The sequence below is a fragment of the Mobula hypostoma genome, chromosome 26 (assembly GCF_963921235.1).
Source record: "Mobula hypostoma chromosome 26, sMobHyp1.1, whole genome shotgun sequence".
Classification (NCBI taxonomy): Eukaryota; Metazoa; Chordata; class Chondrichthyes; order Myliobatiformes; family Myliobatidae; genus Mobula; species Mobula hypostoma.
Genome location: NC_086122.1, coordinates 30,842,785 through 30,986,963, shown reverse-complemented (window position 1 = coordinate 30,986,963; position 144,179 = coordinate 30,842,785). Strand labels below are relative to the sequence as shown.

General features: G+C 39.9%; 1 protein-coding gene across 2 annotated transcripts; it reads right to left on the bottom strand.

The window, feature by feature from the left end:
* Positions 1–38,356: 38,356 nt before the first annotated feature.
* On the bottom strand, positions 38,357–133,326 carry maco1b (macoilin 1b). 2 transcript variants are annotated; one of them, XM_063033974.1, is made up of 12 exons: positions 133,275–133,326; positions 133,013–133,133; positions 95,004–95,145; positions 83,071–83,197; positions 76,551–76,674; positions 73,999–74,177; positions 66,441–66,945; positions 48,794–48,952; positions 48,149–48,331; positions 47,211–47,331; positions 46,406–46,580; positions 38,357–43,066 (listed from the first exon to the last, which is right to left on the bottom strand). In XM_063033974.1, exons 2-12 carry the CDS (start codon positions 133,090–133,092, stop codon positions 42,864–42,866), a joined length of 1,998 nt encoding a protein of 665 aa, XP_062890044.1. In that variant the 5' UTR covers positions 133,093–133,133; positions 133,275–133,326; the 3' UTR covers positions 38,357–42,863. The 2 variants fall into 2 exon arrangements, with proteins under 2 accessions (XP_062890044.1, XP_062890043.1); XM_063033973.1 differs by having other exon boundaries at positions 133,013–133,313.
* Positions 133,327–144,179: the final 10,853 nt, after the last annotated feature.

Here is a 144,179-nt window from a genome sequence, read left to right as displayed (position 1 = left end):
CAGATGCACAAGGAAGGGTCAAGGCCGAGGTCAAATCCAAAGCAACGTACATATAACACTGGAGGAGCTCAGCAGGTCAGGCAGCATCTCTGGAAAAGAATTAACAGTCGATGTTTCAGGCTAAGGCCCTTCTTCAGGACTGAGAAGGAAGGGGGAAGATGCCAGAATAAAGAGGTGAGCGGGGAGTGAAGGAAGCTAGCTGGAAGGTGATAGGTGATGCCAGGTGGGTGGGAAAGGTAAAGAGCTGGAGAAGAAAGAATCTGATAGGAGAGGAGAACGGACCATGGAAAAAGAGAAAGAGAAGGGGATCCAAGGGGAAGTAATAGGCAGGTGGGAAGAAGTGGAAGGTCAGAGTGGGGGATAGAGGAAGTGGGGGGGGGGGCAGAATTATTTGTTCACCAGAAGGAGAAATCGATATTCATGCCATCAGTTTGGAGGGTACCCAGACGGAATATAAGGTGTTGTTGCTCCTTCACCCTGAGGGTTGCCTCATCTTGGCACAAGATGCTTAAAGTGCTACAGTAACACTAATTACACCTTAAAACTCTGGCTTGTTTGGCCATTTCAGAGTCAACCACAGTTCTGAGCATCAGGAGTCAGATACAGGCCAGACTGGGAAAGAATGGCAGATTTTCCTGCTTGAAGAACAAAAGTGAACCGGACAGATTTTGATAGTAGTTCCATTGTCAACATTAGTGAAGACTATGACTGAACTTAAAAGAAATGGAGATGATTATCTAAATTTAAAATCAATCTTAGGATGGGAGCATGAGTCTCGGAACATTGGCTGCAGCTTCTGCTTTGGTAACTTAGCTACCACTTCATACAGGAGTGCAATGTCTTATAAAAATTTTAAGCTTTGGACCTACCACCAAAACAGTCGAAGGCAAGGCCTAGGGCCTCTGAGAACCAATAAACCTATACCTTTCCTCTTACAAATTGATAACACAAGCCTAACATCTTGTCGACATTGCCGGTAATCATTTTACAATATTTATCTCAGCATCTGCCAAAATATGGCAAGATCTCAGACAAAAATTGTGCTTCACAGGTCTAAACCAAATCTTGCATTGGCTGCATATCAGAAATTTAGTGAAAGATACTGAAAACAAAAGATAGTCATTATGAAAAAAAGGCTTTCACAAGTCTTCACTAGTTAAAGAATTTCATTTCATTAATTAAAAAGAAGCAGGATAGAGCAAAAATGATGCACTTAAATGCACTTTTATATCAAACACAGAAAGTTGATGGTAAACTGTCAATCATTCAAGATCAAATTAAAAAAATTTGCTTTCCTCAAGATCTACTTTTATTCTTAAATAAATGCAATCAAACACACTATATTCAATAAAAGCTAATTTTTTGTTTCTCCAAATTCCTACATGATACAAGTAGTGTGGAATTATATTTTTGTTCAGCTTCAAGTGGTCTATCACAAACAAAAAAAAATTCTGAGGAAGCACCACTTTCGGGAAAAAAAAATTACTGTCCAGTGATGGCAACAGTTCTCTCTTCTTTGCTACTGTCTTCCTCTATCTCACGAAAGCCCTTAGAGGCTATTTGGCCCACTGAGTCTCTGCTAGATATCAACCACCCATTTACACTAATCCTACACATATTCTCATCAATTCTCCCAGATCCTACCACTCACCCACACTAGGGACAACTTGAAGTAGCCAGTTTACCTATCAGCCCATGTGGAAGTACCACCAGCGCGCCCAAAGTAACCCATTGCAATTGCAGCGAGAACATACAAACTCGGCACAGCACCCAAGATCAAGACTGAACCCAAGTCTCTGGCTCTGTGAGACACCACAGTCCCCTCTTCCTGCCCCCTTCCCACTCTCAGTCTACAATAGAGACCCCTATCAAAATCAGGTTTATCATCACTCACATAAGTCATGAAATTTGTTTGTTTTTTGGGGGGGGGGAAACAGTACAGTGCAATACGTAAAATTATTACAGTACCATGCAAAAGTCTTAGACACCCTAGCTACATGTGTGTGTCTAAGACTTGTGAGTGTTGGCGCGTGGCCAAGTGGTTAAGGCGTTCGTCTAGTGATCTGAAGGTCACTAGTTCGAGCCTTGGCTGAGGCAGCGTGTTGTGTCCTTAAGCAAGGCACTTAACCACACGTTGCTCTGTGACGACACTGGTGCCAAGCTGTATGGGTCCTAATGCCCTTCCCTTGGACAACATCGGTGTCGTGGAGAGGGGAGACTTGCAGCATGGGCAACCGCTGGTCTTCCATACAACCTTGCCCAGGCCTGCGCCCTGGAAACTTTCCAAGGCGCAAATCCATGGTCTAACGAGACTAACGGAAGTTGTTTGTGTATATATATAAAAGACTTGTGCACAGTACTACACAAAATATACAGGTTGCAGGTTAACTGGTCACTGTATATTGTTCTTAGTGCTCAAATCTGGGGAGGGATCTAATAAGAACACGGGGAGAATAAAAGATTATTTTAAATGGGTGGTTGATGGTCCTACTGTGCTGAAGGATCTCTTTCCATGCTGCATCCTTTATGGCCCATAAGATTCAGTACAGATTTGCTCTTGGTAGTTGGACCTCTTTTCTTTTTCAATCTGTAGCGGTACTTTACTTTATTGTCGCCAAACAATTGATACTAGAGTGTACAATCATCACAGTGATATTTGATTCTGTGCTTCACACTCCCTGGAGTACAAATCGATAGTAAATAGTAAAAATTTAAATTATAAATCATAAATAGAAAATAGAAAAGGGAAAGTAAAGTAGTGCAAGAAAACCGAGAAGCAGGTCCGGATATTTGGAGGGTACGGCCCAGATCCGGGTCAGGATCCGTTCAGCAGTCTTATCACAGTTGGAAAGAAGCCGTTCCCAAATCTGGCCGTACGAGTCTTCAAGCTCCTGAACCTTCTCCCGGAGGGAAGAGGGATGAAAAGTGTGTTGGCTGGGTGGGTCGTGTCCCTGATTATCCTGGCAGCACTGCTCCGACAGCGTGGGAAGCGTCTCTGTTGATGGAATTGATGCCTCACTGACCCATGGAATCATTAGTTTTCTATCTATTCCACTCCCCTTAGCACAGGGGCCCCCAACCCTTATATACCATGGACTTTCTTCCGTTAACCCAGGGGTTCATGCATTCCAGGTTGAGAACCTCTGCTTAGCATCATTGCAAACTGAATGGGTAGATATTCTTTATCACAAAATGACAATTAAGGGGCTGCCTGTCAGTAAGAAGTTAACATATTAGATTTCCTAGCATACAATAGTTAAATGGTCTTGAACTCTTTCTTCAATGATGCTGTTAACCCATTCAAAATTCTTAGATTTCAGTGATAGATTGGATTACTAGATGTTAATTTGTTTGTGAAGTCATTTGTCCCATGGGATATAAATCTGCCTCCGGCTTTTAGAAGGCTTATTCTTGCTTTGTTTTGTTCTATAAGCTTCATATCTAGAAACTGCAAAGGGTCAAGGCAAAAATTCCTGACCAGTGTCCTCATGAAATGGATTTAAGTGGGGGTATCCCTTTTTTGCATGGCGGGGTGGAGATACATCTCTACCAGAGAAGGTGTAAGCCTGTCCTTCGCTCTGTTAGCCTGCAGGTCACCCTGGGCAAGGTGTAGCACCTGCCCAGTCCCCCGATCAGGGTGGCGTGAAGCCATGGGAGCAGGTGGTGGATGGTCGTATGAGCAGCTGGTGCACGTCACAAGTCCTGGTCACCTGACAAGTGTGAGGTATTGCACGTTGGAAGGACGAACCAACGTAGAACATACAGGGTTAATGGTAAGGCACTGAGGAGTGCAGTGGAACAGAGGGATCTGGGAATACAGATACAAAATTCCCTAAAAGTGTCGTCACAGGTGGATAGGGTCGTAAAGAGAGCTTTTGGTACATTGGCCTTTATTAATCGAAGTAATGAGAATAAGAGCTGGAATGTTATGATGAGGTTGTATAAGGCATTGGTGAGGCCAAATCTGGAGTATTGTGTTCAGTTTTGGTCACCAAATTACAGGAAGGATATAAATAAGGTTGAAAGAGTGCAGAGAAGGTTTACAAGGATGTTGCCGGGACTTGAGAAACTCAGTTACAGAGAAAGGTTGAATAGGTTAGGACTTTATTCCCTGGAGCGTAGAAGAATGAGGGGAGATTTGATAGAGGTATATAAAAAATTATGATGGGTATAGATAGAGTGAATGCAAGCAGACTTTTTCCACTGAGGCAAGGGGAGAAAAAAACCAGAGGACATGGGTTAAGGGTGAGGGGGGAAAAGTTTAAAGGGAACATTGGGGGGGGGGGCTTCTTGACACAGAGAGTGGTGGGAGTGTGGAATGAGCTGCCAGACGAGGTGGTAAATGTGGATTCTTTTTTAACATTTAAGAATAAATTGGACAGATACATGGATGGGAGGTGTATGGAGGGATATGGTCCGTGTGCAGGTCAGTGAGACTAGGCAGAAAATGGTTCAGCACAGCCAAGAAGGGCCAAAGGGCCTGTTTCTGTGCTGTAGTTTCTATGGTTCTATGGTTACATGACCACTGATGGCAGACAATCTCTGAAGAGTGTTAACGTTGGCTGGGGTCACCCACCTTGTAAAGACACTTCCCAGAAGAAGTCAATGGCAAACCACCGCTGCAGAAAAATTTGGCAAGACAACCATTTTCATGGAGACCATGATCACCCACATAATACAACACGGCACATAATGATGATGGTGATGATATGCCTTTTAGAGATGGTGATGATCCCCACGCTCACTGAAGCTGTTACATTGCCTTTGAACATTTACATCTGTGAAGAACATCTGGTTAGAAGAGATGATGGAGCCCGACATCCACCTGCGAAATCCAGAGATTTCAACTATGGAAGATGGTTGGTAGCAGGAGGTGATGAGTTCCTCCACTGAAAGGCCAGAAACATAGAACTGAATGAAGTCTGGGGAAAAGAAACATGCATTAGTTATATAGTATGACTCATTTTGATATTCTTTGGGAACTTGCTTGATTTTGTTGGGGGAGTAGTTTTTCAGATCCTGTCTAAAATTGATTTACTGTATTGTTGACATTAGATTTACATATTAATGTTTGAAGAGAATGCTTCAGACATGGGGGGAATGGATAAGCTTCATGTTTATCTTGTTTTTTGTATGTGAGGTGAGAACTGTCAGCAGGATCTGAGGGTGGTTTGGAGACCTAAATTTAGTGGGAATACTGTCTTGCTGTTAGGATTTTGCAGTGTTTTCGGCCCTCAGCTACCAAAAGTATTCTTCCGAGAGATTGAGTTGGATAGCAGAGCTTGAAGAATTGGGATTCTGGTCGATGTGAGGGTGCTCAGCAATTGGTCATTATTATTGTCAGTTTAATTGTTCTGTATTCATGTTTTAGTCTTTGGTTTTGGCAATTATGTCTTAAGGCTTTATTCAGGGAATCAAAGATTATGGGGAGACAGCAGGAGATTGAGGTTGAGAGAGATAATAAATCAGCCATGATAGAATGGTGGAGCAGACTCGATGGGCCAAATGGCCCAATTCATCTCCTACGTCTTATGATCTTAAAATGGGTCTTCTACAATAAAAACTGGAAGATCTTTTCCCTGTAACAATTCCAGCTAACACGAGAGCACTCCACAATAGGTTTTCTCCACCACATCCATCTTAAGAGGATCCATAGACGGGATGACAGCTGACACCAAAATATTTCAAGTACAGCTTCCACCAAATAAACATGTCTAGGCTAAAAACATGAAAATTATTGCAGAATAACAGAGAGGAATGAAAATGACTGCATGAAAGAGTATGCAGTTGATGACATTATGAGTGGCAGTTACTAATTTGGAATCTCACTCACTGGAAAGGCATGTAGGGCAAATAAAATAAGGATGAGTACTCTGACATTTTACCTTTTTTCTCCTGCCTATTACTTCCCCCCGGGTCCCCTCCTCCTTCCCTTTCTCCTATGGTCCACTCTCATAGAAACATAGAAACATAGAAAATAGGTGCAGGAGTAGGCCATTCGGCCCTTCGAGCCTGCACCGCCATTTATTATGATCATGGCTGATCATCCAACTCAGAACCCCGCCCCAGCCTTCCCTCCATACCCTCTGACCCCTGTAGCCACAAGGGCCATATCTAACTCCCTCTTAAACATAGCCAATGAACTGGCCTCAACAGTTTGCTGTGGCAGAGAATTCCACAGATTCACCACTCTCTGTGTGAAGAAGTTTTTCCTAATCTCGGTCCTAAAAGGCTTCCCCTCTATCCTCAAACTGTGACCCCTCGTTCTGGAACTTCCCAACATCAGGAACAATCTTCCTGCATCTAGCCTGTCCAATCCCTTTAGGATCTTATACGTTTCAATCAGATCCCCCCTCAATCTTCTAAATTCCAACGAGTACAAGCCCAGTTCATCCAGTCTTTCTTCATATGAAAGTCCTGCCATCCCAGGAATCAATCTGGTGAACCTTCTTTGTACTCCCTCTATGGCAAAGATGTCTTTCCTCAGATTAGGGGACCAAAACTGCACACAATACTCCAGGTGTGGTCTCACCAAGGCCTTGTACAACTGCAGTAGTACCTCCCTGCTCCTGTACTCGAATCCTCTCGCTATAAATGCCAGCATACCATTCGCCTTTTTCACTGCCTGCTGTACCTGCATGCCCACTTTCAATGACTGGTGTATAATGACACCCAGGTCTCGTTGCACCTCCCCTTTTCCTAATCGGCCACCATTCAGATAATAATCTGTTTTCCTATTTTTGCCACCAAAGTGGATAACTTCACATTTATCCACATTAAATTGCATCTGCCATGAGTTTGCCCACTCACCCAACCTATCCAAGTCACCCTGCATCCTCTTAGCATCCTCCTCACTGCTAACACTGCCGCCCAGCTTCGTGTCATCCGCAAACTTGGAGATGCTGCATTTAATTCCCTCATCCAAGTCATTAATATATATTGTAAACAACTGGGGTCCCAGCACTGAGCCTTGCGGTACCCCACTAGTCACCGCCTGCCATTCTGAAAAGGTCCCGTTTATTCCCACTCTTTGCTTCCTGTCTGCTAACCAATTCTCCACCCACACCAATACCTTACCCCCAATACCGTGTGCTTTAAGTCTCCTCTCCTAGTAGATTCATTCTTCTCCAGTCCTTGACCTTTCCCACCTGGCTGGCTTCACCTCTCACCGTCCAGCTATCCTCCTTCCCTTCCCACTTCCTTCTAGGTCCTGAAGCGTCGGCTGTTTATTCCCCTCCATAGATGCTGCCTGACCTGCCGAGTTCCTCCAGTATTTTGTGTGTGATGCTGAATAACTTGCTGCCATACTCAGCTTACTATTGTTATTACAACACGTTAACTTTCTTCCAACCATCTCTATGCTCTGCACTTACTTTATACTGGTTTCAAATTATTGGAGATGGTAAAGAACACAGGTGGTGGGGTGGAGATATGTCTCTACCAAGGGAGGTGTAAGGTGCTTCTTGTCTCTGCTGGCCTGCAGGTCACCCTTGGGCAAGGTGTAGCACCTGCTTAGCACCCCCCCACCCCGATCACGGTCACGTGAAACCATGAGAGCAGATGGTGGACGGTCGTATGAGTAGCTGGTGCACGTCACAAGACCTGGTTATGCAACCACTGACACCAGACAGACAATCTCTGAAGAGTATTGATAATGGCTAGGGTCACCTGTCTTGTGAAGACACTGCCCAGAAGAAGGCATTTGCCATGAACCATCACAGTCAAGACAATGATCGCCCACATCATACGACGTGGCACATAATAATGATGATGATGATGATGATTTTGTGCGGGGCGAGTGAGTTTGCTGTTTCTCTTTGAACTGACTTCCATGATTTTTCTTTGTTTCGTGGCTATCTGGAGAAGAAGAATATCAGAGTTGTACATGGCATATCTAATAAATATTTGATAATGAATGGCAGAGCAGACTTGATGGGCCAAATGGCTTATTTCTGCTCCTCTATCTTATGGTCTTATAAATTAACCTTTGAACCTTTGAACTTGTCTTTTTATATTCTGCAGTTCACACACAGGATGCTTCAATGTGTTTGCTTACAGTCAATTATATACTTTTAAAAGTAAATGTAACGACCAATCCCCACACAACAAAATCTCACTAAACAGCAAGTGGCTCATTATTGGTGGTAGTAAGTCAAGGACTAAATTAGTCCTTCCCATTAGTTTTTCTTGGAATGTTTGTTGCCCATCTTAAGGTGAATACATTGAAGATTGAACGTGGCCTTTTATTTATCATTTAACAAATGGTTACTTAAAGATAGTTTCTAGGCTGCAGTGTGATCCTGTCCCAGAGTAATTAACAATGTCTCTTACCTACAGCATAATATTTATTCAGCCCCAAGAGTACTGAGGGAAAAAATTTTGTCTTATGAAGAAAGAGACACTAGATAAAAAAGGGGAACAGTTAGAACTTTTTGTTCAGATGAATAAATGCCTGGTGATCCTCCTCTCCAATCATTTCAGATACTACAAGTTAAAGCCTCCCACTTGCCAAGTTTCTATGCCCTAAGATGCTGAGCTTCAAACATGTTGGTAAAATGCTCCTCCTCTCTTAGGATATTAGAAGGCTCCGGTAAATATGGAGTAGCAGTAGCAATCCGTTGCATTATATGGGACAGACTGAGTTATCTTTTTCTGATAATTTCATAGATTTATAAGTGCATGATAGAAAGTTTGGGCCAGTTCAAACGGTTGCACTGTGAGGTTTATTCCATTCTGCACTGAAGATCAGCTTGTTGTTCCACGAGGTTTCCTCATCTCTGCACAGAACCGTGGCTGTGGTCTACATCTATTGCAATGAGGACTCACTTCTGGGAACTTCAGTTCTGAATGCTCTTTGCTCACGTTTATTGTTTGCACAGCTTCATTTCCCCTTTTTTTTTCTCTCTGCACGTTGGGTGCTCGATGGCCTTCTTTTGTTTCGGTGGGTTCTGCTGGGTTTCTTTGTAGCTGCCCATAAGGCGGCACGGAGCAGAACACTTCACAGAACAAGTGACTCGGGTTCAATTCCCGCCACTGCCGGCAAGGAGTTTGTATGTTGGCCCCATGACCCCGTGGGTTTCCGCTGGGTACTCCCGTTTCTTCTCACAGTCCAAAGATGTACCGGTTAATAGGTTAACGGGTCATTGTAAATTGCCCCATGATTAGGCTAGAATTAAATCGGGCAATTGCTGGCGGCACAGATCGAAGGGCTAAAGGGCCTACTGTGCGCTGTATGCCAATAAATTAATAACAAATCTTAAGGTTGAATAAATTATACATTGATAATAAATGTACTTTGCCTTTGACTTGACGTTGGCGTTCAATTTTTAAAGGGTTCAAAGGAGGTTCACGAAAATGATCCTGGGATTGAGTGGCTTATTAGATGAGGACCGTTTGATGGCTCTGGGCCTGTACTCACTAGAATTTTTTTAAAAATGAATGGTGACCTCTTGAAATCTATCGAATTTGAAAGGCCCCAATAGAGTGGATGTGGAGAGGATGTTTCCTGTGGTTGGGGAGTCTAAGACCAGAGGTCACAGCCTCAGAATAGAGGGATGCCCATTTAGAACAGAGATAAGAAGGACTCACAACACGCTGGAGGAACTCAGCAGGTCGGGCAGCATCCGTGGAAACGATCAGTCACCGTTTCGGGCCGGAACCCTTTGTCCGGACTGTAGAGGGAAGGGGCAGAGGCCCTATAAAGACGGTGGGGGGTGGGTGGGAAGGAGAAGGCTGGGAGGCTCCAGGTGAAAAACCAGTAAGGGGAAAGATAAAGGGGAAGCAGGGAGGTGATAGGCAGGAAAGGTGAAGAAGGAATAGGGGAAAGCACAATGGGTAGTAGAAGGAGGCGGAACCATGAGGGAGGTGATAGGCAGCTGGGGGAGGGGGCAGAGTGAAAAACAGTTAGGGGAAGGGAGGGGGAGGGAATTACCGGAAGTTGGAGAATTCCCTCTTCAGTTCTGACAAAGGGTTCCGGCCCGAAACGTTGACTGATCGTTTCCACGGATGCTGCCCGACCTGCTGAGTTCCTCCAGCGTGTTGTGAGTGTTGCTTTGACCCCAGCATCTGCAGATTATTTTGTGTAGAAGATAAGCAGGAATTCCTTTAGTCAAAGAGTGGTGAATCTGTGGAATTCTTTGCCCACATGTGGCTGTGAAAGCCAAGTCATTGGGTATATTTAAAGAAGAAGCTGACAGATTCTTGATTAGTCAGGGCATGAAGGGATATGGGGACCATATATCGTGGGAGAGGTAGAATTTTTTCAAATGACAGAAAGAATCACATTCGACGAAACTATCAGGCAGAGAGATAGAGGCAATTGTGAAAAATGATCCCTAGGTTTCACTTCTGGAACAGAAAGCCCAAATGAATCAAATAACTTTCCTCTAGGTCACAGGTTCCCCACCTGGGGTCCACGGATGCCTCAGTTGATGGGAGAGGTCCATAGCATAAAAAAGGTTAGGAGCTTTTCTTTCTCAAAACATATCTTTTGCATCTGAATTTGATTTCTATTTAAAATAAATATTTCCGAAGTTCCTTTCTTGAAAGGTGGTAAACAATGTAGGATTTTAGAAGGCGATGAGGAGGCGTAGAGGAGTGAGATAGATCAGTTGGTGGAGTTGTGTTGCAACAACAACCTTGCACACAGCATCAGTAAGACCAAAGAAGTGATTGTTGACTTCAGGAAGGGGAAGTCAATGGAAGACACACCAGTCCTCATTGAAGGATCAGAAGTGGGAAAGGTGCACAGTCTCAAGTCCTTTGGCACCGACATCCCTGAGGATATATCCTGCGTCCAACATATCGAAGCAATTACAAAGAAGTCATGACAGCGGCTATATTTCATTAGGAGTTTGAGGAGATTTGGTATGTTACCAAAGACGCTTGCAAATTTATACAGGTGGAGAGCATCCTACCTGGTTGCATCACCATCTGGCATGGAGGGGCAACTGCACAGATTGGAAAAAGCTGCAGAAAGTTGAAAACTCAACCAGCTCCACTGTGAGCACTACCCTCCCCAGCATTGAGGACATCTTCAAAAGGTGCTGCCTCGAGGAGGTGGTGTCCATCATTAAGGATCCAAATCACCCAGGACATGTCCTTATCTCATTGGGGAAAACAGATACAGGAGCCTGAAGACACACACTCAACATTTCAGCTCCTTGCTCTCCTCCACCAACACTACCTCACTATTATTGTTGCTCTCTTTTTGCACTTCTTAGTTAATTTTTGCTTATTTATTTAGATTATGAGGACACGCAGTCCTCGTTTATTGTCATTTAGAAATGCATGCATTCAAAAATGATACAATGTTCCTCCGGTATGATATCACAGAAACACGGGACAGACCAAGACTAAAACTGACAAAGACCACATAATTATAACATATAGTTACAACAGTGCAAAGCAATACCGTAATTTGATAAAAGCAGACCATGGGCACGGTAAAAAAAAGTCTCAAAGTCCCGATAGCCCCATCATCTCACACGGACGGTAGAAGGAAGAAAACTCTCCCTGCCATGAACCTCCAGCGCCGCAAACTTGCAGATGCAGCATCCTGGAAGCACCCGACCACAGTCCGACTCCAAGTCTGTCCAAAAACTTTGAGCCTCCAACCAGCCCTCCAACACCAAGCACCGAGCACCATCTCTGCCGAGCGCTTCGACCCCGGCCCAGGCCGCCAAGCAACAGGCAAATCCGAGGACTCTGGGCCTTCCCCTCTGGTGATTTCGGATCACACAGTAACAGCGGCAGTGAAGCAGGCATTTCAGAAGTTTCACCAGATGTTTCCTCTGTGCTCTCACGTCTACCTCCATCAAATCAGGATTGTGCATGGCATCCTACTTGACAGATTACAGATATCATTCACCAGAGAGGCTGCGTGTGCTGCATCGCATCACCATCTTCTCCTCCTCCACTCCGTATTCCATATCCTAATTTAAGTTTTTAAAATTATTATGTATTGCAGTGTACTGCTGCCACAATACAACACATTTCATGGTACATGCCAGTGATATTAATCCTGATTCAAATTCAGAATCAGATGGACTTTAATCCTAGTAAGTGCTAGGTGAGTGAAAGAGGCGAACAGAGTGAAGGCATACACAACGAAACATTTGCCTGGGGGCATATCTAGGAACAGAGGAACCTTGGAGTACAAATCCAACACCTCCTGAAGATAGCAGCTCTGATGTCCACATAGACAAAAAACAAAACAAAACAAACCATTGGAGGAACTCAGCAAGTGGTGGCAGAGAAATAATTGACATTTTTAGCTGTGAACCTGCAACAGGACTAAGAGTGTAGAGGGATGAGTGCTGGTATAAAGAGGTGAGAGGAAGAGAGATGAGGCAGGAGCTTATTGCGTATTTATTATATCCGTATTATTTGAGTACTATTGTAAATATATTGTTTGATTAAGCAATCTTTGCTTAAATAATTCATAATGGGTTATATGTAAAAGTATGCAAATGGCATGCATCATTACGCCACCGCGTCATAGGTGAGCTCCTCGCTAAAGTAAAAACAAAGCCAAGAGTAGACACATTATTCCCGGGTCCATGCTTTTCTTTTGATCAGTTTTATGTTTTGATTTACAAAACGTAACAGAGCAGGCAGGCAAAAGTTGCAAACAAGGTGAGGAGATGTTGTTGTTGATGAACTGGATTCTGACAACTTGCACTTGTTTCTCAATCACTCTTTATTTACTTGCGCCCAAGGAGAACAGTATGCCCCTTGTCACCAAACTGTTCTGAACTTTGAATGAAGAAATGCCATTTTCATACAGAAAATTGACCAGTTGTATACATATATTTATCCAATAGAAACTTAGTGCATTTGTACATCTCATCATTTACATATTTAAGTACCAATCATAATGGTAATGGTGGTTGTCTGTCACGTCCAGCAACGGCAGGAGATTTTTGAAAGTGGAAAAATATTGCACTGGGGCGGATCCATTCTCTCAACCTCAGAAGTCCAGGTACAGTGGTACGAACAAGTGTCACAAACTGGGGTCTTCCTTGGTAGCAGCGGATGACCATGACGTCTTCTGTGCCTTGTCATGATCTTTGCTCTCCACGGAGTGTTGCAGTATCATCTTTCTGGCCATTGGATCTCCGCCAGAGGTGACTTTGCATGTTGGGACAGGGATGTCCCTATCTCACCAGGGTCTAAGGCTGCCAGCTACCTTCACCTGGTTTAGCCAGCCTGCCGAAGGGAGTATGGGGTGACCAGGGAGGGGCAGCACCTCTAAGGCTTGTCACATCCATTCAGGGGCAGCTCTCTCACCTTTGATCCCCCAGCAGACACTCAGCTCTCACCTGTGATTCTGAGTAGCTGATTGTATGTGACATCGGGTACCAATCGCAATACATATTGTTAATAACCAATTAAATCTATGTGCTGAAGGCCAAGAATACCTGAGGATGAGTAAAATAACTGTTCAACAGTAAATGTTGCTCTGGAATCCTTTGTTTGCATCTTTATCTGGTCTTGGAATGCTCAGTGACCTTGGTTCCCAGGCTTGAACTGTACAAGAGTTCGGCTTTTCAAGGTCCGTGTTCCGCCTGGGCGACTACACCACGTCTCCATCGTCTCATCAACCTGACTGGTCTTAGTGGGCTTTAGCACGGAGAAAAATCGTACAAAGAGTCTGTACCCTGCTGGGAGAGCACACGTTTTAACCCTAACTCCGCTGCAGTTTCCGCAGAGGGTGATGGTGGGCGGGGGAGGGGACAGCAGAGGTAGAGACCGTGTCCGGAGGGTGACAAGTGGAATTAATGAAGATTCTGGAATCCAGTAAGTAAAAAAGTCAGTGGAGGCTCTGGGGTGTGTGAGAGAAACTAGGTGGATCAGATAGAGAGAGAGAAAGGAGCGCAGGGATTAAGGGTTACCTGAAATAGAAAAAATCAGTGTTTATACCAGAGTTTATACAAATTACCCAGACTGAATACAAGATACAGTTCTTCTTGTTTGTCCACTCCCTTGCAGTGGAGAAGACTAGGAAGGGCATAACGATGCGAAAGGTAATGGAGTTGAAGTGGTATGCAACTGGGGTCTCAAGATGGCCGCTGCAGAAAGAGCGCGGACACTCGGCAAAGTGTCACCTACTCTGGGCTTGGCCTCATGGATGTAGATGCGGCCACATCAAGACCACCAAATTCAACAGACGAAGTTGGAGGAGGTGTACTTGAACCTTCGCTTCACCTGTTTAGCTCTCCGGATGGTGGCGTGGGAGGAGGTGTAGGGACAGGAGTTGCATCAGAGGAACCAGGAGTGGTGAAGAGAGCTGTCCCTGTGGAAAGCAGAGAGAGAATGTGTGACTGGTGGTGGGAATCACGCTGAAATGACCAGAATTGTTGAGCTGGACGTGTGTAAGGTGAGGACTAAAAGCTATAAGCAAAGGGTTTCATAGAGGTTGTAATCACAGGACCAAATCAATTGATAAACTACTGTGTCATAAAAAGTGAACAAAAGGAACTCCTTAATATTGTTGCACTCTGGCAGAAAAGAAGGCAAATTTAGTGAATCAACTTTCAAGCATCTTGAAGAATATTTGAATCACCAAGGCAGAGAAAGCGATGGACCTTTGCTGAATCAGTCTCACATTTGTTATCAGTGACTTAAATTTCCTGACGTTTGTTGTTTTTCAGCAGTAATAAAGTGCAAAGGCATTTAATTACTATAAGATCATAAAACTAAATAATGCAAAACAAAAATAATGTGATACTTACTCCCTCACCTGAATTCAGGGCCCTAAAGAGTCCTTCCAGGTGAGGCAGCACTTCAGCTGTGAATCTGATGGGGTCATCTATTGTGTCTGGTGCTCCCGAAGAGGCCTCCTCTACATTTGTGAGACCCCTTGTAAATTGGGAGATCGTTTCGTCGAGCACCTCGCATCATCCACCACAAGCGGGACTTCCCAGTGGCTGAACATCTTAATTCCAATTCCCATTCCCATTCTGACATGTCAGTCCATGGCCTCCTCTTGTGCCAAGATGAGGAGACAGTCAGGGTGGAGGAGCAACACCTTATATTCCATCTGGGTAGCCTCCAACCTGATGGCATGAACATCGATTTCTACTACTGGTAAAAAAAACTCTCCCCACCTTCCTCTGTGACCTTTTACCTCTTCTCTCCTGCCTATTACTTCCTCCTGGGTCCCCTCCTCCTTCCCTTTCTTCTATGATCCACTCTCCTCTCCTATCAAATTCTTTCTTGTCCAGCCCTTGACCTTTTCCACCCACCTGGCTTCACCAATCACCTTCCAGTTAGCCTCCTTCCCCTCCTCCCTTTTTATTCTGGCATCTTACTTTTCAGTCCTGAAGAAGGGTCTCAGCCTGAAACATCGACAGTTTGTTCATTTCCATAGATGCTGCCTGACCTGCTGAGTTCCTCCAGCATTTTGTGTGAGTTGCTTTAGAGTAAGGAATTTATGCTCATGGACCCCAATAGGAGGAGAAGATGGCGGCGTGACGCAGCGCGCGTAGCCTCTCCGGTGAAATGATATCGAATTTGTTAAGTAGGATGCCGTGCACAATTCTGATTTGATGGAGACAGCTGTGAGAGCACGGAGGAACATCTAGAGTAACTTCTGAAATGCCCGGTTCACTGCTACTGCTACTGTGCGATCTAGAACCTCCAGAGGGAAGGCCTCAAAATCCTCAGCTTTGCCTGCTGCTGGCGACCGAGGCTGAGGTCGAAGCACTCGGCAGAGATGGTGCTCGGTACTCGGTGTTTGAGAGCTGGTCGGAGCTCGAAGTTTTTGGATGACTCAGAGTCAGACTGTGGTCGGGTATGGCAGGGAGTGTTTTCTTCCTTCTCTCTTCTGCATGAGATGTGGGACTTTCGAGAGACTTTGAACTTTTTGCCGTGCTCACGGCCTGTTCTTCATCAAGTTATGGTATTGTTGCACTGTTGTAACTATATGTTATAATTATGTGGTTTTTGTCAGTTTTTCAGTCTTGGCCTGTCCTGTGTTTCTGTGATATCACACCAGAGGAATATTGTAACGTTTCTTAATGCATGCATTACTAAATGACAATAAAAGAGGACTGCGTGTCCTCATAATCTAATCTAATATACAATAAGAAACCTGATAGTGGAGGGGAAGAAAAGAAGAAGCGGCCTCTGAGGCATCATCGCATCCATTGGCCAAATCTCGATCAAGGATTGTAGTGCTGCTGAAGATCTATCAACAGCCCCGTAACCTTCGACAGAGATGAGAGCATTGGATGTCCTCCATTAAACTATTGAATGGAAAATGTTATTACATCAATATCTGCAGATAACATATCTGAAGATGGTGAAAGGCTGTTTAGAGTAAGCATTAGGACTTGCTTACACAACATCTCTATTGTCATCCTGAAACTTGAAGTGTAAATCTTGCATCCTCGCTGGCTGTAGGTGATAGCACTCAAAAGAACTGTTGCATCATCTGGAGCAGGGGCTCCCAACCTTTTCTAATCCATGGACCAACACCATTAAGCAAGGAGTCCATGGACCCCAGGTTGGGAACCCCTGGTCAAGATCAACACACACCAGAGGAACTCAGCACGTCAGGCAGCATCTATGAAGAGGTACCAACAGTCAACATTTTGGGCCAAGACTGGAAAAGAAGAGGGAAGAAGCCAAAACTTTCTGGAACAGGTTCTTGTTTCTTCCCCCTTCCTCTCCAGTGTTGTTAAAGGGTCTCCGCCCGAAACAGCGACTGTTTATTCCCCTCCATAGATGCTGCCTGACCTGCTGAGTTCCTCCAGCATTTTGTGTGCTTTGCTGAATAATTTGTTGCCATACCCAGCTTGCTATCGTTATTACCAACACGTTAATTTTCTTCCAACCATTTCTATGCTCTGCACTTAATTAGTCTTGGTATCAAATAATTGGATACTGTGGATTTCCAGCATCTCTTGTGTTTCTCCTGCATCATCTATACAAGTAATGAAGCTTTCACCCTGTGAGCACCAGTAATTTGTTGCAGTGTTAATGAACATGCCCTGAAGCAACATAGGTGACACTGCTGGAGAACTCGAGAGCTCACCTATAACAAGACTGCAGCCTGTAATTAAGTAATCTAGACCAAATGGCAGCTCTGAGACCTTTGGAAATTATGAAGTATTATTGAGTAACACACACATAAAATACTGGAGGAACAGAGCAGGCCAGGCAGCGTCTATGGAAAGAAATAAACAGTTATATCTTCATGAAGACTCACGAAGCCTCCCAGCCCGAAATGTTGGCTGTTATTTCCCTCTGTAGATGCTGCCTGACTTGCTGAGTTCATCCAGCATTCTGTGTGCGCTGCTCCAGAATTCCAGCACCTGCAGGAACTCTTGCGTCCATGGAGCGTTTTTGACTTGGTTCAATATTTGATAAATTGATCTTGGGTGGCGGGGTGGAGATTCATCTCTACCGAAGGAGGTGTAAGTTGCTCCTTCCCTCCGCTAGCCTGCAGGTCACCCTTGGGCAAGGTGTAGCACCTGCTTAGCCCCCGATCAGGGTCACGTGAAGCTATGGTTGATGGTTGTATGAGCAGCTGGTGCACATCACAACTCCTGGTTATGCGATCACTGATGGCAGGCAGACAATCTCTGAACAGTATTGGTTAAGGCTGGGGTCACCCATCTTATAAAGGCACTCCTCGGAAGAAGGCGATGGCAAACCACTTCGAAGTGCTGTGTTCATTATGAGGGTCAGTGAAGAGGCACAGCAGCAAGGCAGCATGCAGGATCTTCAACTGAACTTTTGCTTGTTCAATAAGCGACCCCCTCCCATGTGGTAGTGGATAACTGAGTGATACAGGAATAGCCTATTAACTACCACAGCACCAAGAACAATCGTGATGATGGAAAGACCATAATGGCCCACATCATACGGCACAGCTCATAAGGAACGGATGAACACAATTGGTTTATTATTGTTGCATATACCGAGGTAGTGCAAAGCCTTGGTTTGCATGTCATGTATACAAATCATCCCCCGACATCAGTACATCGAAGTCGAACGAGGGGAAACCAATCACAGAAAGCAGAAATACTGTAAGTGATGCAGTTACAGATAAAATGTGATGCAGGTAGACAATAAGATACTGTACAATGTTATGATGAGGTAGATTGCATGGTCAAAAGTTCACCTTATTGCACAAGCGGGATAGGTATTATCCTTGAGCCTGGAGATATATACTTTCAGGCTTTTATACCTTCTGTCGAGTTGAAGAGCTCTTTGATTATGTTGTCTGGCTTTTTAAGGGTCGAGTCGAGTGGAGGGAAGGTTGCCTTTAATGATGTGCTGAGCTGTGCCCATATGCCCTTAACTCAAGCTTGTGCAGCTGTATGCCACTCTGCAGTTCTGTGCGGGCTTGGGCACAACAGCCGCCCCACCGTTGTGCTGTGGCACATCTTTACAGGATACTTTCTTTTGTGCAAATGAGGGTCAATGGGATACACCACATCTCCTTGAGCCTCCTGAGGAGGGAGAGGTGCTCTGCCTTGGCATCTACATGGTTGGACCAGTTCCGGCTCCAGGTGATGTTCACTCCGAGAAACCCGAGACTCTCACCCCTCTTGACCTCAGTGCCACTGGAGCAAAGGAGCAAAGGCTCGTGTTCTAGGCACACCTTTTCAGCAAGTGTTTCTTAGCACACACACCTCCACACTCCACTCCTGAAGAATCAACTTCTGTTCTCCTGCCTCTTAAAAATCAGCCATTTCACATGAGGTACAAAGAATACTTTCCGCAAGAGGGAAAGTGTAGTTATAGAATCTATGTCTTTCCAGTCAGTTTGACGTAAATGCTAACATTGGCTAACTGTCAGAAGGGGTGGTGTGGAGGGGTGTGTCACTGATGGGAAGAAAAATGCTGAAGTCTTGTTAAATCCCAACAGAAAAGCTTGGTGTGGAAGGATGAAAGGGAAACTAAGGTCAAAACCTGGAGAAGGGCCTTAGTTTAATTTCAACTTATGTATGGGCTACTAAATCTGTTTTCTTTTCCTTTTCGAATGCATCACTGTTTGTCTTGGAGAGAGTCCAAGAGATGTTTGCGCAATAGATTCCTGGGAACGGCAAGTTGAGATAGGGTGTCCTTTGATCAAAGGCTGAAAAAAGCTAGTCCTACATTCCCTAGCATTTACAGAAAAAGAACCGATCTAATTGAACTGCTGTTTGCTTTTGAGGTTTCTACAAGGATCATACCGGGGGGAGATGTTACTCCCGACTGGGAAATTGAGATCTAAGATTCATAGTTTCGGAATAATAGGTCAGCCATTTAGGGCTGAGGAAAGGATTCAAGTTATTCCACCTCTCACAAATGTCCACCCCAGAGAACTGTTAAATTCATGATGTAGATAGAGTAGACAAGGAATATCTTTTTCCCAGGGTTAAAATGTCTAATACTGGAGGGCAGGCATTGACGGTGGGAGGGGGTAGATTCAAAGGGGAAAAGAGGGGTGAGTTTTTTACTCAGAGTGTATGGTGTTAGAGGCAAATACATTAGAGGCTTTTAAGAGACATTCAGACTGGCACATGAATAGGGGGAAGATGGAGGGATATGGGCATTGTTTAGGTAAGAGGGATTAATTTTACAGAGGGCTGGGTGGGTAGGGTTAGTTTACTTTTGAGCTGGGTCGGCACAACATTGTGGGCCGAAGGGCCTGTTCTGTGCTGTACTGTTCTACGTTCTATAAACTTTGGATACAGAAGTACGATGTCAGAAACAGAATGGAGCAACGCAATGTACCAGTGATGCAAACGCCACTTTATCACTGCAACCGTGTATACGTACACCTGGGCTCATGACTTGATTTTGACACTGAGGTACAGCAAATCAAAGTTCAAAGTAAAGTTATTAGGCTTGTAATGAGCTAGCTAGTACTATGAATGCCCATAAGAGTATCGTGATAACGCATCCATGTCAATGTTCTGTCTTCCTGGCCTGTGTTTAAAGCTAAAATCAGAGGCAGACAATGCTGCCAGCCAGTGATGACTGGGGCATCTAATTTTGCTCAGATCAAAATATAAGTTAGTAGATTGTTGTCGGTTCTCACCTCAAACTTAGCACCATATACCAGGCCTGTCCTCAGTCAAGAAACTCTTTGCAGCAGCAATCCTCTGCTTTCTGATTCTCACAGGTGGGTCGGGTTTTCCGGTGATCGTGTCATGTTTAGCTGCAACGTTAGCAGACATCAACCCCGTCGTCCCAGCTCGAATGCTTTCACCCCATTTTTTAAACGCTCTACTTGTGTGGCGCCAGGGGTCACTTTAGCAATAGACGCTACATCTGAAGATATTAAGCAACACACATAAAAATTGCTGGTGAACGTAACAGGCCAGGCAGCATCTCTAGGAAGAGGTACAGTCAACGTTTCGGGCCAAAACGTCGACTGTACCTCTTTCTATAGATGCTGCCTGGCCTGCTGCGTTCACCAGCAATTTTTATGTGTGTTACTTGAAATTCCAGCATCTGCAGATTTCCTCGTGTTTGCGATCTGAAGATATCACTCGGCTTTTGGAAACATTTTGGTCCTCAGTCCTCCTCTCTAACTTCTCTAAGTAACTCAGTAGAAGATGGAGAACCATGCATCTTGTGGGTCATTCGAATATGTAGAGCAACCATGTCTTGTGACGGTACACCCTTCACAACTTGCTCCATTCTTAACCGATTTACATCAGACAGCTGAATGCCGCCTTTGTGACACAAATAATGCAACAGTTTATCTAACATGAAATAGGCAGAGGGTTTCCCTCCTTCCTCTTGGAACTTGTGTCTGACTTCAGCCTAAGATCAGCTGAACTTTCAGTAGTGTCAAAAGCATTATCCAGAGTCAGCAGATAGTTGGCTGATGTCTTTGCCTTTAGGAACCTCACTATACCAGCGGCAGGACCAGTCTCTGCTTCTTTATATTGTCTGAGTGCTGTCATTCATCTAGTAAATGAGATGTCTGCTCAGCTCAAGCCTCATATCCTTCTCCTCCATTGGGTGTGGGTTTGAGTCCAGGGAATGTTCTCAGCTTTTGATAACCTTGGATCTCAGCAAGTACACTATGGAATTTATCGACTAGTGATGTGACTGCAGGAACCAGCCGAGAATTTAAATCAACAGCTCAAGGACATAGTAGATTTTTAACATCAGTCAGAGCTTTCCCTTCACTTCTCAGAAAAGAGAACAACTTAAACTGAAAAATCTTCACCCGCAGCAGCATCTGAAGTTGTATTCTCTGCAAGTCCAAACATATGAGCTGCACAGGCCCCTCCTCTCCAGATATTCCTACCACATCGGGCAGAGTGAATTCAGTCACAGCATTGCAGATCTGAACTAGCACAAAATATTTGCCAACTGATTCATTCAAATGCTGCTCAATCAGTGTTTGAATGAATCCCAGAGCTTTCACAAGATTCAGGGCTTTAACTAAAGTCTCATTACTAACATTAACAGAAACATTACTCTGTACATGAGCATTGCAAATGGATAACCTCTTTTTATCACACCAAACCTTAATCTCTGCAGCATCCATCTCACAGTATCTTAATTATGATGTCCTTCAATTGTACTAAAACCACTGGTGTAACACTAGCTTGAACACAAGTAAACAGACTTTCCAATCATTACACAGCCATGGGTCAGCATTCATACAGCATTAAATCATACAAGCACCCATTCCGGATGAGCCCCCAAAATATGTGACCCTCTCGCCGTAGGCTCGTAATGAGTTAGGTAGTACTGTGAATGCCAACCAACAGTAACATAACTCTACAATGCATGGGGAATAACAATGAAAATGTCATTTCCAATAAACAAACACATCTAGGGTTAATATGATTCGGGTAAACACACAACATAAATGTTTTTGAATATTCCTTTAAGGGAGCACTGAAAAGTAGTACTGATACTCGTACGAATACTGACACACCTATGCAAACTTACTGTTAGCCAGGAAGCAATAATTTAACTCACACCAACATAAGTTTATATTAAAGTTGTATTGCCAAAATATTTTCAACTATAACAAACACAACGAAGAAATGCCCTTTACGCATTTATTAGTTAGCCTATAATGTGCATATAATTGTTGGAGCTCGCTGTTGCATGATCAATCCTGTTTGCTGCACTTCATTTACTCACGGTACTGGACAATTGTGCCTGAAACACAGTTCAAGCAAAGCATAAATGAATATCGAAGGAATGTCCAAGGACATAGCATTGAACTGTCTCCAAGATCATTTGATAACTAGCTAATGAAAAGTTTTCTGTAACTTCTCTGGAAGGCCATTGTCTGCATGAGGATTTTCTCACAGCGGTATATGTCCTCCCAAATGAGTTCATGTTCTTCTGCTAAGTTTGATGTCCATTTCTATTTTCCTCCTTTCTCCTTCCTCCAAAACTCCTGCCCTCTCTCTAGAAAGTGGCTACACTTGATCCTCTAGAATGTTTCGGGGCATCTTATTGGACAAAATGTTAACAAAACAAATCCTATTGACTATTACAACAAGCCCAACTTAATCAAGTGAATTATTATTTTAAACAGCAAAAAAATGAAATTCTTGATTCTACAATGTAATTAAAGGAACACGTTGCATTTTTAGATTATGAAGACATGCAGTCCTCTTTTATTGTCATTTAGTAATGCATGCATTAAGAAATGATACAATATTTCCTCCAGTGTGATATCACAAAACACAGGACAGACCAAGACTGAACAAAACTAACAAAACCACATAATGATAACATATAGTTACAACAGTGCAACAATACCATAACTTGATGAAGAAGTCCATGAGCACAGTAAAAGTTCAAAGTCTCTCAAATGTCCCACATCTCACGCAGACGGAGAGAAGGAAAAAAAACTCTCCCTGCCATACCCGACCACGGTCCGACTCTGAGTCATCCGAAAACTTCGAGCTCTGATCAGCTCTCCGACACTGAGTACCGAGCGCCATCTCTATCCAAACGATTCGACCTCCTTCTCGGTCGCCAAAAGCAGGCAAGGCCGGGGATTTTGAGGCCTTCCCTCCGAAAGATTCCCGACTGCGCAGTAACGACAGCAGCGTTTCAGAAATTTCTCCAGATGTTCCTCTGTGCTTTCATATCTGTCTCCATCAAATCAGAATTGTCCACGGCCCCTATTTAACAGATACAATATCATTTTTCATTGGAGGGCTGCGCACGCGCAGCGCGCTGCTCTCTCTCCTCCTGCCTTTTGAGACAATCTGCGGAAAATAAAATACTCAAAAGCATAACTGTATAAATACAGTATGGTCTTAAACCAGGGTATTACACATATATGTCACATATACAACCCCGAGATTCACTTTCTTCTGGGCAATCACAGTGAATGCAAGAAACACAATAAAATCAATGAAAGACCACACCCTACAGGATGGACAACCAACGTGCAAAAGACAACGAATTGTGCAAATACAAAAATAAAATAATTGATAGATTGATAGATAGATAAATAAGTGAGCAAGCAAGAAATAAATGCTGAGAACTGAGAGTCCTTCAAAGTGAGAATACAGGTTGTGGAAACAGTTCAGTGAAGGGGCAAGTGGAGTAAGGTTGAAGAGTTTGATGGTTGAGGGGTAGTAACTGTTCCTGAACCTGGTGGGATGAGTCCTAAGGCTCCTGTACTTGCTTCCTGATGGCAGCAGAGAGAAGAGAGCACGGCCTGGATATTGGGGGTCGCTGATGATAGTAAATGTCCAGCAACAGTCTGAATCACTGTCAGAATTGGTATGAGAGGCTCAAAGGCCTCTTCCCACTCATTTCTTATTAATCATGATGATTTAACCTCCAGTCGTTTATACATAAGACTATTTATTCAGAAAAAAAATACTGGGGTCAGTGGGAAACTTTCCAATGTCTGCAGCAAGACCTCACATAAAGGAAGGTACGTGAGTTTTTGAAGTTCAATCACTCCAGCCCCAGAACATTGCTAAAGATGGATTTCAGGCCAACGTCCTGTCCCCAGCTACCTGCAGGCTTCATCAATAATTTTCCTTCCACAAGGTCACCAAATGCACAATTTTCATTTGTGTTTGCAACTCCTCAGAAAATGAAGCCTTTCACGCCTGCAAGCAGCAAGTCCCAGGGAATTTTTACGCATGAAGTGAAATATACAGTAAAATTTATTCCAGACAGGTCAGGCAACGGCCATCTCCAACTGAAGAGTCTAACCATCTATCTTTAACATTCAATAGGATCACAATTGCCAAGGCATGCTGAAAGTTACCATTGACTCAAAACTTAACTGCAGTGGCCAAATAAATACTGTAGTGTCAGGAGAAGGTCGGAGGCCGCGTGCGCTGAGCGACTCAGTAGCATTATTCAGGAATGTGACAGAATTGTGATTCCACCTGCCTGAATCAGAGCAAGTCGAACCACACAAGGAGGTTCTTACCACCCAGGACACGTCTACTTCCCCCATCACAGGCACGCACTCCGCTGTATATGTAAACAGAAGAAGACGGCACCGGCAAAACTATCCAGCATCTTCTTTGACTTTCTACCATTAGGCAGGAGACTCCAACACATAAAACATCCAGAATGGGAAGCAGTTTCTTCCCTTAGGCCACGATGCTTCTGAGCTCCCTGCCGCATCACATTCGAAGTATCACCGGTTAATCTGTTCTGTACCTGACAATATTTAATGTATGCATTTTCTTTTGTTTATTTATGCAAAATTCATTTGTAGATTTTATCCTTAGTTTCCTGTTATTGTGTGTTACGTGTACCACACCTGATTCAGAGAAATGTTGTCTTGTTTGACAATATACATGTATATAGTTAAATGACAATAAACTTGATTTAGATTAGATTAGATTACGAGGACACGCAGTCCTCTTTTATTGCCATTTAGTAACGCATGCATTAAGAAATGATACAATATTCCACGGTGTGATATCACAAAACACAGGACAGACCAAGACTGAAAAAAACTAACAAAAACCACATAATTATAACATATAGTTACAACAGTGCAACAATACCATAACTTGATGAAGAACAGGCCATGGCACAGTAAAGAAGTTCAAAGCCTCTTCGAAAGTTCCACATCTCATGCAGATGGGAGAAGGAAGAAAACTCTCCCTGCCATGCCCGACCACCGTCCGACTCTGAGTCGTCCGAAAACTTCAAGCCTCCGATCAGCCCTCCGACACCGAGTACCGAGCACCATCTCTATCCGAACGATTTGACCTCAGCCTCGGTCGCCAGCAGCAGACAAAGCCAGGGATTTTGGGGCCTTCCCTCCGGAGATTCTCGATCGCCCAGTAACAGCGGCAGCGAACTGCCGTTTCAGAAATTTCTCTGGATGTTCCTCTGTACTTTCACGTCCGTCTCCATCAAATCAGAATTGTCTACGGCCCCTATTTAACGGATACAATATCATTTTCACCGGAGAGCTGACTTGAAACTATTACTTTCACATCTTCTTTTCCTTTCAAATGTGGTTCAGCTACTTTTGGAGACTGTAATCTACATTTTGGTGGGGTGTTTTCGAACCGATTCTGCAATCTGGTGCTATGCAGTCTCTGAGAGGGTTCCGTGAGGCTTCGATCAAAGCCTGGAGATGGGGCTCGAGCCCATGATTCACTCCATTCCTCTCCGATCTCACCGATTAAAGTGCAAGAGCGGAAGGCGAGCGGGTGTTCAGCTTCTCACTCGCTATTGCCGGAGAAAGGTGTCTGCGTGTGATGGTCTCTCTCGTTCACTGCTCCCAAAGGAAGCTTCCTGAGCTCGAAAGATCTCTCTCTCTCTCTCTCTCTCCCTCCCTCAATGCTGTCGGGGGATGGTGCCAGAGCAAAGTTTAATTGATGCCATTTGTAGATTGGTCTCTGCAGTTCACGTTATGACACGTTTCTGGTCCCTGGGCACTCCTTTTTGTTGCTGCTTTGGGCGATTTTGAATCTGCAGATAATGAATACTGAGCTGAACTGAATATGCCCAGACTCTTTCGACTTCGTGTTCTATATTCTGTGTTTTTCACTCTTCTTTTTGTTGCCATTTGTGTGATTTGTTCTTCTTTGTGCATTGATGTTTTTCTTTGAATTGGTTCTATGGTTTTTCTTTGTCTCATGGCTGACTGAGGGGGGAGACCAGTCTCGGTGTTGTACACTGCATACGGTACATACTTAGATAATAAATGTACTCTAAAACTTTGAAACTATGACCTGCAAAACCACCACGGTAGCATAGTAGTTAGCGCAACGCTGTTCAGCTCGGGGCGACAGAGTTCAGTTCCAATATCATCTACAAGGAGTTTCTACGTGGAATGCGAGGGTTTTCTCCAGCTGCTCCGGTTTCCTCCCACAGTCCAAGGACGTACCAGGTAGGTAATTGGTCATTGTAAATTGTCCCGTGATTCGTCGTCATCGTTGTCGTGGATATGGTCGAGGATGATGGTCTTCGTTCTGAAGAAGTGGCCCACAGAGTGAAGACTCCTGTGTGCATATTTCTTTAACGTGTACTTGATGTTGCACTCCAAGAAGCACACGATACTTCACAAATCAACCAACTGATTCCAATGGCATGGAAACCACGACGATTGGAGCTGATGGATTTGTTGCAGCCTTCATCCGCCTTCACAGCCGTTGAGTTCGAAGTAACTTCGTCCGCCTGTTCCACCGTTGAGGTCTTGGTTGAATTGTTCTTTGTCAGGGACCTCACCCTCGACCTTACCGCCATGGGTGACCCTACCAGGAGCATAGCTCCAGACGGCATTGCTCTCGGGATCACAAGACCACACAAGCTTCTCCACCACGACAAGGTGACAATCCACGGAGAAGACAGGAAAGATGTAAATAAAGCTGAAAGAGTAAAGAGAAAATTTACAAGGATGTTGCCGGGTCTGGAGGACCCGAGTTATATGGAAAGATTGAATAGGTTAGACTTCATTCCTTGGAACGTATAAGATTGAAGGAGATTTGATAGGGGTATACAAAATTATGAGGGGTATAGACAGGGTAAATGCCAGCAGGCTTTTTCTACTGAGGGTGGGGGGACTACAACTAGAGGTCATGGGTTAAGGGTGAAAGGTGAAAAGTTTAAGGGGAACATGAGAGGAAACTTCTTCACTCAGAGGGTGGTGAGAGTGTGGAACGAGCTGCCAGTGCAAGTGGTGCATGCGAGATCGATTTCAATGTTTAAGAGAAGTTTGGATAGGTACATGGATGGTAGGGGTTATGGAGGGCTATGGTCCTGGTGCAGGTCGACGGGAGAGGGCAGTTTAAATGGTTTGGCGTGGACTAGATGGGCCAAGGGGCCTGTTTCTGAGCTGTATTTTTCTATGACTAACAAATTTCTTAACAAGTGTCAGCGATGACAAACCCAATTCTTCAAAACTAATTCTGCAGCATTCATTTTAGCCCATTTTCTTTTCAAACTAATTAATTACTAATCTCAAGTACCGTAGCAACGTATACAAAAATAAATTTCAGTTGGGCATGAACCAAGAAAGCTAAAACTTCAAAGTTCCAGGTAACTTCATTTCTCAGCCAGCTGTGGCATTGGCTCAGCTTGTTTATTCTTTCTTTCCTGCTGGAAGCAGACAACATGCCCAGCCTGGTTTTCCACGAATCCATTTCCTGCTTCTGCATTTCACAACTCCTACATTCCTCGCAGATGACCTCACCATTTACTCGCTCACCAATCATTTTTCTTAACAGTTAATCCTGGTGATTTTATCCTCTCAGAGATGCCCCTTAAGACTGAAATGTTAACTCTTTTTCTCTTCCTACAGATGATCTGGCCTGACGAGTATCTCCAGCAGCGAATCCACCCCAGGTTGGCGTCTTCCGGGATCTAAGTCACGTGCGGGCCCGTGACCCCCTAGTCAGCGAGACTGGAGTCCGAGGCCTAGTGGTCAGGGCCCTGTCATCAGCGAGCGCAGAGCTCAGGGCCCTCATTATCGGCGGGTCCTGGGGTCGATATCAAAGATCGAAGCCCGAAGGTCAATCAGAAGTCTGGAAGTTGAGGCCCAATGGCCGAAGCCCTGGGTCTGCCAGTGCACAGGGGAATTCAAATGCCCGATGCCTGTGAGGCCGCTGGAGGCTCAAGGCCCCGAGGCCGCCTGCCCTGATATTAGCGGGCTGCCTTTATGTGTGTGCGGGTGTGCGGGAGGATGGAGGCTAGTTTTGCTCCTCTTGCTGCTGTTACGGACACGATGGGCGTGCTAGGTTGGCGTGAGAATGCGGGGCGACACTTACGGGCTGCACCCAGCGCACGTCCTTAGGCTGTGTTGGATGTCGTTGCAAACGACACATTTCACTGTTTGTCTCAACGTCCCTGTGATAAGTAAAGGAGCCTCAATCTGAATCTCACACTGGAGTATCCTGACTTCAGTCAGGAGAGACCGTAGACAGCCCTCAGAGTTCACAACCATCTGCCCCACCAATGGAAGACACAGGTAGGAGCTAGGCCCCTCCCCATCTCCAGAAACCTTTGGCTGAACCGACAGACTGATCCAAGGGCAAGACTTGCCACATCACACAAAAGAGAACTCGCCATTCGAGCCAATGCACGTCGCAGTCAGGTCCCCTCAACCATAAATATGTAGAGTACATGCAATTTTCCAAAATAAATCAGAAATTAAAACCTTGGATATTCCAAGTAATAGTTACGAAACATGATGTCGTGCAGAGTTTCTTCCAGCTTTCGATAATGATGCTAGGTTTAAATTCTTAGATAGTGTTTCAAGGTTTCTAGTCAGGGATTTCAGTCAACCAAAGCGCCACTGAACTCTTAGACAAAGTTAATTTTTTTTTGTTTTTTTTATTAATTTTTTAATGTTTCTACAATACAACAAAAAACAGTAAAAAAAGAGGTTTACACAGTGCAAAACAAACATATCAAATGTATAGTTCATAACGGTCAAGGAAGAGTTACTTTTAACCCGGCAGCCATATTAACAGCTGTGCTCAATGGCCTGGGGATTTTATAGACACCAGGCTCAGCGATAGCAAATGGAAGCAGGAACGGGGCAAGAGAGCTGGGGCACCAGCTCAGCCAGAGTTCAAAGTAAATTTATTATTAAAGTACACATATGCCACCATATTCAACCCCGAGATCCATTTTCTTGCAGGTGGGCATACACAGTAAATCCAAGAAACACAGTAGAATTGATGAAAGACTGCACCCAACAGGATGAACAAACAACCAGTGTGCTAAAGACTAAAAACTGTCTAAATAAAAAAGAAATAGATATTAATAATAAATAAATAAGCAATAAATATGGAGAATATGAGATGAAGAGTCTTTGAAAGTGAGTCCACAGGTTGTGGGAACGTTTCATTGATGGGGTCAACTGTATCATCACTTTCTTGGGCCAATGTCTACTTGCTGGAAAAAAGAATACGGACTTTTTGAGACTGAGACTGAATGCACAGAAAGAGATGAGAAACTGCCACATTCTAGTTTTCACTGAAACATGCCTAAGCAACAACATGCCTGACTCGGCGTTTCAGTTCGCTGTTCCGCGTGGATAGGCACCCCCTTTTGTCGAGGAAATCCAGAGGAAGTGGATTCTATGTGTTCATTAACAAAGGCTGATGCACAAACTCATCTGTAGTTAGCAGGGGAAATCGAGCATCGTATAATTAAACACCGGCTACGTTACCTGCTCAGGGAGTTTACTGTTGTGTTCCTCACTGCTGTCTACATCTCCCGGAGCACAAACGCCAAGGATACACTCAGAGGGCTTTACAGTATCATTAGCTCTCTCCAAACAAGCACCCAAACAGTCTCTTCATTAGTGCAGGAAACTAAAATCATGATAACCTGTAGGACATTTTATCCAAGTTCCAACATGTCACCATGACCACTAGGAACAAGTAAGCGCAATACTCAGAAAGCCATCCCACTCCCTCATCTTGCCCTCTCTGAGTACATCTCCAGCACAGCTCCAGTTAACCCCAGCATAACCACTGTTGCTGAAAACAGAGAAACCAGTGAGGAGGACTATCCCTGTATAGCCCAATGAGGCAATCTCTCCGCTCCAGGACTGCTTTGAACTGACTAGCTGGCAGATGTTCAAAGGGGCCTCCACAAATGGAGAAGACACAGACCCTGAGGAATATATGTCATCTTGGGCTGCATCTGTAAGTGTGCAGACGATGTTGGTGCCTTGAGAAAAGTCATCTCAGAGCCCAACCTGAAACGGCGGATGAATGCTAAAGTGCACTGTCTATTGAAAGCCTGGGTTACTGTCCTCCAGTCTGATGACAGAAGAGCTTTCAGAGGAACCAGGAGAAACCTCATCTTAGGTATCAAGAGAACAAAGACTGCCTACACTCAAAAGATTCAGAAAAACTTGTCCGATAACGATACCCACCATATGTGGCTGGGCATCAAGGCATTATTGACAAAGCAAGAAAAAAAACAGCATCGCTTGTACCAGTGATTCCTCCCTACCTGAGGCATACAACATGTCCCAGACGTGAAAGCTATCCCTTTCCAATGAACAGACACCGTCTGGAACAGCAGCAGACGTCAGGAGGACTCTGCAGTCAACCTCCATAAGGCTACCAGGCTAGACAACATCCCAGGCCGAGTACTTAGGGAGTATACACACTGACATCTACACAAACATCTTCACTCATTCAGGCCGTTGTCCCCACATGCTTCAAAATAATTTATTTATTCTGATTCTGAAAATCATCTCTTTGGCCATCATTAATTTCTTTAATTTTATTGCCAGCGAGTAGTGAATCTGTATGATCTTGCTTTCCAGTCCTGATGTAGGATCCCGGCCCGAAACGTCGACTGTTTATTCATTTCCATTGAGGCTGCCTGGCCCGCTGAGTTCCTCCAGCATTTGTGTGTATGTGGCTTTGGATTTCCAGCATCTGCAGATTTTCTTGTGTTAGTGAATCTGTGGAATTCGTTGCCACTGGCAGCTGTGGAGGCCAAGTTTTTACATATATTGAAGGCAGAGATTGATAGATTCTTAATTAGTCAGGGTATGAAGGGATACGGGGAGAAGTCAGGAGATTGGGGCTGAGAGGAAAATGGATCAGCCGTGATGAAATGGTAGAGCAGACTCGATGGGCCAATTCTGCTCCTATATCTTATGGTCTAAATCAGCCACCACGAACCCTGTACCAAAGAACTCTACACATCCAGAATTAAATGCCTACCACGCGGTGGCCCTGACGCCAGTCATCGTGAAAGACTTTGAATGGCTGGTGATGGCAGATATCAAAAACTCCGTTCCTGCCACACCCAGCAGTATGCTTTACTGACAGAACTGCTCTACAATAGATACCGTAGCATCTGCCATGCACCTGGGCCCGACACACCTAGAAAACACTTAAGGTCACTTATGTCAGAGTACCGTTTCTGGATTTCAGGCCTGTATTCAACACCATTGTCCCACAGGCCCTGGTGAACAAACTCCTACTCCTCAGTCTAAATACACCCCTGTGTGTTGCACTTCCTAACTGACAGCCCTCAGATAGTCAGGAGGCACAACTGCCCCTCCCTCCCCATCGTCCTCAACAGGGACCCCACCATCCACAGGTCTGTTGTTGAGCCCACTGCTGTGCACTCTGCCCACACCTGACCGCGTGGCCAGACATCTGAGTAATTGCATTGTCAAGTTCGCTGATGACGAGACAGAGGTGGGGCTCGTCGCTAACCATGATGAGACACCCTACAGAGAAGAGGTGGAAGAGCTCGAGACCTGGTGCCAGGCAAATTACCTCTTCCGCAATGTCAGTTAGACGAAGTAGATGGTTATCGACTTTAGGAGAACTCACAGCACCCTCTCTCCTTCTTTACATCAGCGGCACAGCAGTGGAAACTACGAGCAGTTTCAACCTCCTGGGAGTGCACACCTTGTACAATCTCTCATGGTCCCAGAACAGATCCTACACAATCAGGAAAGCTCACCAATGCCTCTGCTTTCTGAGGAGGATGAATAGAGCTGGACCATGCACATCTATACTCACGTCATTCTACAGATGCGCAGTAGAGAACATCCCAACAAGCTGCATCACCGTATAGTACAGAAAATGCACTGTGGCGGACAGGAATGCTTTACAACAAGTAGTCAAAATTGCTCAACTTTTCACTTGCACTTGCCTACCTGCCATCAAGGGCGTATATATACAGGAAGGTTCTGGAAAAAGGCCAGCAGTCTCATGAAGGATCCCACCCACCCACCCACACTAGGACCACCAGACTGAAAGCCAGCTACTGACCAACACCTGCAACCATAAACCCACCCCATCACATCCCGCACCACCACTACTTTATCATTTCCTGTCAGTCACCTTATGTACAGACACTCCTGCGACTAGCATCACTTTATGTACATATAATCAATGTATATAAGCTATCTTATGTATTCATATTTATTGTGATTTTTTTTATTATGGTGTTCTTTATCTTTGCGGATTTTTTTTGTACTGGATTCAATCCAGAGTAATAATTACTTTGAGCAACATACATCAAAGTTGCTGGTGAACGCAGCAGGCCAAGCAGCATCTACAGGAAGAGGCGCAGTCGACGTTTCAGGCCGAGACCCTTTGTCGGACAGTCCTGACGAAGGGTCTCGGCCTGAAACGTCGACTGCGCCTCTTCCTATAGATGCTGCTTGGCCTGCTGCGTTCACCAGCAACTTTGATGTATGTTGCTTGAATTTCCAGCATCTGCAGAATTCCTGTTGTTTGCGTAATAATTACTTTGTTCTCACTTGCAGTTGTGCAGTGGAAATGACATTAAATAATCTTGAATCTTCAATTACCACTTAGCAAAATGCAATGGAAAATGTTTCCATAAAGCAAAGTGTCATGTTAGTGTGCATTATATTACTCAAAATTCGGAAATTTTGGAACTTTCAGACTTTTCATTTGTGCCTTTTCTATCCTTTCTATAATGCAACAATATTTATTAGAGGAGCACTTACCATTATTTTAATTATTCAGAAGAAACAATCTTTGATTCTCCAGTTTCTAAGCACATTGTAGATTGTTAATTCATATCTTACATTCATGAAATTGTGCCTTAACTGACTCTAAACTTAAGAAAAGCATAAAATGACACTTTAAGCTACATATTTGTATGACAATCAGATAAACCACAATTCTTTTTTCCAAGCATATTTGCTTAGCAAAACAAATAGATCTACATAATGACTGCAAGGTTATTTTTTTCAATAACCATTCACCAAGCCTATTAAGCCAGGAATGTGCCATATTAACCATATTTCCTGTTGACAGCTGTCATCAATTGCTCAACATTGTTATTCACAATTTGACATCCTAGTGAAAGCAAAGAATTCCATTTTCCACGTTTGGGCAGGTAACACAGATTTATTAGATTAATTAAATTATGAGGACCTCTTTTATTGTCATTTAGTAATGCATGTATTAAGAAATGATACAATGTTCCTCCAGAATGATATCACAGAAACACAAGACAAACAAGACTGAAAAACTGACTAAAACCACATAATTATAACATATAGTTACAACAGTGCAAAGCAATACCGTAATTTGATAAGAACAGACTATGGGCACGGTAAAAAAAAGTCTCAAAGTCTCTCGAAAGTCCCATCATCTCACGCAGACGGTAGAAGGAAGAAAAACTCTTCCTGCCATGAGCTTCCAGCGCCACAAACTTGCCGATGCAGCACCCTGGAAGCACCCGACCACAGCTGACTCAAGTCCGTCCGAAAACTTCGAGCCTCCGACCAGCCCTCTGACACCGAGCACCGAGCACCATCTCTGCTGAGCGTTTCGACCCCGGCCCCGGCAACAGGCAATAGGCAAATCCAAGGATTTGGGGCCTTCCCCTCTGGAAATTCTTGATCGCACAGCAGCAGCTGCAGCAAAGCCGGCATTTCAGAAGTTTCTCCAGACGTTCCTCCGTGCTTCTCACGTCCGTCTCCACCAAATCAGGATTGTGCACAGCATCCTACTTACAAATACGATATCATTTTGGAGCGGCCTCGCGCACCGCGTCACATCGTGCCGCTATCTTCTCCTCCCTCCTCATTCTGATAGGAAATGTTTTGAAGGATATGGGCCAAACATGGGCAACTTGTATGGGAATCGTGGTTAGCATGGACCAAAACGGGCTGGGATTTGTATGATATGACTATAAATATTTACTTTGCTCAATATGGAACCAATTTGCTCAAAAGTTATTTTATTTTAAATTGTTCTGCTCAAATTTCCTTCTAAATAAGAGGTAATAGTTCTTTTAAAGTTGCACTTGGAGCTCCCAATGGCATGCATCCGAAATAGCCTCTGACAACTAAGTCCAGCTCCTGACCTTCTTCACGTGGCTTCGCTACCAAGCCTGGCGGAAACTTTTCTACTGAGAGGAGAAGGGGAAAAGATGGGTTACACGCACCCTAAAACCAGTCGCTTCGGGCAGGTGGAGCTCATGAGTGTGGTTGGCAGCTCATCTAGGACGAAAGCTCTGATCTCAAACTTCTGCCGCCTTGCAGGTATACCTACCCATGGGGAAGGCTTTTGGAGTAAACTTCAGGGAGAATCCAGAGCTGGAGACCATAAGACAGTCCCACGTCGAGTTTAATGCTGACTGGCAACTCCTACGATGTTGCTGGTACCAAACAGTATCGGTCTCTGCCATTCCTTCGAATTCATCAGTTGTGTGCAGGGAGGAAGAGCGAGCTTGCAGCATGAGCAACAGCTTGCTCTCCATATCGTGCCATCCTGGCCTGTGTATCACGTAGACAGTGGAACGCAATATCCATGGTCACTCTTGACCAATATACTTACACCTGATGCAGTCATTTCTTACTTTTCTTTTCGCTGAATTGTAAATATTTTGTTCTTGCTCATTGAAACTCAGCATAAATTTGCTGAAAAACCCAAACTATGGACAAATGTGAAGTTTTGTTGTTGGTAGATATGTGTTATAATTGGTTTTCAGAGGATAAAGAAACATACAACACAACTGAATCATGCTTCAAATAAAAATTATACTAGGAAAAATTATTTCTAACCCACACAATAACTGGAATACCCGCAGAGTTTTTGATTAAAACTTTCAGCTGCTTCCTGCATTACATGAAGTGTTTCACTAGATGGCAACCTTCACTCCCTTAAGTACAACAGTCAACTGAGCATAATTCCTGGAAATCCTGAAATTGATGTCCACTTGTGCACAAATTAGCAAACTGGGAGAGTGTGTTGCAATCTTTCACAGGCTGCTACTTCATCATGCCCTCAGTAGACATTCTTGCTCAGATGAAGGCGTGTAATGAACAGAAATAAAGCCCTTATCAAGTGAATTTGGGCAAAATAAGAATGTTCTAAATTCAAGTCCTGCCAAAGGGTCTCAGCCCGAAACATCGACTGTACTTTTTTCCATAGAAGCTGTCTGGCCTGCTGAGTCCCTCCAGCATTTTGTGGGCGTTGCTTGGATTTCCAGCATCAGCAGATTATCTCTTGTTAATGTTCTAAATTTGAAGTTTAGATGTAAAGGTAAACTCTCTGGAAGAGGAAGATTCTGAAGGATTGACGGAAGAGATACGGAGACATTTTTCACTTCCATGCTGCACTCCCCCAAACACGCACCTACAGACTGGCGGTTCTCAGGGCGGATTATTATAGAGGAAATTTCTTCATTTAAAAGGGGTTCAAGGACTTCATCTTCCACTTTCAAGAACGCTTCACCTCGTTCCCTGGATATTTATTATTATAATTTTTTTCTTTTTGTATTTGCAGATGGTTGTCTTTTGCAAACTGGTTGGACAACCAAGCTAGTGCAGTCTTTCATTTATTCTATTATAGTTACGCTATTATAGATTTATTGAGTATGCCTGTAAGAAAACGAATCTCAGGGTTGTATATGGTGACATACATGCACGTTGATAATAAATTTATTTTGAACTTTGAATTTTAGAAATCTTTGATCTATTGGCCTGTGCCTGATCAGCTGCTCCCCAAATAAGACTATGTATGTTTATAGGTTAAAAAAAGGAACAACAGAATATGGGGGATCTATAAGAAAACTAGGACTACATAAAATTGGCCATAATTGCATTGAATGAAGAGGCAGGTTGAATAGCGTATGGCTAGATACTGCTTGCATTTCCTACTCCAGACCATCAGGCTGTTCTTCTTTGCCCTGTTTACAAATGGAAACTGAAACGCGAGGACCCTGTACAGTGCTGGCGCGAGGGAATAGCAGTTGTGTTGAAGCTCATCTTCGAGTTAGCAAACTAATCAGTTAATAACTCTTCAGGGGTGATTGATAAGTTTGTGACCTAAGGTAGAAGATGAGTTATTAACATCAAACCTTCTGCATAATCACTCAAAGAGTTGAACTGCGCGTGCAAGCAACGAGAGCTGTATAACTGATCTCCTTCTACCTTAGGCCACAAACTTATCAATCACCGCTCGTACTTCATTAGGAGTTTGAGATTTGGCTTGCCATCTAAAACTTCCACAAATGTACCATGGAGAGCATTCTGACTGGTTGCATCACCATTTGGTATGGTGGGGGTGGTGGGGGCTATTGCACTAGATTGAAATAAGTTGCAGAAACTTGTAAAGTTAGTCAGCTCCATCATGGGTACCACTCTCCGTGGTATCCAAGACATCTTCAAGCAGAGGTGCCTTAGGAAGGTGGCATCCATCATTAAGGATCCCCACCAACCAGGCCATGCCTTCTTCACACTGTTATCATCAGGAAGGAGGTGTAGAAGCCTGAAGACACACACTCAATGATTCATGAACAGCATCTTCCCCTCAGCCATCCATTTTCAAAATGGACATTGAACCCATGAACACTATCTCACTACTTTTTTCCCCCTATTTCTGTTCTTTTGTGCTACATATTTTAACTATTTAAGACATATATATATTTAATGTAACTGAGCTTTTTCCTCTATATTTATCTATAATGCATTTCACGGTACAGCTGCCATGAAGTTTACAAATTGCACAACATATGCCAGTGATATTAAATCTGATTGAATGTGGAGACTGGTGGGGTGCAAGGCAAGGATCAGAACTCTATCCATGCTTAGACCTGCCCTATGAACAGATTCCACCAACAGGCACATCTTCCTCTCCCGCCTCCTCCCCCGAAACCCAACCTTCAGTTTTTCACAGGGACTATCCCATTCATGACTCTCTGAGCCAACCTTCCATTCTCACCAACCACCCCCTTCTAAAAGGAGACGTTCTCTTGCAACTGCAGGCAAAGAGACACGTCCTTTAATTCCCCCCACCCCCCACCATCTAAGGAACCAACCTTTCCAGGTGAAGCAGCAATTTTTACAGCCTAGTGTACTCTGGTCACTGCTCACAGCATAGCCATCTCCACACTGGAGAAACCAAAATGCAGATTGAGTGGCCACTTTGCAGAACACTTGTATCCAGCCTGCAGGGGTGACCAAGTCTGCCACTTTAATTTCCTATTCCACTCTCACTTTTATGATGAGGCCTAACGCAAGTTCAATGAAAAGCACTTCACCTACTGCCTGGATACACTGCAGCCTTCCAGATTGGATTTTAAATTCTATAATTTCAGGTACGTAATTTGATTTCTGTGTAACAACTATTCATCTGTGATACTGACTCAGCTTCATTTTATTCTCTTTGCCGCCCCCACCGTCATTCAGTCCTGGAAGACAAACATGCCCAAACTGAACTGCCGGGTATATCTTCCAACTCCACATTTTATGACTCCTACGTTCCTTTGACCCCATTCCAAAATGCTCTCACTTGCCATCTACTCACATCTACTTATTGAACAGGTCATCTTGCCTTCAAATTACTCCAGTCATACCGCACGCTTCCTGCAGCTTAACAAGGCTTTTCCCATCTCCTTCCCAGCTCTAATGAAGAGTCTTCTGAAATGTTAACTGCTCCATTTCTCACAAATGTGGCCCCACCTGCTGACTATTTCCAACGTTTTCTATTTTGTTTATAAAATTGGTTATTTAGCAGAATATTCATGATATTTATAACCTGCTTAAATTAAAGTGATACATTCTAATTAAAACAGATTGCAATTGTAATATATTAACAGTTTGGAGTTCAAGATGCTTTTTCGGTGAATATGGCACACGATGCCTGTTTTGTTATATAAACTACATTAACTTCCATCCAGAATTAAATTCAGGCCTCAAGAGTTTGCAACCCTTACTCAAGACAAAGCCATAGCTATTTTGAGAAAACACTGATTTAAGATCAGTATAACAGAAAAGTTTTTGTCAAAACTAGAAATTAAATCACTTGTTTTTAGTTAAATAGTGTTGCCCTTGGTATAAGCAGCACTTAGTCATCTAACTGTGTATGTCATTTCCCTTGCACCAATTGGCATGAATGAACTCAGGCATGAATTTTGCAATTAATGAAAGACAGCAGAATCCATCTGCAAGAAAAACGTTTATTCCTTGTAAACCCCACAGAAAGAGAATGCAGCCAAGACCAGTCATATAAAGTAAAATGCCAAAGTGGCGACAAGGGGAGGAGGGGTAAACTTCAACACAAAAAAAGTCAGTGACAATACTCCATGTTCTGCACAATGCTCAAAGAATCCATCACATTTTTTATAGTGACAATTATACAAGGTGATTCAAAAATCAAAAATGACAGCCAAAGCCACTCTGATCTGGCTTAAGCTACTACTCAAAGAAAAAAATAACTTGGCAATATGAGTTGATTGTAAAAGAATCCTGTCATTAAAATTAAACAAGATGTCTTTTAAATAGGGTCTTCATTTTGAAACCACGGGATGAATATCAGTTGGAAGATTTTTGAAAAACAAATCTGGAAACTGCTAGCCCATTTGAGGTCCACTACAAGTATGTGGTGCTCTTGTAACAGTTCAAGATGCAGAAAAAAAAACATCCAAACCAAGAGGAGTGCGGCTGGGGAAGGTAAAATTTAGACATTACAATTCACTGCATACTTTTGTAGACTTCAATATTTTAAAACACAGCAGCGGTGCTATCAGTGTAACGTACAAAAGTATATACTCAGTTCTCCAAGGTTATAAAATGCAACACATCTGTATAGATCAGGGGTTCCCAACCCTTTTTTCTGCCATGGACCCCTACCATTAACCAAGGTGTCTGTGGACCCCAGGCTGGGAACCCCTGGTATAGATGAACAAGAACAATGTTAAAAAGTTAGCTCCTCACCAGAAACTTTTATTTGGATGCAATTGAAACAATTTTATTTAAACCACTTAAATATGCCTTATGCAGACATTACTGATAATGTTTAAGGTTCCTTTGGATTAGACTGGGACAGTATCACAGTATAATCAATACTTAATATTGTTGAACACTGTTTAAAATATCAAATGCTAAGTTTTTTGAAAAAGCAAATGTAACGTTTGTAACTTGTTAAGGTCAATGGGAACAGTTGAATAGCTATTTCAAGGGAACAATTGAATAGCTATTTCCTACCTATACAAGTTCGGAATTCCAAGACAGCTTGATGTACAATATGCCTGCCACAATGGAATAGTCTGCACTGGTACGATATAGTCGTACTTCAGAATTATGGGAGAAAAATCTGAGACATGGGCCACTAGACTACATGGAAGAGTAGTCAATAAATCAAGGAATCATAACTGCAGAACAAAAAAAAATTCTAGGGCATTTGAACAGAATTCTAGCATTACAATACCACATGGTAAAGATATAGCACATATTCACTTGCTCTCAAAAGTATATTTCATTAACTCGAATAAGTTTAATTGGGGAGTGAACTGCAAAAGTCCATTGTGTCTTCTTGACACATGCATCTTACTGGACAGCGGAAAAGAATTACGAGTCAACATTGATGCACAAGATCCCATGGTCAAAGCCTTTACTTTTGGGCTGGGATGACTGGATGGATGCAAGATTTTTTTCCATTACTGCAGTACTTTCTTACTTGCATCCAAACACAAATTATATTCATTCTAAGCACCCATGATGCACTATTAAATAATAGTAACCATTTCAAAGTATTAACTCATGTTGTGTACTTTAGTACAAAATATCCTCAAAATTTAAGCAAAAGGATCTTATGGAAATACATAAAACAAAGGATGCTTTTGTTGATTAGAATAATCTCAAATGATATTCAAGCCTAACACAATTTGAAAACAAAGCATTCACTGGTAAATCCATACTTTGTTTTATAAACCACTTTTCTTTCTGTAGAATGTATTTCTCCTTCCCCTACTTCACTCATAACAATCACATTCTGGCATACTGTTCAGGTAATAACAACGTAAATGTCTCACAGGAAGAAAAGTAGGCATTTAAGCATTGAAGAACTGGATCTCTGGATCAGTTCAGATTATACACTGGAAATTCTCCTGCTTTCAGGATAAATTTTACATTTCATTTGGTCTGTATATTGTCTTCTGCACCAAGTTGTGTAGTACAGTAAATAAAGAATAGAAAATAGAAGTCGGCCTTAAATCAGTGGTTTTATTAACACCTGCCCTTAACTGATGAGTCATGATCGTCCATACTAATTCCACAGATCCAACACAATCCTGTTTTTGTAAAGTGATAAATATTTAAATTGAAAGAAAATAAGGGTTCAAAAAAAATTCCTTAACAGAAACGCCAAATAGTAAATGAGAAAGACAAATGCAAAAACTCTGTTGCTGACCTGTGCAAAACATACCAAAAAAATCTGTAATACTTAAAATTGAGGCAGTGATGTCAAGTATACTTGAAGATTGCTGGGTCAATAACTCAAGGTTACATAAATCACAGCACTTCAGCTTCAAATGTGTCAAGTAGTCCTGAATGGAATTTGACTTAAAACGCTTGAGAAGGACAGAGGAAAAGGACGTGTGCATTATTGAAAACATGGTTTCCTCTGGCTATAAATTTAAAGGCACTATGATCACTACCTTTCCTTTTAAAAATGGAATAAAATGCAACATCTTAATTGTGAAGCTTATTTTTGAATGCTGTTATCCATTAAAGCCTGCAATTATACTTTAAATTTCAATTTATACTGGAGTATAGGATTGTTAGGCATTAAATGGTAACATGCAAAATATTTTGGAAAATTCCCCAAGAAATCACTAAAACTGAATTTTGATGTTAACATGTTTGCATAGGATAAACGAACTAGTTATACTTTCAAGAACAGTAACATTACAAAGTAATTTGGTGATACTTTAATCAGTTACTCACAAATGTATACTTTAATGATTTTCCCATTAATGAAGGAATGGCACCTCTAAGCATTTGATTTTCCTATAAAACAAATCATGTGATTCCCCTCCTCCCTTTTGGTTATGCTGTTAACCAATTGCCAAAGTATAAATGCAAACTTTATGGGATCAAAATAAACTTGGCAATCTACAGCATTATACCATATGTTGACAAAATAAATTTATGCTTTTTTCGTATTTAGAATTATAGCGGTAATTATCTAGAATACAAGGGTAAATTTAGATTAATCAATTGTATAAATAACCAATTCAACTTTTAAATTATCCACTTACATAAGTGAAATGATAGATTTCTATAAAGTGGTGTTAATTCAATTAGTTGAAGTATGAAAGCACTGAACATCAGCTGTTCAATGAAAGATCATACCGAGAAGTCAAATATGCTATCAATTGTAATCTGGGCATCCAAACCAGCTCACTCATTTTCCACCCTAGTCATTTTCAACTGCTTGGACACTTCTACAATGTCTTGACATGAAATTATTCATAAATGGCACCCTGAGTTTTTCCTACTGCAATGATATTAAGGGCGCGCTTAATTACGAACTTAATCTCAGAACAGTATGCACATATTACGGATAAGAGCTGGGGGAGGAGAGGAACCATAGTGTGTAGATCTGAGCGCTGATAAGTTTCCTCTCAAAAAATCATTTTTCAATAGCTTGTTGAGTACTTAATGTTACTGTTATGTAAAATATAAAATTAAGCCATAAGGGGACAGAGCATTAATATTTTACTCAGTATTTTACTAGAAAAGGTTTTTCATATCTCATGGGGCATCTTTAGTCCTATTCTGGATAAACTCTCATTGAAAGCATGACCAAGAAGTTGGATATAAACAAATCACACCTCACAATTTAATTAGCAGATTTAATTTTCTATTCCCATGTCTAATTGGCACTGTATGTATTCCTAACACACGAATGAAGGGCATCCTCTCCTCATTTGAATTCTGCAGTCTTCTTCAATGTGGAATCAAAACACATGTAATTTCCAGCATGTAGTGAAACATTCACCGTTAAAATGTATATATTTTTACAATACTCAACAGCTTCAAAAAGGTTTAGAGCTAGAAATGTAAGTTAGCACTGATCTTGGGGAGGCTGAGGTTAAACAGTTCAATTCAGGTGACTGACACACATGAACACGAAGAAAACTTACTCCAAACTCTGAACTTCTACACTTATGGTAGGACAAGTAATATGGTATTCAACACATTTAATGGGCCCTCAGTGAAAGAGCTAGTCAGCAACAATGAGTCAAAATCAATCTGAAATTTATTGCTGAGTTTCCAACCCTATCATTTTGCATGAGTGTGGGTTCACAGATCTGTTTTTTAAAAAAAAAAAATTTTCCAAGAGGAAACCAAATGAAATAAAAAGGGGGAAAAAAAACAAGAAGTTATAATGCACTGACCAGACTTTTCAAAAACAAACTGCAAAGTTCTGGGAATTTCCTAAAAATTTACAGGAAAAAGAAGCAGTCATTAGGCAGTTCTAGTCGACACAATGATGTCATTTTTTGTATTTTTGTTTTTTTTTTTGACTACAGCTAGTACGTACAGTCACACGTTACATTGTCATCTTGACTGCAGAACACTCTTGCATGATGTCACCACATCGATAAAGTTCAGGAAAGAGTGGGGGTTGGAGGGGAGGACAGGACGAAGGACAGGAGAAAGAGATGCGCAGTCATTTTTTCATGGGCTGATAAACTGAGGCATTGGGATCAAGTCCTGAAGGGCTAGTCTCCACAAATTTTGAGGAATAATGTGGCGTCACAGGGCTCAGAGTGCTTGTTGCTGCTGTGTAGGCAATACTGGGCATAACAGCCATGACTTCTGCAATTTTCTGTTTCAACTCCTTGATCTCCTGATCCTTCTGAATGATTTGCCCTAGGAAAGACAAAATACAAAAAAATTAACCTCAGAAAATACCCTAATCTGCACATCAAAAATGTCTCCTGGCATACAAGTTAAGAACAGTTTCTGAAGAGAATCAAAACTTTTAAGTCAAGATCCATTGAATCAGAGTCAGGTTTAATATCTAAGGCATATGTAAAGTTCTTAACTTAGCGGCAGCAGTACCATACAAAACTTGATAATATAGAAAAAATAAGTATATCAATTACAATAAGTGTATATATATGTGTGTGTATGTATGTATATACATATACATACACACTATATAATGTATTAAATAGTTAAATTAAAAAATAGTGCAAGCACAGAAATAATAAAAGTGAAGTATTGTTTATAGGTTCAATGTTCATTTAGGAGTTGGAAAACAGACAGGACCAAGCTGTTCCTGGATGTGATTAGACATGTTAACATTAAATTAGCTGACAGAAGACTACGCAGGTGTAAAGATTGCCTGTTGCAGAAATAATGATTCAAATGCTGAAAAGTTAAATTCATAAATTATAATCATACAATACTGTGCAAAATTCTTAAGCACATATATATTGCTAGGGTGCCTAAGACTTTTGCTGTAGTAATTTTATGTATTACACTGCTGCTGCTGCAAAAAACATATTTCATGACATATGTGAGTGATGATAAACCTGATTCTGATATGGGTCTCTATTATGGACTGAGAGTGGGAAGTGGGAAGGGGGCAGGGAGACGGGAGGGAACAGGAAGCACCAAAGAGACATTCTGTATTGATCAAACAATTGTTTGGAATCAAATGATCTTGTCTGGTGTCTCAGGGCTGGGTATGTTAGCACCTGTGGCATCCTCCCTTCCCAGCCCCTGGAACTCCTCCTCTAACACCTGTCCCACACCCCTCCTGCGGCATTCCATCCTCGTCATCCCCAATAGCCTTTGCTTCTGCCAGGTTTACAAACTCACTCTCAGCTTCAAGTTGATGAATACAGTGCTGCACCTTATTACATTCATTATATCCATATTCTGAAATGTTCAATTTTACTGAACAGGAGACAAGACAGTAAACAGACCCTGCACATTCTCAAGACTGGCACAAAGATACTTCATGAAACATTTATAGACATTTCTGGTCTTAGTGAGAAAATATCTATACAATGCCAATGAGTATCCAAAAATTGGCCCAAGTGTTGGAGGGACCAGAAAGGGTGAAAAAGCTGGTGGTAAATGAGGCACATGCATGAGAGAAAAAAAAATCAGCATCCCTCCAGTAATACCACTCAAACTACCGAAAGTTTAAGAGCTGAGGAGTTAATAAAATTACTGATACGTGAGAAATACTTAAAACTAGAATGAACTAAATTTGTTTTACGCATCAAGAATCTACTTAACTTCTTCATCTGCCCCTTGAGCTATCAAATAAATGAGCAAATTAGAGCTTTAAATTAGAAATAATATTACTTTTTCACCTGACAATAAAGGTTATAAAATTAAATGTTGATTGTTTAGGACATTAAGTTGTTGAAATCTGTAATGAACTTTGTTGACTGGTACAGTCTAAAAACTAACTGTTCCAATTTATCAGTCGGCTCAAGGAATACCCACGCCGTACATAAAAGTAGCACAAGTGTCTTAATGTCAGATCAAGTGTCTTAGAATGTCAACATAAAATTGACAGAGCACTAACAATGGCAATATTCCTAGTGCCGATTATCACAGGTGGCACAGTAACATAATGGCTACAGCAACACTTTACAGTGGCAGCCATTGGAGTTCAATTCCCTTCACTGTCTGTGAGGAGTCTGCATGCTCTCTTTGTGCCCGTGTGCTGGCTGCTCCGGTTTCCTCTCACATTCCAAAGACATATGGGTTAGTTTGTAAGTTGAGGGCCTGCCATATTGGTGACACTTGCAAGCTGCCCCCAGCACATCCTCGGACTGTGCTCATTATTAACGCGCAAATGATGAATTTCACTGCATATGTCGATGAATGTGTGATAAATAAAGCGAATCTTTCATCTTCAAAACAAAAATCCATTTTAAGTCTTTTTTATAAAAGGAAAGGAATGGTGCTCAGACTTCACTTCTTAATTTGATTAGAATTAAATACTCTCACCAACCCAGGCATGCCCTCTTCACATTACTACCAATGGGGAGGAGGTACAGGAGCAGGAAGACCAACACTTAAAGTCTTAACAACCTCTCTTCCTTTGCCAGTAGATTTCTGAACAGTCCATGAAACCACAAACACAACCTTGTTATTTATCTTTTGCACTAATTATTTTTGTAACTTTTACTAGTCATTTTTACAACTTGCACTGTATGTCTGCAGCAAAATCACAAGTTCCATGACACATGGCAGTGATAAAAAACCTGATACTCAAAGTACCATAGTCCATGATCTACTACAGTTATTTTTTTCTAATCCGGATAAAATTTTAAACTTTCTTTCCACAGAAGTTACCCAAATTTCCAACATTTCGTTGTCAGAAATCCCTACATCCACACATTTATTTCTTCACTTATCACAGAAGCCTTTCCCAAGCACTACTTGAGCCCAGGCAGTTTCAATTCTACAGGGGGATATATAATCTTACAGGAATGAAAATTTACCACACTTGCAATACAATGAAGTGTCATGAAAGCTGGGTGAAAATACTTTATACAACACTCCTACAGCCCACTAAATTTTAAGAAATCCTTTCTAAAATGGATTCCTCAAGTCTTTATGGCTGAATCAACTTTGGGTTTAAGCACTGATCCACAATCTCACCACGGAACTAGACACGAGTAGCATAGTTATTTTGGATCACAGGAGACAGTCTATATATGAAATCACCATTTTATTCTGAACATAAAGTGTTGGTGGAGAAGCCTACATTTTAGCTGCAAGCAGTAGTTTTATTATATTTTGTTATTTAGAGATAGAGCACAGAGTAGGCCCTTTGGGCCCAGTGAGCTGCACAGGCCAGCAACCCACTCATTTAACCATAGCCTAATTCCATGTCAATTTACAATGACCAATTAATCTACTAACCAGTACAAATCCGGACTGTGGGAGGAAACTGGAGCACCCTGAGGAAACCTATGTGGTTCAGGGGGAGAACATACAAACTCCTCACAGGCGGCACTGGAACTGAACTCTGAACTCAAGAAGCCCCAAGCTGTAATAGTGTTGCACTAATCGCTACACTACTAATTTTACCATGAATCAAGCTCTCCAATGCCTTTGTTTCCAGTCAATCTATTTATTAAACACGCGTACAAGGATTTTGGTAAAAGTTAAGTTGTGCACGTTTCAGAACTATTGTAGGGTATTTAGAATTAAATCAAGCACCCAGTTTCTTACCCTGTGCAATTTCCAGCTGCCGTTTGGCATCTCCTAGTGCAGAGAAGAGATCCAACTTAATTCGGGTTTCAGCACTTAGACTATTCTCTAAGTGTTGTGTTTTATCTTGCATGGCTGAAAGTGCCGACATCAATACTTCTGTGTCTTTTTCATTTTCTTTATATTTACGCAGTTCCTTTATTAAAAATAAATGAACAGAGTGACATGAAGAATGTACAAATTACATTTTAAACCCAATCAGCACATTGTATCATGCAATTTCATATTTTTGACTAAAAGTGAAATCTCAATTAGAATTTAATTCTTTCCTTCAAACCAGCAAACATTTTCAATGATAGAAAAGTCTGGTTTGGGTATCTGCAATACTATTTGTTCTTTGATGGAACTGGACTCTCTGCCGGCGGTGTCTGAAAAGAGGATGCTGTCCAAGTTGCATGCCATCTTGGACAACGTCTCCCATCCACTACATAATGTACTGGTTGGCCACAGGAGTACATTCAGCCAGAGACTCATTCCACCGAGATGCAACACAGAGCGTCACAGGAAGTCATTCCTGCCTGTGGCCATCAAACTTTACAACTCCTCCCTTGGAGGGTCAAACACCCTGAGCCAATAGGCTAGTCCAGGACTTATTTCCATCTGGCATAATTTACATATTATTTAATTATTTATGGTTTTATTACTATTTAATTATTTATGGTGCAACTGGAACGAATACCAATTTCCCCCGGGATCAATAAAGTATGACTATGACTACTATGACTATTTCTGACTGTCTAAGATGCACGTCGAACAGCAGATTTACCTGTACTTTCATCTCTAGCTCACGGATTTGGTCTTCTTTGACTTTCATATCCATTGTTAACTTCTTACACTCTGCCTCCAGGTCTCGAATACGAGTTCTTAGAGTTTCTGTACATTCCCCTCTTAAAAATAAAGTTAAATTCGTCACTTTCTACACAAGTACAAATCTTTAATGTTCTAAGGTGGAAGTTTATATCTTACATCTGTCAGATGACAGTCTAGGTCTTTTCAGTTAATATAACTGTCAACCCTTGTTTATTTAGGAAAAAAATCTCATTCCTTTTTCTTCATACAATACAAAATTTAAACAATGTTTTTAAAGGCTGTCTGTGCATTGTTGATGGTAATGGGTAAACAGTTTTATCGTCCTTTATGAATAGACAATACAATATTATTCAGGTTTCAGGTTAAAGAAAATGGATTTTCTTCACATTGTGGCCTCAATTACCTATGAAGACAATCATTCTCTAATGCATTGACATTTTTGACCAATCTCCTCTATAGTGAGGTTCCAAGTTAATGTATTCTTAGATAGTAGAAATAGTTCCACAGCTCAGGCAACTCCACATAGCACAATGAGGATGGCAAATGTGCATCCAGGCCTCTGTTATTATCCATGAATCTTGAATCATCCATTTGAATGCCCATCGCATTCTGTGACCTGCTGTGTAAAAACCACTTTAATGCCCACTTCCATATTTATCATTTGACCCTTGTATCACAGGAAAGGATCACAATATTCTATTTAAAAAAGTAATAATGCATTTCAATTGCACAATGACGTAATTTCAGATTTAAAATAGCCAAAAAAAAGATTAATAGACAAAGAAATAGGGAGGCTAGAAATGCTTCATAGGACTGCTCATTAAACACATCAGAAGATCTGTGTATTTATTGGCCAATAATTTACATGGCTAATGGGAGGTGTGGTATCATTACCTAGTGGCAGCAGCAAGTGCCACAGCTCGAGCTGCAGATGCCTCTTCCAGCTTCTTCCTCTTCTTTTCTTCCATCAATTGCTTTTCAAGACAAGTTTTTGCCTCTTGTTCAGCTTTGAGTTTCTTCTCTAACTGACTGATGGTTTGTTTATCCTTCTGTTTGGCTTGCACTGCAGTATGTAATCTGGTTTTAAAAAAAAAGAGCTCAAATTGAACCAAGTAGCAAAGGAATCCGAGCTACCCCATTCAACCTTTCCACTAAAAATAGGAGCACCACAGATGTAATTCCATACTGCTTAAAGGGCTACATTGCCAAACTTCTGTTTTCACTTTTATTTCAGTACACAAATATGTATTGTCTCATAAATTATGTGCAAAATGCTTTCACAATTGAGGCAATCAGTTCTTTATTACACATCAACTTGCGGACATATGACAAACCGGCCAGTTATCCAGGAAAATGTGCCAAAGGTATAAAGCTAACATAATCTACCCTAAAGAACTTAACTTACTTCATGGTTTACAAAGCATAGGCAAGACTATGGTGGTGTGGATATGAGCAAGACCATGGTAGTTCAGATCAGAATGTTTGAGAAATTAGGTTAAAAATGTTCACGATTTCATAGAAATATCCTCCATTCCTTACTTGTTCTGTAGTAGCTCATTCTCCTGTCGGAGCTGCCCTACTTCTGAACGGATACTACGCTCAGTGCTGGTCAGGGAGTTGATCTGACTACGCAACTCCTGTTCACACTGTCTGCTTGCCTGCAAGTCAGCTTTCAGCTTCTTAATATCCTGTTCCAACCTAAAGAGAGCAAAATCAGCAGTACGTTAGTAGTGTTGCTTCACTCAACCGCTGCAGAGATAAAGCAGCAAGTTAAAAAGCTGGGAATAGGAACAACATTCAAATCACTCTGAAGAAAATGAAATAAAAAGTGAGATCTATAAAAGATTAAGGGAGTGGAAAGACGTAAATACCAGTGCCTTGTAGAAGTATTCGGCCTGCAACCCTTCGTTCAAGTAATTGAATATTACAGCCAGGGATTTGGATCAATTTAACTGAGAATTTTTATTTGTAAACCACATGCTCATTTTTTTCACAGTAGAGCCAAAAGGAGTGAAAATTGTAAAGCATGAAAACTAAAAGTTAAAAACCATAATTCAAAATTATTCAACCCCTTTGCTCAGTACTTCAGTGAACCACCTCCCGCAGCTATTACTGCCAGCAGTCTTTCTGGATAAGTCTCTATTAGATTTGCATAATGTGCTGGAGCAAGATTTGCTCATTCCTCCTTGCAAAATTGCTCAAGCTGTGCCAGGTTATTTGGGGAGCGGTGGTGGACAGCAATATTGAGGTCTTGCCAGAGATGTTCGATCCAGTTAAGGTCAGGACTCTAACTAGACCACTCAATATCAATTTTCTTCATCTGAACCAACTCCATGGTTGCTCTGGCAGTGTGCTTTGGCTCGTTGTCCTGCTGAGAGATAAACTTCCCCCCTAGTTTAAGCTTTCTGGCAGCAACAAGCAGGTTTTTATCCAGGATTTCTCTGTATTTAGCAGTATTCATCATCTCATCAATCCTGACCAGATTTCCAATTCCTGCCGCTGAAAAGCATCCCCACAGCATGATGCTACTTCCACCATACTTTACAGTAGGGGTGGTGTTACCTGGCCGATGCACAGTATTAGAATGATGCTTTATGTTCCACATAGTGTTGAGGTCAAAAAGTGCCACTTTAGTCTCATCCAACCACAAGACCTTCTTCCACATCTTCTAAGTGACGCTTTGCAAAGTCCTTACAGGCAAAGATACGCATTTTTTTTTTAAACCAGGGCTTCTTCCTTGCCACTCTTTCATAAATACCCCTTTTTATGCAAGGCCTTAGAGATTGTGGAGGCATGAACTTCATTTCCAGTTGCAGCCACAGTGGCCTCTCTTACAAGTGCCTTTCTTTCCTGGCGACTAAGTTTAGATGGGCAGACTGACCTAGGCAGTGTGGCCATGGTTTCATATTTTTTTCTACTTTTTCCACAACGGAGTGCACTGAGCTCCAAGGTAGGTCCAGTGCCTTTGAGATGGTCATGTGCCCTTTCCCAGATCTGTACTTCTCTCTTATCATTTCCCTGAATTGCCTTGAATTGAATTGATTTTATTTCTTACATCCTTCACATGCATGAGTAAAAATCTTTACGTTACGACTCCATCTAAATGTGCCCTGTGCAATCAAATTTATAATAAATAGAACAGTCAGTGTAATATACTCAAGTCAGCGTGAGTTCATCAGTCTGATGGCCTGGTGGAAGAAGCTGTCCCGGAGTCTGTTGGTCCTGGCTTTTATACTGCCGTACCGTTTCCCATATGGTAGCAGCAATGATCTTATGGGCCCTTTGTACACATCTGTCCTTGTAGATGTCCTGAATCATGGAAAGTTCACAAATACAGATGCGCTGGGCTGTCCGCACCACTCTCTGCAGAGTCTTGCGATTAAGGGAGGTACAGTTCCCATACCAGGCGGTGATGCAGCCAGTCAGGATGCTCTAAATTGGGTCCCTGTAGAAAGTTCTTAGGATTTGGGGGGCCCATACCAAACTTCCTCAACCGTCTGAAGTGAAGGAGGTGCTGTTGTGTCCTTTTCACCACATAGCTGGTATGTACAGACCAAGTGAGGTCCTTGGTGATGTGGATGCCGAGGAATTTGAAGCTGTTCACCCTCTCAACCCCAGGTCCATTGATGTCAATAGGGGTTAGTTAGCCTGTCTCCATTCCTCCTGTAATCCACAACCAGCTCCTTTGTTTTTGCAACATTGAGGGAGAGGTTGTTTTCTTGACATCAGTGTCAGAGATGACTTCTTCCCTGTAAACCACCTCGTTATTGTGTGAGATAAGACCAATCAATGTCGTGTCGTCAGCAAATTTAATTAGCAGATTGGAGCTGTGGGTGACAATACAGCCATGGGTATACAGGGAGTAAAGGAGGGGTCTCAGTACACAGCCCTGAGGGGCTCCTGTATTGAGAGTCAGAGAGTTGGAGGTGAGGGAACCCACTCTTACAACCTTGAATGCTCTTTTGTCTTCAATTTGATTTGGTCTGTTGAAAATCTACCACTCTGTTGGACCTCACAGAAAGGAGTTACTTATTTTTATGAGTTCATTGAAAACAGATGATCCTCCCACTTTCTATACAAACTGGGTGAGTTGGTATGGTCATACATTATACTGCACCTGAGGAAAGTCAGCATAATTACAGAGGCAATGAATACTTTTTTAGCCTCACAACTTTGGTTTTTAATTCTAAGTAAATTGTTGACAGGTTTTGGATTTTTCTCTTGATTTGATATGATGCACATTTTGTAGATTAGCAAAAAAATCCTAGTTCAATATATTTTAAGTTTTAGAAAATGAGACAGTAAAATGTGAAAATTATTGTTGGGGCTGAACACTTTTTCAAGGTATTGTATATAATCTTCAGAATGTCTCTGAGGGGTGTGAAATGTTCTTTTGAGAGACCCCTACCTTCTCATTTTTTATTAGTTCAGGGTTTATTCAGTCATAAAGATTATGCAAACCATTAAAAACTTAGGTACAACAAAGATTTTACTTTATCAGCAATTTTTTTCTTTAACATTGTGAAGAGTGGATAAATCAAATCAGAAATTATCAGTAACATTTGATACCATCTGTGAAGGTTGCAATGGTACCCCATAGAGATGTCAGATAGATAGGGTGGTAAAGTAGTAAACATACAAGGGGAGAGTATAGAATATAAATGTTAGCATGTCATGTTGCAACTTTAAAAGTACTGGTTAGACTGCACAAGGAATACTGTGTACGGTTCTGGTTGCCACATCATAGGAAAGGTGCGATTGCAGAGGACGCCGCTTAGATTGGAACCCTTTAGTTAAGGAGATAAACTGGACAAGTTGGACTTGTTTTCCCTGAAGCAAATAAGGTTTTAGGTTTGATATGCATTGAAGGAATTTTAAAAAGGGACCCGAGGGGAAGTTTTTCTAAAAAAAACAAAGAGAGCAAATGATATCTAGAACTCACTGTGAGAGGAACTGGTGGAATCACATAATATTTCCAAGCTATTTAGTTAGACATCCTGAATAAGCAAGGCACAGAAAAGCATGGACCAAATACAGGCAATTGGGATTAGGGTTGCTGGCAGAAAGATCAGTACATTCACTGTGGGCCAAAGTGCTCTGTTTCTGTACTGTACAATTCTAGAACTCTGTGACAGTGTACCTTGGTAGCATTTCCCTGATTTCTATGTAGAATTGCACATATGGATGTCAAAAGTTCTTGTCAGTTTACATAGTACAGATAGCACTCAGGGTAAGGAGATGGCTGCTTAAATTTTAGATGGAAGGACTTCTGCCTCACTCAGAAGGTTTCAAATTCTCTAATACTCAGACATTACATATATTCAAGGTTAAGACAGACAGATGTTTTGCAAAATCAAGTTTTAAAGAGATTAAATAGGACAATGTTAAAGACCAAAATTTGTATCAGCCAGGATCAGATTTGAAGGGCGATAGGAATTTTTCCTCTGGCATTTATAGTTTTCTGAGATTTTCCTCTTATTATAATCATAAATTCAAGGGTACTATGTTATAGAGTGACCAATGCCATATGATTAGCAAAGAATAGAAATAAAAAGGCATCACTTGCTTTCCAAATAAAAGTTGCGCATAATTTTTAAAGGCTATGACCATGTTCAGCAAACAAACTCAAAAGTAAAACAAAGCTGCTTCAACACTAATTGCACAATTAATAAAACAGCTTTACTAATTTAAAGGCAACATGCGAATACACCAAGCACACCCACCACCATAATATCTGGCAGTGTCAATGTGCCAAATCTGATATACCAACAAAAATCTGGAACTGCAAAACAGGACTGTGGGGCACTGTGAATAACCTTACACCCTGGCACTGTAATCATACCAAGCAAAGAAACTTGGTTCAATAAGCACAGATGAGAGTGCCAGGAGAACGTGGATTGCCAATCTTTCAAAGCTTCCACACTGGATTACACAGTAAACAAAAAATGCAGCCAGCTAGGTGATCCCACAACCAGATCAGATCAAATGCTCCAAAATCTAAACAGATCTAATTTTGAATGGCAGCTGACAATTAGTTAATAGGGGAGGGCTGGGAGAGAAGTTCCAAGAGCCTTCCCATTTTTAAATAATGGCAGGAAAAAACGTATGGATTATTTGCAACTAAGTGTCAAGTGGATCAACCTTCTTCCCAAATCCACAGCATAGAAGCTAGCCTTCAGCCTATTCAATCCAATTTCTTGATGCTTGGCATCAACAAATGTCCAAGTACATTGGAAACAGTGGGGAAAAAAAATGAGAGACTAGAAAACTGAAATACTAAACATTTGCACACCAGAATTCACCACATCTCTGACTAGTCTGGATCAGTACAATACCACCATCATCTAACCATCAATATGGAAGATGTTCAGGTATAACTTGTCCATAACAAGTATGACAAATTCAATTAGTGCAAATCTCACAACTATCTACTACATGTTCGCAATCATCAGCAAAATGAGGAAAGGTGCTATTGACATTCTTATCCAGTGGCATCATTAATCTAACAATTTGTCCAATTTGGCTTTTGCAGGGTCACTTCATTCCAGCTCTCATCAGAGATTTGGTCCAAACATGACAAGGATGGAACTGTAAAGAAGTGAGAACAACTAAGAGATCTTCTTCAACATCGCGTAGTATTTGACAGAGCCATAAAGAAACTAAAGACAATGGACATTATGAAAGGTTGGAACCATACCTTGGAAATTAAAAAGGGAAGATGACTATGGCTAATGCAAGTCAGTCATCTCAGCCTCAGTACATAGCTGCAGGGATTCCTCAGGGCAAAGGCCCCTCATCTTAGAAGAGATGTGCTGAAACTAGAGAGGGTTCAAAGGAGGTTTATGAAAATGATTCCACAATTAAACGGCTTGTCATATGAAGAGTGTTTGATGGCTCTGGGTCTGTATTCATTAGAACTCAGAAGAATGAGGAGCAACCTCACTGAAATCTATGAATGGTAGAACGCTCGATGGAGTGGATGTGGAGAGGATGTTTCCTATGGTAGGAGAGTCTAAGATCAGAGGACACAGCCTCAGAATAGAGGGGCGTCCTTTCAGAATGGAGATGAGGAGCAAGTTCTTTAGCCAGAAAATGATGAATCTGTGGAATTCTTTGCCACAGGCAGCTGTGGAGGCCAAGTCTATGTATATTTTAAGGCAGAGGATGATTGATTCTTGATTGATCAAGGCATGAAGGGATAAGGGGAGAAGGCAAAAGATTAGGGCTGAGAGGGAAAATGAATCGGCCATCGAGTAGACGTGATGGGACAAATAGCCTAATTCTGCTCCTATATCTTATGGTCGAAAAGCAAGTCAGAGCCCAGGTCTACTGCAGCAGGATTATCTTGACAATCCACTGACCACAAGCAGAATGTTATACTCCATGTCTTTTTCAAGTCATACACTATTTTGACTTGAAAATAAATTATTGTTCTTTTTTTTCCCCAATTCTGAGTCTAAATGGTGGAACTCCCTACCAAATAGTACTGTGGATGTACCCTCAACCATCAGGACTACAGCATTTTATAATGGTGATTTACAACCACAATAAATGTGACAACTGCATCCCAGAAAACCAAGACTGAACAGAACGTTGTCGGGAAAGACAAAGTGGGTATTTCCCTTTTCTCTAGTTATCAGCCATGCTCTGTAATGAATTCCAATTATTAATATTTTCCCCAGAGTCTGTGTGTTCAACTATGGCACTCAGTGAATAATATGTTATTTGCAAAATTTCAGAGCCAGTTTTTGAAAATTAGTCCCTTTAAATTCCGCAAGAACATTAAATGCATTGTATATGGCAACTACTAAAACAGGAATCATTGTTAAGGATTAGCAAACTTTACATAAATATAATTCTATTTATCTAGATTCTAAGTACAGCTATTTGATACTCAAAATACCTTCATTGGAATGTGCAAGCAAAACACTGCCTTTAAGAAAGTGGTAATCCTCCTTTAGCAGCAGGATGGTACCAAGGTAAAAGCAATAATCAGACACAGACACTGAAATGCTCACATCCACATGAAAATCACATGAAATCTGGATGGACAAGTTTTCACCTTGTCAGGACCACTTGTATTCATACATGGTAGCTTGGCAACTCACTTTGCCAACCCATTTCCTTGTGAAGATCTGTGTTTGTGCATTTGGTCCACATTAATACAATTTTAAAGCTCCAGATTACTAACAGTTGGGGTGCCAGAATCCATGTTTTTCCAAAACATACAATTTTTTTTTGATACGCATAACTAAGTTCTTATTTAAAGCATAAAAGGCAAGATCCACTGCTTTAAATGTAAACACAAGAGATTGTGCAGATGCTGGATTATGACCCAAAACGCTGATTCTTCTCCATTGATGCTACCTGACCCGATGAGTTCCTCCAACATTTTGTACTTACTGCTTAATGCCACTAGACCCCACAGGTGACATACTCACCTATAATAAATTCCACCTAATTCTTGTGACTGAACTGAAACTTTATATCAACTTCACGCAAGATTTTAAAAAAATCTTCTATATTAAAAAGTTACTGTTATTGTTCTTTGGCATCAATATCAAGATTGAAAACAGATTATTCTTGCAAATATATCAACAGCCATCAAAGCACTTCAAAAATAAACAAAAGTCAGCTTGTAACATTCTTTCTAAGAAGTTCTGTAACAATAAGTTATGAAAATGGCATGCAATGAAGCCCTGAAGGGTCTCAGCCTGAAAAATTGATTATTTATTCACTTCAATAGTTGCTGATGACCCGCTGAGCTTTTCCAGCATTTTAAGTGCGTTGCTCTGAATTTCTATAGACTTCATGTTTACACAAGACATTTTCTTTTTTTTTTGTCATTCCAACAAACTGGTTGGAACGTGCAGAGTCAAAATTTGAGGCTAACAGCATCCATGCAAATACAGCAGTTCGCCAACGGAAGCATAAAAATTGCATAGCAGCATTTTGTACATTGTACCTACCACAATGAATACATGTGCAGCAGACTGAGGTATTCAATAGGCTTTTATTAAAGAGTAATAAACACTATTTGTTGGAAATTTCTGGTATTAACAGTCCATGAGAATCACTGAAAATATTTTCTGCTTACTGGTAGAATCATGTGCTTGTAAAATATGCCCTTAAGAAATTTCTCAAATACAATTTGGCCCAATGCATTTTGTCTTTCACACCGGAATCTTAATAAACTGTTAGCAACAACTTGCTTTTATGAAGATCAGTAACGAAAAAAGGCACAGGATGCTGGAGAGGAAGGTTTTTGAGAAATAACGTGCAAGAAGATAGGTTTTGAAGTATATCCTGTAGGAGGAAAAAGCAAAGGCACAGAGAAGTTTAGTGAGAGAATTAGCTACCAAAGATAGATCGAAAAAGAAATAAGGAATGCCACAGTTGAAGGATCATGGAGTTCTAGAAGGCAGCTGGGTTGGGACACCAGTAGCAAAGAGCCAAAGCAATGGAAGGATTTGAAAGCTAAACATTAAAATGTCATTAATATAAAAGTTTTAAAAATCTAGATCCAAATGTACAGTGCTTATAAAAAGTATTCACCTCCCTTGAAAGTTTTCATGTTTTATTATTTTACAACATTGAATCACAGTGGCGTTTTGAACTGATCGACAGAAGACTCTTTCATGTCAAGGTGAAAACAAATTTCTACAAAATGGTCTAAATTTATTACAATTATTAAACACAAAATAATTGATTACATAATTACACACTGCCTTCAAGTCAGTATTTAGTAGACACACCTTTGGCAACAATTACAGCCTTGAGTCTGTGTGGATAGGTCTCTATCTGCTTGCACATGCGGACATTGCAATTTTTCCCCATTCTTCCTTACAAAACGGATCAAGCCCTGTCAGATTGCATGGGGATCGTAAGTGAACAGCCCTTTTCAAGTGCAGTCACAAATTCTCAATTTGATTGAGGACTGGACTCTGACTTGGCCACTCTAGGACGTTAACTTGGCTTGTTTTTAATCCATTCCTGTGTAGCTTTGGCTTTATGCTTGGGGTCATTGTCTTGCCGGGGAAAAAACCTTCTCCCAAGTCACAGTTTTCTTGCAGACTGTATCAGGTTTTCCTCCAGGGTTTCCCTGAATTTTGCTGCATTCATTTTACCCTCTACCTTCACAAGCCTTCCATGCCCTGCTGCAGTGAAGCATCCCCACAGCATAATGCAGCCACCACCATGCTTCACAGTCAGGATGGTGAGTTTTTGAGGATGTGCAATGTTTGGCTCACGTCAAACATAGTGTTTAGTCTGATAGCCAAAAAGCTCAGTTTTCGTTTCATAAGACCATAGAACCTTCTTCCAGCTGACTTCAGAGTCTCACAGATGCCTTCTGGCAAACTCTAGCCAAGATTTCATGTGAGGTTTTTTTTTCCAACAGTGGCTTTCTCTTTGCCACCCTCCCATAATAACGTTGCGACTGGCGAAGCACCTGGGCAACAGTTGTACACGCAGTCTCTCCTGTCTCAGCCACTGAAGCTTGTAACTCCTCCAGAGTTGTCATAGGTCTCTTGGTGGCCTCCCTCATTAGTCCCCTTCTTGTACAGTCACTCAGTTTTTGAGGACGGCCTGCTCATGGCAGATTTACAGCTGTGCCATATTCTTTCCATTTCCTGATGATTGACTTAACTGTACTCCAATGGATATTCAGTGACTCGGAAGTTTTCTTGTGCTTTTCAATAACCTTTTTGCGGACATGCTCGGAATGTTCTTTTGTTCTCATGGTGTAGTTTTTGCCAGGGTACTGACTCACCAGCAGTTGGACCTTCCAGATGCAGGTGTATTTTTACTACAAAAAAATTGAAACACCTTGACTGCACACCAGTCGATCTCCATTTAACTAAATATGTGACTTCTAAAACCAATTGGCTGCAGCAGTGATGATTTTTTGTGTCATATTAAAGGGGAGGGAGGGAACGTTGACTCAGACCATAAGAGGCCTGCGTCGGGCATTTTCATGCCTTACAAGGCACAATCATATTAAAGGGGGGTGAATACTTATGCAATTAATTATTTTGTGCTTTATATATGTAATTAATTTAGATCACTTTGTAGAGATCGGTTTTCACTTTGACACAAAAGAGTATTTTTCTATTTATCAGCGTCAAAAAAAGCCAAATTAAATCTACTGTGAGTCAATGCCGTAAAACCATAAAGCATGAAAACTTCTGGGGGGTGGTGAATTTTCTTTATATAGACTCTGTATTTCACTGAGGAAAATGATGGATGAGCTTCTTGTACTTGCTAGTGAAAGCAAGACAAAGAGATGGGGAGAGAAGGTTAAACAAACTGTTGCTAGGTTCATACTTGCACATCACTTGTCATAATGTACAGGCAGTATTAAACATGCCGGCAAATTCAGGTGAAATTATCCATAAGACAAGGTACAGTACCATTCAAGGAACTATCAGCGTAGCTTTTCCAACATTTATGAACTTTTGAAAGCTTGGTCTCTACTCCAGACACAGAACACAGTAAAGTACAATGGAGAAATGTTGCTTTAGAAAAATCAGTCATATCATAAGAAACTCATTTTCAAACTGATGTTGAATTTTTCATTTCATATTTCAAAAAAATGTGGCATTTGTCTATACCCTTCATACAATTTACCAATTTATACAAGAAATTTATATAAGCACTTTTGAAAATTAGAAACTTCTGTCAAGCAAGAAACATCTGCCAATTTACACAATATTTAGGAATCTGAATGAGGAATAAACCCCTATTCTTTCTCAAAATAGGAAGATGGAATCTTTGGACCCATCGGAGAATCCAGCACTTCCTCAGTACATCTTGATTTGTGCGCTCCAATCTCTGGAATAGCTATGGATCACCACAGAATCTCAAACACAGTGCTACCAGCAGAACCACAGATGACATACAGAATCACAAAAAGGAATGCATACATTAAGAGATCAATATGTTGCTACAGAGACTATTGTAGCCTATGAAACCCATTTCAAGAAGTGACTAAAATTGAATCCGATTCAACAAAACCTATACCAGCTACATCACAGCCTGGTATGGAAACACTAGTGCTCTTGTATGGAAAATCCTACAAAAAGTAGTGGACACTGCTCAGACCATCACAGGTGAAGCCCCCCTCACCACTGAGCACATCTACATGAAACGCGGTCGCAGAAAAGCAGCATCCATCATCAGGGACCCCCCACCACCACCACCCAGGACATGCTCCCTTCTCGCTCAGGACTCACACCACCAGGTTCATGAACAGTTATTACCCATCAACAATCAGGCGCTTGAACCGAAGGCTCTTCAATCACCTCATCATTGAGATGTTTCCACAACCTATGGACTCACCTTCAAGGACTCTTCATCTCATTTTCTCGATATTTATTGCTTATTTACTTATTATTTTCTTTCTTTTTGTATTTGCACAGTTTGTTGTCTTTTGCACACTGGTTGAGCACCCTGTTGATGCGACATTTCATTGATTCTGTTACAATTATGATTCTATTACAATTATTATTCTATGGATTTATTGGGTATACTCATAAGAAAATGAATCTCAGGGTTGTATATAGTGACATGTATGTACTTTTATAATAAATTTACATTGTACTTCGATAATAAACACAGAAATGTGCAGGAACTCACAAAGTTGGGAACAAGCTAGTTAGAGAACTAAATTGGATAGTTTATTTGCATTTATCTGTGATTTTCTTATAACTTATCACCACCATTCTTTAAAAAAATGTAGCTGCAAGCAACAACGTCCTTATCGTCAAGGACTAATGGAAGAGAAGAGAAAAAAGTCTGGTTTACGTAAATGTGGGCAACCGAGATTGGCTCAATCACACAGGCTAAACTTGACATCTAAAACCTAGAGAAAACAAGTGGGGAAATACTGGCCATGAGATATGAATGTAAAATATATTTTGGGAATAAAACCAATTGTATAACCAATTATATAGCGGGGCAAGCAGTTTCACATCACGTGCAGTCATATAAAGGTCAGAATGCAGATTTAAAGCAGCCATTGATGTTACTAATTCAACAGTATGTGGCCAGATCAACACCTGACAGTCTCCAGTGCATCTGAATCTACAATCACTGTCGTGGACAAAAGATCAGTCTTCTGGAGGGTGAACCTACAGAAACCAATGGGGCTGGATGGTGTCCTACCCGCGTCGTTAGATCCTGAGCAGATCAGCTAGCAGGGTGCTTGTAGACATTTCTCACCTCTCCTTTTCTCAGGCCGTGGCCCCCATCCTGTTTTAAGATCACTATCATCCCAGTAACCAAGATACTAATGACTAGTGCCCAGTAGCTCTAACATCTATCATTATCAAGCGCTTCAAGAGGCTGGTCTCGGTGTGAATCAATTCTAGCTTTCCAGATAGCCTCGACTCACTACAATTTGCCAACTGCCAGAACAGGTTTATGCTGGACACCATCTCCTTGGCCCAACACTCCTCTCTGGACTATCTGTGCAGTCAGGAAACCTACACCAGACTATTGTTTATTGACTACAGTTCTGCCTTCAACACTATTATCTCAAACAAACTCATCAGCAAACTCTGGGCCATGGTAGTTAATGCATCAACCTGCAACTTTCTGACCAAGAGACCAGAAACAATAAGGAAAGGCAGCAAGAACTCTGCCATGATTATTCTACATACTGGTGCTCCACAAGGTTGCATCCTCAGCCCCCTACTATACTTCCTGTATGCTCATGACTGCGTGGTCAGATTCTGTTCCAACTTAGATGATATCACTGCAGTGGAACGTATTTCAAAAGAGTACAGGAAGGAGAGAGATCTTAAGCAACAACAATCCTTCCCTCAACAAAAAAAAAGTTGGTCATTGACTTCAGATAGGGGAGCAGTGCACATGCTCCTGTCTACATCAACAGTGATGAGGTTGAGAGCGTTAAGTTCCTAGGTGTGAATATATCCAATAGCTTTCCTGGTCTAAACATGTTGATGTCACGATCAAGAAAGCTCACCAACGACACTACGACACTTAATCCTTCAAGCAGCTAAAGAAATTCAGCACATCCCCATTGACTCCAAACAAGTTTATCAATGCACCATAGTAAACATTACGTCTGGATGCGAAGTATGTGACTGCAAGAAACTGCAGAGAGTTCTGGACACAGCTCAGCATATCACAGGAACAACCCTGCTCTCTATGGACTATCTCTATACTTCTTGCTGACTCAGTAAAGCAGCGTATTCATAGACTCCACCAACCTCACTTCTCCCCTCTCCCTCCAGGCAGAAAGTACAATCATCTGAAAGCATGTACCATCAGGTCAAGTACCAGCACTGATGCCACTATTACTGAACTCTCGAACAGGCCTCTTGTTCAATAAGATGGAACCTTGGCCTCAGAATCTACTATGTTATGATCTTGCACTCTTTTTTTGGTAGTTTTTACACTCTATTCTGCATTATTGTTTTACCTTAGCTTCTAGCTCAATACACTGTGTAGGAGCCATGTATATATTTTCTGTGTCCGCATTGCATTTTGTGTTACACATTTATTATGGGTAATTTGTCATGTGGGTTGAGGGCCTGGCAGGAGAGTATAGTTACATATTCATACTTTGTCTATAGTCCAGTTTTAATCTGGTTAAGGTCAGAGGCAGCTGGAAATAATTTTTTTTTGGTTGATTGCTTTGCTTAGTTATGCTTCGCTTCATTTATTGTTTAAATATGTTTAAACATGCCTGGTTTAAGTACGTTTGAATACACTAAGACTACCCACTTTGCTATATTGCTAGTTTAGTTTCAATTGTTTTATCATTAGAAGATAGTTCATCTTTACTAGTTTCTCAATAAAGGAACAAACGCACTTTCTTCGACTTTGGAACTTCATTATTGTGGAAAGTGTATCATACAGCGTCAACAAAGCCACCCCACCCCACCCCCAACCATGCTTGGTCACTTTGAGTGGTTTTGGACTGCTTTAAAATAACTGTTACAATCTGATCTGTATAAATAGTAAGACTAACTTTTCACTGTACCTTGGTACAGGTGACAATAATAAACCAACACAATACAAAAAACATGCATTAATATAGAATAATTCTAAAAAAAAGAGTAATTATTCTATTCTTAAAAAAAAGCAAAGACCGAAAGCTATTCCACTTCAGCCTACCTACTGCTGAAGCCTTCATGCCCAGGCTCAATTACTGAAATGTTTTCCTGACCAATAACTACCCTTTTAGTTCTTCTAAATGTTTTCATTCAATTCCAGTTGAAATTTAAAGTTACAGCCTACTGTTCAAATTCTTACCATCTTTTCTGAAACCTCCGCAATTCTGTCTTTAAATAATTAAGCCTCTCCAGTTTCGTTCTTCTTTGGGTCCCTTCTTATAATAAGCCTTTTAACCACCTTTCACCTCATTTTCCATTGGCTGTATTGTTTTACTTTCATAATGTTAATTACCTGAGGCATTTTATAAATATCGGTTCCACACGGTAGGCTTATTCAGAAAGTCAGAAGGCATGGGATCCAGGGAAGTTTGGCCAGGTGGATTCAGAATTGGCTTGCCTGCAGAAGGCAGAGAGTGGTGGTGGAGGGAGTACATTCGAATTGGATGGTTGTGACTAGTGGTGTCCCACAAGGATCTGTTCTGGGACCTCTACTTTTCGTGATTTTTATTAACGACTGGATGTTGGGGTAGAAGGGTGGGTTGGCAAGTTTGCAGACGACACAAAGGTTGGTGGTGTTGTAGGTAGTGTAGAGGATTGTCAAAGATTGCAGAGAGACATTGATAGGATGCAGAAGTGGGCTGAGAAGTGGCAGATGGAGTTCAACCTGGAGAAGTGTGAGGTGGTACACTTTGGAAGGACACACTCCAAGGCAGAGTACAAAGTAAATGGTAGGATACTTGGTAGTGTGGAGGAGCAGAGGGATCTGGGGGTACATGTCCACAGATCCCTGAAAGTTGCCTCACAGGTAGATTGGGTAGTTAAGAAAGCTTTCATAAGTCGAGGGATAGAGTTTAAGAGTCGCGAGGTAATGATGCAGCTCTATAAAACTCTGGTTAGGCCACACTTGGAATACTGTGTCCAGTTCTGGTTGCCTCACTGTAGGAAGGATGTGGAAGCATTGGAAAGGGTACAGAGGAGATTTACCAGGATGCTGCCTGGTTTAGAGTATGAATTATGATCAGAGATTAAGGAAGCTAGGGCTTTACTCTTTGGAGAGGAGGAGGATGAGAGGAGACACGATAGAGGTGTACGAGATATTAAGATGAATAGATAGAGTGGATAGCCAGCACCTCTTCCCCAGGGCATCACTGCTCAATACACGAGGACATGGCTTTAAGGTAAGGGGTGGGAAGTTCAAGGGGGATATTAGAGGAAGATTTTTTACTCAGAGAGTGGTTGGTGCGTGGAATGCACTGCCTGAGTCAGTGGTGGAGGCAGATACACTAGTGAAGTTTAAGAGACTACTAGACAGGTATATGGAGGAATTTAAGGTGGGGGAGGGGTTATATGGGAGGCAGGGTTTGAGGGTCAGCACAACATTGTGGGCCAAAGGGCTTGTACTGTGCTGTACTATTCTATGTTCTATATGCAAACTATTGTTATCAGTTCACCACACATGCTTTAAGTTAAACATACTGCTATCATTTTCCTACATGTAATCAAAAGTTAGAATGTTTTCAATATTGTGAAGGATGCTGTTTGGGTTTTTTAAAGTTACTGCCAAGAATTGCAAAACCAGTTAACATTGGACAGGAGCCACTGACACATTGGTGATCAACCAATACGGAGAACATCCTATTAAGCAGCTCTGTGAATATAACATCCATTCAAGTTCTTAAACCAAAGAATGAAATTTCATCCATTAGGGTGACAGTGTGGCCTGCTGTGTGATGAATTGAGACTGAGGCCTACTCTGGCTGCACCAGGACCCGGGTCTATGGGCTCAATTTGGTTCAGAATGCTGTTGCTTGCTTTTATTGTTTGCATGAATCGTGTCTTTTTGTCCCCCCCCCCCCACCTTTACACATTGTGTGTTTGTCTTTTTTTAAAATTGGGTTCTTTTGAGTTTCTTGCTTTATGGCTGCCTGCAAGCAGATGAATCACAAGTTGTATGGTTCATACATTCTTTGATAATAAATATACTTTGAATCCTTTGGTGTAGTTTGCAGTCGTGGAGCTTTTACAGGGAAAGAAACCCAAGTAAGATCCTCACTCCATGTGCTGTGTGGATTTTGCATATCCTTTACAGCCAATAATCAGCAAGAGGAAACCTTCAACTTTCTTGCTTACAAGATAACACATCTGATTAAGCAGCGATAAGTAGTTTATAGTGGCGCAGAAGAGACATAATGATGCTCCACATTCAGTGGTTTAGCAATGTGGGCCTCTTGAAAGAAAGTAAATGAATTGACCTTGTTGTAAGAGGTTTACAATACTTAGCATTCTTAATGCAACTTTATAGGAAGTAATTGAATTAACAAAAAATCTTTCAAGTCAATCAGTTTTCCAACAATGTAGAGCATCATCATGCAGCTCTTCCACAATAAAATTTTGTTCATCACAGTACTAGGGTCCACCTCAAGAGAAGCATGTATAAATCCCAAGTCATGAACTGTCTATTTCTTCTCCACTGCGAACTTTCCTTCCTCTGAAATGGTAAGGATTTTAGACTCTTTAAATCCCTAAGCATGCCCAGTGTCTCTTGCATCCTTTTGTACATAACCTCACTTCATTTTGCCACTTAACAGCATAGAGTGCAGTCTTTAAAGATTTTAAGGTTACATGACCCAAGAATGCATAAAAGGAGCTAAAAAGTTTTGAAGTTACTGAGATTAAAAAGAAATAGTCCAAGATGTAAAGATTTAAATGGCTGGCAGTTGACCCTCTCATCTCAGTTGCAAAAATGTAATAGCATACAAGCACTGTAACATCCACTCCAAAGTGGTATGAGGATATTTCCAGTATCAATGTTCACAAAGGCAGTATGAAAACAGACCTTTTTAAAAAAAAGTAAAAAATAAAAATGTATGTTAACATGTTTCAGTGTGTTAACATTTACACTTATTACATTGCTCTGAAATGAACAAAAAACAGAATCATTTATTTCAAGACCATCTGCAGCACTGACATCAGTTCAACAGAAAATAAACCAGAGCCAACTGCCCTCGAACCTGACAAACCTATTTCTTCAAAATCTTTGGCAAGCTAAGTGTCTTCTAAAGCAGAAAATTTCTCCTTAACAGATAAATTCTGAATTCAAAGAAGAGATTAATATTTAAAATATGGAGGTTGCTCTCAGCAGGTTCCTGTACCCTTGGAACAAAGAGACTTTGGAACTGTCACTCAGCAGCATCCACTTTGATTTTTTTGTAAATATACTTGACAACATGGACATTTCACATTCAAAGGTACAGCTATGAATTAGTCTACTTTAACGGGGGAACAAAACAAATGGCTGATAATTTTACACTAGCAACAAGAAACATGGTTTTTAAAATCATTCACTGATTGAGAACAACGATTTCCTAACAAAAAAAAGATCAGGAATTAGCTTCAAACTTTCTTTCTTTTAAAACAGGAAGATAGACATGAAAGAAATACAGATAGCCTTAAACAGTTTATTTACTGGTTTCTCTGATCAAGGCTCTTTCAAATCAATCCGTTAATTATGATATACTGATTATTCTGTTCTGTACCTTACAATATTTAACTTATGCACTTGTTTGTTATTTATGCGTGATTCATCTGAAGGTTTTATCCTTACTTTCGCAAATTATTTTGTGTTATGCGTATCACTGTGCTTTACACCCCGGTTCAGAGAAACAGCATCTTGTTTATAGCATACATGTATATAGTTAAACGACAATAAACTTGACTTGATAGGGAAGATTTCTCATAAAATATCCAAATTACAAACTTAGTTCTGGTTAGCTGCGATTATACCAAGTCATAAAACAGTACATGTTAAATATTGGCTAGTAATAACCACTTTAGTCAAGATAGTCTGGAAAAGAAAATCACTTTGTGGCTGATACCAAAAATTATAAACAATTTTGCACACACTTGCTTCATTTTGATTTTTTTGTCAGAATATTGTTGCAAAATAGCACATCTGAAAAACCGTGATACCAACTATTCCCTAAACAAGCAATATTGCCAAAGGGAACACAAGCAAGCTTCAAATACTAAAATAAAGTTATTACCTTAATAATGTGTCTGGCTTGCTGAGCTGATTATTAGGTATACAGTTTTCCATTATTTCCTTATGTGTACTCATGCTCTTGCTAGTGCATTTTTGCTTCTTTTCATTCTTAGCAGAAGAGGAGGAAGGAATGCTGCCATTGGACGTGCAGTGACTTCTGGGTGAAGAATTCACTCCCCCAGTAGCGTTCTTGTAATTTTTTGAAGAAGCCGTAAATGAGTCCTCTTTCAAGAGATTCTCTGTGCTTCCTACAAGCTCATTATTCAATCTTTTATTGATATGGTTTTCCATGTACTCAATTTCTTGTATTTTTGAGTCTACAGGTTGCAAAATATTATTGTTAATCCCAAGGTTGGGTTTTTTGGCTTCTTTGTCCTTATCTTTCCCTTTTTCTTTGTATTCTAGTTCTGGTAAAGCTGTTGTTAATTTTCTACCTGCTGGAATTCCTCCATTGTGTTGAGGGAGTTGCGCAGAATCCATATCTGTGATTCCTTTGGCTGCAGCAGCTGAGAGGAGAGAACAAAGTGAGTACACCAAAGAACAGAAAGCTTGCGCGAGACCCATAAGTGAAATATTATGCCCTTTCAATCCCAACTTAGAAAACTGAAATATTTAAAATAGTTCATAAAGGAACCCACAAGGAGAAGCACAACAGCTATTACGATTAATGAAAGATTTTATTGCCATTCCACTTACGTTAAAAAAACATTACAAACTACTGCATATTTAATAAAGAATATTTAGACAATTTGAATGAAGCCCAATTCCAACTTTATATTTTTCACATTCTCGATTCCCTCAAAAGGTAGCTTCCCTATAAACAATTCATGAACACCATTTGAACATTTAAAAAAACTAAAATTAGATTATTTCTCAGTCTTCTACATACAAGTTCATAAATCTGTGCTTGTAGTTTAAACAGAAGCACCAATAATATTCCACAGTATACAAATAATAGAATTCTCTACCATCCATTTATAAGTGTGTTAAGTATGCCAAGTCTGGACACTGTATAGGCTTTGCAACTTTATTAAACAATGCAATGTTCCATTGACAATACCCAAATAATCAGAAAAATCCCTCATGTTTGATCTTGAGATGGCTGAAAGGTTAATAAGGAATCAAATGAAAACATTATGGGCTAAGGCATCGTCATAAGTGCAGGGATGATCGACTTCCAGCCTTCACTTGGCCTTTGCATGGTGCAAGCTGGAGATGAACCACTCCCACATTCCCCATTTTCCCTTCCTTTCCCTCTCCCATCAACAATGATTCCCAGTAGTTTTATTCCTTGTTTGATCAAAATCTTCTTTTGTGTTAGGGCACAGTTACCTCTTGAATGGAGATCCTTTGTCCATAGTGGAATGGATCAAGCTTACAAGTGCTTCTGGTCGAACCCAAAATGAGTACCATGCTCTACTCGCTTTACACCTATGACTGTGCGGCTAAGCACAGCTTCAATGCAAACCAACATTACTGTCATTAGCTGAATCAAAGGTGATGACTAATCAGCATTAATGAGGGAGATTGAAAATCTGGCTGAGTGGTGCCACAACAACTACTCTCTTTCACAATGTCAGCAAGACCAAGGAGCTCATTTTTGACGTCAGGAGGAGGAAACCAGAGGTCCCTGAACCAACCCTCATTGGAGGAATCAGCAGCTTTATATTGTGTGGGAGACAGCAGTCACGGCACACAAATAAAAATGGTTGAGTTGTAAGTGTGTGTGTGTTCTGGGCCTGGTTATTTTAGTTATTTTATCATCGCCAACCCTTTTTTTGTGTGTATGTCTGATGCCACAGCTAGTATGCTTTCACTGAACCAGAATGGGGCCTCCGGCAAGATATTAATCACAGATTGACAAATATGCCATATTACAAGGTTACAACCAGTGCTCCAATACAATTCTGATGACTCAAAGCCCTTCATGGTTGTCCAGTTTTAGGCTGCAAGATCTGTCCTGAAATCATCTCAATTAGCACAGAGACAGTGTCATACAACATAACTGAGGGTGCCCTGAGTGTGCAGGCAAGACATTATCTCCACAAGGCCATGATAGGATCACTTCTAGCAATATGATGGGCAGATGCAATTGTGTGGGTTGATTAATCGCCCTTGGTTCTCCTACCACCTGTGGCAGATCGGGACTCTGCTCAACAGTTACAGCCTTCAAGACAAACTACTAAGTCACTTGGCATACTTCCTCACAGAATATACTTTATGCCATTGCTACACTCAACCCAAGCAGTGTTCAATATGAAACAGTTTTCTGTGCTAATTTTTCACTGATAATCAACAGGTGATTCCCACGCCTATGCCTGACATCACGTGCTCCAGAGGCAACACTGAGCGCACCCGGAGACACTCCTATTCTATCAAATATAGCTGAAACTTGCTATGTAGGGTTCACTTAGCTGGTAAGATACACTTGGAAATCTCAAGAGGAGTCTCGAACACTGAATGTAAGATGAGGTTCTGTGAATGAGTATGACTATATTAAACTGTGTGCTTTAATTACAAGGCCAGTCACAAGTGCACCAATAATTGGGCCACGTGTACCAGAGAAATGGAAAAAAAATCTTGAAGTTTTGCAAGTGACAAAACCAAAAAGAAAAAATTCTGGTAAAATAATTGAAAATATACCTGGTAACTAGCCTACAGTCACGCCAATAGCAAAATCTGAATATAATATAAACCCTGTAGAATTATCTCTATTTCTGCATAGATATGACCTAAAACATGATCAGATCTTCACACGTCCTAAAACTAGATAAAGAGAACCCAATTAAATAAATAACAAAAAAAACATTATACTTGTTCACTTATTTATTGCAAAAATGATCCATTACATGTATTTGTTGGAAAAAGCATGTGAACTTCTGGGGTAATGCCTTCTACAAAAGCTGACTAGAATGCCCGACTCCTTTTACTGTGCCATGGTCTATTCTTATCAAATTACGGTATTGCTTTGCACTGTTGTAACTATATGATATAATTATATGGATTTTGTTAGTTTATAAGTCAGTTTGTCATGTGTTTTCGTGATATCATTCTGGAAAAAAATTGTATCATTTCTTAATGCATGCATTACTAAATGACAATAAAAGGAGACTGCATGTCCTCATAATCATAAATAATGAAATAAGATTGGAGGTGTGGGTTGTAGAGGTACCTTGTCCTATAAAAAAGACACAGAATCAGGTTACTGACAGAGCCTGCTCTTCAAGAAGATCTGTTTAAGTGCATCGTGCCTCAATCAAAACAACTTTCAGAGGACCTCAGAAGAAGAACTGTAGAGATACACGAACCTGGAAAAGGCGACAAAACCATTTCTAAAGACCTGAGTGTTCATCTGTCCACAGTAAGAGAAATTGTCTGCAAATGGAGGAAATTCAGTACTGTTGCTACTCTCCCTAGCAGTGGGCATCCTGTAAAGATCAGGCCAAGAGCACAACGTGCAAAGCTGATGGAGGTGAAAAAGAACCCAAGGGTAACAGCAAACACTTGCAGAAATCTCTAGCACTTGCTAAAGCCTCTGTTCATGTGTCCACTATAAGAAAAACACTGAACAAAAATGGTGTTCATGGAAGGACACCACGGAGGAAACCACCACTCTCCAAAAAACAATGCTGCGCGACTCAAGTTTGAAAAAGTCCACCTCAATGTTCTACAATGCTTCTCGGACAATGCTTGGTGCTCAGATGAAACAAAAGTTGAACTTTTTGGCAGAAAGGCACACTGCTATGTTTGGGGAAAGAGGGCACTGCAGACCAACACCACATCCTCATCCCAACTGTGAAGCATGGTGGAGGGAGCATCGTAGTTTAGGACTGCTTTGCCGCCTCAGGGTATGGACAGCTTGCAATCGTTAAGGGTACAATGAATTCAAAATTGGATCAAGACATTTTACAGGAGAATGTCAGGGTGGCAGTCCGTTACTTGAAGCTTAATAGAAGTTGGATAATGCAACAAGACAATGATCCCAAAGAGTAAATCAACAAAAGAATGGTTTAAAAAGAAGAACATTTGTGTTTTGGAATTGCCGAGTCAAAGCCCTGACCTTAATCCTATAGAAATGTTGTGGAAGGACCTGAGGCAAGCAGTTCACGCAAGGAAGGCCACCAACATTCCAGAGTTGAAGCAATTTTGTAAGGAGGAATGGCCTAAAATTCCTCCAAGCCGATGTGCAGGGCTGATCAACAGTTACCGGAAACATTTGGTTGAAGTTATTGCTGTACAAGGGGGTCACACCAGTTACTAAAAGTAAAGATTCACCTAGTTTTTCCAACAAATAAATGTAATTTATTGTCATTTTTCTCAATAAGTAAATGAATAAGTATAATGTTTTTTGTGTTATTTAATTGGATTCTCCTTATCTATTTGTATGAAGGTCTGATCACAATTTAAGTCATATTATGCAGAAATAGAGAAAATTCTACAGGGTTCACAGACCTTCTAGCACCACTGTAGTTCATTCATTTCTGTGCCATGATATCTGGTAAAATGATAGCTTTAAGAATACATTTATTTTAAATGCACAGAACAACACGTCAGGGGCCTACTGCGGATTACTCAAAAATCAGGACTCCCCTGACTAAAATTGCTCAGTTAATGCAGGTGCAACACAAGACGAATTTCTGGGACCATTTCTGATTGAATGACTTTTGCTAATAAATAACTGATTTCACTAATGAATTACAAAAAAAACTGCCATCTTCACTTTACGTTAATTAGTAACTTTTACCAGGAACTATTTAGGGAGTACCCTCAATCACTATCTTAATATTCCAAACAACAGGTTTAACTTGTTTGAGAGGATACTCCTTACTGATTTCAATGATAAATAAAGATTACTTCCATGGTCTCAATTCCCTTTCATTAAGTTCACCAGGTTTTGTCAACTTCACAATCAACTTTGCCACCCTATACTGCAGATCATTTGGAAATTCACCGAGTGACACATCTAAGCTCTCAACAAAATGAACAGATTTGATTTTTCTTAAAGAAATAACCATTTGTAACTCATTGTACTAGGATTCAACAATGGATGAGATGTAGAGTGGTGTTTTGGCTAAATGGAGTTTTATACAGCTGACATTTCACTGCTGCAAGATAGAATGGAAAGAGGCATCTTTTCACCTCACCTCTTTAAGGTCACTAAACTAGAAAATGTGCTAACTTTAGAATGGTGATGAATATTTTGCTACCTTGTTTTATAGTACAGACAATTCTTTCTTTTTTGTGGGAAGAGAGAGGATTGGGAAGTTTTTAAACCTTACAAAAGGAAACCAAGAAGGTCATTAAGAGAGAAAAGATTAACTATGAAAGGAAGCTAGCAAATAATATCCAAGAGGATACTAAAAGCTTTTTCGAGTATATAAAGAGTAAAAGACAGGTGAGAGTAGATATAAGACCGACAGAAAATGATGCTGGAGAAATTGTAATGGGAGATGAGGAGATGACAGAGGAACTTAACAAGTATTTTGCATCAGTCTTCACTGAGGAAGACAGCAGTATACCGGACACTCAAGGGTGGGAGGAAGAGAAGTGTGCGCAGTCACAATTACGACAGAGAAAGTACTCAGGAAGCTGAATAGGCTAAAGGTAGATAAATCTCCTGGACCAGATGGAATGCACCCTCGTGTTCTGAGGGAAGTAGCTGTGGAGATTACAGAGGCATTAGCGATGATCTTTCAAAAGTCGATAGATTCTGGCATGGTTCCGGAGGACTGGAAGATTGCAAATGTCACTCCGCTATTTAAGAAGGGGGCAAGGAAGCAAAAAGGAAATTATAGACCTGTTAGCTTGACATCCGTGGTTGGGAAGTTGTTGGAGTCGATTGTCAAGGATGAGGTTACAGAGTACCTGGAGGCATATGGCAAGATAGGCAGAACTCAGCATGGATTCCTTAAAGGAAAATCCTGCCTAACAAACCTATTACAATTTTTTGAGGAAATTACCAGTAGGCTCGACAAGGAAGATGCAGTGGATGTTGTATATTTGGATTTTCAGAAGGCCTTTGACAAGGTGCCACACATGAGGCTACTTAACAAGATAAGAGCCCATGGAATTACAGGAAAGTTACATACGTGGATAGAGCGTTGGCTGATTGGCAGGAAGCAGAGAGTGGGAATAAAGGGATTCTATTCTGGTTGGCTGCCGGTTACCAGTGGTGTTCCACAGGGATCAGTGTTGGGGCTGCTTCTTTTTACATTGTACATCAACGATTTAGATTATGGAATAGATGGCTTTGTGGCTAAATTTCCTGACGATACAAAGATAGGTGGAGGGGCCGGTAGTGCTGAGGAAACAGAGAGTCTGCAGAGACACTTGGATAGATTGGAAGAATGGGCAGAGAAGTGGCAAATGAAGTACAATGTTGGAAAGTGTATGGTTATGCACTTTGGCAGAAAAAATAAACGGGCAGACTATTATTTAAATGGGGAAAGAATTCAAAGTTCTGAGATGCAACGGGACTTGGGAGTCCTCATACAGGATACCCTTAAAGTTAACCTCCAGGTTGAGTCAGTAGTGAAGAAGGCGAATGCAATGTTGGCATTCATTTCTAGAGGAATAGAGTATAGGAGCAGGGATGTGATGTTGAGGCTCTATAAGGCGCTGGTGAGACCTCACTTGGAGTACTGTGGGCAGTTTTGGTCTCCTTATTTAAGAAAGGATGTGCTGACGTTGGAGAGGGTACAGAGAAAATTCACTAGAATGATTCCGGGAATGAGAGAGTTAACATATGAGGAACATTTGTCTGCTCTTGGACTGTATTCCTTGGAGTTTAGAAGAATGAGGGGAGACCTCATAGAAATATTTCGAATGTTAAAAGGCGTGGACAGAGTGGATGTGGCAAAGTTGTTTCCCATGATGGGAGAGTCTAGTACGAGAGGGCATGACTTAAGGATTGAAGGGCGCCCTTTCAGAACAGAAATGCGAAGAAATTTTTTTTAGTCAGAGGGTGGTGAATCTATGGAATTCGTTGCCACGGGCAGCAGTGGAGGCCAAGTCATTGGGTGTATTTAAGGCAGAGATTGATAGGTATCTGAGTAGCCAGGGCATCAAAGGTTATGGTGAGAAGGCAGGGGAGTGGGACTAAATAGGAGAAAATGGATCAGCTGATGATAAAATGGCGGAGCAGACTCGATGGGCCGAATGGCCTACTTCTGCTCCTTTGTCTTATGGTCTTTTTTGGCATGTGCCTGCATGTGTGTGCGTCTGCGTGCGTGCATGTCTGCTTGTGCATTCATGATGATGTCTTTTTCATGGTTTTTTACAAGGCGCAGAGCGAGAGAGAGAGACTGTGTGGCACGCCACTCCCCACACAGACACTTGCGCAGTATTTTTCCCTTTATTTTACGAGGTCGAGCTGTGATCTCAACACTCAACCTGGCACGGATGGAAAGCGTACTCGGGAGTGGACCTGACTGGTTTCGAACCCGGGAACCTGCGCTCCCAGGTCCGGCACCGATGTCATTGCGCCACCAACCGGCCCAGTGCTGACAATTCCGAGCATTAGCACATTGTCCACAAGCAGTAGCTCAATAAATGCTTACCTTCTTCAGCTTCTCTTTCTTGCCTCTGTAGCATCTGCTGCTCTGGGGGCAGAGCCTGTTGCAGTAGTTGCATGTAGAACTCATTCTCCTTCTGCACTTCCTTCTGTTTTCTTAATCGCATTTTGTAGCTTACGTAACTTTTGAAGCCAAATCCCAGTGTCACCACAGGATAGCCAATGCTTTATTTATGGGTTGAGAACAGAATAAGTCAATCCTCTAAACAAGTTCATTCACATTTGCCAAGCAGTTATCACCTTTTAAAAGTCAGACCAGTAAGAATAATTTTCACTTAGTTTTAATCACTTTTCCATAAAATAGATGGAATGGGTTAAATTTCTATTGAAATTTGTGAAGAATATATCTCAAACTCTTTTTTTATTAAATCCTTCCAGTTTAAGATGGCACTGGTGAAGCACAGTGACGCCTTGCTGGCAGCAAACAAGACTACTAGCTACTCTATTAATCACACTTTTTCTGGAAAATGATCACTGCAATCAATAGCCTGTAACTTTCCTTTTGGAGTCGAGCTTCTGAACTGCCTGTATCAACCGACATTTTTGTGGTGTGAACTGAAGTCTCAAAGGCGCAGGACAATTGTGGCGTGGTGTGTATGGACCGAATTGAGGTGGCAAGGCCCAGGCCCAAGGACGAGAAATGAGCCAATATTTGGCAATTGCAGGAATAGGCTTGCAGCTGATTCGAAGTGGCAGATCTGAGATGAGGCAGCGACAAGTCAAAAGGGCCCGAGCCTGAGAGCGAGGAACAAGCCGATGCTTAACCAACTGAAGCGCCAGACCAGATCGGAAAGGTTGGGTACAGGCCGAATCGAAGCAGCAGGGCCCAAATCCAAGCGTGAGGAATGAGCTGAGGGGTGGCCAATTTAAGCGCCAGGTTAGATTGAAAAGGTCAGGGAGGCGGGGCCATAGACGAGGGACAGGCTGGCGTTCAGCTCGCTGCTTGGTGAGGTTTACTAGTCTCTGCACTGAACTGAGGCGGTGGCCTGCAGCTAACGGGCTCCTGGACCAGCTGCAGTGATGACTGGTTTCATGGCTGTGAACTCACTTTTGTGAACTTTAGTTCCAAATGTTACTTGCTTACTTTCATTGTTTGCGCAATTTGTTTTTTTTGCATATTGGGTGCTTGACTGTCTTCTTTTTTTAAAATGGGTTATAGGGTTCCTTTGTTTTGTGGTTGCCTGTAAGGAGACAAATCTCAAGGTTGTATATTGTATACATAAATGCACTTTGAGCCTTATATAAAGCACACATCAGAGTAATGTAGCCAAGCTACCTGGAGAAATAATAATGCAACCCAGAAAGCACAGAAACAGAGCTGGATAATAAATAAATCTAAGATCTGTGAAGTAATTTTCCACAACCTTTCAATTTCTCCATCATAAAGATACCAACTCTTGCTGGTCTATTCTTGCACATCCACAAGAAATAACAGAGGCAGTCATTCTTGTATGCACTTTTCAGAAGTTAACAGGTTATGGCAAGGAGACTCCTTCAGTTTTTGCCTTGTCTGAAGATTCAGAGTTAACCAGTAGTATATTAATTATGAAAAATATACCCAAGGCTTAGCCTGACAACTTTTAAGACTGTATGGTTCACCATGTTACAGAATATATCTGGTGATCTCTCAAATTAAGCCCAATATCATAGACTTGAACTTTTGGGGAAACAAAAAAAATCAAATGATTGTATCAAAAACTTAAATAGCTCCAGGACAGAGTTTGGTTAAGACTTAAACTATCTTTATCACCGTTCAGAATGCACACAAGCTACATAATTACAAAATTAATCTGTTCAGCAAGTGTATGCCAACCATCAAGCATATACTGATCTGATTTTTAAAAGCACTTTAGACCAGAAGTTCCCAACCTTTTTTATGTCATGGACTAATACCAATAAGCAAGGGGTTCGTGGACCCCTGCTCTACACAGAGGCCCTTAATTACTGGTGTTCATCAGGAGTCAGTGCTAGGCCTATTACTATTTGCCAGTCATATCAATGATTTTGACGAGAATGTACAAGCCAAGATTACTAAAGTTGCAGATGATCCTGAGGTGGGCAGTCTCATTGACAGTGAAGACTGTTATCAGAATTTACAGAGGAATCTTGATTATCTGGGTAAATTAGCTGAGGAAATGTCAAATGGGAATTTAATTCCAATAAGAGCAAGGTGTTGCATTTTGGGAAGGTGAATCAGGATAGGATATTCTGTCACGGGACAGCCCTGGTGATGGTTGTAGAAATGAGGGGAGTTGGGAATACAAGTACATGTTTCACTGAAAGTGGCATCACAGGTCGACAGGGTGAAGGTTTTTGGCTTGCTAGCCTTCATCGGTCTGGGTATTGTAGGGCTTACATTTGTGATACAGAGTGGCAGGGGAGATTGTACTGGAATGAACAGTAGTAAAAGACAAGCTTACTAAAGCTGATCATTCAGGGATTTTGCACTCATATTACTAGATTATACACAGATCTTGAAAAGGTAATCATAATTAAATATACTTTAATCAATGGATGTTAAGAAAAGTGATAACTTACCAGTGTGCAGCAAAAGGACGACAAAGATCCACATGAAAATTTTTTAAATCTTTAAATCTGATTGCTGCTTCTATATAAACAAATAATATCCATAGTGATACAGTTGGTAAACAAACTCCCCTTTCTGAAAAAGAAAAATAAGTATTACCTCATCACCAAAAAATAAATATAAAACAATGACTTGTAACAGATATAAAAAGCAATAAGTGATTAAGGTAACTTCCATTTATTCGTTTATCAACCACGACTTGATGCAAAATGGAAAATCAGATTCCAATGTAGGAAAATGCAAATTTGCTGCATATCAAACAGAAAAAAAAGGTCTTAAAAAGACATTTCTTGCTGTGCTCTGTGCTAAAATAAATTTGCATAAGTTGAACAGCAACAAATAAAAGTTCGTAGTTAAATTTCAGAAACCAGAGACATCAAATAAAGATGTGAATTGTTTCAATTCTTTAAACATTACGACATTAATATTTAATAAACTTATTTGTTTCAATTTCCTCTTATGGTGTGATTCCTAAGATGACATCTATCTCCAAATTCAGCAATTACAGTAAGAAAAATTGCAAAAAGGTACTGCTACTCTAGTGTGCAGCAAATACGTTGAAGCAATTTAAAAGTTTCTTTAAAAGAAACTTGCGAAAGTTAACTGAAAATTAAATGAAAAGGTAAGAGATGATATAAAGGAAGACCCATATATCAATACAGGTGTTATTGCTGAGGTGAAATCGAGGTCTCTGTAGCTTCTATCTTAATTTTTTTCAAAGAAGTAATTTTAATTCCGGCACTTCTGAATTAATCTGAAAGCCCTTGAGTACAAATTTGCCTGTTCACTCAGAGGGGTTCAAATGAGGTAACAGACATGTTTGAAGTGTTAGTTCATATTCTTATCTTATACTGCAGACACATCTGCAACTTACACTTTAACCAAATCTGAAAATTACGATTTAGTTCACATCACAACTTTGGAGATTTGTACTCCTCCCTTCTATTATCTGCTTTTATACACACCATGCAACATAGTCACAAAACTTCAATTTCTAGGAGTCAAAAAATGAAAAATTAAAACTGATTCAGCCGGATTTATCCTTCTTGACCCTTTCAGGAGTAACAGCTTGCCTCAATGCACTGTTGTCCCAGATGAATAAATTGACATTAACGGCATCATCACAGAACTTTGGGCCAACCTGTGACTCAAATTCCTTTTTGCATTGTGTAAAAGCCAAAGGACTTTATGCACTTTAACACTGTGCATACAATTGTTAAAATGATGGGGGTTAAGAAACATTTAAAACAGAGCAATCAGATGCTCAGGAAAGGGGATGTGCCAATCAAACTTGAAATCTATCTTCCATTTTTTTGTTGAGACTTTTCATTCAAATTAAAACCAACTTAAAAATGAAAGACTTTTTAAATTGACGACTCTTTGAGCTAGAGCACAACAACACAGAAATAGACCATTTGGCCCATCCAGTCAATGCCAAACTGTTATTCTGTCTAGTCAACCTGCACCTGAGCTATCACCTTCCATACCCCTTTCACCTATATACTTATCCAAACCTCTATTAAATGTTCCAACTGAACCCTCATCCACCACATCCACTGGCAGCTTATTCCACACTTGCACAACCCTGAGTGAAGCTCCCCCTAAATATTTCACCTTACACCCTTAACCCATGACCTCTATTTTAGTCTCATACAACATCAGTGGAAAAAGCCTGATTACACTTACCCTAACTACGGTATAACCCTCAATTTTGTATATCTCTAACAAATCTCCCCACATTCTCCTACATGCCAGGGAATAATCTCCTAACCTATCCCTGTAACCAAGACCCTCAAGTCCTGGCAACATCTTTGTAAATTCTCCTCATACTCTTTGCTTGAATGGAAATCTGTCATTCGACAATAAAGATTAAGGGATCCAATATTGTGGCATGAAGTAAAGTAAAAGGCAGACATCGTAATATTCCATCTGATTTCCTGCATGTCTGTTCAAATCTGTTTGAACTTCAAATTATGCATTCAATTAATAAAACTTGGTCCTACAATAAATTTACATTGATGGTAACGTAAGTGTTTTTAGTATTTTTAGCATTCCATATCCTTGCTAGAGTTAGCAGATCATTTTACAAGCTGAAAGAAAAACCTACTAGGTCAGCCAGAAAGCCTGCGTCAATGAAATTCAGCACATTAATAGATTTTGGTTCCATTAAAGGTTAGTATTTTATCAGAGAGTCACAGACTAATGTAGCATGTAAAGAGGTCTCATGGACCAACTCTGTGGGGCCTGTTTCCAAATAAATACCTATCTAGGCTGGTATAATTTGCCTATGTTTGGTCCAGCCATCTAAAACCTTTCCTATCTATGTATCTGTCTCCGTGTATTTTAAAAGTTTTAATAAATTTATCCTTCTCTGGTAGCTTACTCCATATATCCACCAGCCTCATCGTGAAGTTGCACCTTAGTACCCTTTTAAATCTTTCTCACCTTAAACCAGGGGTTCCCAACCTTTTTTATGCCATGGAACCCTACCATTAACCAAGGGGTCCGTGGACCCCCAGTTGGAAACTCTTGCCTTAAACCTATGCCCTCTAGTCTTTGATTCCCTTTTCCTGGGAGAAGGGTTGTGTACATTCACTCTATGCTTCATGATCTTATCAAAGCATGTGACTGTAAAATAACAATGGAGTTTTATAAATTATTAAATAATTGCTGTAGAGGAAAGGTTGACACAAAGGAAAACTAAATCCTTCTTGGTTATACAATCAATTCAAGCTAATTGCCTTTGTTTTCACCTTCACATTCATAAAGAACTAAATTGAGTCTACATTTCATTTTCAAAAATAGAACTGTACAGCACAGTACAGGCCCTTCAGCCCACAATGTTGTGCTAATCTTTTTAACCTACTCAAATATCAACCTAACTCTTCCGTCCCACTGCACTTCATTTTTCTTTCATCCACATGCCTACCTAAAAGTCACTTAAATATCCCGAACATATCTGCCTCTACCACCACCCCTAGCTGTGTGTTCACACATCCACTACTCTATAAAAAACCTACTTCTGACATCCCCACTACACTTTCTCCCAATGACCTCAAAATTAAGCCCCCTCATATTGACCATATCCTCCTTGGGCAATCGTCTCTGGACGTGCACTCGGTCTATTCCTCATCATTTTATAGGCCTCTATCAATCACCTCTCATCCTCCTTTCCAAGGAGCCTATCCTTGTAAGATACATTCTCTAATCCAGGCAATATCCTGGTAAATCTCCTCTGCACCCTCTCTAAAGTTTCCACATCTTTCCTATAATGAGATGACCAGAGCTGAACAAACGTGGTTTAACCAGTGTTATATAGAGCTTCAACATTACTTTGCAATTCTTGACTAATGAAGGCCAACGCAGCATATGCAATCTTAACCACCATAACAATTTGCATGACAACTTTTGAGGGATCTATGGACATAGGCCTTGAATCCCTCTGTCACCCCCCCCCCACTGCTAAGAATCCTGCCATTAACCCTATATCCTGCCTTCAAGTTCAACCTTTCAAAGTGAACCACTTCAATTTTCCAGATTGAAATCCATCTGCCACTTCTCAGCCCATCTCTGTGTCCTATCAATGCCCTAATGCAATCTACGTCAACGTTATACACTATCCACTTCACCACCAATCTACACGTCATCTGCAAATTTACTAACCCAATATCCCACTTCTTCAAAGTCACAAAAAAAAACACAAAAAGAGCAGAGGTTTCAATAACTTTCCAGCAGAATATGCTATATTTACGACCACTCTGCCTTCTGTGGGGAAGTCAATTCTGAACCCACACAGCCAAGTTTCCTGGATCCCTCGTCACTGCTACCATCAGGAGGGAGATACAGAAGCGTGAAGGCAAACACACAACGATTCAGGGACAGCTTCTTCCCCTCTGCCATCCGATTTCTGAATGGACATTGAACCCATGAACACTACCTCACTATTTTTCCCTCTTTTTGCACAACTTATTTAATGTTAATATATATTACAATATAAATATTACAAATATATTAATATATACATTAAAATATATACTTCTTACTCCAACATAGTATAATTATGTATTGCAATGTATTACTGCCACAAAACAACAAATTTCACAACATATGCCAGTGATATTAAATTGGATTCTGATCCCATGTCTTGACTTTCTGAATGAGAAATGTTATCAGACACTTTACTAAAATCCATATACACTTATTCACTACACCTATATTACTGTTACAGTGATATAAGCTAAAATATGTCCCAGAATATTACAGAAACATACCTTTGATACGCTACAGTAAAATAGATTGAGCAAAACCATGGAATACAGAAAACACATGAATAAACTGAACCAATCTAGCTGAACCAGGACAGTGAAGCAAAATTCACTCAACAACATTAACCCATTGAGCCCAGTTGTGACCGGGCATTATGCCTGAAGGTTGTTGAAGCTGATCCTCTGCTGTGATTCAGAAGAAGTGCAGTTCAAAATGTAGTGTAGTAAACATCTACACTACTGATATTTATGAATGAGCAACCACTTAGTCCATCAGCTGGAAAAAGTGGCCGCTCTTTTACAGATCACCATTTTAAAACTAACAGAAAATTTAAGACTAATAGGGTAATGTACAAAAGGTAATGGAAAAAGGTTAAAAGTGGAATTAAATTCTTCCACATGGAAAGGACACGTTAACCAGGGGCTTAGAGCTAACATTTCACTCAATGCCCTTCATCATCACTTCTCTCTTCACAGACGCTGCCTGATCTATTTAGTACTTCTGGCAATTTGAGTTTCTGCTTCAGCCAGGACACTCCCTAAACCAGGAGTCCTCAACCTTTTTTGCACAGTGGACCGGTTTAATATTGACGATATTCTTGCGGACCGACTGACCGGTGGGGGGGGGGGGGGGTTCAAGTTCAACAGTGCGTGACAGGGAATGAGAAAAGGTGCAGCTGACTCATATCATTTCATATCGTTTCCTCACGGCCCGATGGTTGGGAACCACTGCCCTAAGCAACTTAAGCCACTTCAACCTGAAGAAAATGTCTTGCTTGAGGAAATCTACAAAGGGATTAGGAGTACCCGGGGGGGCGGGGGTGGAGAGAGAGACAGAGCAGGAAAAAAACAGAGCATAATGTTGTGCTTCAGTATGAATAATGAAGCAGTTTTCATAGTTGACATTTTTTACTAAAATTATCATTGAATATCAATACTCCAACTGTCAGCTTTATATGGTATTGGTCAGACTGCACTTAAGAGTATCGTGAGAAGTTTTGGGCCCCTTTTCTAAGAAAAAAATGTGCTGGCATTGGACAAGGTCCAGAGGAGTTTTATGAGAATGATTCCAGGAATAAACAATTTGTGTCTGGGTCTCTACTTGCCAGAGTTTAGAAGAATGAGGGAGATCTCGTTCAAACCTACCAAATATTGAAAGGCCCAGTGGATGTGGAAAGGATATTTCTTATCGTCTAGGGGAGTCTAGGACGAGAGGGTGTAGCCTCAGAACGTCCATTTAGAACAGAGATGAAAAGTGTCTTTAGCTTAGACAGTGGTAAATCTGTGGAATTCTCTGCCACAGACAGCTGCGGAAGCCAAGTGATTGGGTATATTTAAAGTGGAGGTTGATAGATTCTTGGTTACTCTGGGCGTCAAAAGTTACGGGGGGAAGGCAGGAGAGTGGGGTTGAGGGGGATAATAAATTATCTATGATGGAGTGGCAGAACAGACTCGATGGGCTGAATGGTCTAACTTTGCTCCTATGTCTCATGGTCTTTCAGACAAAGCTATGGCCTTATACTGATAAAGCAAAATACATAATCTATTTCAAGAAAAGCTTATTTTTCAAGCTCTGATATGTAATAAGAATGTAATTTCAATGCCCCGTGCAACAGGTTTCTAGGTTATTACTGCTTGATCAAGGATAAATCTTACAGTGTTCCGTTCAGTTCTCAGCAGTAATCGTTTCATTGCTATTTTGCATGAGGTGCTGTAGTTAATGGTCCAACACACATGATATGGGTTTGCATGAAACATTAGGGGTTATAAGCACATTTTAAATCGCTAATGATAATACACTTGTGTGTTCATTCAGCTGTGCAAAGAAATGCAGTCAGAACAGAGAAAAAAACGTAAATTGATAAAGTTAGTTAATATTTAAGTCAAAAGCCACCAAGATGCAACTCATCTTAAGCAGGATCAGAATCACAAGAATGCCAAATCATCTGCTGCACAATCAATCCAACTGTTAGTTTTTTTTGAGGAAGTGTATTATAAATGCTAACTGGAGTTACTCTATTTTCTAGTCTGAAGAAACCTTCCTTCTCATGGTAATGCAGAAATGTGTCTGGTCAGTAAGGCTAAAGAGAAACTTAGACCTTTCAATCATCCAATATTGATTTGTATCAAGTCTTAAGTTTGATCATCTACAGTTTATTTTCAAATATAAGACAACATCCATTGGGGAAAAAAAACATGAACATACCTGTGTGCCAAACATACTGAACCCATACATAAGTACTGGCAGCAAAGAAAAGCCACTGCACTGGTATGAAGAGTAGGCATATTATATCTGATGTGAAGGCTACACAAACAAAAAATACTGAAAAGGCCTGCAAGAAAAACAGAGCAAAGCAATGCATTACAAGCTTAATCCATGAAGTCTTTCAAATTAATACATTGAGCTTCCTGAAGATCAATTCTAAATTCCTAGGGACAAAATAAATTGTTAAAACTGGATTTTCTATCAAAGGAGATCATTACAAAGGGGAATGGCAAGAAGGAAAACATAAAATAAAATGATGTAGGTTGAAGAGTGTGGCATTCATTTCCCACTCAATTTTTCTATTCATCAATAGATACAAACATTAAATCTCTTCCAAAGCATATTCTCTACGGCAAAATGGCAATCCATAGAATCATATTTACTATGTCGATATAAGCTGAAAGAACTTTAATAAGCATTTTCACTAGGTAAATTGCTGCTTCAAGTTTATGCATTCAAGAGAAAATTGGACATTTTGTCAAAAACAGGTGCACAATTTGGAAGAAATTCATACCACACCCAAATATTAACATGTGACATCTGTACAGTAATCAACATGACCTTGTTAAACAGCAAAGTATGTTGACTTGATAAGAGCCTGTCATAAATTTAAAGAAATACTTGTGTTTGAAATGGTTAGAGTGAAAGAAACCAGAAAAGAATTAGTCATTTCACAGACAAATTTTCCAATGGAAATTACATGATTACTAGTTCTCCACCTGCCCCCCCACACACACACACACACACACACACAAACACACACACACACACACACAGATACAGTCTCCCCTGAGCAAACTGAAAACAAGGTGGTGAGTGGAAAAGTCATAAGAGACTTCTGGTGAAAGGTCAACAAATCTGTTCCCCAAAAGGATTCATATGAAATTTAACATAAAAGGAAATAGGTATTTGTCACAAAAGATGACATTTCCTTCATGGAATATATTCAAAAGTACCCACTTTGACTACCTTGTGACACAAATTATATTTGTTCAGTCAAACATCAGAAATTTTCCCCATTTAGTGTTACTATCTCTTCGTACTTTTACAAACTGAACTTAATTACTATACACGTTTCCCAAGTTATATTAAATTTCTTATCAAATGAAGCTAGAATAGAAAGTTCTAAGGTAGCTTCAGTTGATGAGAAATTTCATCAAGTCTAACTTGGGAAAAATTATATTCCACTAAATCAACTACATTGCCCTGACCACAGTCCCAGAATTAAAAGAAAGGTTTCAGAAGTTAACTTTTAACTCATTCCTTGGCAGAGTGCGCTGAGGGAAGAGGCACATTGTCAGACTCTCTTTACTTCAACTGTGATTAACTAAATTATTATTACAGATCCTTACAGCAGATGAATACCCTGCTGAAATTAACCTCACTAAGGTACAATTTATTTGACTGCAGATTGAAGTCAGGCACAATTGTGAAAGAAACAGTAGTAGACCCACAAAGCAAGTGAGAAATTTACACGTCATACAAGATGGTAAGTAGAGATGGCCAGATTTTTTATGTGACAAGTTTTTGTGTTCAAGTCAATAAATCAGGTCAAATGCCCATCTCAAGCATTCTCTTCCAAAGAGCAACACTACACTAATTTTAAAACAGGTATCCCCTCTGTCAAGTTTACCACAGTTCAGATCTTCAAGTGAACTTTACAACAAGGCAATCATATATACAGCAGTACTGTACCTGGAAACATTCCAGTGCAAATGTTCTGCAGAGAAGATTCCCTAGTTCAGTTGACATACAACTCTAAACTGCTAAGCGGATATTGCTTACAAAACATTACAATAGGCCTGACTGAGCCGATTTATGCATTCCTTGAACCATTTTACAGTTGTGATGACGATGAAACCGGTCACACTTTCAGTGAAATACAAAATTCCCCATATTGCTGAGATCCAGCTCCTCTAAAGCGTGCCCAGCTTAAGTATCTGCAGATTGGAAATCTTTTAAAAATAACTGAACTGACAACTACTTCAACATTTGATTCAATGGCCTCTGCCATCAAATTAAAAGAAATACAATTGAGATTTTCAGTGGTTTGCAAAGATCAATTATTGTGGCCTTGAAATAAAATTTTATGAGCAGAATTTCATTTTTTAAATTTTAAAATGCCAGTTTTATTAATTTTTTAACCTTAATATCTCAACTATGTGTATGCCCCAATAAGTTCAACATAACCCAAGTTTAGCAAATGCCCATCTTGTTAGCCTTGCTCAGATCCTGTAAACGAATAAACAAAAAAATCTTCATTTTTGCTCTCTGTAAAATATGGAAATGCTCATTAAAAACTACAGTATTTTACTTCCATGTTTGCCATGAGAGAGTTTTTAAATATAACTTTCTGCATAGCTTAATTGATGAGATGATGGTTGCTGGACATCACAGATGTTTTATAACTGATAACTGAAGGTTATGTTAAATTGGCAAATGCAAAAGAATTTGCTCTATTGTTGTGAGCAGCTTTCAAGGCAGGCAATGCAATCAATCTACCACTGACTAAGATTTTTCAAATTATTCCTGATACTTGTGTTACTTAGTATGCAACTGCAAAATGCGTACTCAAGATCTCAAACTGGACAAACATCCCATGTCAACATTTTACACGTATCTACTGTGGAATTTTAAAACAGAACAGCCAATTCCTAAACTTAATTAAAAGATTACAGAATTTAAGATGCATTCTACTACTCTATCTTACTTTCCAAGCAACAAATTTCTGCAACAACCAATTATTCTGGCAGATAGCTGAGGCAAACTAAATCTAGATTAGGTGGGGGGTGGGGGGAGGAAAATCAACAGAAATACAATGTAACTTCAGTACAATTACCATATAGCTCATTTCATAGTAAACATTATGCAGATCTCAAATGTATTTGTACATGTAATCGTGTACATTAGATCTTGTAGTATTAGCAGCCATGGTACTGATTTTCACTTTTGTAGTAAGAATGTAAAAGCATTAAGAAATTTAAAAAATGTTGGCATACAGTAGTATTTTGGTTAAGCAAATACAGCAAGTAGAATGGTGAGTGTCAAGTTGAATATTTTTGCTTTATTATGTAATGTTGGTCTCCATGAGGTAATGAAATGTAGATTACTAAATGTACAAGATTCTGGCTGACTAGAAACATATATGGAGTTTCCTCTAGTCAGGGAACTACAATCTAAATAAAGTTTCAGGGTAAGTAGTTGACTGTTTAAGAAGTGGAGAAATTTCTTCTGTGTGGAAGCTTGTAAATCCCAGAAGTTATAGCTTCCAGTTTATTCAAGATAAGAATCAACAGATTTGTCTATACCACCCGAAATAAGGGACATGGGAATACAGAACAAGGGGACTGTCCACAATCTTAATGAATGACAGAGAAGGTGTGAAAAGTCCTGAGGCCCAATGATAAACACATGAGATTCTACAAATTCTGGAAATCTAGAGCAAACACACATAAAATGCTGGAAGAACTTAACAGGTCAGGTAGCATCTATGGAAATGAATAAACAATTGATATCTCAAGTGGAGATCCTTCATAGCAACAATACTCCTATTTCTTTTGCTGTTCTATATTTTACAGAAGACTAGTATATAGAGAACCGAGGTGTAATTCATCTACTCAATTTCCAAGTCTACACAGAGTTATTTTATCTAGGGAATTGAAATGGTTAGTGTCAAATTCTATAACATCCAAGTGTGAAGGAGCAACGAAAACAAAATCAAATAGCGTTGCATTAGCACACGAGCAGCACAAAACTTTGGTAGGAAATATTTTTCTACAGATTTTTTTTGTTTGAAAAAGTATATTCAGGAAAATTGTATTTCCTCTATTTTAAAGACTGGCTTCTCTTAATGTATGTCACTGTCTTCTCTCAGCCTATTTATCGATACAAATGGACAGGCAAGTAAATCTTAAGGACATAGTTTGGGTGAAAATTCCTTTTGGTAACTTTGATGTACAATTTGAAAAATACACAAACATATTACAGTTGATTGAAATATGTACAATCCTCACATGACTAAATTCTTGTTCATTTCTACTCATGGGTGGTTAAAGATGTTCTCTTAGAGCTGTTACAATTCCCGTAATGACAACGGTAATTCTACATTTTGAACTACTGATGATAAACAGCTAAAATCATATCTTAGTCAATACAGTGCATGACTTGGAGGGGAAAATGGAAAAAATCTTTATTTCAGAAACCTATCAAATTCTAAATGAACATGATAAAGGGAGAATATTCTAGATGTTAAAAGTCTAACATCAAGGATCATAACTTCAGGATGTGGGGTATGCCTTTCAAAAACAAGATTAGGAGACATTTCTTCATGCAGCAAGCCATGAGTTTTGGCATTTATTAATACAGAAGGCAGTAGAGCACATTTATTTTTACAGAATAAAAATGTCAAGGCTTACAGAGAAAAGGGAAGAACGGGGTATTGAAGAGGATGGAGCAGCCATATGGCCCACTTCTGCTGTTTCTATAATAAAAAACAAGACGCTGGAAAAAAATTAGCAAGTCAGATACCATCTAGGTAAAGAGAAACAATTAATGTTTCAGGTTGAAGAGCCCTTCATCAGAACTGAGAAAAAGAGAAAACTGAGAAAAGAAAAATGCTGAGTTCCTCCAGCATTTTGTGCGTGTTTCTCAAGATTCCCAGCATCTGCAAAATATTGTGTTTAACAGAAAAAACAAGTTAATCTAGATCAGGGGTTCCAACCTGATGCCCACACACCCCTCGGTTAATGGCATAAAAAAGGTTGGTATAAGAGATGGGCGGGGGGGGGGCAAGAAGCTTAATAAAAGGAATGAATGCAACTGGATAGAAGAATATTACCAATAAACTCTCGTGTAATGTATTAGTGATGTTGTGAAGTTTGAGTGATATTGTATAGTCTGGCCGATTGTGATGGGCCCAGCAGACCAGAGTATACAAACGGAAGGAAAGGAGGAATAGAAACACAAATGGCCAATCCTGATACAAATAGAAATGGGCAAGTTATTTGAAGTTGGAGAATTCAATGTTAAGTTCTTTGAGCTTAGGTTGGTCATTACTGCAACAGGAGGCCACAGACAGAGAGATCTCAGTGAGATGATGAACTAAAACAGCAGTCAAGGTAACTGAGACTGAGTGCAGTTGCTCCACAAAGTGGTCACTTGAAATATGTTTAATTTTTCCTGTGTAGAAGTCAGATTGGAAAAAGTGCCCCACCTGGAAAAAATAATTTGGATCTTTGGATGGTGGGAAGGGAAGAGGTGAAAGGATAGGTATTGGACCTCCTGTGCCTATGACAGAGGATAATACATGGGATCAGAGTTCAAAGTAAATTTATAACACATACAGGTAACCATATACAATAGTGAGATTTGTTTCCTTATGAGCATACTCAGTAAATCCAAGAAACCAAAATAGAATCAGTGAAAGACTGCACCCAACAGGAAGCACAAACAACTAACGTGCAAATGACAAACTGTGCCAGTACACAAAAAAAAATAAGCAAAAAAATAGAGAACATGAGATTAAGAGTCCTTGAAAGTGAGTCCATAGGTTGTGGGAACAGTTCAGTGATGGGAGATGCAGAGGGATTGATCTCTTCAAAATCTGAAAGCAAAGGAGAGAAATGCATTTCTCATGGTGAAATCTTGTTCAAGCTGATGGAAATTGTGCGAGATGATCCATTGAAATGCAATGGCTGGTGGAGCGGAAACTGAGGACAGAAGAACCCTGTTTTTGCTTTGGCAAGAAGGGGTGACAGCAGAAGTGAATAAAATATATATTTTAGTCTGCTTGACACATCCATTATGCCAGACTACACATCATCACCCAGACTGTACAAATAAGCCAACACAAAGCTTACCTGTGTTTTAATGGAAATATTATTTCACCATATTTAGAGACAAACCTTTTGTTCCACCCATTACCTTCCCCCACCCTCTACCACTTAGACCAACTCATCTTCCTGGTTTTAACCTGAAATATTAACTACTTCTCAAACACCTGACCTGTTGAGTTTAACATTTTCTGTTTTTATTTCAGATTTCCAACACCTGCTTTTTTTAAAAAATTTTCATCCATTTTTAAGTTCTAGTTCTTCCTTGCTCTGTTGACAAGAGAATGCAGATGATCTGGTACAGCAAATCCTACAAACAACCAAAACATATGGCCTTGAGAAGTCTTTGTAATATGTATGCTACAATAACATGTTATCATTTTGTTGTAGGACTATCAATTGAATCAAGTTATCTCAACACTCTTCATTGTGTCACTTGGGGCAATGCTGCCTTGATCAGGATAGTTATTCCCACACTGTTTGGCATTCAAACTTTTGAGCACTTTTGGGTCAGGATAAGTTTATGAGGTGAATGATTCTGATAGAACCCAACTAGAGACCCGATGAGCAAATTTAGTAAGGTGATCCCTTCAACCTTTCAGTAAATAACCAAGAAGAGCTTCATAAGGCAAAATTGGCTGGATGAACAAAATTTATCTAGATTTATGTAAAACTGAATTTTCCACAGTGCTGGGTGCTGGGGAGATATAAATGTCACTGAAATAGCATTATTAGAAAGCCCCAAGATTTGGTGCTTGAACATAACAATAGTGATATTTATTTATTGAGATACAGTGCAGAGAGCCGCACCACCCAGCAATCCCTCAATATAATCCATGCCTAATCAAGGGACAATTTACAATGACCAATTAACCTGCAAACCAGTACGTCTTTGGACTATGGGAGGAAATCAGAGCACCCGGAGGAAACCCACATGGTCGCGGGGAGAACATACAAACTCCTTACAAGTAGCGTCCAGAACTGAACCTGGGTCACTGGTACAATAAAGTGTTGCGCTAGCCACTATGCTACTGAGCCGCCTAGCCTATTTTATAACCCATTTCATTTGTCACAGGTAATTCTTCATGCTTTAATACTGCACAGACAGAATGAGATTAAGTAACAGGATTAAGTAACAATGATAATGATGTAAATCAGAATATGAAGTTGTGGTTTCATCCATCTGGCATTTTGGATTATAATGTTTATCGGTGAGTTACTTTGCCTAATTTCTTTCCTTCAAATGAATAATATTATAGACCTTTGGTTGACTTTCTTCAGCTCTAGTGTCTAGCTCATGCTCCAATGCAAACAGCACTGCGCTAGGATCTCATGTGCACGCAAGGTCCTGCTGCCAGCAGAGTCCAAATGAACGGTCCAAACGTTCAATCAGTGTTAAAATCAACAAGTTTTGTGTCAGGCTAACAGATTTTAACAGCTTTAACAGCAAATCACAGCTTCAAGGCCCACAAGGCAGCTAATGTCCTGTCTAATCTGCTCCATTTAACAGTAATCTGTCCAATGGCGGGTAGTTTTATAGTAAAAAAAAATTATGCTTTCTAAATGGCTATGTGGTTGTCACTCCCACAAATGTTTTGAAGGGAAAAGGTCTGTATACCAAGGTGATAAAGACAACACTAGATAGATCATCTTCATGTCAGTATTGTTACCATTTGGCACTTGCAAAATCTAATGTCTATTTCCATCAGGGCTGATCGAATTTCTGGCAGAAAATCCTGTCTGAGCTTCCATCATTGCTTCCTCCAAATCAACAAATTCCTTGACACTATCTAACTGAACCCTCCAGACTCCAATGCAATTGGACTCAGATGTTATTCACATAACTTCAAATACAATCGCCCAGAGTTTGGCAGCAGCAAATCCACGCAATAGATAGCATTGCCACTGTTCTTAAAGAATGCCGTCCACAAAGGTATAACAATCAGTGTGGCACATATTTCAGTTCTTTCTAAATAGCTGAAACTAGTCATTAGTTCTAGGAATCTCTGGCATCCAGCATGTAAAGCAGCCAATCAAAATGAAATGACACATTCTCTGGCAATAAACCAAGCAGTATTAAAAACAATTCTAAACTAACTCCACAAATCACAAAATAAGTTCTAAACACCCATTATTAAAATAGCTGAAATATCATACACTTGCCCATGGAATTTATAAATATTTCCAAGAGAATGAAAATGTGTATGATAAAAGCTAGTTTAAGTCCGTGAGAACAATTATTGGGTAACTTGAATTGTAAATACAGTGGATTCAGATTAATTGGGCCATCAGATAATCAGTGCAGCTGCTTAATTGGGACAACTCTTAAAGAACAAAAACTAATCAAGAACGTTGCTAGATTCCCTTCACTTCCTGGGGACACTTGGCTGCTTAATTAAGAAAGGAGACTGTTACCGAACAGTTTCTAACTAGCATCAGTCCCATGTACTTATGTAGCCATTAGACACTACCGAATGAAAACAATTTTAAATCCCATCAGTTGTGTGCACTTGTGTTCAAAAAAGTGACTTTTGTCACTGATAGTTGGGAGAAGTAAACAGTAAGACAATTCAGAACTGTTTTGCTCACTGTTTTAAGCACTCAGGCTTAGAGATGCCAAAAATGGCCAGGAGCGAAAATAAAACAATTTCACTACTTCAATGAGTTAGGAACTATGAGGAATTTGAAGGTTTCAACCACAATCTTGAACGTTACAGTGAAAATGAAAATCTGGAGGATGCAATTGTCAAAAGCATTGTATGAAGGCTGTCCATTATTTGCACTTGATGTCTCAACTGATTTTGTTAATTTACAGTCAATTAAAAGAACAGAGCAGCATACACTGGATGAATTCCTCTGTCGACAACTACTAGGAACTAATAGTTTTATAATACTGTAGCAGTATTGGTAGTGTTCTAATTTGTTCTGTTTTCAATTAAATACATAATTTGTTACTCAGTTAAACAGTAGTTTCTCTGTTTTCATAATACTTTTTTTTAACCATTTCCATGACACTTTAGCTAATTAGGGCAACCTTTTAATTGGGCCAAAATGTACTGGCTCCAGTATGTCCCAATTAACCTGAGTCCATTATTCTGCCATTACATTTATGAAACTGAAGTTTGGGGGTTCTTTCCAGAAAGAATTGTCTGCAATTTCCTGAATCCTGTGTTATTCCAGAAAGTTACGTTAGAAAGGTTTGCAAAGCAGTAGATTCTGTAGATTAAAGATGGAAAATTGTGGACATATTTTGTGGTTATAATTTATTTGTAAACTACAGAAGCTGCCACTTAATTTCCTCCATTATCGCAATGACTGTCACTGCATTTCCCCACTACAAATCATCAGCTATAAACTACAAGCCTACAAAGCTTAATTTCATTCCTCTAATATCCTAATATCCCCATTTTGAAGATTACATGCACATTTGTGAGAAATTATGCTACAATTTTATTCTTTCAAATGGAATTTTAATTTACTCTACATTAAAATCATATTCTTTTATTGTTATTTGAAGTAATAATATGTGTTTGTTACCCAAGTGTAATTGGCAAAAGTTTCCATGGTTGTTTTTATTTTGATTTGCCACTGAAGTGCATACTTGGGAATTTGAAGGGCACACAGAAAAATTCATACCAATTTTCCCCAGCCACAAATCATCAAAGATCCTGATCTTCATATTAAAGACCAACGAAAATGAATATGTTCAGATGAGTTCAATTTCAGCACAGTTGGGTATGGTGGAAGGGAAGTGACCAGAATCTGAGAAAGACATCATTAAATGTGTAAAAAAAAACAAAGAAAAACAAAAACAAAGGTCAAAAAAGTTACATGGAAAGTGGAATTATGTGGATTGAATGAAAACTTAATAGTAGTCACAAACATTCTTGGCATACCAATATAAAAAGAGATAAGAATGAGGGAGGTGGTGCAGAAAGGCTTGCTTGAATTATGTCAGGAATGGTATGTTAGGGAAGCGGGGGTGGTGATACGTCTCTACCAAAGGAAGTGTAAGATGCTCCTTCCCTCCACTAGCCTGCAGGGCACCTTTCGGCAAGGTGCAGCACCTGCTTAGCCCCCCCCCCCCGCCACATCCCCAAATCAGGGTCACATGAAGCCATGGGAGCCGGTGGCAGATAATTGTATGAGCTGCTGGTGCATATCACAAGTCCTGGTTATGTGATCACTGATGCCAGGCAGGCCATCTCTGAGCAGCATTAATAAGGGCTGGGGTCACCCGTCTTGTAAAGATACTGCCCAGAAGGAGGCAATGGTGAACCACTTTTCTAGAAAATATGCCAAGAACAATCATGGTCTTAATCACCCATGTCATATGACATCATTATATGCCATATCATAGGACATGGCATATAATAATGATGATGATGATGATACAATGGTTCTCAAGCAAATTTGAAAAGCTGAAGTCCCCGCCCCCAAGAGAAGCAAGGGAAACTTTTCAAAGTTCTGAAAGGATGATTAGTGAAAGGAAGCTTCCAAATAGGTACCAATGAGGAAATACACAAAATAAATACACATAACAAGACAATCAAGAACTTGTTACCATTATTTTTTGGGGGATTTGAATTTCCTTTGCAACAAATGATGATTATGGCACCAATGGTTAAAATACTTCACCATGATTTGAAAATAATGCAAATGCACTCAGAACTGAAATAGAATCAAAGTGCATGCTTGCAAATGAGATAAGAATTACAAAGGGGCACAACAGACCAGGGGTCCTCTCTGTCATTCTACAATAATTATTGTCCTAATTTACTAAGCTTACATTTATTCTAACATATTATTGACATAGAATGCAACAGAAGAAACAGTAGTGAAGCCGACTTTACCATTTTACATACTTTAATGTCACATAAGATTGAACTATAAGATCTAAACATGAGACAATTTTTAATGTGAATTCTTCAAAAAAAAACTCCAAGGAAACCTGCCTTAAACTTAAAGAAAAATCTATTCTAATCGGAATAGTTATATAGCTTAGAGGAAGATGCCTACATTGGCTCCTTAAAAGAACCAGCCAATGAGTTCCATAAACCTTATTTTTTCAACGTCTTTTTGAAAATTATCAATCTGATTCCACTATTCTTTGGATGCATTAACAACTGAATGCAAAATTTATTTCTTCACATGATCTCTCTGCCAAACGCTCAGTCCTCATGATAAAGATTCTTTCAAAACTGCACTGAAAATTACTATTTATTAAAGCCATTTAAGATTTTGATATTTTTCTATGCAGTCTTGTGGCTATAAAGTAAACACCACACACCACCAGATCTCTAACTCACATGGAAATTTGGAAATAGTACTAGCTAAAGTGGAACTGTTTTAATAACCCTCTTTTCTGACCTCTACAAAATTTTGAATGTTTCCGAAAATATGACACCCAGAGATGACCACTCCAACTGGGCCATTAGTCCTGTACTTTTGTATTAGCTGAAAAAAGTGAGCAGGCTATACAGCCTCTCAACTCTGCTCTGCCATTCAATGAGATACTGACTGATCACGTACCATCAGTCCACTTTATGACCTGATCTACACCACCGCCAACCCCCACCAGTTCTTAATATCCAAGAATTTCTTCTTCCAGCATTCACATATTCAGCAACTGTAATGTCCACAACAACGTGGCAGGTAGTTCCAAATATTTACAATCCTCTCTACCAAAAAAAATTACTTGCCTCAGTCCGAAATGGCTGAATCAACCTCTCAACAAATATTCCACTGACCCTTTTCAGACCCGTATACATCTCAAAGATCACTCAAATTCCAGTGAGGGCAAAGCTACATACATTTATAATTATAGAGCAAAGCATGTTGCATTTTGGAGAAAATAAAGCCCTCTATGTGAATTATCGCCTCCACTGCTTCTCTCACACTGATTAAAATTGCATCATTTAAAAAAATAAAATGGGTGTTGATCACAGCTTCTTAATTAGAAGGTTAGTTCAGTAGTGGGTTCAAACATAACAGACCGGACTACTATATGTATAAACCATCAGAATTCTCCAACCAACTTACCAGACCCTGGTATCTGAAGGAATCATAAACACTCCTGATGAAGAGCCAGAAAGGCCAAAGATATTCAAAGCGGAATTCGAGGACAAAATCTGCCAGCAACACCAGTGCCCACACAACAAGGAACTTAAGGTACAAGAAAGTGCTGCAAAATGGGAAAAAGAAAACAATTTAGGCATTGAACTACAGATTACATAATTTGATTTTGTCATCAAGTACTCAAAGCTCAAAAAAGTCATCCATTTAATCAGACCAATTGATGGAATTACATAAAAATTATGAAATTTAAGCCACTCAGCCTACTTTGGCACTCATCATCTTACACCAGGTTCCCAAACTGTTCCTGTAGCCTTTGCCTTCAAATACCCAAATAACTTTTCCTTTAAATTATGGTGAAGCTTTTTCTGCTCCACTTATTACGATTACTGCAAATAACCTTGTTCTTTTGCATAATTTTGCCTTTTTGTTCTCAACCAATTACTGAAACCTGACTACCTCCCCCCATTTTGCCACATCTCAATGGAAAACTTATCAACCTTTTGACACTAAGAACCAATTATTTAGCTTTCATACACTTCAAAGAAAATAATAAAATTCAGTTAGTTCTTCCTCATTACACAAGGCAGAATCTGCACTGTGAAGCTTCCTTTGACTTCACCGCCTTGCACTACATTATACTGCATTCAAGGTCTTATTGCAATACAATAAATTTTGTTTTATATCTCTTGCTATAAAACTGATTTGCCAGTTATTTATATTTTTTTTAAATTACCATTGACATTCCTCTTGGGATAGATCGTATTTTAGTAGCAAAATTTTATAAACTAATGAGCTGTCTGCAGTGCATGGTTAAGTTTAAAATCTGGTTCGGGGTGGTCTTCAGGTAAAATGTGAATCAGAAAATAATTTGTTAGCTAAGTAACTTTGAAGAGTCACAATAAAATTTAAAATTCATTTACTTCAATATTTCCTCTTGTTATTTTCTGCCTTTTCTTTGTTTCTTAAAAGTTAGATGTTCTTCAGTAAATAGAATTCAACCAACATGGGTCACTCAATCACTTTTCAAGTAGACTTCAAATCTCAACAAAAATGCATGGTAATTGTAGAATGCATTTGATAGGTGATGCAGCAGTGTTACTGTGGAAAACAAATACTCAATGGAGGCAACAGTTTAGCCAAGATAGAGGCTGGCAACAGGAAACAGTTGGTATTAATGGGTCTGCTCCTGGTTGGCAAGTTGTAACAAGAGGCATGACATGGGCACGTGGCCTTGTGTTCAGCAGTGCTCACAAATAGTGTTCCTGCCTCAAGGCCCAGTGACCCAAATTCAATCCTGATTTCAGCTGCTGTCTGTGTGGAATTTCCACTTTCTTCTTGTGACTGAGCAGGTGTTCTTGTATCCTCTCAGTCCAAAAGATGCTGGTAGGTTAATAGACCGTTGTAAAACAATGCCTTATCAAAAGGACCAAATGGGATTTGTTGGGTATGTGAGTGAAAACATGAGAATGAGACTGTTCTGCCTAAACTGGTGTGGACTCAATAGGCTGAATGGTTTCATAGGGATGGGTCGGGGCCAGGAAACAGGAGACTTAACTTGCATTTGGTGGAATTGAGAAGGGAAGAGACAAATTGATTAAAACAAATCAAGATTCTGAGGGGTCTTAAGTGATTTTGAAAGGGTGCTTCTCTTTGTTGTAGAATCTAGAACTAGATTTCACTTCATTTAAAAATAAACTTATGAAACATAATGGGTTTCCATTTTTTATGGTTATGATCTTTTGCAGTTCTCCAATGACTTTTGGAGTCATTGAATATCTCTTAAGACAGAGGGAGACGAGGGATTGAAATGTTCCTGGGGGCAGACAGGAATGCAGAGCTGTTGTTGCAATCAGATTAATGATTGGTTGTAACCTTAATGAATGGAAGAGAAGAGTAGCTTTGAGGGGCCATGTAGCCTCCTCCTGATTATATGGTTGTGTAACTGATCTTCAACCCTTACTCAGAATCTCAGAGTTCACAAAATAATCAGTAAGACAACAAATCTGTTCCTCAGTTCAGCTGTGCTTTGGCCAAGTAAATTAATTCAAAGATTAGGAACAAATTTAAGATCTTAGTATTCCAAGAACTCATATTAAACTACAAGGTAATTAGCAGTCCATTTTTTGATGACAATGAACAAACTGAGGATTTATTGGTCCTAGATATAAGAGAACATGCATTAAAAACCAGGGCACAGAGGAATACCTAGTCATAGGAAGTGGTGATTATCTAGAATTCATTCCTGTAGAAGACTGTGAAAGATACATGTTGGAAATAATTACAGAGGAAGCAAGATATATTTCTGAAGCATCAGGAAATTGAGGACATTGGAGAACTGGCATAGAAGCGAAGAAAAGATCTAGGGCATACAACTATGACAACATCGAATGGTAAGACAGGCTTGAGGGGGCAAGAACATATTCTAATCATATGTACTTATAACAAACCAAAGTAACAGATATTTTTTAAAAAAGTTAAATCTTTTCCCAGCATATCACAACCATCAACTCTCCATTCACAATGTCTTTTTCAGTAACTGCCATTTACCTCAGCTAGTTTTAACTAAGTGTAAGCAAAAACTTTTGGACAAAATAATTAATATTTAGTGTAGATCAATGACTGTAGAATAAGGAAAACGTTTACGTTTCAGGTTAATCACCCTTCATCATAATCAGTGAAAGTTCAAAGTCAGGTACTTTCTAAATTGCAGGGAAGGAATCTCAATGACTGGGTAGAAGCTGAACAGCGAAAGGTGGTACAAGCCAAGCTCAGATTTTGTTAGATCTGAATGAAGATCGCCAACCTCTTGTTAACTATGCTCCTCTTTCTACCATTGCTACCTGTTCTGTTATTTCCAGCACCTTGTTTTTACTTCAGATTTTCAGTATCTATATTTTTCCTTTACTTTTCAAACAACTTCCAATGATTGCATTAGGATTGAGCTTTCAACCAGAGGTTTAGGTAGCCCCAGTCTTAGTCAGACAGGTTGAAGAGGAAAGGCCTTGTGCTTGGAGTTTACAAGGCCTGATCTATTATGAATGGTGCCATGGGCCATGGGCACACAGAATTGCTGCAGGAGGTTGTGGACATAATGGCCATGGGCCCTTGTTACTTCAACATTTTGCACACCTTCCAGTCCATTCTACTGTAATCATACGTGGCTTTTTACTCAGCTGACATGTTGACAACATTGGAGTAATAAGATTATGGAAATGCTCCTCCCAGCCAGATCCAGAAACCTAAGACAGGAAGATTTATACATTGTTTCAATGAGGAAAGGAGATTCATCTTCTGTCAAAATAGAGAGATCAATTCCTTTGCCCTACATTTTCCTTCTTCAATATGATGATTCACATGCTCAGCAAATTGAATCCATGAAAAATACAAGTAGGGTTGGGTCATTCATCCATGTTGAAAACTCTAAATAACAAAATCAGATTTAAATATTTCAAATGGATAATTTTACTTAATAAAATTTGTTAGAAGTTTAAACCCTAAGGCCAAATTCCAGTATTTGAAAATCCAAAACACCAAAGTGTAATTAAAGGGGCTTGGTTCCTCAGTGTCAGGGGAGGGAGTAGTGGGATAAGCTCCCACTATCTACTAAATGCTCCCAATGGCGTGCATCTCAAATAGCCTCTAAAAACCAAGTCCAGCTCCTGGCTTCGTGTGTGGTCTAACTACTAAGCCCGGCGGAACCATTTCAACTGACAGGATGAGGGGCAAAGATTGATTACTGGCACCTTAAAACCTGTTGCTTTAGGCAGACTGGGCTTGTCAGTCGTGGTTGCCAGCACATCAAGAAGGAAAACTCTAATCTCAAACCTCTGTTGCCTTGCGGCTACACCAACTCAGCTTCAGGAGTAAACCACAAGGAAAAATTTGGAGCTGGAGTCCCTAAGGTAGTTCAACGTTGAGTTCATTGCTGACTGGCAACTCCTGTGACCCTGCTGGTGCTAAACTGTATTGGTCACTGCCATTCCTTTAGATCCATCAGATGCGTGGAAAGGGGGAACCTGCTACAGGGGTAACAGCTTGCTCTCCGTATCGTACAGCCCTGGCTTGCATATCACGTAGACAGGTGGGATGCAACATCTACTGTCGACCCCGACCAATGGTGTCAATAATGGATGATCACAGTTGATCTAAATACTGCATGCAAACTTAATAATTCCAATTTGTCTTCATAATTTTCACCTCCAACACAATAAATTAAATTTATATAGAGAAATTACATTATTAAGTTAGCTTGATTTACATGAAGGACCAAAATGACAATTCAATTTGCACTAAGACAGACTACATTACAATAGAGGAAAGACTTAGCACATTAAAGGACTGCTGGAGAAATTCAGCAGGACAAGCAACATCTATGGGGAGGGGGGAAAAGAGGGGAGGAAAGAGAGAAAAAAAGCCCGTTTTGGGCTGAAACCCTACATCAGAGAATGGAGAGATGGAGAGAGAAGATAGTTGGTGCTGGGGGAAGGGGGGAAAGATAGGAAAAAGGGAAGAGAAAGACGAAACACATAACACCATAAGCACTTCGCTCCACACCGCCCCCCCTCCACCAAACAAAAGCCAGATCTGGTGAGCCAATCTGCCTGCAATCACCCACACTCTAATTCACCTGGCATGTACTTGCAGTGTCTATCATACACTGGCCTGATGGGTTTTGGATTCCAGCATCCAAACCAGAGTAGTAGCAAAGCCTCCAACAGATCACTGGAAACTCCTGCACTCTACTCCACTCTCAAATTCCCTGAAAGCTTTCAATAGCTTACACCACCCAAATTTCCTTTGATAGTTTTGATAGCTACTAAAAGTACATTTAAAAAATAAAACAGCTCAAAGCATTTATATGCTTCAATTATTACAAATAATAATGTTTCACTTTAGAGAAACACTTACTTCTCTCCTTCTCCCCCCACATAGTCCTCAAATCCCACAAATCATGAAATTGATGTCATGATAAATTATAGCAGGGTGGAACCCTACCAACAAGCTCCATGTTTGCCAATTCTAGCAGTTTCTTTTGTGTGTTTGACCGAGCATTTACACAACCCCAAAAAGGTACTTAAATGGGTTATATTCCAGTGGTTTCACCTGGCATTTACCTTCAAACTTTGGGCAAAGAAGAAACCATGCTGAATACTCATTTTTCAGGATGATCCTAAGATAACCCTGGAATGAAGAGCTTGCCTTTAGCTCCTTTACTCCATTGCCAACTATTTTAAACTATTTTCCTGTCACCTCACTTCCCAACAGGTGCATACAGTTCATGATTTTTTCCCCCTGTTATGACTAAGACCAGCTGCCTCCAAATGGATCCAACCATTCCCCTGATGCACAAGCTCAAACTCTAAGGTTTCAATCCTAGACTGCAATCAAGGTAGAAATATTGACTCAAATCCTTTATTCCCTCTCCAGATATGTTGATGAATTAGGTATTTCCAGTATTTTCTATTTCAGGTTTCCAATATTTTGTTTTGTCTGACTATTACCTTCTCATCTCTCCTCAAGTCATCTGAGCATATCTCAGCCACACAATCCTCCTTCCATTTCAACCAAATTGCTAGCCATATTACATATTTGTCGGTCCACATTATTAGTCATCAGTTATGTCCCCTAAGCTACTATTCTCAATGCTTCAAGCGGTGATTTCCAAACATCCATTTCCACTGCATAGGTTTTTATAATTTAACACGGTCACTCCCCAAATCCACCTCAATATTTTACAAAATTACAAATAAAAAAATCCCTCTTCTCCAGTATCCTTGGTCCATTTGCTGCTTTTAAGAAGTTAGCTGCTCTAGGCTCCCTGAATACCTGTCTGCCATCCTCCAAAAGCATGTAGTCGTGATCTATTCATACGTATTCAGTCATAGCTTGAGAAACACCTACAATATCTACATATCTTAATGTTAACCCTGAACTATATTGTTAAAAATCATCTTTGTCCCTTTCTCATTTACATATTGCCCTTCAGTAATGCCCAAACCTATGTGAAGACAACATCGAATTCCACCTCCTGGCCATCTCTCTCAATCCATAGATGATCAGCAAATTATTGATTACAGTCTGTTAATGTACAAATAAAAATTTGCCCCACCATCTCTCCCTGGGGCTAAAACTTCAAAAGTTTGAACCAAACCAAATCCATGGTATATGTCATGTCAGATATACAGTGGATTCCCATTAATTTGGGCATATCCCAATTAAACAGCTGCCCCCAATTATCAAAGTTTCATGGAAATAGTTAAAAAAAGGAATTTTAAAAAAGTGACAAACTACCGTTTAGCTGAGTAACAAATTATGCATTTAAATGACATACAGAGCAAATTAGAATACTACCAAAGTTACTATAATACTATAAAACTGTGCATTAGTTCCTAGTAGTTAGCAACGAAAGAGTACGCTGCCAGGTATAGGTGTCCAGGGAGGTTCACCTTTAGTCCCCACTGGACACTCACTCGGCTCTCACCTATGGTTCCAAGTAGCTTTTTGCATGTGACAGCAGGCACACCCCAGTACACCACTTCGACAGGCAAGCTAAACTAGGTAAGGGTAGCTGGCAGACCTCATAACCCAGTGAAATAGGAACAAGCCTGTGAAGTCAGCTCCTGTGAACTGGGCAGATAAGATCAACAGTGAGATCCAATGGTCAAAAAGGTGGTTCTGCAATGCTTCAAGGAGAACGAAGAGCATGATGAGGATCAGCAGCAGCTATGGTTAACTACTACAACCATGGAAGCCCCAGTCTGTGATGACTACGCCTACCACAGAACCCAGACTTACAAGGTCAAGAGTGGAACTGTCTCAGTGTAACGACTTTTCCCACTTTAAAAACTCTCCCACACAGGTTTCACTGTCATCGTTGGATATGACGGACAATGAACACACTGCCGTGCTCTTTTGATTGACTGTAAATGAACAAAATTAGCATAGATATTTAGTGCGGATAATAGACTGACTTCATACAATGCTTTTGACAACTACATCCTCCAAAGTTCATTTTCAATGTAACATGCAAGACGACTGTCGATACCTTCAAATTCTTCATAGTTCTTGACTTGAAGTAGTGAAATTATTTCATTTCCAGCTGTTTCTGGCATCTTCAAGCCTGAGTGCTTGAAATCACAGCAAGCAAAATAATTCTAAATTGTCCTACTGTTTATTTCTTGTCAACTATCAGTGACAAAAATCACTGCTTTTTGAACAGAAACACATGCAACTGACACTCTTTATAAACTGTTTGTTCTAAGCACGGTGTAGTGTCTAATGGCCACTCAAGTGCACGCAACTAATGCTCGTTAGAGTCTATTTGGCAACAGTCTCCTGTCCCAATTAAGGGGCCTGGTGTCCCAAATAAACAAAAGGGAATCCTGGCTATTTTCTTGATCAGATTTAATTCTTTAAGAATTGCCCCAAATAAGTAGCTGCCCTGATTAATCAATGGACCAATTAAGCAGAATCCACTGTATTATGCACCTACTTCAGTTCTTATGCCGCTAAAATGCCTCATTTTTTATACCACCATTCTTGACTATTTCAAAGCTACCAGTAAGCAAACGTTGAAATTTTTTAAATTCAACATTGATTGAAATTCTCCCTATGGCCTTGTATTTCTTCACCTTTGCAATTACAATCTTTTATTTTAGACTACAAATCTTACTCCATAACTGGGCTCTTAATCTTCGATTTTATTGCTCCACTGCAAATAATCTAGCCTTAAAATGTAAAGGTCCTAAGATCTGAAACTTCCCTCAAATTCTCTGCCTCACTTTTTTAAGATGCGCAATTGAGCAAATCTCTGACAGTCATCTGTATCTCCTAACATTTGATGTCAGACTGTTTGATAATATCCCTATGAAATGCCTTGAGAATTTAATTGTATTAAAAGGGTTACAAAAATGCAAATGTAGAATTTTAAAATTGGCTAAAATCAATGAACCAAAACTGTTATGCTGTACTGATAAGGCATTTTGAAAATTTCCATTTGTGGAACTTTTTTTCTACAAAAATCTGGCTCATATCCATAGTCCATTAGGTTACAAACAATATAGTATTAGAATGCCATTTAGATATGAAAAGAAAAATAATTTGCATTTATATACCTCAAAGAAAAAAACCTCTAACTTGCATTAGTGAAATTCACAAGAGCAACTAGTGATGAGAAAGATGAGTGCCAAGGTGTAGAGGTTCTTACATTTGGAACCATGACTTTAATGCCGTGAATTTAATGTTACAGTTAACAGGATTAAATAATTCCATAGAAGCAAGGCAGACTGAAGAATGTATCATACAAGCTGACTAGATTTCTATCAGATTGTTTCACCAGCAAAAATGCTACTCTTTGTGCCAATCCCCAAATACTTCATATAATTACTAAAATAGTCAACCATTGGGAGTTAATGAGATTATCAGCTGCCAAGATATTAAGCAGCTGCTTTAAGCAAGATTATCAATGTGATTACAAGTTTTCACATGTATATTACATTTTTCAGCCAATTCCCATTCAATGACTAAATTTTCACACCAATGCTAGATTCTTAAACCATTTTAAAAACCCAACCTAAATGTGGTATAAGTAAATCAAGTGAGACAATTAGAATTTCAACTTCTATAGACGTGTAGTGAAGAGTATATTTACTGACTGGCTGCATCAGTGGAGCCCTCCCAACCATTCAGCACACCTACATGAAACACTGTCTCAGGAAAGCAGCATCTATCATCAGAGATCCCCACCACCCAGACTATACCCTTTTCTTTCTGCTGCTATCAGGTAGAAGTATGCCTCGGGACTCTCACCACCAGGTTTAGGAACAGTTACTACCCCTCAACCATCAGGTTCAAATAGGATAATTACACTCACTTGCCCGTCCATTGAGATGTTCCCACAACCAATGATCTCTCTTTAAGGACTCTTATCTTGTTATTTCATGCTCTCATTATTTAGTGCTATTTACTTATATTTGCATTTGCACAGTTTGTTGTCTTCTGCACTCTACTTGATCTTTCATTGATCCTGTATAGCCATAATTCTATAGATTTGCTGAGCATGCCGACAGGAAAAATGAATCTCAGGATTGTACGTGCTGACATAAATGTACTCTGATAATAAAAATTATTCTGAACTTCGAAATTAGAGTTCTCTTATACCAAACACATCAAGGTAAACAAATTGCTTAAACCAGTGCTTCATTACACACAGACCACAGATAACCAATGGTTAGCTAACACACTTCAGTTAACAAATTACATAACTGAGCAAGGAAAATGATATGCACAAGTTCATCATGACCCAAAAGCAGAACATTTCACTGGAAAACCAAGGTGAAACTGTAGCTTATTACATCATTAGAACAAACATCAATTCAGTTTCCAAATGGAACCTAGGAAAGAACAATGGAGACACAAGAGACTGCAGGTGCTGGAGTAACAAACAAGGTGCTGGAAGAACTCAGTAGTGATGTTTCAAAGCTTTGAGCCAAAATATTGAAAATTTCTTTCCTCCCAAAGGTGCTGCTTGACTCGCTGAGTCCCTCCAGTATCTTAATTGTTGTTCAGTGAAGTAACAAGCCATTTTTCATCTGATGCAGAAAAAACCTTAACTAAACTTCCATTTAGCCACTAAAATGCCTCTATTTGTCTTTTACAGATGGTTCAAAATTGTAATCAGGATTGGTATGTTGTCACATGTACCAAGGTACTGAATAGCTTGTCTTGCATTCTATTTATACTGATCAAATCATTACACATTGTACTGAGCTGGAACAAATTAGAACAATAACAATACAGAACAAATTGTAAAAGCTAATGAAAAAGTGCAGTGCAGGTAAATGATAAAGTACGAGATCATAACAAGGTAGATTGTGAGGCCGAGAGTCCATCTTATCATACAAGAGGCCTGTTCAAGTCTGATAATAGTGGGATTGAAGCGGTCCTTGAGCCTGGTAGAATGATCTTTCAGACTTTTCTAATCTTCTGCCTGATAGGAGGGGATGAAGAGAAAATGTCTGGGGTGGGTGGGGTCTTTCATTATTCCAGCTACTTTACTAAGGCAGCGAGAAGTATAGAGTCCATATAGGGGATGCTGGTTCCTGTGATGTGCTGGAATAATGCAAACATTAAAAAAATTCTGAATTTTACTCTACTCAAAGAAACAACTGTACATGTAGCAAAACTCTTCATCTAAGACAGTCAAGACTATAGTGTTGGTGGATAAGCAGATTTTCCATGTCATCTGATGTTATTTTATTAATACTTTACCATGTTTACATTTTAGATTTTTAAAAAATGTATAGACCAAATTCAAAGGGAGCATTGGGCCTGGCAAATCAGATGCTGAACGGCAATTTCTGAATAGTCAGCTATCAGATTAAGTGGTATTTTACTGACAAATACCCAATTACCAGGAGAGAGGTCGGTTCTAAATCAACTTTTTCTGTCTTCTCTTTTTCCACTCTACTGATAAAAACTGAATCTTATTTTTGTTTTAAAATAAATGCACCCTCTACGTAACTTTACAATGAATAAAGTATGAGAAAAACAACTTAACTCCTTTCACCTACAACATTCACCTTACCAAACACAATATAAAGTGTACCAAATTAAATATATTTCAAGCCCAATTATAGCTATTTGGATGGGGTGGAAATACATCTGTACCAGGTGTGAGGTGTTCCTTCCCTCTGCGAGCCTACAGATCACCACCCGCCCACCCCAGATCAGGGTTATGTGATCAGGTGGTGGATGGTCGTATGAGCAGCTGGTGCATATCACAAGTCCTGGTTATGCAACTACTGACACCTTGCAGACAATCTCTGAAGAGTATTGATAATGGCTGGAGTCACCTGTCTTGTAAAGACACTGCCCAGAAAAAGGCAATAGCAAACCACTTCTGCAGAAAGATTTGCCAAGAACAATCATGGTCACTATGATTGCCCATGTCATACAACGCAGCACATGATGATGATGATGATGATATAGCAATTAGCCTCTTTCCAAGAATCTTAAAACACTGATTTCCAACATTTTGTTACATAATTACTTGACAAAACTTCCCAGTCTGCACAGTTTTTCAACATCTCTCTCCACTCACTAGACTTAATTGAACTCACAGTGGCTTGTTCCATAAACACACAATACTTCACCAATAAGTCACAAAAAGTCTTTTTTTTTGCCCTCTCCACACAGCCCTTCTTGTACCTAGTGAACAAAAGTCTACCAACCTCAGAATTAAAACTAGCAATAGACTATCATTTCAAAATTTCTACTGCCCTTTGTGTTCAGAAGTTCTCCTTATCTTGACTCCTGACATCTCCGGACTAGTTGTTAGACTATACCCCTTCAATTAAACAGTGCAAGCAGCTTATCAGTTTTTTAAAAATTTCTTAAATTTAATCATCAACCCTTAACCTTCAAAACACCAAGGTCAATACACCCTTCCTAACATGTTTTGCCTAGTACTCAAAGTGTGATATAATCAAAATTGTGTAACCTTTACCAATCTGTACTTTCTAGCTTGCAATGTAAACAAACCTAAGTTTTAACATGCCAGCTCCTGTCTTAATCAATTGAGTTTTCCAATTGATTTAATTTCTTTTGTTTTCATGAATAACTGTCAAATTTTATACATTCTGAAAAATCAAAGGCTCCCATCTTTTACCATTCTAAACTCCAGACTGTGGTAAAAGAACATTCAAAGTAAATTATTAAAGTACATATATGTCCTCATATACAACCCCGAAATTAATCTTCTTGCAGGCATTCACAGTTAATACATGAATCAATAAAACAGTATACCCAACAGGATGGACAAACAACCAATGTACAAAAGACAAATTGAAAATACAAAAGTACAAAAAATAATGATAATAATAAACAATAAATAATCGAGAACATAAGATGAAGAGTCCTTGAAAGTGTGGGAACAGTTCAGTGATGGGACAAGTGAAGTTGACTGAAGTTATCCCCTCTGGTTCAAGAGCCTGATAATTGAGAGGTAATAATGGTCCCTGAGCTCAGTGCTGTGGGTGCTGAGGTTCTTTTATCCTCTTCCTGATGGTCGCAGCGAGAAGACTGCATGGCCTGAATGATGAAAATTCTTGATGGCACTCTCCTGCATCAGGTAGATGTGCTCAGTGGTGGGAAAAGCTTTACCCATGGTGGGAAAAGCTTTACCTGTGATGGACTGGGCCACATCCAGTACTTTTTGTAGGCTTTTTCGTTTCAGGGCATTGGTGTTTCCATACCAGGCCATGATGCAAGGAGTCAATACACTCTCTACCACACATCTACAGAAGTTTGTCGTTTCAGATGTCATGCCAAATTGTTGCAAACTTCTAAGAAAGTACAGATGCTTTTCTTACATGTGTGTTGATAAGATGAGGGAACTCACATTAGTCCTCGTCAATGGATCAGAAGTGGAAAGGATGAGCAACTTCAAATTCCTGGGTGTCGACATGCCTGAGGATCTATCCTGGGCCCAACGTATCAATGCAATTAAAGAAGGCAAGACAGTGACTATAGTTCATAAGAAGTTTGAGGAGATTTAGTATGTCACTAAAGCCACTCACAAATTTCTATGGATGCCTGATTATTGAAGGATAACTGCTCTTGAACCTGGTGGTGTGGATCCCGAGGCTCCTTTACCTCCTTCCAGATGGCAACAGTGAGAAGAATGCATGGCCTGGATGGTGGGGGCCCTCGATGATAGATGCTGCTTTCCTGCAACAGCGCTCCATGTTGATGTGTTCTATGGTGCAGAGGGCTTTACCTATGATAGACTGGGCTGTATCCACTATTTTTGTCGTGTGACCAAGTTATCAGAAGATTGATGCCGATAAGAGAGATAAGAGAGAGACTAATGGGGGAAACATTCAAAATGCTAATAAGAGAGAGATGAGAGGGACTAACGAAGAGGAGACACAGTTCCGAGTATTGTCAGAGACCGGTTGCTTTGAACCCGACCTGTTTGAAGTTTGATGGACAGGCGATACCCCAGCAGGGGGATAAAAGGAACAGGTTCGCTAAGGCAAGAGATACACCACGACACCATGAGATAAAGAGATCCTGGAAAAGCGGTGTGCCCCCACAAGTTGGTGCGAGTTTTGGAGACTTGGTCACGGGACCAACCATAGACGCACAGGGTGAGAAGGAACGATCGGCGGGAACCTGGTGTGTGTGTCCACCCTTGCCTGGGTGCCGGGTTCACCGCAGAAGAACGATTGTATCCGGAACGGAGGGGTCACAGTCGGTGACCTCAGAAGACATTAAAAAGGACTCGCGCCGAAAGCTAACTGAGAGGAATATCAAAGGTCTGTTGAATCCGATTTGAATATCAGCATTCGCTCTCTCTCTCTCTCTCCCCCCCCCAACGGCACGACAGCGATTACTGCGAACTGAAACCGAACTGAACTCTGTGTCACTTGAGGCTGATCATTTTACCCCTAGACTGCGATAGAGCTTGATTGATCCTATTATCCTAGTTCTGTGTAAATGTGTGTTTATTCATTGCTAACCTGTTGCATTTATATCCTTACTATTAGAGTACTGTGTTACTTATTTCTTTAATAAAACTTTCTTAGTTCCAGTAATCCAGACTCCAACTAAGTGGTCCATTTCTGCTGGTTTGGCAACCCAGTTACGGGGTATGTAACAGTAGATTTTCAATTTTAGTCATAAAGTCAAAAGTCCAAAGTCCTTGACATTTTCTCTGTCCATGCTGTCAGAAATTACTTATAGAGACCACAGACTATGAAGAGCATTCATCTTATGACAATAGGTTATTTACAACTTTAAAAAGTTGGCAAAATTGTGTTACAAGTTACAAAAACAGCACAGCTAAATCTTGCTTTCTAACTTCCCATCTGCTGCTGCACCTTCTAAGTTCTGTAACTAATTAAGTCCTGTATGCACTTCAGTTAGCTAAAATCAATGCCATCTTGCTGGTATTTCAATGTATGATATACATTGTCTAGTACAAAGGCCATGTAACTGAATACTGAAAATTGAGAAGTTTTGCATAGAGACATAAATGCAACACATGCAGACAGGCAGCTTTTGACTGACATAAATCAGTGGGAGAGGGCAGTTTAAATGATTTGGCATGGACTAGATGGGCCGAAGGGCCTATTTCAGCACTGTACTTTTCTATGACTCTATCACTAATATTTAACATCTGAGTTCAGTGTTATATACTTATGTTACTTGAGAATTACAATGTCTATGTTTAAAATACTTTTTTATACAAAGATCAGTAAATCTGAAAAATATGAATATACTGCATTTTAGTATACATGTCCCTCAGGAAAGATGAAAAACAAAATCATGTTACATAGACACCACGATTAGTTTATATAACACTGAAGCTTCTATAAACATCAGCTTTAAAAGGCGTTGTATGTTTTAGATGTTTAGCACATTTCCTTGTGCCAGCGTCTTGTGTTTATCTTTGGTGCAGAATCCTAAGTGTTCCACTTAATATTGCCACAGTATTTGAGAGTTCTAATATTTTCAGAGATTGATCTACACAGAAAAAAATGGAATATAATGAAACACATATTTGCTGCATTAGTTCTCCAAAGGTAGGTTTTGATGTATGCTAATCCTTTCTCAGATGTGGAAACTTGGCCTGAGCAGCTCCCTTTAGAGAATTGATTTACTAGTATTGTAAACTAGTTTATTTTCCAATATTTAACAATACACGCAAATGTTTCAGAAGATATTTGATTTAAATTAACTTTTCAAGGCCAGAAAATGGAGATACTCCATTGATACAATGATGTATTATTTGCTTGACTTTTTTTTTGATAATGTGAAATTTAGACCAGTTTTTTTTTGATAATGTATTAATGGTCAAATGAGGTTTGGAATTTGGGTGCTGGGAAGCTACTACATTCGATCAGGTTAATAAATCTCAAACTTCTCAGATTATGATTTTCAGCTAGTGCATCAAACTAGCCAGCCATTTCAGGGTTAATTTCTTTATTGGACATTGCACCAAACAAATTAGATGCATAATTACTTCACCCACAAAGCTTAATTGATAATTTGATCAAAGATCTTCTACTTTTTCATCTTATGTCTGTCTTTCCTAATCACCAGATTATTAAGTTATTAGAAGAGCTTCTTTCTTTGAATATTTTAAGAAATATGACAGAACAGCTTTTTCTCTCTGGTCCTACTGAAAGGGTTTGGCCCGAAAATTCGACTGTACTTCCCCCCCCAAAGATGTTGCCTGGCCTGCTGAGATCCCCCAGCACTTTATGCATGTTGCTCGGGTTTCCAGCATCTGCAGATTTTCTCTTATTTGTGACAGAACAATTGGTCATTTTTACAATGCAAGGAGAAAATATACAAACAATAGAAAATGAAAAATATGAAAACATATTAGATCACAGGGCATACAGCATGGTACAACCAATTCAGATAAACATGATGGGATTTTCCCTGTAATAATTTACACAATTAAACCTTTACCAATATGTTGTTGACAAGAATCTTGTATATACAGTGGCATGCAAAAGTTTGGGCACCCCGGTCAAAATTTCTGTTACTGTGAATAGCTAGGCGAGTAAAAGATGACCTGATTTCCAAAAGGCATAAAGTTAAAGATTACACATTTCTTTAATATTTTAAGCAAGGTTACTTTTTTTATTTCCTTCTTTTACAGTTTCAAAATAACAAAAAAGGAAAAGGGCCCAAAGCAAAAGTTTGGGCACCCTGCATGGTCAGTACTTAGTAACACCCCCTTTAGCAAGTATCACAGCTTGTAAATGCTTTCTGTAGCCAGCTAAGAGCTTTCAATTCTTGTTTGGGGGATTTTTGCCCATTCTTCCTCGCAAAAGGCTTCTAATTCTGTGAGATTCTTGGGCCGTCTTGCATGCACTGCTCTTTTGAGGTCTATCTACAGATTTTCGATGATGTTTAGGTCGGGGGACTATGAAAGCCATGGCAAAACCTTTAGCTTGCACCTCTTGAAGTAGTCCATTATAGACTTTGAGGTGTGTTTAGGATCATCATCCTGTTGTAGAAGCCATCTTCTTTTCATCTTCAGCTGTTTTACAGACAGTGTGATGTTTGCTTCCAGAATTTGCTGGTATTTAATTGAATTCATTCTTCCCTCTACCAGTGAAATGTTCCCTGTGCCACTGGCTGCAACACAAGCACAAAGGATGATCGATCCACCCCCATGCTTAACCGTTGGAGAGGTGTTCTTTCCATGAAATTCTGCACCTTTTTTTCTCCAAACATACCTTTGCTCATTGTGGCCAAAAAGTTCTATTACAACTTCATCAGCCCACAGGACTTGTTTCCAAAATGCTTCTGACTTGCTTAGATGTTCCTTTGCCAACTTCTGACGCTGAATTTTGTGGTGAGGACGCAGGAGAGGTTTTCTGATGGCTCTTCCATGAAGGTCATATTTATGCAGGTGTCGCTGCACAGTAGAACAGTGCACCACCACTCCAGTGTCTGCTAAATCTTCCTGAAGGTCTTTTGCAGTCAAACGGGGGTTTTGATTTGCCTTTCTATCAATCCTACGAGCAGTTCTCTCAGAAAGTTTTCTTGGTCTTCCAGACCTCAACTTGACCTCCACTGTTCCTGTTAACTGCCATTTCTTAATCACATTATGAACTGAGGTAACGGTTACCTGAAAACTCTTTGCTACCTTCTTATAGCCTTCTCCTGCTTTGTGGGCATCATTTATTTTAACTTGCAGAGTGCTAGGTAGCTGTTTAGAGGAGCCCATGGCTGCTGATTGTTGGGACAAGGTTTGAGGAGTCAGAGTATTTATAAAGCTTTGAAATTTGCATCACCTGGCTTTTCCTAACGATGACTGTGAACAAGCCATAGCCCTAACAAGCTAATTAAGGTCTGAGACCTCAGTAAAAATTATCTGAGCGCTCAAATCTCTTGGGGTGCCCAAACTTTTGCATGGTGCTCCTTTCCTTTTTTCCCCACTCTAAAATTGTACAAAACAAAAATAATACACTAATTTTGCTTAAAATGTTGAAAAGAATGTTTCATCTTTAACTTAATGACTTTTGGAGATCAGTTCATCTTCTACTCACTTAATACACAGTAAGAGAAATTTTGACCAGGGGTGCCCAAACTTTTGCATGCCACTGCATGTGTCTGTGGATGTATGTATATATATATTACACACACATATATACACACACACACACAATTCACTGCCCTGTCCATATGCCCAGACCAAATTTCTGTAATTTCACATGCTGTAGTTATTTCAATATGACAAAAAAACTCTAAAATTCAGACCTATTTTCCCACCATTATTTTAACAGATACACAATTACTAGGCCTCTCAAATTCTAACTCCTATGTTCCTGTTACGACAGGTGTAAAGAGTTAAGGCCGGCCAACAGGGTTCTGGTGAAGCTGTACAGGCCAATCCCCTTACAGTGGATGCAATGGATTGCAGAAACATTGATGAACTCCAACCGGACCATCAACTTCAAGATGTTGATGGAGATGGGGTATCATTGATGGCCAATGCTCCACTGGGAGCTAATGGCCCAAGTCAAGACAACTACAAAACTAAATCTACTTTGTAAGGACCAAAAATTGTGAAAAAGGATCTACTTTCCAGATATATTGATAAATAAACCTTTCTCAGGCTTCCTTCCGGGTACAGGTACTGATTACAAGCGATGTTTCGATGACAAACTCTGCCATCTTCATCAGGAATGATGCCTGGGCATGTCTAGTCCAGTGGTATTTATAACCCCGTCATCTATCCCTCCTAATTAGAGGAGGACTAACCAGATTTCCCCTCTCACACCTTGCTTACAATCAAATTCCAGTTGTTACTTAGAGCGAGACCTTTTGTCTTTGTTAAAATTCTTTTCCTCTTGTTATATTCCAGTGGCTTCCTTTCCCAAGTGGTCCCAAAAGCCGTTGGTGCCACACAGTCATTTGTCCCATCAAAGTCAACCCTATGGCCACTGCGAATGCAGTGTTCTATTACTGCAGATTTTTTCAGATACCCAAACAGACACACCTCCTGTGCTCCTTAATGAGGGTTTCCACCATGCATTCTGTCTGGCTAATACACTGCTCTGCATTCACAGGGAATTCTGTTAACACCAGCTGACCCAAATCCCAGGTCATCTTTGACCTGCATAAGTAGTTGAAGACTTTACATAACAAGGCTAAATTTCTGCCAGCTAATTATTACACTTTGTATAAACCTGCATACACTATTCACAAACATTAAGAGTTCTCACTATCAAAGATATTTCACTCAAATGTTGAATACTGAAACTTAACATACATAGAAATGTACCTTATTACACTAGGGCCGTCTCAATGGCCAAGCAGGGCCAATAGGCTAATTGGGAGAGCCTGGAAAAGAGGAAACTCAGCTGGCGTGAACATCTGGGAGATGGAGGGATCTCATCAGAGCCACTTATGACCTTCTACCCACACCCCAGAACCTGAACCAGTAGTGGGGAGAAGACCCCGCTTGCTCTCTTTGTCAAGCACCTGGATCACTAAGGCACATTTTAACAGGATGCACTACGACCTTCAGCCAACTTCTCAGACAGCTGGCATCAATCTTGGAACAGAGGTGAATCACCACAAATGTTCTCCCACAAACTTCGGCAAGAAATATTCACATCACACAATTTGTACCAGCAGGCCAACCTCCAAAGCACCATATAACATCAAAAGATGTAAGCATTCTGCAGGTTGCTTGGGATTGGAAAATGGACGTGGACTTGGAAAAAAAAGCTTGCGTTTCCCCCAGACATTGCGGCTACAACACTCCGGCCAGACGTGGTCCTGTGGTCCACAACAGCCAAGCTGGCATATGTTGTGGAATTGACAGTACCATGGGAAGATGGTTTTGAAGACGCTTATGAGAGGAAAAAGACCAAGTACTCTGAACTGGCAACTGAAGCTGCCCAGAACGGCTGGAAGACCAAGATTTTCCCTGTAGAAGTGGGATACAGCGGATTCGTGGCTACATCTACGACCAGTCTATTGGTGAATATGGGGGTGAGGGGTTATTCATTCCAACAAGCAATCAAGTCCTTGTCAAACGCAGCAGAAGAAAGCAGTAATTGGATTTGGATTAAAAGGAAAAACAACTGGGCTGCAAGATGAAGACAGGAGGGTATGGAACTGAGGGGGGGGGGGTGTATCTGGGACGCCAGGTAGCACCGTTGAGCCCTCTGGAGACTTCGTGGGCTTATCAACGAAATGTCAAAGAAGGAGGGTGCCCACCTGATGACCCCGATGAGGTACCTACCCTCCTTGTCACCACTCCAAGCCCACTGCCAACATCGAGAGTGCCGACTTATCATAGGGACCGAAAAATCAAGTCCTATTAGCTCTACTGATGTGGTTCCATGTGTATCTATATTAACACTAAAAAATTACAGGTCTTTTCTAAATGACACTGGATTTTTCATTTTTATGATAAGCAATTCTCTGAAGAAGCCAAAGGATAATGCCTCATTTCTCCAAGTCATTCTTCCATCTCCACCCCACTATCCACTCTTTAACCTATAATTCTAAACCTATGCCCCATCCCCTTTCATGAATTTCAAGTAACAAAAATATCAAAAATCACTTTTTGTGGCTGTGGCAGTAAAACTACTAAAAATCAGGAGGGAAAGTGTTTAAAGATACTACAATAATCAATGGTTGAAACAAATCTAGTCATCAAAAATTACAGTCAAACTTAAATAAAACATTATTCCATTGTTTGCAAATCCTGATGGTTTGATATCTGATACACTGAGCCCTGGCTCCCACAGTCCCTGCACACTCACTGACTTTACTGGAGAAATATTATACAACTATGTAATATCTAAAAAAACCTAATTAAGTGGATGAAGTACAAATAGTAATTACATCCAAGAGCCCAGAAAGTCTGCCAGTCTGGCACCAAAATCCTTTGTGCCAAATTAATGGAGTTTAAATGCATAAAACTCCTGTATAATGTAAGGATTACATTGTCAAAAAAAAAAGCAAAAAAAGGTACAAAAATGCTTTTTTGAATTTATTTAAATAAAATGAAAGATGAACAAATTCTATTTACATGATTCCAGCTTGAACCTTCTCAAAAGGTCAAATACCTAGACATTTGGCAAATGCCTTTATGCTCAAAAGCTCCAATCGGGTTTGTACATTCAATTATTAATAACTAGCTTTTCTATGCTGAATAGAAAGATAGTCCAGACAAACATCAATTCAGACATGACTCTTTTCCAAGAAATTCACTGCCAAGAACCAGACGTGAATGGGGACACTGAAACGCTTACATTGGTTGCTACTAAATCTCTAGAGTTCTGATAAAAAAAAAAACTATTTTTCATAAAACAAATATTTCAATAGAACAGTTACAGCTCCCATTTTACAGTAAAGCATATTATAGGCTTATTGCAAACTTATAAAACAGATAAACATTAATTTTGTAAGGCAGACACTGAAAGGGGGAAACCTTCCAGAAATCCCTCGATCCATTACCATATCTGGAATAGAACAGACTTTTTTTTTCATGAATACATAAGCACTATAGCCCAATAAGATAGACTAAATGGAGTCTCCAGGCTGAAGTGCGAAAATATTACTACCCAACTGAGACCTTGACATAGCAGAGCAAAGATACTGATACAAAGCTAAGTTAGTTTGCACATACAGTGCCTTGAAAAATTATTCAGCCCCCAAAACTACTTTCACATTTTACTGTCTCATTTTGTAAATTTAAAATATATTGAATTAGGATTTTTGAGTTAATCTGTAAAACATTGTCCATCAGGTCAAATCAAAAGAAATATTCCAAAAAACTGTCAACAATTTACTAAAAACATTTTGAGGCTGAAACTCAATTCATTCCCTTGTAATTACTACACTATCATTCCTCAGGTGCGACATACTTTATTACCTTATCAACTCACCCAATTTGTTATGATCTACTTCTGGGGTGCCTTGGGAACGGTGATCTCATGCAGTACAGCTCAATGGATATAGTTAAGTACTCCTGTTTCAGCCTGATACAGCTGAGAAACAAGTGCTTCCAAGGTCAGTACAGTCAATAAAGATGTCTTAATGCAATTGAATAAACTATCGCTGCTTAAAACCGACGGAAACAATGCTGATTGTGGCCGTACTTCTTGCTGGACTCCTCATAGGAAACGTAACTGCAGGTCAGGGATACAGGTGCATTTAAGAAAATGGGGTTTTAGACTCCCAACACCGACTATCTTGCGGGCAAATGTAGAGTTTCAAGTAAATAAAATCGAAGACCTCAAAGCCAGGGTGCTGTATCAGAGGGACATTAGGACAGCGTGCATCCTTTGTTTCATGGAATCCTGGTTAACCCCTTCCGTATCAACCAGAAGATCACAATCTGTGCGAATTGGCGATATCTCTTCCTCGCTGACGATCAACAGCAGTTTGTACTGCTTGGCCTGCTGCTCTACTCCCTCTATACCCATGACTGTTTGGCTAGGTATATCTCAAAAGCATCTATAAATTTGTGATGATACAACCATTGTTGGTAGAATCTCAGATGGAGATGAGAGGGCACATAGGAGCGATATATACCAGCTAGTGGAGTGGTGTCGCAGCAACAAGCTTGCACTCAGTGTCAATAAGACGAAAGAGCTGATTGTGGACTTTAGGAAGGGCAAGATGAGGGAACACGAACCAATCCTCAAAGGGATCAGAAGTGGAGAGAGAGTGAGTAATTTCAAGTTCCTGGGTCTCAAGATCTCTGAGGATCTAACCTGGTCCCAACATATCATCGCAGCTATAAAGAAGGCAAGACAGCAGCTACATTTCATTAAGAGTTTGAAGAGATTTGGTTTGTCAACTAAAACACTCAAAAAATTCTACAGACGTTCTGTGAAGAGCATTCTGACAGGTTGCATTACTGTCTGGTATTGGGGTGGTGGTGGTGAGGGGCTCCTGCACAGAACTAAGAAGCTGCACAAAGTAGTAGAATTACCGAACTCTATCTGGGGTACTAGCCTCTGTAGTATCCAAGACACCTTCAAGAAGCGGTGCCTCAGAAAGGCAACGTCCATTATTAAGGACCCCATCACCCAGGACATGCCTTCTTCTCATTGTTACCATCAGGTAGGAGGTACAGGAGTCTGAAGGTACACACTCAGTGATTCAGGAACAGCTGCTTCCCCTCTGCCATCCGATTCCTAAATGGATATTGAACCCATAAACACTACCTCACTTTTTAAAAATATATATATTTATGATTTTACAATTTTTAATCTATTATTTAGTGTAATACATTTACTTATCAATTTTCTTTCTATGTTATTATATATTGCATTGTACTGCTGCCGCTAAGTTAACAAATTTCATAATATATGCCGGTGATAATAAACATGTTTCTGATTCTGGTGATGTAGAAAATTAGAGGATCACCTGTTTTCAATGAATTCATAAGAATAAATACCCCTCTCTCTGCAAGATCCAACAGTATAGTAGATTTTCAAACCAGATCAAACCAAAATCAGACTAAAGACCCTATGAAATAATAACAGAGAAACAGAAATCCAGGGAAGAGTACAAGACCATCTCAAAGGCACTGAACATACCTTAGAGCTCAGTGCAGTCCACCATCCTTCTAAAAACTTAGTCAATGAAGAATGGCACTTGTAAGAGAGGCCACTGTGATGCCAACAAGATGTAGAAGTCAGTGGCTACAAATGGGGATGAAGTTTGTCGCTCCAGAATCTGTTTATGGAAGAGCGGCAAGAAAGAAACCCTGGCCAGTAAAGACAATACAAAGCATCACTTAGAAGATACTGTAAAGATGTAAGACTAAATGGAACTTCTTGGCCTCAGCCCAAAGCAATACGTATGGTGTAAATCTAATACTGCGCATCAGCCAGGTAACACTATCCCTACTGTAAAGTATGGTGGTGGCAGCATCGTGCTTTGGAGATGCTTTTCAGCTACACGGACTGGAAATCTGGTCAGGACTGATGGAAAGATGAATGCTGCTAAACACAGAGAGATCCTGGATAAAAAGCTACTAGCCTTTGCCAGAAAGCTTAAGCTGGGGAAGAAGTTCATCTTTCAGCAGGACAATGAGCACACTGCCAGTGCAACCATGGAGTGACTTCCAATGCAGAAAATTAATGCCCCTGAGTGCCCCAGTCAGAGTCCTGACCTTAATCCAATCGAATATCTCTGGCAAGACCTCAAGAATGCTGTCTACCAACACTCCCCAACTAACTTGGTACAGCTTGAGCAATTTTGCAAGGAGCAATTAGCAAATTTTGCTCAATCACATAATGCAAAGCTAATAGAGGTTTATCCAAAAAGACTAGCAGCTAACTACTGAGCAAAGGAGGATGGATACTTTTGACATTACAGTTTTTGATTTTTTTTAAGTTTTTCCTGCTTTACATTTCTGCCTATGTTTTGGTCTCTACTGTGAAAAAAGGAGCAAGTGATTCGCAAATAAAAATTCTCAGTTAAATTGATCCCTGGCTAAAGGCTGAATGCTTTTAAAAGGTACTGTACATGCGAACTTGGTAAATTTTAGAATGGAAAGAGACGGGGCAGGGGAGGGGACAGAATTATTCCGCATCTACATGATGCCAAACTATGCCAAAACAACTGGGATAAAAATTTTTAAAAATGCACCGGCCAATACAGTGGAGTCAGGTAATTGGGACACATTGGGACCAGTACATCTTGGCCCAATTAAGTTGCTGCCCCAAATTAGCCAAAGTATCATGGAAATAGTTAAGGAATAAAAAGACACTACTGTTTAACTGAGTAACAAATTATGTACTTAATTGAAATACAGAACAAATCAGACCACCAATACTGTTACAGTACTATAAAACAAATCTCATTTCATTATGACATTCAAGATTATTGTCGGTACCTTCAAATTCTTCGTAGTTCCTAACATGTTAAAGTAGTGAAATCATTTCACTTCCACACCCAGCTGTCTCTGGCATTTCCATGCCTCAATGCTCCAGTCAACAGTGAGCAAAACGGTTATGAATTTTCTTATTGCTTATTTCTCGCCAACTATCAGTGACAAAAATCACTGTTCTTTGAACAGAAACATGCAACTGATGCTATTGAAAAACTGTTTGGCAGCAGTCTCGTCCCAATCAAGCAGCATACTGTCCCAAATAAACAAAGTGAATGCCAGCTATTTCCTCAATTAGTTCTTGTTCTCTAAGAGTTGTCCCAAATAAGCGGCTGCCCCTATTAACTGATGGCCCAATGAACCGGAATCCACTGTACATCTGAAAGTACAAATGTGTTTTTGTTCCAGTTCATAGTGAGTACAAGGATTTTACAATCACATTGTTATATTGAAATCTTAATAGTAATCTTGCACTTAAAACACACTAAACACACTGGAATTCAGCTGTTAGAGACACATCTGATTCTTCAGCGCATGTTCAATTACCAAGAAAACAAATGGGACAAATATTGAGTGTGTCTGTATTTGATCAGCACAAATCAAGCTGTGAGTTAATCTATTGAGGATATGAAGCAACTGTCAAAGTTATAGAAAATCCTTTCATGTTCCTCAAAGACTCTTGTGATCCTTTGCAGCATATAGACAGGAGACACAGTACAATAGAGGAAAAAGACAGTTTTATCGCTGGAGTGCTAGAGATCTCCAAAACAGATCCACAAATCCAACCTGTGGGATATCTATGCCCAGACTGTCTTGGCATACAATCCACTCTCTCTCCACTCACCACCCACTCTCTCCCCACTCCACCAATAAATATATTACCCCAACTTTGCATAGCCAGATCCAGAAATGACTTGATAACTAACTGGACTGGCTTCCAGCTACTAAAATAGTCAAATGTAATGACTCTAGACACTCAAGTTAAGAAAACCTTATAACATTGCCAAGATACCTTAAATTGATAAAAACATAGGTGGCAGACTGAGTGTATGATAGTAAAGTTTCTGTAACACAGAAAGAGTACTATAAGTAACTATAGGAGCCCTTAGAGGCAGGAGGCAAAAGAAATTCTGACATTTGGTTGACATACAAACCAAGAATTTAGCAACCATTTCCACAGTAAAAAACACAAAGTACGCCAAAAATTGCTTGAAATATTGGAAATATAAAAGATTAAAGGCTGGTAAGTCCCCAAGATCATGGCAAAAACTCAAACATGTCCTTTCAGTGCCTGCAAAAATGCTCCTGGAATTAGTTTTCTCCAGAAGCATAATGGACAATCAGTGCTATGTATCAAGGCCAAGAGAAACAAAGAAACTGTCAACTGCTACAATACAAGAGTTTTTTCTGACTTCACTGAAATCGCTGACTTAGTCAGTCAAAATGGACTGTAGAGTATCCTTCCCAAAATTGGCTTTCCACATCCATCTAACATCTGCTACATGATAGCATTACTATGACTGTGTGACTAAGCACAGCTCCAATGTCATAATTAAGTTTGCTTATGACCCCACTATCGTTGACCAAATCAAAGGTGGTGACGAATCAGCATAAAGAGGGAGACTGAAAATCTTCATGAGTGATGCCACACCAACAACCTCTTACTTAATGTCAGTAAGACCAAGGAATTGATTATTGACTTCAGGAAGAGGAAACAGGAAATCAATGAGCCAGTCCTCATTTGGAGATCAAATGTGGAGAAGGTCCGCACCTTCAAGTTCTTCAGTGTTATCATTTCAGTGGCCCTGTCCTGGACCCAGCATGCAAGTGCAATTAATGAATAAAGCACGACAGTGCCTCTACTTCCTTAGAAGTTTACTAAGATTCAGCATGATATGCAAAACTTTGACAAACATCTATAGATGTGTGGTGGAGTGTATACTGACTGGCTGTATCACAGTATGGTATGGAAACACCAATGCCCTTGAATGGAAAATCCTACAAAAAGTAGTGGATACAGTCCAGTTAATCATGGGTAGAGCATTCCCCACCATTGAGCACATTTACATGAAACATTGTTGCAGGAAAGCAGTATCCCTTAACAGTAACCACTCCCCCCGCCCCCACCCTCAACCACCCAGGTCATGTTCTCTTCTCTCTGCTGCCATCAGGAAGCACAGAAACCTCAGGGTTCACACCACCAGGTTCACTACCTCTCAACCATCAGGCTCTTGAACCAGGAGGGATAACTTCACTCAACTTCACTGATCTGTTCCCACAACTTATGGATTCACTTTCATGGATTTTTCCTCTCCTCAAAATTTATTGCATATTCATTATTCTTTTTCTCTTTTGGATTTACACAGTCTGTCGTCTTTTGCACACTGGTTGTCTGCCCTGTTGGGTGCAGTCTTTCAATGATTCTATTATGGTTATTGGATTTACTGAATATGCCCGCAAAAAAACAAAACTCAGGATTATATATGGTGACTTAAATACTTTGAAAATAAATTTACTTTAAACTTTGAAGTTACCGCGTGGGTCAATTGGTGCACAAGAGATCGATGCTCAGTGCATATCGCTCAATATCAAATATTTTTTCCTCTACCTTTCTCACTGCCACACTGCATTTCACCTCAAAAAACTACCTTCTTCAGGAGAATCAATCCGCAAAACTGGAAAACCATCAAACTGACCACCTCCATTCCACAACCCAGGTTTAAACAGTCAAGAATTGTTGAACACAAATTATGGTTGTGTATATTCACATCCAAAGGCCAAAAAATAAAGTGGGGGAATAATTAGTTTGGAAAATACTATCCAGCTGAGTCCCATGCTGGGCCTTTGAGTACCCACAATCAACATTAGAAAGTTAGATGAAGAAACATGTATCCAAGTTTACCAAGAATGCAAAAGCATGACGGGGAGATGAAATGTGAAGAGCTGGTGGACAGCCACAATTGAATTCTCTACTCTAGAGAACCGCAAATGCTGAATTGATGCACATAATATACACAGAAATAGAAATGGAGATCAAGAGGTGCAGGAACACAAACTTGCGATATAGAATCTGAATGGCAATGAATGGATAGAATGACTCTCTGACTTCAATATTACTAATTAATATTTTTTCAGCAAAGTATAAAAACAGTATAGCCACAGTCAAGCTTGTAAATGGATACTTGGTTACATACACCTGAACAACACTGACAGTAGAACACTGCAATAGATCAGCAGCAAGAAATACTGCACATAAGAGGGTGGAGGTAAAGGAGGCTGAAGACCCACACTCAACAATTTACAATCATTTTGCGTCTTTGCCCTGCAAAGATCATTGTAAAAAAAAGCCATATAAGACAGTGATAATAAACCTGATTCTGAAAAGCTAAACATGTATCGAGATGCAAACATCAAAAATGAGCCCTGTAACATTTATGACTGCAATAAACTACCTAATGAAGCCAGATAAGAAGGAACTGATGAAGCAAAGTGGATCATTTAATACATTTTTATAATCTGCAGAAGACCGAGGGCTATAATTATTGATATAGTAGCAGGATTAGCTGATAATGATGCAGAAACAGCAATTTATCCCATTGGAAAACCAGGGATTACTCATGAACATCATTAACAAGTGAATGTTTAAATCATGTCACCACAACATGCTAAAATGGTTCAGACTAACCGTTGACCAATGCAATGTACTTAATCTTTACAGGAGCTCCAAGTTCTAGCTGAGAGACTTCAACCCAACAAATCACAACTATACATAATAAGAACAGAAAATAATGGAGATACTCAGAAAATTAGGTAATGTGTGAAACAAGAAACAGTTAACATTTCAGGGCAATGACCCCTCCTTAAATGCAAACTGAACCACGGAGTATCCTCGGCTCTGTGTTTTTTGATTGCCAACTATCGCTTATTCATGACATGCATGTCAGTTTTCGGCGAGGTAGATATTCTGGAAAAGCATGCAGAGTCACGTTACGTGGTGGTGTGCAGCGCAGCTCAGTAACCAGGATGAGTTGCTATGTATATAGTTGGCATGATCAAGATTGACTACTTAAAGCAATAGTTCCATCAGATATGGAAAGAAAGATTAAGGGTTTTAGTATTAAGTCAAAGAAAACCTTTACATCCGATCTCCTAAATAGATTATGCCATATTAATGAAGCTATCCCATTAGCCTACAATTAATGGTCAAGGTTAAATTGCCACAACTGAAGCTATACCCAAGAAATTTTTTTAAAAATCACTATAGATGGATTTGCTAAAGTAATGGATAATTACTGGTTTTGACTTAATTCTTGGCAGACTAAAAGAATGAATACTTAAATTAGGCGTCAGTCAAGTATCAATCAGACTGCAAAAGTAAAATTAAAAATGTGCCAGACAGCTGGGATGCAAGATCAAGCTTTCATGGTTGTGAAGCTTATCCTACAACTTTCACCAATTGAAAGAGCTTGACAATTTTCACCTGCGGGATTTTTCACAGATCAAGCGACAACACAAAACAATTTTTAATTTATTTAGAGATACAACATGGAACAGGCCACTCAGCAACCCTCGATTTAACCCGAGCCTAATCAAGGGATAATTTACAATGATCAATTAACCGATACATCTTTGGACTGTGGGAGGAAACTGAAGCACCGCACAAACTCCTTACAGAGGAGAATTGAACTCCCAACTCTGATGCCCCAAGCTGGAATAGCTTTGCGCTAACCACTACGCTACCATGGCATCAGATACAACATGACAAAGTGTGAACCAATAGCAAAAACTAGAGAGAAAAGAGCATAACCTACACCTCATGAATAGAGATGACATTTATGATCAAATTTTGTACAAGTTACAAGATTTGCGTATTAGACAAATCTTGCACCGAGAATGTGCAATGCAAGATACTCACAAAAGATATACTTACAGCAGAGCAACACATTTTAATATTCACCAGTTTTAAATACTGCCAATATACAGTCAATTGAATGAAAAAAAATTGACTTAAAGAGGATCAACTCCAGATTTTCAACTCAAATGTTTGGCCAATATTTGATGGATTTAACAGTCATGAGTCAGTCATTAAAAAATAAACTCAAATTTATCTTTGCAATCTAAAAGGATTACATTGCAGAGTTATTTTAGAATATCAAAGAGGAAACAGTAATGAACACAGAAAAGCTGGGGCACATTTCATCTGCTGTAGTACAGAACAAATGTAGAATGCAACAATAGAATTTCTTGAAAACCAATTTCAAAGGGAACATTAATCTCACTTTTAAAGAGAATTTTGAAGCGCATTTTGAAACAGATTTCAGTTTATTTGGATGCTCACAGAAGCTAATTAGGTAATAGATGTTTGTAAATATAAAACTGTTATGTCTTTGAAGATCCAGATTGTTTGCATTAAAAAAAGATCAAGGAACATGACAAGGGTTCATTTGTATGGAAACAAAGTCAAGAAAAGCTTTAAGCTTCAAGAGCAGCAAAGTCAGCTAATAATATTTCGTTTCAATTAGCTTCTCAAATTACAACCACAATGAAATATTAATAAGCCCACCTTGCAGCTGTAAAAATTTGTAGCTTCTGCAGTAATCTCTTTTAAGTAGTTTTTAAATACATTGCAAATCTTCTTCTTTAGGCAATCCCTCAAGGTCAAAGATAACTTACTCTGGGCTCCAATTTTGTGGGTTACGAGGTCAATGTGGGAACCACAGGATCTTCCACAGACGAAACAAGCTATGCTCAACACGGCAGACAGAGGATTGGGTGTTTGGAAAGTGCTCTAACATTCTTCTACTTTTTAATTCTCTGGGTCCTCCTAATGCATGGCCTCAAAGTTCTGAATACTATCCCAAATGCTGATTCCTAACTTTGATCAAGCATGGGCCAGCCAGAGATCTCCACTGGCATTGTTGTATTTCTTTATGAAGATTTCTTATGAGCACATCACTGAATCTTTTCCTCCATCCACCTGATGCTACTTTTTTGAGCTATCATGGGTATATGTTTTAGAAATTGGATGCCTGGAATGAGAATAACTTGGCCTATCCTTTGTAGCTGATGAAGTGTAACAAATGTACATCGACCTGGAAGGGATATTAGTTAATTTCTCCTTCTAGTAACTTGAGGATTCTGTGAAGACATTGTTAATAGTATGTTTTGAGATACTTGCTGCAGGTGGTCTCAAAAGCACATTTTGAAGGGTAGAATCAATGCTGCTTGGTAGGTCAACTTTTGGGTTAGGTCTGAGTTGTTTAGTTTCAGATATCCTCTACCTCAAATAAACCAGAAATCTGCACTGGCATATTGAGGGCAGTGGTAAAAGTTATCAGCATCTGCCTTTGCTGAGAGGTAGGTCCTGAGGTCTCACATTAATCCAATATTATCCTAAGACAGTGTGGCACAGCAGTGGCAGATTGGTAGAAGACAACAATCATAAGATGTTGAATTTCAGGGCTGCAAAGATTATCTACTCTGTGGCCACTTTTTAGGTACCTCCTGGGCCAAATAAAATGGCCATTGAGTGTATGTTTGTGGCCTCCTGCTGCTGTCACCCATCCACTTCAAGGTTCGACATGTTGTGCATTCAGAGATGTTTTACTGCACACCACTGCTGTAACGCATGGTTATTTAAGTCACTGTCACTATCCTGTTGGCTTGAACCAGTCTGGCCTTTCTCCTCTGACCTCTCTCATTAACAAGGCATTTTTGCCCACAAAACTGCAACTCACTAGATACTTTTCATTGTTCACACTATTCTCTGTAGACTCTACAGACCGTTGTTCGTGAAAATCCCAGATCAGCAGTTTGAGATCTCAAATCACCCTGACATCAACAATCATTCCACAGTCAAAGTCACTCAGATCACATTTCTTCCCCATTCTACTGTTTGGTCTGAAGAACAACTAAACCTCCTGGCCATGTCTACATACCTTTATGCATTGAATTGCTACCACATGATTAGCTGATTAACCATTTGCATTAACAAGGTATAAAGGTGTACCTAATCAAGTAGCCACTGAGTATATATTTACATTCTCTGGGCTATGAAAAGGGACACAGATAGGGGGAAAAATTAGTCAATGATAACTAACAAGGCAAACAGTGAAGCAAACAGTTTCAAACTTAAACTGCTGCTGCAGTTGGACTCCAACAGGTGAATGCCCAAGTCTACGTCACATTTGGACCTTGTAAATAATGAACAGATCTTGGTAGTGGGGGGGGAGGGGGGGGGGCGTCAGGTGACAGAACTTACTTTTCCTGCTTATATCTTTACAATGTTGATTTAGTTGCTAAAAGTTCTGTTTCTGAGCAATACCAAAATTCAGAATATTCAACGGAGAAGTTATTCAGCTTATAATAGTTATAAAACATTGATAGGCATTTAAGTAGCCCAAAAATTATCTGTGGCTCCCACATTTTTAGCCAAAACATGATGCAAGTTTGGATGGTTAACATCATGACTTCAGAAGTTGTCAGTGCAGCCAATACATCACAAAATAAAAAAATAGCTCATTCCTGCTGCCTTAAAAGGATTTGGTGGTGGCCAGACTGAGGATGTTACTGACCACCACTGCTGGCCACCAGTGGGATCAAACAGTAACATCAAACACCACAGCAAACTCTGTGTGTCAGGTACAACTGGAGAATATTCCCCTTGATTTTAATTTGCTCAAATTCCTTGGTACCATAATTAATTGCTATTCTGATACTAAAGGGCAGTCACTTACTTCTCCTTTCAAATTAACCTCATATACATCACTCACCTTTATTGTTGTCACGAGAAGTAGCTTTCTGCAGCACAGTTCAAGGATAGAAACAACTAAACATAAATTTAATTAACGTAAATTATACATAACATATGTGTGCAAAAAATAAATGATGACAATAACACAAGGTTGAGAGAGAGTGTCAAATATTTTTCGGTGGGTTCGAGAACCTGATGCAGTGGAGTAGGAGCTGTTGTTGACCCTTGATGTGTAAGTATACAGGTTCCTGTACCTCCTCCCCGATGGACCAATAAGAAGGCATGGCATGGACGATGAGGATCCCTGAAGATGGATGTCACCTTACTAAGGTAACACCTCCTGGATGGGGGGGGGGGGAAGAGCTGTACCTATGATGGAACTGGCCAAGTCCATCAGTCTCTGCAGTCTTTTGTACTGGAGTTTCCATACTCGTCTGTGATATAACCAGTCAGAATGCTTTCCACTATACATCTGTAGAAGTCTGTCAAAGTTTTTGATGAAATGCCAAATCTCTGACACGTCTAATAGAGACATTGTCGAGCTCTGCTCATGACTGCATCTATGTGCTAAGGTTATAGGCTATGATGGTGTATCTATGTGCCAAGTAAATAGGCTACGAGCTTCGAGGGGCTATTGCGCAGGATCAGAAAAAGCTGAATGATGTTTGCAAACTCAGCCAACTCCATCATGGACACTAACCTCCCTAACATCAAGGGCACCTCCAAAAGATAATCCTCAAAAAGGTGACATCCATCATTAAGGAACCTCATCACTCAGAACATGTTCTCTCCTTATTACCATCATAGAGGAGATACAGAAGCCTGAGACATACACTCAACTTTTTAAAACAGCTTCTTCCTCTCCGCCAACAGATTGCTGAACAGACAATGAACTAACTCATGAGCACTACCTCACTATTTTTGCTCTTTCTGTGCTACATATTTATTTTTAACATATAATTTATTATATTCTATAGCATTTTTTAGGTAATGCTCTGTACTGTTGCTTCAAAGCAACAAATTTCAAGACATATCTGTGATAATAAACCCGATGCTGATTCTGAGCCCTGTATAGTTGTGTTATTTAAGGCTGTGAAACCTAAAGGGTCCAGGTGAAACCTAAACTGTGCACTACCAAGTTACTGTTGACTAAATGTCTTGCTGGATTATTGATACTTCTAAGTTTGTTGATTTGGAAGAAACCAAAATGTAGTTGTCCTGTTGAAGACCAAAGTTCAAAGTAAGTTTATTATCTTGTTTATTATCAAAGTACATAATTGACACAATATACAACCGAGATTCATTTGCTACATCTTGTAATCCACTGAACCTGCCAACCGATTTGTTTGTTAATAAAAGAAAGTACCATTAACATGGATTTTTTTTTTGCTGACATACATCTAATTTTCTCAACACTAGGGCACCTGGCCTGAAATACTTTGATTGACCATTAAGCATATATAAATTATTTGAATTTACATAGTGAATAAATCAAAATCCAGCCTGTTGGCCAGATTTTTGTCATTCATTCCTTCATAAACATTCACATTTATGACAGAATGCAAAAGCATTCCAAGCATGAAGTTCCACTGATTGAAATTCACTTCGGCAGGACATTATAAAGTTAAAAGTTTCAACATATGTTTACATTGAAGTGCAGAAAGGCTAAATATCAACCAAATTCCAATAGTGCAATAATATGAAATCTGTGCCAGGTACAGGGTAAATGAAAACAACCTGTACTAGTGCTAAATGCACTGTTGCATCAGTTTCTTTCTCTACTTGCACCCTTTCGCTAACAGAAACAGGTATGTTTCATAGTAACATGGAATTTCAGAGATACAACTGTTAACTAACTCAAGCAATGTCCACTCAGATTCGTTGCAATGAAAATAGTTAAATCAGAACTTTTCTATTAAAAAAGTGCAAACACCATTAGGTGAATTTACAAATTAATGCATACAACTGAGTTTCAATTTTAAAAGTAACTAAATCTACATTACAACAATGAAATAGATTCAAATTGCTGGCCACTTTGTCATCGGTACAAAATTAGGAAGGTTTCAGAATCTGTTTATTGTCAAATCAACTTAGTATTATTTTGGCTAACTTCAGCTTTATCTACATGAAACACAACCGAAAGAAAGCAACATCCATCAGAGATCACCACCACCCAGGTTATGCTGTCTTCTCGCTACCGCCATCCGGTAGAAGGTACAAGAGCCTCAGGACTTGCACCTCTAAGTTCAGGAACTGTTACTACCCTTCAACCATCAGGCTCTTTAATAAAAGGGGCTAACAACACTCACTTACCCCATCTTTGAAATGTTCCCACAACCAATGATCTCACTTTAAGAATCTCATTTTCTCATTATTTATTGTTGTTTATTTAGATTTGCATTTACACAGTTTGTTGTCTTCTGCACTCTGGTTGATCTTTCATTGATCCTGTTACGGTTACTACAGTCATACTTTATTGATCCCAGGGGAAATTGGTTTTCGTTACAGTTGCACCATAAATAATAAATAGTAATAGAACCATAAATAGTTAAATAGGAATATTGTAAATTATGCCAGTAAATTATGAAATAAATCCAGGACCAGCCTATCGGCTCAGGGTGTCTGACCCTCCAAGGGAGGAGTTGTAAAGTTTGATGGCCACAGGCAGGAATGACTTCCTATGACGCTCTGTGCTGCATCTCGGTGGAATGAGTCTCTGGCTGAATGTACTCTTGTGCCCACCCAGTACATTACGTAGTGGATGGGAGACATTGACCAAGATGACATGCAACTTGGACAGCATCCTCTTTTCAGACACCACCGTCAGAGAGTCCAGTTCCATCCCCACAACATCACTGGCCTTACGAATGAGTTTGTTGATTCTGTTGGTGTCTGCTACCCTCAGCCTGCTGTCCCAGCACACAACAGCAAACATGATAGCACTGGCCACCACAGACTCGTAGAACATCCTCAGCATTGTCCGGCAGATGTTAAAGGACCTCAGTCTCCTCAGGAAATAGAGACGGCTCTGACCCTTCTTGTAGACAGCTTCAGTGTTCTTCAGTGTCCAGTTTATTGTCAATTCGTATCCCCAGGTATTTGTAATCCTCCACCATGTCCACACTGACCCCCTGGATGGAAACAGGGGTCACCCGTACCTTAGCTCTCCTCAGGTCTACCACCAGCTCCTTAGTCTTTTTCACATTAAGCTGCAGATAATTCTGCTCACACCATGTGACAAAGTTTCCTACCGTAGACCTGTACTCAGCCTCATCTCCCTTGCTGATGCATCCAACTATGGCAGAGTCATCCGAAAACTTCTGAAGGTGACAAGACTCTGTGCAGTAGTTGAAGTCCGAGGTGTAAATGGTGAAGAGAAAGGGAGACAAGACAGTCCCGTCCCCTGTGGAGCCCCAGTGCTGCTGATCACTCTGTCGGACACACAGTGTTGCAAGCACTGTTCTATAGATTTGCTGAGTATGCCCACAGGAAAATGAATCCCAGGGTTGTATATGGTGACGTACACGTACTTTGACTTCCATCTTTATTACAAATACCCACTTTAAACAACTTACTCAAGAACTTGTAGATTAATCTCATTAATGATGCTCATTGCAAACACACTTGGAAGAACGTAAACAATGTTTAGACAATTACATGCTACAGGCATCACGCAGCTATTTGAGTCTAACTTGCAACCAATCTCTCGATTCAGTATGATCCAGAAGAACCACTTCATCATAGTCAAGTCAGAATGACTGGGGTTCCGAACAGAACTACCATCCACATCAAAGTTCAATCCAGCCCACAGCTGAAATTCAGTGCCACAAGGACTCAATGACTTGATATGCAACTGGAACAGAATCTTTTTATTTCTTTACTGAGATACAGTGCAGAATAAACCCTTCAAAGCAGGCTGCCCAGCAAACCTCAACTTAACCCTAGCCGAATCACAGGGCTATTTACAATGACCAACTAACCCCTACTGACCAGTATGACTTTGGACTATGGGAAAAAACTGGAGCACCCAGAGGAAACCCACGCAGTCACAGGGAGAACAAACAAACTCTTTACAGTCAGCAGAGGGAACTCAGGCAGGTATGATAGAACAAGATACAGTTTCTCTGCTAGTAGTTTGAGATGACATCTTTGATCCCATTTGTAGAATGCTAGTGATCCAGTGGACTGGACCAGCACTCACAGAAAGGATACGCAAATTTTCATCATTTCGGATCTCCCCCTCCCCCTTTCAAATCTCTTACTAGCTCTTCTTTCAGTTAGTCCTGATGAAGGGTCTCAGCCCAAAACGTCGACTGTACCTCTTCCTGGAGATGCTGCCTGGCCTGCTGCGTTCGCCAGCAACTTTTATGTGTGTTGCTTGAAATTCCAGCATCTGCAGATTTCCTCGTGTTTGCGCAGATTTTCCACTTCTAACATAAACCACTTTGAACTTTATTAAACTACAGGTCAAAATTTCAGTGTTATTTTCAGCACTGAAGTGGGCCACTGTAAGATTAACTATAGCGGTCCAATTTCTGTATCAATACTTCGCTGCAGTTTCTACTGATACAAAGTAAAATTTGTTTCTTAGGGAGCAATTTTTTTCTTCTTGGATTATCAAGTTACTAACTCATACCTTCAACAACTACATAACTCTTACCAAAGACTTGGGAAAGTTATTAACAAAGACTGTAAGTTGTGTATGGTAAATATCAAAGCACAGGAAACACAATTAAAAGTTATCAGCTGAAGGTGTATCCTTCTGTTGGCAACAGCTCCTCAAGCCTTACTCAACAAGTGCAAATTAGTTTCAAAGAAATGAAATTTTGCTTAGCTTCAAGCTAGAAATCGCTTGCAAGGGAAAAGGATGCCTTTTCAAGTCTCAGTCGCAAGGTTTTCTTTACGTTAACATCCCAGTACAACATGCTGACAGTGTTACACTTCCAAAGCTACAATCTTTCCAATGAGGTATTTACCAAGTAGCCCTCAGCCCTATTAACGGAACACAGAAAATAAAGCTAACAGTACTAATACAAGCACAGCAGTTCTGATCGTCAGCCCAGCATTTCTCTTTCAAATAATTTAAAATAAACAAATATTATCTAGTTATTTACTTAATGCCATTTGGCATTGGTGGGGGAAGAGGGAAGGATGCAAGTTGCGGACAAATTGGTTTCCAAGATTCTGTATATTATAACACTGGCAATGTTTAAAGAGTGCTTGATTGGATTTGAATTATTCAAAGTCCAATCATGCTCTCTTTGAGCATTATATGTCAACCAGTTATGAAAGTGTTTCGTTTAAACAATACACAAAAGTAAAGAAACTAGAGTCTCAATTCATGCAAAATGGCACTAACTTAGATTTCACAAGACACCTGTATAACAACAAGATACTATGTTTTGGTCAACTTACTATGACAATTAGCAAGATTTAGCTTTAATCATAATTTAATTTTAACCAAGAGTCGACATAGACCAAATTTATTGATACACTTTCTACTTCTCATCCTCACGAAAGGAAAATAAAAGAACAAATTCCAAAGAAGCGAAAACAAAATTCTTCTGCAAACAAAAGATTACAACTCCATATCGTAATTAACAGCACTGACAAATGTAAACAATGGCACATTCTGCGTCTTCAATTACGTGTAAAGCTATGAGGATGATAACTAAACTTAGTGCTGGGGAAAGTGAGAACATAACAAAAAGCTGGTGATGAAGAACAAACAGAAAGGAAATAATTTCATGCTAATGAAGAACACATTCCTTCGCTTCCTTTCTTAAATTCTTTGTTATGCCCTTATTGAGTAGAATTATTCCCAAAAATGGAGAAACGTTGAATATATCCCGAAGTAATTTCCAAAACCAAAATTATCTGAATATAAATAACATTGTTTGAGAATATTCCAAAAATCAGCGCAGTAGTGTCCGGCAGTAACTTTACCTGACGCCCTGGCAGGCTAAAAAGCACCTCATGACAGCTCTCCCTGAAGTATCTCACAGCCCCACTCTGCTTTCATTACAATGTCATTAGAAACAGTGACACTCAATTCACTTTGCCGAGTGTTATTTTTTAATATAACCAAAACATTTTATTTATTTAATTAAAGACGCTTCCAGAAACTTCGCAAGACCTTGCTTTCCATACCACTAACCACCCCGCACACTTTCCCCTTACGCGAGCCCCAGGCTTCTCTGCGGCCTAGGCCAACCAGAAACACACCCAGCCAGCCCCCCTAAGGCACTTTCCTCACCCGAGCCGGATCAAATGATTTATTTACATTATATAAACAATGCTCGGCGTGTTGCATTTTGTTTGTACCTGCCATATATCCCCTCGGTGATCCTGTTCCGTTTTAACGGCCTCCTGATCTTGCTGCAATCAGCATTGCGCCTCTTCATTGTCCTTCGCTGCCTTTCCCTTCTTCAAATTCTGTTTCCTCCTTTTTTAAATATAATTTTACACAAAAAACGGTGAGAATTAATTTGAGACCATTTAAAATTGTGGAAATATTATTTTTCTCCTCTCCCTCCGTTTTTCCTCTTCTTCTTTCAAACAAAGAATTAAATCAAATGAAACCAACCCCTCTCGGTTCAAACCAATATTTTCTCTGTCTTTGGGCTCCAGGCTGGCCGAGGGGCGGGACCCGCTGCGCTGGTCTACCTTAAACACCGCGATTAACTCCGCCGGCAGCCCAATAACGCGGCGGCTTCTATGATTGCCAAGCACAGTCACCTATCAAAGCCGGAGACTCCCGCAGCAGGTAGATGTCCATCATGCGGGATGACCCAATAGAGGGCGGTAAAGGGCGGACACTTTGGGACGTCAAGCTGGGGCCGAGCTATCACGCAAGCGTGCTGGTTGCAAAGGGACCGCATCAGCTTAATAGGCATGATTGGCTCCCGTTCTGTGCAATCGTTGCCCAGAGTTCTGTTCTTATCGGTGCCAATCATCACCGCGGAACCAATAAGCAACAAGCAGAGGCGGGAGGAATAAATTTGGTTTGGTTGAGGCTTATTAGGGCGGTGCATTGAGTTGTAAGCATGCATAGGCTTCCACGTACGCAGGTTGTACGTTAAGTCGTAGGCCAGGGTTCTGACATTAAACAAGTGTCCTTTCTCTCATTGAGTAAGAACAATTTGCTGCACAGAAATAGTTTAATACCCTGACATATTACATCACCACCTGAACCAAAAGTGGCTTCCTCGGTTGAACAAATATGCATGCAAGACTCTGTACAGAAATCATTTAGAAAACTATCTCATGGTGCAAACTGTTGGATGTTCTTATAATATTTAGGTTATAAGTAGTTTAGGGTTTTTTTTAACACCATGTCATTGTAGAATGCTCATTTTCCCAAAAATGACATCTTAGCTCTATAGTATGGCAACCCTATTAAGTAGTTTTGAGAAACGCAGTGGTAACTACTAAACATAAAACTAATTGGAAGAAAAACAAGGATGCTGGGAACTTTGAGTCTAACCGTTTTGAGGCACTCACATACAAATAAATACATACACAGTATTGTACATAATACAACTCCTATAGAGACATCCACAGCACAGTAAATACTCATGCAAACATGAAAAAAATCTGCAGATGCTGGAAATTCAAGCAACACACACAAAATGCTGGTGGAATGCAGCAGGCCAGGCGGCATCTATAGGAAGAAGTACAGTTGACGTTTCCAGAAAGAGGGCATGAACATTGATTTCTCTAACTTCCATCAGTGCCCCTCCTCTCCTTACCCCATCCCTTATTTATTTATTTATTTATTTATTCATTCATTCATTCTCTCTTTCCCTCTCACAATAACTCCTTGCCTGTTCTCCATCTTCCTCCGGTGCTCCCCTCCCCCTTTATCTAAGGCAGAGCATATTGATCTACTTACAGTACTAGGTTGATGGTGACCTTAAGATTACCATCAATCCTGACATACCTTTTCTTCTTGGCTACTGGGACCAATGGCATTGGTCATGGGCTCAACTCGACTTTGGAAAGGACTCCTTCAGCTTCCATACGATCTAGCTCACTGGCTACTTTACCACGGAAGGTATAAGGAACCGGACGGGGTTTGCAGAACTTCTATAATTTAACACAATTTTACCCTTAATATGTTTGAGTTTTCCAATGCCATCCTTGAACACTGCTGTGACATCATCCAGTACCTTTCCTAACTCGCTCTCAGTTGCTTCTGTTGCAGGGGATATGGCATGCAAATGGTGGATGGATCTCCAATCAAGTTGTAGTTGTCTCAGATTCATTTTAATAATACCTTGTCGCCACTGTTACGTTTTGTAACTCCAAAACAAAAAACTAATGGAAAAAAAACAAAGGAGCCAGGAATGCGAGTCTAACTTTGTTCTTTGCTTTAAGCAAGGCGCGCACGTATGATGTGGTGGCATGATGCACCTACTTTTACGTAGAACCCAAGATGAATTATTTAAACAACACAGAATGATTAATCAAACAATATATTTACAATATGACTGAACTATTAAATACACAACAGAATCTATAGCCGTTATGAAACAAATGTCTAATTGTCTGATGAAGGGTCTCAGAGCTAAAACTTCAATTGCTTCACTTTTCACAGATTCTCTCTGACCTGCTGAGTAGTTTTTGTGTTTTCATTTCAGACTTCTATTATCCATAGTTGTTTTTCATAGATTTTCATGGACAGAATCTTTATCAGGATAATTCCATGTTTGTTTTACAATGGTTAACTACTTCTCTTGTGAATGGATGGAAACTGGAAATACTCTGAACAAGTTACAAAGCTTTTCTTTCAGCAATTTCTTCATTGTTTGGCACTTTAGAAGCACCTTATATGCTTGTCATGACAACGTTTGATGAATACGGTTAGCCATGTTCCTCTTGTTCCCCCACCATACTCCATTCTGTCCCAGAAAACACATTGGTAGTATGTCGTATTATCCAAGTTTTTTGTTAAACCAATTTCTTTCTTTCTAGCCAGAGAGTTAGAAAGCAGAATTAAATTAAAATTACTTAAAACCGGGCAGCATGGTAGCATAGTGGTTAGCACAGCACTTTACAGTACCAGCGACCCAGGTTCAATTCCTGCTTTTGCCTGCAAGGAGTTGTTCTCCTCCTCATCCAATAGATTTCCTCCAGGTGCTCCAGTTTCTTACCTCAGTCCAAAGATGCACTAGTTGGTAGGTTAGTTGGTCATTGTAAATTGTCCTGTGATTAGACTAGGATTAAATTGGGGTTTGCTGGCTGGCACACCTGAAAGATTGAGTAGGGCTTCAATATATCTCAATAAAATAAATTTGAAACAATTCATGTTTGATCTGGACAATAGAAAGGGATTCATAGCCTCCTTCTATGTCTTGGATTTCTCTGACTGTATGAAATATATAGTGTGGAACAATTGTTTTCCCTGCCTGAGGAAGAATGACTTTAGGACTAATATATCATTCTTTGATCATCTTCCTCGTCAATTTTTCTTGCCTAATTTCCCAAAGTACTTGATTTGCTATTGATACTTGAATACACTGAGCAATTATCTCAGTAGCGGAAAATCTCAAGGACTCTTAAACTTCTGAGTAAAGAAGCTCCTGAGCACTTCCATCCTAAATGACGGACGTCTTACCCTACATTTTATTTCAGTCAAGCATCAATCAGAGACCTTGTCTTATTAAATGCCACAAATGCCCTTCTCTCACTGAGGTTTCTATGTAAGGCCTTCTGATCGGTGGCAGTGATCAACATTTCAGCTCCATGCCACAGAGAGGTCCTGCGCGAAGTTTATACATTGGTATTAGGCACAAGTTAGTGCTTGGAAACATGAAGGGTACCTGAGAGCTTTGTTATTCACTCACAGAAACCAATCATACTGACTAGGCAGCGTTAAATGTCTGTTCCTAATTCACTTTAAGGTGGTAGCAAGCCACTTTCCTGAACTACTGTTGCAGTGGCACAACTAATCTAAAATTAAAACAAGACAATTATTGCTAGCCTGCGACCGCCACGGGATTGTTATACTTGCATGACGAACCCTTGGCTCCAATGAAATGATTGTTCCAAAGAGTCAAATCCTTTATTCGCTCCTCTATTAGCAATTAACAAACATACAATCTTGAAGTGATATTAACTGGTCAGCGAAGATATGATCTCCGCTGGTTCCAACCCACAGACTGTCACAAAGCAAACAAGAATACTTAACTTATTCCCTTCACTTTTACCACGCCCCCACTCATGTGACTTATTACCATTACTTATTACACAGCACTGAATACAAATCAAATCGAAAACAGATACATGGCTCCTATAACTGTAATCCTTCTCATTGAGTCACCCATCAATACCTTAGGGAGGGAGTTTCAAGGAATCTGACTTAGCAACCATGACACATTTTCAAATATGCTAAGAGTCAACAAAATTTCAACCCGGGGTTTACTCAAGAGTGAAATAAAATAGAAATTTTACAGTTTGATTTTTAGTTCAGAATGTTTTGTTGGTACTTAACAATCGAAATTATTCTATATAACAATGCAATACAGTCTTTGGGCAAACACAATACGTATTTGTGTTTGATTTTAAGTTAAGCAATTGTATATTTTTACCAAATAATTAGGTGGGGAAATGTAATGTAATTTTTAAAATAATATTTACACAGCATAATTTCGAGGTTATCAATTTACAGTTTGACTCACACTACCAAAGTTCTAAAACTGTGGCTAGTTCTGCCTAATAAGGTAGAATAATATATAGTGCAGCTGGAAATTGGCGGGTACAACACTGTGGCATCACAGAGTCATAGTTGAAAGAAGATGAGAGCTGGGAGCTGAACATCCAAAGATACACATTCTATGAAAAAGATTGGCAGGTGGGCGGGGGGGATGGGATGGCTCTGTTGGTAAAAAATGAAATCATATCCTTAGAAAGAAATGACGTGGGATCAGAAGATATAAAATCCTTGTTGGTAGAATTTAGAAACTACAAAGGTGAAAAGACCTTGATGGGAATATTATATATGCCTCCAGACAGTAGTCACGATGTGGGGTACAAATTATGACCTAAGATAGAAAAGACTTGTAAAAAGGACATGAGGAATTTTGATATGCAGGTAGAATCTGAAAATCAGGGTGGTACTGGATCCCAAGAGAAGGGATTTGTAAAATCCCCTCAGGGTGGCTTTTTAGAACAGCTTTTGGTCGAGCCCATTAGGGGAAAGGCAATTCCAGATTTGGTGTTGTGTAATGAACCAGATTTGATTCAGGAGTTTAAGGTAAAGGAACAATTAGGAAACAGTGATCATAATATGTTAGAGTTTACCCTGCAGTTTCGGAGCGAAAAGCTAAAATTGGATGGATCATCAAGTTGGATAAAGGTAACTACAAAAACTTGAGGTAGGAGCTGACCAACGTTGATGGGAAGGGGACACTAGCACTGTTCCCTCTAATTTATGATGACCCGTGTGTGCACAAAAATATTGCACTATGCAATTTTGGCCCAGTGATGACATCATGTGTGCACCGAATAATTTCTTCAAGAAAAACCGTATCAATAAGCCAGTTCTAAAATCTGTAGACAAATCATCGCAAACTCCACGTTGTCAACACCATCCGCTTCAGAAACCGGAAAAGGAAATGTGGCTGTGTGCAATCGTGAAATATACTTAGCATGCCAATGAAGTAGAGGGTGACAACCTTTTGTGCACAGTTTGAATTCCTTTGCGTGCTGCTCGCAAAAGATGTGCGCACGTGCACACACGTACAGCTTAGAGGGAACACTGGAGACCAGCAGGGGATCAGCAATGGCTGGAGTTTTGGTGATTAATTTGGAAGATGCAGGACCTGTTCACCCCAAAGAAGAAGAAGCATTCAAAAGGGGAAACCATGGAAGTCAAAGACAGCATGCAAGCAAAAGAGTTGCAATATAACAAAAATTAGTGGGAAGCTCGTGGATTGGGAAGTTTTTAAAAACAAACAGAAGGCAATTAAAAAGCAATAAGGAGAGAAAAGATGAAATATGATGGTAAACCAGCCAATAATATAAAAGAGGATACCAAAAAATTTTGTTTTCCCAGAAATATATTGAAGAGTAAAAAAAAAGGCAAGAGTGGACATTGGACCGCTAGAAAATAATAATCAGAAAAAGGGGGCTTTCTCTGGTTGGCTGTTGTGCTAGGTCCACCATTTTTCACTTTATATCACTTAATTATCTTGATGACAGAATTGATGACTTTGTGGCCAAATTTGCAGGTGATACAGAGAAAAGAGAGGGGGCGGCAGGTAGTGTTGAGAAAGCAGGGAATTTGCAGAAGGATTTAGACAGATCAGGAGAATGGGCAAAGAAGTGGCAGATGGAATATAGTGCAGGGAAGTGTATGGTCATACACATTGTAGAAGGAAGGAAGGTGTAGACTATTTTCCAAAGAGGGAGCAAATTCAGAAATTGGAGGTGCAAAGGAACTTGGAAATCCGTAGGTGGTAAGGAGGACAGATGCAATGTCGACATTCATATCAAGGGGACTGGAATATAAAAGCAAAAATACAATGCTGAGGCTTTATAAGGCATTGTTCAGACCACATTTAGAGTATTGTGAGCAGTTTTGGGCCCTATATTTAAGAAAGGATGTGATGGCATTGGAGAGGGTCCAAAGAAGGTTAACGAGACTGTTCCTGGGAATGAAAGGGTTAATGTTTGAGGAGCTTTTGATGGCTCTGGGCCTGTACTTGTTAGAGTTTTCAAGAATGAGGGTGAATCTCATTGAACCTACTTTTCTTTCTTTTTAAATCTTTTTATTGAATAAGTATACAAAAAGGTAAAGCATATAAACATTAATACAATGTTAAAATATAATAAAATTCCAGAAGGTATCAATACCAAAAAAAATACTACAAACAATGTAATTTAAACATAAAAAACCAAGATAACATAATAGTATACTAAATTTTATATATATATCAATGGAAAAAAAAGAAAAAAAAACCCCCAAAAAAAACCCACCGTGCAACTAACTAAAAGCAAAGCAAAGCAATGGGCTAACTTGAAACCAAACAGAGTTAAACTTAAAATCACGTCCTCAATCCCGACCTCCATTAAAAACAGTGAAAAAAACAAGAAGGGTATGTATTACATTAAATGAAAATATCGAATAAAAGGTCCCCAAATCTGTTCAAATTTAAATGAAGAATTATAAAGGTTGCTTCTAATTTTCTCCAGATTCAAACATAAAATCGTCTGAGAGAACCAAAAAAAGGTAGTTGGAGCATTAAGCTCTTTCCAATGTTGTAAAATACATCTTTTCGCCATTAAAGTAAGAAATGCGATCATTCTACGGGCTGAAGGGGAAAGATTACTAGAAATTTTAGGAAGTCCAAAGATAGCAGTAATAGGATGAGGAGAGATATCTATATTTAATACCTTAGAAATAATATTAAAAATATCTCTCCAAAAAGTTTCCAAAGTAGGACAAGACCAAAACATATGAGTTAAAGAGGCTCATCTATCACAAAAAGGATTAATATGCGAGTAAAAACGCGCTAACTTATCTTTGGACATATGTGCTCTATGAACCACTTTAAATTGAATTAGGGAATGTTTAGCACAAATAGAGGAAGTATTAACTAATTGTAAAATCTGCCCCCAATCATCCACAGAAATGGTGAGCCCCAATTCCTGTTCCCAATCTACCCTAATCTTATCAAATGGAGCTTTCCTAAGTTTCATAATAATATTATAAATCATAGCCGATGCACCTTTCTGACATGGATTGAGGTTAATTATCGAATCTAAAATATATGTAGGAGGAAACATTGGAAAGGAAGAAAGTATAGTACTTAGGAAATTTCTAACTTGTAAATATCTAAAAAAATGTATTCTTGATAAATTATATTTATTAGATAATTGTTCAAAAGACATAAGGGAACCATCTAAAAATAAATCCAAAAACCGTAAAATACCCTTAGTCTTCCAGGTTTGAAAAGCGCGATCCGTAAAAGAGGGAGGAAAAACTATGTTACCTAAAATAGGAATCACTAACCCGAATTGATTAAGATCAAAAAATTTTCTGAATTGAAACCAAATGCGCAAAGCATATTTAACTATCGGGTTAGAGACCTGCTTAAGGCGTTTCGAATCAAAAGGGAGAGAGGAGCCTAAAATAGAGCCAAGTGTATAACCCTGAACAGATTGTAGTTCCAATGCTACCCATTTAGGAATAGATAGTATATCCTGATCAAGTAACCAAAATTTCATATGTCGAATATTAATAGCCCAATAATAGAATCTAAAGTTAGGTAATGCTAAACCTCCATCTCTCTTAGCTTTCTGTAAATGTATTTTACCCAGTCTCGGATTCTTATTCTGCCAAATAAATGAAGAAATTTTAGAGTCAACTTTATCAAAGAAAGATTTTGGAACAAAAATTGGTAATGCCTGAAACACATATAAAAATTTTGGCAAAAAAAAATCTTAACTGCATTAATACGACCAATCAAAGTTAAATATAAGGGAAACCATTTAGATGAAAGTTGAGTAATATGGTCTATTAATGGTAAAAAGTTAATCTTAAATAAATCTTTATATTTACAAGTAATTTTAATCCCAAGATAAGAAAAATAATTATCAATCAATTTAAATGGAAATTTATAATATAAGGGAAGATGTTTATTAATCGGAAAGAGTTCACTCTTACTAAGATTTAATTTATAACCTGAAAAAAAACCAAATTGTGCTAATAACTCTAAAACAGCAGGAATGGATTTCTCAGGATTAGAAATATATAACAGTAAATCATCAGCATAGAGTGATAATTTATGGGACTTTAATCCCCGAGTTATCCCCGTAATATTTGAAGATTCTCGAATGGCAATTGCAAGAGGTTCTAATGCAATATCAAATAATAGGGGACTGAGAGGACAGCCTTGTCGAGTACCTCGAAAGAGAGGAAAAAAAGGTGAGTTTAAAGAGTTAGTACGGACTGAGGCTACAGGGGAATGATATAACAGTTTAATCCAGGATATAAATTTCAAGCTAAAATTAAACATTTCAAGCACCTTAAATAAATAGGGCCATTCTACTCTATCAAAAGCTTTCTCGGCGTCTAAAGAAATAACACACTCAGGAACATTTTGTGAGGGAGTATAAACAATATTTAACAATGTACGAATATTATAAAAAGAGTAACGACCTTTAATAAAACCCGTTTGGTCTTCCGAAATAATAGAAGGAAGTACTTTTTCTAGTCTATTTGCTAATAACTTAGAAAAAACTTTAGAATCAACATTTAATAAAGATATTGGACTATAAGATGTACATTGAGCAGGGTCTTTATCCTTCTTTAGTATTAAAGAAATTGACGCTCTATTAAAAGATTCAGGAAGTTTACCAAGTTTCAGAGAAGCCTCAAAGACCCTACAGAGCCAAGGGATCAATAAAGAAGCAAAACATTTATAAAATTCAACGGTAAACCCATCCGGGCCAGGAGCTTTCCCCAGATTCAGAGAAAAAATAACATTCTTAATCTCATCCATAGTAATGGAAGTATCTAATATAGAAGACATATCCTGTGAAATCTTAGGGAAGTCTAACTTATCTAAAAAATCATTCATATATTTAGAATCTCGAGGAGACTCTGATTGATATAAAGAAGAATAAAAATCACAAAAGGTTTGATTAATCCCCACATGATCCAGTATCAATCGATCATTTTGGTCATAAATCTGATTGATTTGAGATTTAACATAATTAGATTTCAATTGATTAGCCAGCAGCTTGCCAATTTTGTCACTGTGAACATAAAATTCACTTCGTTTTCTTTAATTGGTTTACAATCGAGGACGATAGTAATAAACTGTGTTCCATTTGAAGTTCAGTTCTTTGTTTGTATAACTCCTCAGAAGGAGCCATAACATATTTCTTATCAATTTCTTTAATCTTGTCCACAATTGCCATCTCCTCCTGCTTCTGTTTCTTCCCGAAAGCAGCAGAATACGAAATAATCTGACCACGAATATAGGCTTTAAAAGTGTCCCAAAGAGTGTTAACCGAGATATCCTCTGTATGATTAATTGTAAAAAAAAGCTCAATCTGTTCATTCATAAAGTTAACAAAGTCCGAATCCTGAAGCAACAGCGAATTAAAACGCCATTGTCTATTATTTTGTATATTGGCCATAATTTTAATAGAAAGCTTAAGTGGAGCATGATCCGAAATGGTTATAGAATCATAATCACATTTAATCACTGAAGGAATAAGACGAGAATCAATAAAAAAATAATCAATTCTTGAATAGGAATGATGAACATGTGAAAAGAAGGAAAAATCTTTTTCCTGAGGATGCAGAAAACGCCAAATGTCCGTCGACCCAGAATCAGAAAGGAAAAAGTTAATCAAAGTTGCAGATTTATTAGGTAAGGTCTGTAAAGGAGCTGAACGGTCCAAAGCTGGAGACAAACAGGTATTAAGATCTCCGCCCCAGATCAATGAAAACTCGTTCAAATTCGGAAACTGATTAAACATAATCTCATTGAACCTACTGAATATTGAAATGCCCACATAACTATGTTGTGTTGTGTTGGCATGTGGCCAAGTGGTTAAGGCATTCATCTAGTGATCTGAAGGTCGCTAGTTCGAGCCTTGGCTGAGGCAACGTGTGTGTCCTTGAGCAAGGCACTTAATTACACATTGCTCTGCGACGGCACCGGTGCCAAGCTGTATGGGTCCTAATGCCCTTCCCTTGGACAACATCGATGGCGTGGAGAGGTTCTGAACTGGAAGAAGGCCAAATTTGAAGAAATGAGAAAGGATCTAAAAAGCGTGGATTGGGACAGGTTGTTCTCTGGCAAAGATGTGATTGGTAGGTGGGAAGCCTTCAAAGGGGAAATTTTGAGAGTGCAGAGTTTGTATGTTCCTGTCAGGATTAAAGGCAAATTGAATAGGAATAAGGAACCTTGGTTCTCAAGGGATATTGTAACTCTGATAAAGAAGAAGAGGGAGTTGTATGAAATGTATAGGAAACAGGGGGTAAATCAGATGCTTGAGGAGTATAAGAAGTGCAAGAAAATACTTAAGAAAGAAATCAGGAGGGCAAAAAGAAGACATGAGGTTGCCTTGGCAGTGAAAGTGAAGGATAATCCAAAGAGCTTTTACAAGTATATTAAGAGCAAAAAGATTGTAAGGGATAAAATTGGTCCTCTTGAAGATCAGAGTGGTCGGCTTTGTGTGGAACCAAAGGAAATGGGGGAGATCTTAAATAGGTTTTTTGCGTCTGTATTTACTAAGGAAGCTGGCATGAAATCTATGGAATTGAGGGAATCAAGTAGTGAGACCATGGAAACTGTACAGATTGAAAGGGAGGGGGTGCTTGCTGTCTTGAGAAAAATTAAAGTGGATAAATCCCCGGGACCTGACAGGGTGTTCCCTCGGACCTTGAAGGAGACTAGTGTTGAAATTGTGGGGGCCCTGGCAGAAATATTTAAAATGTCGCTGTCTACGGGTGAAGTGCCGGAGGATT

Bases quoted from the DNA above. Each gene is read 5' to 3' on its own strand.
- maco1b (XM_063033974.1), bottom strand. From the start codon at position 133,092: ATGAAGAGGCGCAATGCTGATTGCAGCAAGATCAGGAGGCCGTTAAAA. The intron at 76,675-83,070 runs GTATGTTCATGT...TTTCTTTTTCAG, and splicing joins TCAGTATGTTTGGCACACAG to AAAGGGGAGTTTGTTTACCA. The intron at 74,178-76,550 runs GTAAGTTATCAC...CCATAAATAAAG, and splicing joins CGTCCTTTTGCTGCACACTG to CATTGGCTATCCTGTGGTGA.